At 32.4% G+C, this 119,069-nt stretch overlaps 4 protein-coding genes across 6 annotated transcripts; 2 read left to right on the forward strand and 2 right to left on the reverse strand.

The window, feature by feature from the left end:
- The first annotated feature begins 16,366 nt into the window (after positions 1–16,366).
- On the forward strand, positions 16,367–46,278 carry LOC143082140 (mitochondrial inner membrane m-AAA protease component AFG3L2-like). 2 transcript variants are annotated; one of them, XM_076257698.1, is made up of 19 exons: positions 16,368–16,526; positions 20,273–20,444; positions 21,182–21,278; positions 21,702–21,846; positions 22,535–22,609; positions 23,132–23,256; positions 23,907–23,985; positions 27,264–27,355; positions 28,143–28,383; positions 28,875–29,028; positions 32,044–32,173; positions 34,521–34,618; positions 36,444–36,554; positions 37,362–37,477; positions 38,921–39,001; positions 39,553–39,672; positions 41,416–41,613; positions 45,129–45,243; positions 45,776–46,278. In XM_076257698.1, the coding sequence occupies exons 1-19, from the start codon at positions 16,443–16,445 to the stop codon at positions 45,880–45,882; spliced, it is 2,340 nt and encodes a 779-aa protein (XP_076113813.1). In that variant the 5' UTR covers positions 16,368–16,442; the 3' UTR covers positions 45,883–46,278. The 2 variants fall into 2 exon arrangements, with proteins under 2 accessions (XP_076113814.1, XP_076113813.1); XM_076257699.1 differs by lacking the exons at positions 41,416–41,613; positions 45,129–45,243; positions 45,776–46,278 and adding an exon at positions 41,220–41,306 and having other exon boundaries at positions 16,367–16,526.
- A 3,744-nt stretch (positions 46,279–50,022) lies between these two features.
- On the forward strand, positions 50,023–61,958 carry LOC143082141 (uncharacterized). 2 transcript variants are annotated; one of them, XM_076257700.1, is made up of 9 exons: positions 50,023–50,125; positions 53,621–53,667; positions 54,154–54,269; positions 54,762–54,925; positions 55,627–55,654; positions 58,058–58,223; positions 59,443–59,631; positions 60,677–60,787; positions 61,252–61,958. In XM_076257700.1, the coding sequence occupies exons 2-9, from the start codon at positions 53,625–53,627 to the stop codon at positions 61,257–61,259; spliced, it is 825 nt and encodes a 274-aa protein (XP_076113815.1). In that variant the 5' UTR covers positions 50,023–50,125; positions 53,621–53,624; the 3' UTR covers positions 61,260–61,958. The 2 variants fall into 2 exon arrangements, with proteins under 2 accessions (XP_076113815.1, XP_076113816.1); XM_076257701.1 differs by lacking the exon at positions 50,023–50,125 and adding an exon at positions 50,186–50,204.
- Positions 61,959–64,913: 2,955 nt separating this feature from the next.
- Positions 64,914–91,230, reverse strand: LOC143084100 (mitochondrial inner membrane m-AAA protease component AFG3L2-like). Its single transcript, XM_076260507.1, has 17 exons — positions 91,075–91,230; positions 87,164–87,335; positions 86,330–86,426; positions 85,762–85,906; positions 84,999–85,073; positions 84,352–84,476; positions 83,623–83,701; positions 80,254–80,345; positions 79,226–79,466; positions 78,581–78,734; positions 75,436–75,565; positions 72,982–73,079; positions 71,074–71,184; positions 70,151–70,266; positions 68,003–68,083; positions 67,332–67,451; positions 64,914–65,588 (listed from the first exon to the last, which is right to left on the reverse strand). Exons 1-17 carry the CDS (start codon positions 91,156–91,158, stop codon positions 64,914–64,916), a joined length of 2,595 nt encoding a protein of 864 aa, XP_076116622.1. The 5' UTR covers positions 91,159–91,230.
- A 17,255-nt stretch (positions 91,231–108,485) lies between these two features.
- LOC143082143 (uncharacterized) lies at positions 108,486–112,346 on the reverse strand. The gene is made up of 3 exons (XM_076257702.1): positions 111,833–112,346; positions 111,046–111,194; positions 108,486–110,016 (listed from the first exon to the last, which is right to left on the reverse strand). The coding sequence occupies exons 1-3, from the start codon at positions 111,918–111,920 to the stop codon at positions 109,423–109,425; spliced, it is 831 nt and encodes a 276-aa protein (XP_076113817.1). The 5' UTR covers positions 111,921–112,346; the 3' UTR covers positions 108,486–109,422.
- Between the last annotated feature and the right edge of the window lie 6,723 nt (positions 112,347–119,069).

Here is a 119,069-nt window from a genome sequence, read left to right on the forward strand (position 1 = left end):
TGCTTTACTTAACTACACTGTGTCTTGGATGGATAGTGGTCTCATTGGCACTCGTACCACATCTTATTCATATTAGTATAAACTTGGAAAAATAAAAACATCTTCAGTTGACAACAAATACTTGCTTATAAGTTTTGTTGTGCAAAAAAGATACTTTAGAATCCTCTGGCCATCTGTCATTTTACTATGTTTTCTGCACCATAACTCAAGTTTTCTTTGATTGATTTTTATGAAACCTGCACAGATGGACGACCATGGAAGCTAAATTAAAAAGAACACAGAAATGTATTGACTTGTAGGTCAGAGGTCATTTGGTTTATTAAAAAGAAGATATGGTGGTAATACAGGTAATACAAATACCCTCTCCAAATTTCTATCCACAGAGGTCACCATTTCTAAAATGAGATAAAAATTGAAGATGTTTTTACAGAATAAACTTAAAAAAAAACGAAGTTTGCCTGGATGGATTTTCATTATAAATGCACAGAAAAAAGCTTCAGTCACAAAAGGGATATCTACTATTATTATTTTTGTCAAACATCAAGGTCACATTTTATAGAGACAGTTCTTGAGCGCTTGTCTTCTTTTTGAAAATTAATTTTCAAAAATGATCGTACAGAATCAAAAACACTTTCTAATGCCATTCTGAATGAACTCTACATTTTAAACCCATATTGTCTCACAGAAAACTTATGCTAGTGTTCTCATAAGATTTTCCCTTACTCTAACTCCAGCATTATCATTTCTGAAAATATTTTGAAATCCATTGGGGTGACCATCTTGATTGTCATCAATAAATTGTTCAATGTCCTCGTGGTTAATTATTGTCAAATTATGAAGTATACATCCACATACAATAATGCCAACAATTGCTGAAGGTTCATGTGACGTAACTTCTCGGAGACGCCTGAAGCGACCCTTTAAAAGGCCAAATGCCCTTTCAACTACTTGTCTTGCAGATGAAATAACCTTGTTGAACTTTTTTTGCAAGTTTGAAAGGTGTCCATTATCTTTAAATGGAGGTATTAAATAGGGTTTAACTGGATATGCACTGTCAGCAATCAGGAATTTGTTGCAACCAAATATTCTCCCATTTTCTGCCCTGTCTGATAATGAGGAGTTTCTAAAAACTCTGGCATCATGAGTACAGCCTGGCCATCCTGCGTATACATCACGGAACATAAGATTATGATCCACAACAGCCTGAAAATAGGAATGAGAATTGAATAAGACTAGGTAATACGTTCAGTTGATGTGTGCCACATTCGTTTATCACAATACATTAAAATCTAAAAACGCCGTGTGAATTGCAAATTGTTATACTAGAAAAAATACTTTTCTCCAAACAAAGTTGAGTCCCAGTTCGGACAAATTCATGACAGCTTCTGAATTTTTCATCACATTGTAAACACTAATACATGCAGTAAGATTTGAAAAAAATATGGGGTTAAGTTAAATTATGTTTCAGTCACCTTAAATAATTTTCATTGGTATTCAAATTTGCACATCACCTAATCGAAATTCTAGGTAAATATGAATGGTAAAATCTAACATGATGCACATATATGATATTACCTGCAACTGCATGGACGGAAAGCCTTTTCGATTGATGTAGTCTGAATCCCCCTTTGGACATGATGCTAGGCGAATATGACTGCCGTCCATTGCACCAATGATTCCCACCATTCCACTTTTCAGCTGAAATTCTCTACTTATGCTATCCTGTTCTTGGAGATTTGGCCACTTGATCAACTGAAGAGAGAGATAAATAGAATTTTATTTTATAATACATATGTAATACTAATAGCATACATAACTATTTAATTTTTGAACTTATACAATCTTTAACCCTAATACCACATTTATCTGTTTGTGAAAGGGAGTGGTATGTTGCCACCGGTCCCAGAAAAGTCATTGATTGTAAACGGTAGATGTCCTAAGTGCTTGGAATTGGCTTCCTATTTCGATATATTTGGTTATGAGTCCTTCTTTTATAAAAGCTTTTTTTTGGTTCTCTATTTTCCTAACTATTTGGTCCAGATGCTTCCGATTGATAGGTAACTCCTTGAAATACGTATGTGGTATTTTATATTTAAAAAAAAAAAATATCCCTTTTAATCTATAGTCTGTTTTCGGATGGCGGGGATTAGCAGCTGAACAACCGTGTGTTGCATCCTCTAAAACTCGGGGAGATAGAATAGAATAAGCAAATGATAATGCTCAAAGTAAAATGGTGTTTTTTTAACATTTTTCTTGAAGTTTGAAGCTTTCTACTGAGCCATCGATATAAATTGTATTTTTGATAAAGAAATTTATATAAGCACTGTACATTTAATTTGGTTAGACAATAATATAGATCTACTTATTATGACTAGCTATACTTAGTCTGTAGTTAGACTGATAACTTACGTAACAGAGATTATTTAATATAGCATTTACAACTGTCTTGATTACGTTAAAAACTGAAGCCTTGCATACACCAAAATAGTGTCCAATTTCACGATGTGACTCCATATTTGCCATATAACATAAAAATATAAGAAGTTTTTTGTCTGGTGCAATGGGCTCCTTCCCTCTCTCAATATCTGGTACGAGATCGTTTTTTAAAACATCTAATATTTGTTCGAATGTTTCTGCGCTGATCCTAAAATGAGATTGAAAATCAACAGGAGCAAATGTTGGAATAACAGTTTCTGCGTAGCATGTAATCCGTGGAACATGGGGTCTACGGAGCAATGCTGCTATTGTTATAGCTAAATTATTCAGTTGCGTGTGTCTAGCCATTGCTAGATTTTCTAGGCCCGTCATATTCTGTATGAACATGAAACATTGCATGTTGTTGTCAACTTCGTCCTCCATGTTGAGAGTTACTCTAGTATCGAGTTTTCCGTTCACGTAAAAGACTGCGCGCGCACAGGCTTCTTCTTCTTCTCTGTATTAGCTTCCTTTAAATAGGAACACCTCTAATATATATATTATTAGAGTATTTGGGGTAAATTTTGAAAGATTTTTTTTCTGGTTGTATGTAGATAACTATGTACAGCACACTATGTAGGAGGTTTTCTTTCATTTATAGGTTGTTTTTATATATATATACAGACTGTTTTATTTTGTATCTTTTTATTTTATTTTTATTATAATAAAGGAAACGTGCACCATAGCAGTATTTACATGTGAGGGTCTTATATACATGTTTTTGTTTTTGTTTTAAAACTTAACCATACAATATTTAAAAGTTGTACTAAAACAAAATAAGTGTCTATAGTGATTGTAGTTATATATATATAATTCTATTTTTTTATAAAAGGATAGAGTTATAGATTAATTTTCTAAAATGAGGTTACTTAATTATTTTAAAAGGAACAAGTATGTATTTTAAAAAGTAAAAATATATATTGCATCAATTTTAATATGATAAAATATCTCATAATAGTGAACATCAATTTTCTTGACTGGCGATGTGGAATTTCATTGATAAAAACTAGAATCTTTTATCTAATTAAGAAGCTAAAAAATAAAATAAAAATAAGACAGTCATTAAAAACAAAGTTCTTATTCTTAGTTTCAGTATCATGTAATAAATTTACTTTGTTTTAAGTGGAAAATGTGGTTAAAAATATTTTGGCATCATATAAAATTATCATTTATAATACAGGAGCTTGTCATTAATTTTAATTATTTTAATTATATGATAACATTTCTCATTTTATAGAGATTGTAAATTTAAATTATACTCATAATTTAGAGCTGAACTCGCATTCGGGTGATTATCAATTCAACTTGATGAATATCCTCCTTTTGTCTCCTTTACTAACACATTTATTTGAATCGTCTATCTCTAGTCCATGTAATGAGAATTTGAATATATTTGTTTCTCCATGTTTAACATTTTTTAATAAAACAGTTCTTATATGTATAAACATTTATCCGTTTTTGCTTCTTCACTAACCACTGAATATTAATACACAGTATAATTGTTCATATACCTGTACACTTTGGTTTTACACAATGTTATTTGATGTTCCGTGCATCTAATATTTCAATTCTCTTGATATGTAGTTGGAATAGTAGATTTCTAGCTTTCTGCTCTAACTTTTCTGCCAGTTCCATTCCTATACTAAGGGATTCTTTAAAATTGCTCCAGTCTAATATCAGACGTGTAATTTCCATCTTATTGTTGCAGTATGTATTCCATTTTGCAGGACCACAGCTATCCAGAATGTCTTTTTTTATATCTATAAAATATTTCTCTCTTATAGTGCTTAGTACAGGACAGGTGGTTATCATGTGTACTATGTCTTCACTTTCTGTATGGCACAGTTGACATGTTGCTTCTGTTGAGAAATGTGTGAACTTATGTTTGTCTGATTGCAATATATAAGTTCCAGTCATCATTCTGGATTTCACAATGGATTTTCTTATCTCAATTCTGGGTTGATTTTTTTAGCTTCCATACATGTGCTGTTTTTCCTATTTCCAAATTATCTATGCAGACATATTTAAGACTGGTTTTATTGAAAGCATCAGATTTTAATTTATCATTCCAAAATTTGTGAATTTGTCTATTGATTTCTTCCTTCCATGCATTTTTTTTTGGTGTGCTATTTTGAAGTATGTTGATTGAAGGTAGACTGTATAACTCTAAAATGTTCAGTATTTTGCTGAAGAAACTTTTCTTGTTATCGAAATTGGTAGATATCTGTCTGTTCATGACATCTTTGATTTTGGTATTGTCACATGTTATAATGGAATATAGTAGTGATAGTTGTTTCTTGTGAATTTCAGCTTCTATCGGCAAGGCTCCCAAAAACAGTAGGACAGCAGCATTTGATGTCCTTTCTGGTAAGGACTGTAGGTGTCTCAAATTCTTCCTGTGAAATTTCTCTAGATCTTCAAGATTAGATTTTGTTAATGGAAGTACCTCTAATCCATATATTAATCTTGGTATAACGTATGTTCTATAAATTTGGTAGGAGATTTCTGGGTTGAGTCCATTGGTGCCATGTACTCCAGATCCCATAAGAGCATACCTTGTTCTTCTTGCTGTTTGAATTCTGTCTTTTACGTTGAAGTTATTTTCTGAACCTTCTGTTCTTTTTACTCCTAGATGTTCACTGCAATCAGTGGTTTTTACTTTTTTACCATCCATAGTCCAGTTGTAATCAGTTTTAATTTTTGAGCAATCGATTATTTCAGTTTTTGTGGGATGTATTTTGTAATGATGTTCCTTTGCATACCTGTCTATAACATTCAACATTATTTGGAGCTCATGCTCATTATTTGAGATGAAGGCGATATCATCGGCACAGGTTGGTGCTCCTATATAGATGTCTCCTAGATGATAACCCAGGGAATTCTGCTCTAGCTCAACTAACAAATCCTGCACAAATATTTTATATAGATGAGTAGAGCATTAACATAACCAGAGTAAGTATAGAGTAGATAAATAAACTCGCCCTCTGTGTTGTTATCCAATCACAAACCTCGACACATTTGTAATCCGTAATATACTACAATGTACTACATTCAAGTCAAATGTTGTTGTTAAAATCTATTTTTTCACTCTTTTGGTCTTTTGGAAAATGTAGTTTGTGCTGTATTTAAACCCCTCTACAACCAAATTTGTTACTTGCACACATATAAAAATTAGAGTTTTTATATCAATAATTATAACATCTTGGATGTCAATGAAAGGCGTAAAAGAAAAAAATACAATAGCCTTTCAAGACGTCATGGATATTGTACTAATATAAACAGGTAAACCTACAAAAATGTAGTTTATAATCAGGAATATGTTAGGGCTAAGCTTTTAGATACGCTTCTCTTGGTTACGACTGCATATTGCTGAGTAAATCATGGATTTTTTTTGCATATTTAGACAGAAACATAAATTCAAGACTAAAAAAATAAACGCTGATGTCTTCCATAGGTATAAGTTCTAACCTTTACACTCACATTTCCAGACATATTGACATCATGAAAAAAAATTCCAGCATCTTCTTAGCAGTAAAATGATTTTAAATTCTAGAATTCCAGAAAATTTTGGCAATGGTGAAAATATTTCCATGGAACTTTTATTTCACAAATGATGTCTCTCATAAGGCTTATTTCTGGAATAGCATTTTCTCAATAACAATACAATCACTAATCTGTCATTAATCAATCACTTATCCATCAGTAATCGGTCTTAAATCGATCAGTAATCTAATCGATCACTAATCGATCAAACTCCTGAGATTGGCAATTTTTATAAAATTTGTAAATTTTTACTAACATTTTCTACTGAAACTACTGGGCCAAGTTCATTATAGATAGAGATAATTGTAAGCAGCAAGGATGTTCAGTAAAGTAAGATGTACAAACACATCACCATCACCAAAATACAATTTTGTCATGAATCCATCTGCTTCCTTTGTTTAATAGTCACATAGACCAAGGTGAGCGACACAGGCTCTTTAGAGCCTCTAGTTTTACATGTCGCACCATATCTCAAAAACGATTTATGATTATTGCTTAAAACTTTACACATGTCTTTGTTATATTAATCTGAAGATCTGTATACTTTTTGGTGATGATTCAAAATTTCATTTTTGAGTTATTGAGTATTTTGTAAAAAAGGGGGAGGGTTTTTTTACATGTTGTGCCATATCTCAAAAACAATTTATAATTATTGCTTAAAACTTTACACACTTCTTTGTTATATTAATCTAAAGATCTGTATACTTTTTGGTGATGATTCAAAACTTTATTTTGGAGTTATTGAGTATTTTGTTAAACAGGGGAGGTTTTTTTTACATGTCGTGCCATATCTCAAAAACAATTTATAATTATTGCTTAAAACTTTACACACTTCTTTGTTATATTAATCTAAAGATCTGTATACTTTTTGGTTTTGATTCAACATTTTATTTTAATGATATTTAGTTTTTTGTAAAAAAAAACCCAGGGTTTGGGGTTTCACATGTCCCGCCATGTCTCAAAAACAATATATGGTTATTGCTTAAAACTTTCTCTGAAACTATTTATGATTATTGCATAAAACTTCCACACAAGACGTTGGGCGTATCATGCACTCATGGCGCAGCTGTTTATTCTATGATGGTATGTAATTTTATTTTGTATATGTGTACCTCTTGTTTCACACGTGTATGTGACAGTGTGTTTTTAGACAAAGCATATTGTATTAAGTAATTTATTTGATATGTTTTACTTTCATTTATCAAAGTAAACCATAAGTTCTGGATTCAAGTTTGGCAATATATAATAAGTACTAAATCATCCCATATTAATGTGATTATATGTATATTTATCCATCAATATGTTAAGTTCTTGTAACCTAATTCTTTAATAGTGAGTGACTCCTGATGATGATTTGTTAAGTATGCGTTAAGACAAAAACAAATATATTTCAAATCAATTTTAAAAATAAAAAATCATTTGATTGATAATGTTGAAAAAAAGAAGAATTTATATAGTACTATACAAATCCTTGGAAAAAAAACCCAACATGTTTTTCAATTTTAAACATATTTTCAAAGGAAAAATCGGTCTTGATTTGGGGATGTCCGGCGGGTGGTTGGTGTACTGCCACACTGTGTCCGTTCATAAACATAAAACCGCTTTGACAAAACTTTTTCAAAATAAGATATGATGTTTCCTGTGACTAAATGAAGGTCAAGTCCAATTTTCACGATTTTAGCATCTCTCATTGTTGAGTTATTTCCCTTTCAATGAGTCAAATTTGGTACTTATTATGTGATTGAATTATTTCCCTTGGAAAAATATGGTTTATTATACATATAAAGCTTGATTACACTTATAGACATGTTTTATAGATTTTTAAAAGACAATATATTAATGATGTGACATTTTTTTTTTTTCTATTCTTTTGTAAATTATCTGAATAATTTTGTGGTAGGTTTGTTTGTGGTTCTGTACAAACTAATTTTCTAAATGCTATATATTTATATATAGATATATTTGATGCAGAGAACTCCTTTAAAAATCAAACTATATTCAGATTTCTGATTTTGGTTTAATTTCATCAAATATTGCATTCAATGGGTTCTTTAATATATGCTGTTTCTAACAATGTTTTAGTGGTTAAATTGTATCTAATTTTATTGATTATAATTTGAAAATAGATATATTTAACATCCTATATAATTTTATAGAACTAAATGTTTATCATTAGGACCCCGCCGAATGGCTGGTCGCCCTATAGTGATATGGCTGTCTGTTTGTCCGTACCAAATTGTGTCAGCTCTAAAAATAGAGAACCATTATGATTTCAAAGTTTATAATTGAAACGTATATTAACCAACACCTGAGGGTGTGTCATAATGTATGTACAAATTCCTAGGTTAAAGGTCAAGGTCAAAAACTGGTTTCAGTTAACAACACAATGTCCTATGATAAAGATTGTGTTTGCTCTATATCTTGTGAACCCTTATGATTTCAAAGTTTATACTTGACACACATATAAATCAACACCAGAGGGTGTGTCATAATGAAAGTACAAATTCTTAGGTCAAAGGTAAAGGTAAAAATAACTTTGGGTTCAGTTGACAACCCCATGTCCTACAGTAAAGGTCATGTCCGCTCTGTATCTTGAGAACCATTATGATTTCAAATTTATACTTGATAGGTATATTAACCAACACCAGAGGGTGTGTCATAATGTATGTACAACTTCCTAGGTCATAGGTCAAGGTCAAAAACTTTGGTTTCAGTTGACAATCTCATGTCCTATGGTAAAGATACAAATTATTAATCAAAATTATTCAGAGTGGGACCCACATAGATGGCTCTCATCTCATTTATGTCTAGTTTATTCAGTTTTAGTTATGTCCCTTTGAACAGAAAATGATATTTATAAAATTAAAGTGTGCTTCATTTCAACAACAAAAATATTTATAGGGTTATTTCAAAGGCCCAATTTTCAAGTTGGTCCAAATCAGGGTCCAAATTAAACTTTTATTTAACCAATAACGAATTCATGGGGTTCTTTAAAATGATAATCTAACCATGTATTTAGAGATTTGGGATTGTGGGCTTCTTTATCAATTTTGTTCACATTGAGGTTCAAAGGGTCCTACTCCTAAATTAAACTTTTGTTTGATTTCATCACAATATGTTGATTCTAATTATGTACTTTGATAGATTTTGAATATTGGACTGTAATAGATAAATGATTTGCAATTTTTAAGTCCTACAACTACATTCATTTTGTGTCACAAACCTATGCTGTGTCAAAGAAGATTAAATTACAAACCAAATTCAGAACTGTTTTAAAAGTAGTGTCCATACTTGCTCAATTGTTCATGGTTTTACATCTTCATAAAATCCGGTTTTCTGTCACTTCTGACAGCTTATGTTTCTAAAACACTCCCACCCCTCTCTGAAGTTACTGAATGGTTTCTGCCTTAACTGACATTCATTGTCTGTCCATTGTGAAATTTTTTAACGCAAGTGAGATTTTTTTATCAAAATAGTAACAGTAATTTTGCTAGCCAACCAAAGTTCTAAAATACTAACTATTTTAGTGACATCAAAATATTAGACCACTTACATGAAAAAGATAAACAACTACTACATACTACCACATCTAACAACTACATAGTACCACATCTAACAACTACTACATAGTATCACATCTAACAACTTCTACAAACTACCACATCTAACAACTACTACATAGTACCACATCTAACAACTACTACATACTACCACATCAAACAACTACTGCATACTACCACACCTAACAACTACTACATACTACCTCATCTAACAACTTCTACATAGAACCAGATCTAACAACTAGTACATAGTACCATATCTAACAACTACAATGTACCACATCTAACAACTACTACATCGATAGTACCACATCTAACAACTACTACATAGCACCACATCTAACAACTACTACATACGACCTCATCTAACAACTTCTACATAGAACCAGATCTAACAACTACTTCATATTACCACAACTAACAACTACTACATACTACCACAACTAACAACTACTACATACTACCACACCTTACAACTACTACATACTACCACATCTAACAACTACATAGTACCACATCTAACAACTACTACATAGTATCACATCTAACAACTACTATAAACTACCACATCTAACAACTACTACATAGTACCACATCTAAAAACTACTACAAACTACATCAAACAACTACTGCATACTACCACACCTAACAACTACTACATACTACCTCATCTAACAACTTCTACATAGAACCAGATCTAACAACTACTACATAGTACCATATCTAACAACGACATAGTACTACATCTAACAACTACAATGTACCACATCTAACAACTACTACATCGATAGTACCACATCTAACAACTACTACATAGCACCACATCTAACAACTACTACATACTACCTCATCTAACAACTTCTACATAGAACCAGATCTAACAACTACTTCATATTACCACAACTAACAACTACTACATACTACCACAACTAACAACTACTACATACTACCACAACTAACAACTACTACATACTACCTCATCTAACAACTACTACATACTACCTCATCTAACAACTTCTACATAGAACCAGATCTAACAACTACTACATAGTACCACAACTAACAACTACTACATACTACCACATATAACAACTACTACATACTACCACATCTAACAACTAATACATACTACCACAACTAACAACTACTACATACTACCACATCTAACAACTACTACATACTACCTCATCTAACAACTTCTACATAAAACCAGATCTAACAACTACTACATAGTACCATATCTAACAACTACTACATCGATAGTACCACATCTAACATCTACTACATAGTACCACATCTAACAACTACTATATACTACCACATCTAACAACTACTACATAGTACCACATCTAACAACTACTACATACTACCACATCAAACAACTACTGCATACTACCACTACTAACAACTACAACATACTACCTGATCTAACAACTTCTACCAAGAACCAGATCTAACAACTACTACATAGTACCACATCAAACAACTACTGCATACTACCACACCTAAGAACAACAACATACTACCTCATCTAACAACTTCTACCTAGAACCAGATCTAACAACTACTACAAACTACCACATCTAACAACTACTACATAGCACCACATCTAACAACTTCTACATACTACCACATATAACAACTACTACATAGTACCACATCTAACAACTACTACATACTACCACATCTAACAACTTCTACATAGTATCACATCTAACAACTACTGCATACTACCACATCTAACAACTACTACATAGTACCACATCTAACAACTACTACATACTACCTCATCTAACAACTTCTACATAGTATCACATCTAACAACTACTGCATACTACCACATCTAACAACTACTACATAGTACCACATCTAACAACTACTACATACTACCACACCTAACAACTACTACATAGCAGCACATCTAACAACTTCTACATAGCACCACATCTAACAACTTCTACATACTACCACACCTAACAACTACTATATACTACCTCATCTAACAACTTCTACATAGTACCACATCTAACAACTACTACATAGAACCAGATCTAACAACTACTACATAGTACCATATCTAATAACTACAACATTCCATATCTCCCAACAAGTACCACATCTTACAACTACGACATACTATATCTCCCAACAAGTAACACCTCTTTTTTAAATCACAAACCCTATCTCCTTTTTAGCTCACCTGGCCCAAGTGAGCTTTTCTCATCAAATGCGTCCGGCGTCCGTCGTCGTTAACTTTTACAGAAATCTTCTCCTGAAACTACTGGGCCAAATTAAACGAAACTAGGCCACAATCATCATTGGGTATCTAGTTTAAAAAATGTGTCCGGTGACCCGGTCAACCAACCAAGATGGCGGCCATGGCTAAAAATAGAACATAGGGGTAAAATGCAGTTTTTGGCTTATAACTCAAAAACCAAAGCATTTAGAGCAAATCTGACAGGTAAAAATTGTTAATCAGGTCAAGATCTATCTGCTGTGAAAATTTCAGATGAATCAAACAACTTGTTGTTGGGTTGCTGCCCCTGAATTGGTAATTTTAAGGAAATTTTGCTGTTTTTAGATCACCTTTCCTAAAAGAAAATGTGAGCTTTTGCCATCACTTGGCGTCCGTCGTCGTCCGTCGTCGTCCGTCGTCGTCGTCGTCGTAAACTATTTCAAAGATCTTCTCCTCTGAAACTACTGAACCAATTACAACCAAACTTTAGCTGAATGATCCTGGTATCTAGAATAAAGATTGTGTTTTATTTTCCATTTTGTGAAAAAAAACATGGCCGCCATGGCTAAAAATAGAACATGGGGGTAAAATGCAGTTTTTGGCTTATATCTCAAAAACGAGAGCATTTAGAGCAAATCTGACATGGTGTAAAAATGTTTATTAGGTATCAGCCCTGAAATTTTCAGATGAATCAAACAACCCATTGTTGGGTTGCTGCCACTTAATTGGTAGTGTTAAGGAAATTTTGCAGTTTTTGGTCATTATCTTGAATATTATTATAGATAAAGATAAACTGTAAACAGCAAAAATGATCAGCAAAGTAAGATCTACAAATAAGTTAATATGACCAAAATTGTCAATTGACCCCTTAAGGGGTTATTGTCCTTTAATGACAATTTTTCACAATTTGTTCATCATATTTGCTAACTTTAAAAAATCTTCTCCTCTAAAACTACTCAACCAAATTCAACCAAACTTCAACTGAATGATCAGTAGGGTGTATAAAATAAAGTTTGTGTTTTATTTTCTATTTCGTCAAAAAACATGGCCGTCATGGCTAAAAATAGAACACAGGGTAAAATGCAGTTTTTGGCTTATATCTCAAAAACTCCAGCATTTAGAGCAAATAAGACAAGAAGTTAAAGTATTTATTAGATCAAGGTCTACCTGTCCTGAAATTTTCAGCCGAATTTGGGTAACTGGTTTTTCAGGTATAATGCCCCTGAATTGATGATTTTAAAGAAATTTTGCAGTTTTTGGTTATTATCTTGAATATTATTATAGATACAGATAAACTGTTAATAGCAAAAATGTTAAGCAAAGTAAGATCTACAAATAAGTCAATTTGACAAAAATTGTCAATTGACCCCTTAAGGAGTTATTGCCCTTTAAAGACTTTTTTCACAATTTGTTCATCATGTTGACTTACTTTAAAAAATCTTCTCCTTTCAAACTGCTGTATCAATTTCAGCCAAACTTAGGCTAAATGAGTTTCAGAGTATCTAGTATAAATTTTATATTTTATTTCCTTGTATGTCAAGAAACATAGCTCCTATGGCTAAAATAGAACATAGGAGAAAATGATTTTTTTTTTGCTTTTGAAGAAAATAGGACGATTCAAAGAACATTCAAGTAAATTGAAAAGCCAAAATAATCATTGATGAGAGATTTAACCAAAAAAATTAAGGTGAGCGATTCAGGCTCTTGAGAGCCTCTTGTTATTTCACCTGGCCCAAAAGGCCAAGTGAGCCTTTCTCGTCACTTGGCGTCCGTCGTCGTTTGTCACCGTCTTTTTCTTTTTCTAGAGAACAACTGATTTGAATGAAACCAAATATGGCATAAATGTTCATAAGGTTTTAGCTTGTAACTGACTATTGAAGTATTGTTACTTTGAGTCCGATCCATCATCTAAGATAGCCGCTAGAGGGGGACTTAGTTTAACATACTTCTACTTACCTAATTGGAAAATACATACAAATTCTTCTTTTAGACAGTTACTAAATTGAATGAAATAAACATGGCATGAATGTTCCTTGTGAGGTGCTGACCTTTGAACAATACATACAAATGTCTCCTTTTAGAGAACCACTGAATGGAATGAAAAAAAATGGCATGAATGTTTATTTTGAGGTGCTGACCAAGTGTTGTTACTTTATAGCTGATTTGTTATCAAAGATGGCTGCCAGCAGGGGAAGTAAGTTTAACATAAGATCTTATTGGAAATAATAAATGTGTTCTTCTAGATAACATCATATAGAATGAAACCAAACACGGCACAAATGTTCCCAATGAAGCGCTGACCAAGTGTTGTTTCTTTATAGTCTAACCATCATCCAAGATGGCCGCCAGCAAGGGGACTTAGTAAGAAACCACGTGAAATACATAATAAATGATTCTGGAGGAGCACTGAATGGAATAAAATAAAAAATGCAACAGTAGTATACCGGCGTTCAAATGTCATAACTTGATAGGTTTAGAGAAAACAAATCCGGGTAACAAAAAAAAAAACACGAGGGAAACGCATCAACTATAAGAGGAAAACAAAGGAACAACAGGGACACTGAGGTGCAATTTTTATAAATTGAGATATACTGTAAACTGAAAAAAAAAATATCAAGAAAAAAATCGAAAATCGAAACATAAGTTAACATGAGCAAATTGTCTTTTGACATCTTGTTGGAAATGTTGGAGCTATTGTCCCTGTAACGTCATTTTCTACAATATCAATTTACTGGTAATTTCTGGATACTTTACAATATTCTTCTGTAAACTCATCGAACCTTTAAACACACTTATTAGTATAAAGCCTTAAAGATTATCTTTATTACCAATGTTGTAATTAATAGATCTTTGAACGTAGTTTTTTCCACTACACAAATGCCTAATACATTTTTAAATGTGCAATAATTAAGATAAGACAAATTAAAAGAAATAGCGAATGTTAAAGTAACCAATAAAATTGAGAATGGAAATGGGAAATGTGTCAAAGAGACAACAACCCAACCAAAGAACAGAAGCAAGTCTATTTAGATATCCTCCAATGCGTTAAGCATCATTGATTTGAAGTTGTGTCCTTGTTACAAATTTCCTTCAACGTATGAAGGTTTGAATTCATTAAGGGTAAGATGTTATGTGTTTGACTTATCAGCAGATAGGGTTAAGTATGCATGCATATATATATGATAGACCTCCTTGTAGGAGCTAGTTTTAGAGCCTTTTTTTTTTTTTTTTTTTATTAAATTTAGTTATGTACCGAGTGAACACACCCTTTAAAAAGATGACGTTATCATTGCCAGTCCAAAACAAGATCTATACCCATCAATAAACATACAGACAACTCCATTGCAACAAAGACAGTACTAAATTCTCATTCTTAGAAAAACAATTAAAGATTGGAATAAATTACCACCTGAATTCAGAAATTTCAAACCAGACCTCTACACTACAAACAACTTTAAGGATGCACTTACCCATAAAGTCCTCCTTAAAACATTCTCTCACTTAAACTGGATGTGCCTTTCAAAAAAATATATAAAAAATGTAAAAATTAAAAGACCTTAAATAGAGCAACCTCACCCAGGCATGCACCGAAAATTAATCTTCAAAATGTTGATCATGGTTTTCTGTACATAAAAGAAGGAGAAAAGAAGAAGAGACCAGAAACTCTGCAAATTTTGCAATTGACTTGTCAGAGGAATAATAGATTTGCATTAAGAGTCGCCACTATATGAAGAAAAAAAACTACCATATAAAGTTATAAAAGCTCGTGGACAGGCCGATGATTTACTTTTCGATCTGTATACAAGTAAGTAAGCGAGTAAGTAAGTAATTACGTAAGTAAGTAAGTAAGTAAGTAAGTAAGTAAGTAAGTAAGTAAGTAAGTAAGTAAAAGCTCGTGGACAGGCCGATTATTTACTTTTCGATCTGAATACAAGTAAGTAAGCGAGTAAGTAAGTAATTGCGTAAGTAAGTAAGTAAGTAAGTAAGTAAGTAAGTAAGTAAGTAAGTAAGGAAGTAAGTAAGGAAGTAAGTATAAGTAAGTAAGTATAAGTAAGTAAGTAAGTAAGTACTAAGTAAGTATAAGTAAGTAAGTAAGAATTATGTAAGAACATGAGTGAGTGAGTGAGTGAGTGAGTGAGTGAGTATTAAGTAAGTATAATTTAAGTAAGTAAGTAGTAAGTAAGTAAGTAGTAAGTAAGTATAAGTAAGTAAGTAAGAATTATGTATTATTTGATTTGTCTTGGAGTATGTCTGTTGATGAATGCTGTTAATGAATGGATAGTTTCTTAACTCCTCCCGCCTACAGTGTCCCGTGGTCGTTAAACATAATCCTCTATCGTAAATCTGATGTTACACGTGCTCCTCTTACAGGAGGAAGAAAATCAAGAAAAAGAACGAAGGTGATACATATAGTTTCGGATATATACAGTATTCTCCTTGGGTGATATTACCCACATCTGTTTTAAATATTTAATTGAAGTTTTTGATTCAAAATTTTTGATAAGTCTTGTCTAAAGAAAAAAAAATTTAAGAAATATTCCATTATCTAATAGTTTCGTAAAAGTTAAATGTTTCGTAATGCGAATAGAAGTCAGTGTTTTATAAGGGTTTTATAATAACAAAAAATTATGGCTCATAGATATATGGTGCTCGCTAAAAGAGGAGAAAGACTCTTACAAAGTACTTTATCCAGAGGATGTTCAGTTTATCAGGTAAAGTATACACAACGAATTATACAATATGTTATATCAACATGCAATATATTTTGTCCCAAGTCATGAACTTAATAACTTGCAAAAGTGTCATCAGCCGGCAGACTGAAATTAATTTATGAATAGGTCGATAAAGGAATTTCTTTCTGAACAGGAGATCAGCCCAAAATGATAAATCGTAAATATTTTTTGTCTTTCTTGAAAGCTTGAAGTTGAAAATAACGTAAACGTTCCTCAAATTTCTAAAGCTAGTGGTCAATCCTCTGTCATGAAATAACGCTGTATAATTAATTATAGACACCGTGATACAGGTAAGAAGTTGTCCTAGCACAATTTTCCTCCTTCCGACAGTTCTGTATTGAAACAAGTTGCCACCTCATTCATGTGATAAAAACAAAATAAAAAAATTGATAATGGAAATGGGGAATGTGTCAAAGAGACAACAACCTGACCATAGAGCAGACAACAGCAGAAGGCCACCAATGAGTCTTTAATGCAGGGAGAAACTTCCGCACCCCGGGGAGTCATTCAGCTGGCCCCTGAACAAATATCTTACTAGTTCAGTGATAATGGACGTCATACTAAATTCCGAATTATACACAAGAAACTAAAATTAAAAATCATACAAGACTAACAAAAGCCAGACACTCCTTACTTGGGACAGGCGCCAAAATGCGGCAGGGTTAAACATGTTTTTGAGCCCTAAACCTCTACTAAGCCAATGTAGAAAAAACTAATGAACATCAATACATACCTGTCAACCTGTGATGGTGAAAATGCAGGTCATGAAAATGCAGGTTATGACCTGCATTGAAGAATGAAATCTCAGGTCATAATGCGTACAAACTTTTTGAGCTGAATTTCAGTATTGAGGGGACATTTTTCTTATAATTTAAATCAGTTTCCAAAACATGTTCACTTGGGCCATGTTTTTTTAATTTGTTGGTTTACGGATTTTCCCCATAAAAAAGTCGGGTTGGTCGGTTGGGGAAAAAAAGGGAAAAAAATATCTTTCAAGACAGAAAATATGCAAAGTAAATATACATTTCACCTTTCTAACAATATGTTTGTTTAAAATGCTGTTTTATCATCATTTATTAAATTTAAGTGCGATGAAATATTATTGCTCAGCTGTCATAAACATTGCATGACATTGTCTAATAATTTTCCGTTAAGGAGGGGGGGGGGGGGGGGTGCATGGACAAAGACGAAATTAAATCGTTATTTCACAAACAAGAAAAACAGATTCTCGTAGCTCTTAATCAATTCCTGAAAAATTGGTGAATAATGATCTTCAAGCACGAAAACTGATAAAGAAAAAAATGTAAAAACGTCTTAGAAAAATAAGTTTCAACACACGTGTCAAAAAACGTAATAGACTCGTCCACTGGAAAAACGAGAATATTGGGATAATCTGTTGTCATGCATTCCCCGTTTTTTATCCAAATGGCCGATATATTTTTATTATCTATGAAACAAGAAAATTCCAAATGATTTGTTAATATTCAGTACTTTAACTTGATGTAGTCCACCTGTCCACATTTGGACAAGTCTATTTCTATGAGATGATGCATCTTACGGACTGATGACAAATAAGGGAAACAAACTTATTGTGTAATTGGTTTTAAACACAGGTTTCGTTTCGCAAAATTATTTGCGTAATATAGGTCAGTTATAATTGATTTGTCTATTTTTAGAAACGTAAACTGGAAGTTTTATTTTTTCATCACAGAAAGTGTTATCAATTTTGTTAGTGATTAATGCATTTCATTTCTTGAAGAAAGAACATTTCAATTATTTTTCAGGGATAATGCATTTGTTAGGGTCGGCGGGAATAAAAAAGCATGAAAAGTTCAATTTGATTTTTATTCTGAAAATCACCAAAATTGGGTTGGCGGATCTGTAAACCAACAACATGAACAAATTAAAAAAAACGTGGCCTTGGTTAAGTAATTTAAAATTTTATTAAGTATTTTTCCATTGCACTTTAAAAAGCTTTTGATACATTTGTGTTACACTAGCTAGTGATCTTCCAGCCTCACTTATTAACACAAAAAAAACATTCTACAGTTGAAGTATTAGTAAGAAATTGGCTATTTAGCCTTACAAACATCAGATGAATAGGTTGGATTGAAATTAGAGTATAGTAAAATAAAGTTAAACAGTTAAAGGAAGTATAGATCAATAAAATAATTTTCAATTTCTTTTTTGATAATTGTATAAAAAGTATGAAAATAATGAAAAGTTATATTTCAATATGTATTTGAATTCTATTTGCTATAGATTTAAACTTTTTTTTACCACAAAAAAACGTAAACATAAGGAACAATTTTGAATGGTGACAAAAAAGGGGAAGTAACTCGAGTTGAAAAATGGTTGTAAACAACAGTGAAATTTATTTACGACCTAAAGCTAAGGTACAATGTAATTGATGTTAATTAACAGTGTGTTTGGCACCAAAGCTATCAAGTGAAGCCATGCACTTAATGGGTCACTTAGTTTGACCGTTTACACAGCTAGCTGAACTTCCTGTTCATGGAAGAATTACGCATTTGTCGGTATTTCAAAGGAAAATCACTTATTAAATCAATCTCAAGGCTTAGAAATCCAGGTGAAAACGGGTCATTTTCGGAATTCCCGGGTTAGTCAATAACCCGGTGGATGTCCCGGGTGATCCCTCAGAATCGTGAAAATCTCGGGTCACACCCGCAGAATATGGGTCAGTTGACAGGTATGACAATATGCTTAGTAAAACTCGGTGAACATGAATTTGGCAGCTAGTGCCCCTTTAAATAACACAAAAGTAAATATGAAATAATAACGAAAATAGGGATGCTTTCAAGAAAAATATACTCACCAAATTGCAGTTTCCGGTCAAAAATATTGTCAGTTTTAACTAGCATATTTAGAGGGCGATTATCTTCTATGCAATAAACCAAAAGGCCACTTGTAGAGCTATGCATACATAAATGTATAACCGGACAATTTAACATAAGATGAATGGGAAATGGTTTTGTGCAGGACAAAATTATGCAATTAACCGAAATTATGCTATTAAGCGGTATGCAATTAAGTGGAATCTACTGTATTTATTAATGAAAAATTACAAGAATAAAATATTACAATACAATGTTACATGAAGTTCAAATATTGGATTCGGAAATAAGTTTGGAAAAACTTACATGTATATAAATCTGTCTTCCAATTAACTGTTCTACATGTTCTATAGGTTCTTTTGTTATCAATTTGTGTATATAGATGTATAAACATATTCATCCTCGTCGATGAAGATGAAAACAATATATTTAGGTGTGTTAGATGGTATTTTAATGTGTTGGATGGTGTTTTTTGGCGGTGTGCAGTGGTGTTCGTTGGTGAAAAGACCTACCGGCTGTATACTCACAGGTCCTTAACTCGCATTTTTGAAAAATGTCACCTGGTTAGATTTCCCCTACCTTTGTTGTCAAAATTATTTGTAGCAGTCCTACCCAAGTATGTCGACAGTAATCTGGTAATTATTTTGTCCATAAACACCTTTAAAGCAGGGGAGATACTTCAGTGTGTGCACTGTTGTTATGTTTATATACATGTACTTACAATTTATGTGTGATTTGCAATATTTTTAAATGTAGACTTTCACACATCATGTATAAGTAAGTGCATGTAACTTAATGCATAAAAATCATTATTGTGTATGTAAACTTGTCAGTTAATAGTATAGAATATTTCTTTCTTATGTATTACAGTTAAGACGCAGCATTAGTTTGTTCACAAAAATATCACGTTCAAAAGGTTTCAGAGGTTTATTGGAAGAATTTCAACTCTGGAACAAAGATGTACCAAAAGGATTTGAAAAGTATTTCAAAGAGGGCAAATCAAAGGCTCCACCAAGAAAAGAAACAAAGGTTGAAAATAAAGGTAGTATTTAAATCATTCTATACTGAAAATTCTGAAATTTTATCATGCATTGCTATTGTTTAACAAATGGGGGAAACATTGAGAGATTTACTGATGCCATTAAATAAAAAAAGTATAATGCTATCAAAATTTGAAATGAAAATATTTATTGTTTTTGCTAACTCTATATACCTCATCCCAATTATCAAGGATTTTAGCTACATCACAAAATTTGTGATTTTTCAGTATTTTTTTCAGGTACAGCTTAACTTACAAACCAAATGTTTATATGCATGAAATAATTTAGTTAAAGTTTAAAGTTATTTGTGATAACGAAATCCTTGACTTATTTATCAGTTGTTCATAGATTTTGTAAATTGAAATAAAATAAGTCACTACAGACACTGGACTGGCATAACAAACACATTGGGATATATATATATAAACACCATAAGATGGTGCCAGAGGAATGTCCCTGTCTAAGAAAAGGAAAATTAACAATAAGGACCAAAACACAAATAAAAACATAATCATGTACACAGAGAGAATCAGAAGATCAAGGACTGCTATACATATATATTGAACAAAACATAAACAAAAGAATAGAGTTGGGTTGAAAAACATACACACAAGAACACCTTGAAAATTAAACCCTTTAAAGAGAAGAAAACTGTATCATTGATATAGTTAAAATGGTTAAGTCATGTGTAAGTAGAACACTGTTAAAAGAATTTGATTATTTTCTTTTTTCTTTTTAGATCCTCCTTTACCTCAGCGTTCTTCAAGATCCTCCAGTAAAAAGACATCTAACAACCCATTTCCATTTCTAGAATTCAAAGCCAAATTTGATCCAAAGTAAGTACAGGTATCCGTTTTGATCTTGGAGTATGAAGCCTCAAAACAACCAATTTCCATTTCTAGAATACAAAGCCAAGTTTGATCTTAAGTAAAACCTAGGACACATGATTAGAATATGTATTATTTAATAGGTCTAAAAGTATATCTGTTGTTAATTGAAGCATGACTTATCAGTTTATTACCTGTCTTGTGTATTGTAGAAGACCTAGGACACCGGATCAGAATATGTATTATCTAATAGGTCTAAAAGTATATCTGTTGTTAATTGAAGCATGACTTATCAGTTAATTACCTGTCTTGTGTATTGTAGAAGACCTAGGACACCGGATCAGAATATGTATTATTTAATAGGTCTAAAAGTATATCTGTTGTTAATTGAAGCATGACTTATCAGTTTATTACCTGTCTTGTGTATTGTAGAAGACCTAGGACACCGGATCAGAATATGTATTATTTGATAGGTCTTGGAGTAGGTCTGTTGATGATTGGATCTTTTCTGAACTCCTCCCGCTACAGAGAAATAACATGGAAAGAATTTATAAACAATTATTTATATAGAGGCATGGTATGTATTAAATTGAGGTTATATTAACATACCAGATGTAGAGTTATTGATTATCTAGGGTTTTTGAAACAAGAGAAAGTTTCTTAGCTACAATCTCATCAAAGTGTGGCAGTATCCTTAATTATTCCCCAACCCACCAAGTAGAAGGGGACTTTAGATTTGCAACTCTGTCTGTCTGTTCATCTGTCAGTTCTGCAAATAAGTTTTCCACACTTTTTTTCTTTGTGCTTCAAGATGTTGATTTGATATTTGGTATATTATTTTATCATGACAAGTTACAGATCGAGTCCAAATTTTGTTTCAATGATAACTTATAAAATTTCAGTTATGATGTACTCAAAACAAAGTTACACACTGCACAAGTTCATAAGAACTGAAGATGAATCGTACAAATTTAATCAAATGAAATCATTAAAAAATTACAAAAAGACCAAGGCATATTGAAATAAGTTATATTTTAAATACAAAATCCATAAGAAATAAGGATATGACCCGAACTCACCAAAATTTTTAGCTCCTTCATGATAGAAAACGAAATTGTCAAAAATATTCCTCTAAATTTTATCATGTAAGCTTTAGTTTTAGATGTAAAAAACCCAGCTAAAAGCATAAGTTTTAAGACTGATACAGTTTTCATTATGTCAAGTCTTTATTGCATGTTATCAATATCACAACATTGTATTTACAGGTAGAAAAGTTAGAGGTCCATGATAAGGAGTGGGTAAAGATCAAGTTACTACCTGGATCACAGGTGGACCCTGGGGTAAATATAGGATAATTATTCTTATCATTTCTTATAGGATATATATATCTACAAATACTTCAATCAAATTGGTCAGCTAAAATATTTTACTATTGCTTACGCTTCAATAAGCTATGCTGCAGGAACTACTTTCCTAATCTTCACACTCTTGCATAGGATCCAGTAATTCTAAAATAATTGAGATTAAAAAGCAAATACATAGCTTTTATTTCTTTTTTAAAGTATAAACATAGAAAATTTTGTAGTTAAGCTTGGAAATTAAATTCCTTGAAATATCAATGATAATAGCTTGTTAATGTCATGGAAAAACATGGTGTGACCTTTCACAGAACAAATGAAAACTCTGAAGCTAATGATTATTACCATGACTATGTTACTTGTATGCTTCAAATTCAGATAATATCTCATTATAATGAAAAAATTTTGAGGTAGGTGTTAAATTTCATTTAAGATTTTAAACCATTAATCAAACAGTTATCATAGTTTAATTTTCCTGACTAATAATTGTATGTTATTTTACAGTCTGTTTTATGGTTCAGTATTGGAAGTATTGATTCATTTGAGAGAAATTTGGAAGCAACACAGATAGAGAATAATGTAGAGCCAGCTAATTTTGTTAATGTTATATATAAAAATGAACCAAGCAAGTAAGTGTTGTAGTTTATAATATGTTTTATACAAACACTGTTTTATCTGTTTCTAAATTTCAGGAAAACATCATTTAGAAATAATGGACATATTGACAACAGATAGCAAGACAATTATTCTTTGATAAAATGTTGTTTATATCAGCCTATATATATATATTTAATAACACATTCAGGCTCTGAACAAAAATTGTAAAAATTACAAGGGAACAAATGTGACAAAAAGAAAAAAAAGACATAATAGAATTTTGAAATTGCTCATGTATGAAATGCTTAAAGAAAACATGGGGTTGCTAAACACAAATTATAAGATTAATTTTCTGGCTGTTATTATTTTCTTGTCACAATATAGCTATTTCAACCAGTCATAAATCATTAAACTTACGCTAGGATATCTACCATAATCCATTATACATGATATAAAACAATTGACTGTAATTTGAATAAGTAAAATATAAGTTCTATACAAGTAAAAAAAAATCTATACGAGCAAAATATTATGAACATGGTTGCTAATTGTAGTCAGAGATATAAGTTGGGTAAAGATTGATTACTGCCTTTTCTCAGCTAGGGGGGAGAGAAGATTGATGTTAAACTACATTACTAAAGAATGCCATTTAATTTTCTGATTTTACTTATTGCTTTTTCAGAGGAACAGTACTAAATATTCTTTTGACCACAGTTTTACCAATTGCAATTTTGATTTACATGACCAGAGGCATTTTGAAGGTAAAATAAAAAATTGCTTCACTTATAAATTTTGTTTTATAGTAGAATGATAAATGTTGTTTGGAAGCATTCTTACTAAGTTGTGCACATTACGTAAAATACTTATGTTACAATTCTGCAGTGTTCTCCCCAGAAATTTGGGATAGCATCACATATGGCGTAAAAAATTAATTGTATTTTTAGCTCACCTGTCCCGAAGGGACAAGTGAGCTTATGCCATCACTTGGCGTCCGTCGTCTGTCGTCGTAAACTATTTCAAGAATCTTCTCCTCTGAAACTACTTGGCCAAATACTTTCAAACTTTAACTGAATGTTCCTTAGGGTATCTAATTTATAAATTGTATCCGAAGTTTTGATTTATCAACAAACATGGTCGCCATTGCTAAAAATAGAACATAGGGGTCAAATGCAGTTTTTGGCTTATAACTCAAAAACCAAAGCATTTAGAGCAAATCTGACATGGGGTAATATTGTTTATCAGGTCAAGATCTATCTGCCCTGAAATTTTCAGATGAATCAGACAACCTGTTGTTGGGTTGCTGCCCCTGAATTGGTAATTTTAAGGAAATTTTGCTGTTTTTGGTTATTATCTTGAATATTATTATAGATAGAGATAAACTGTAAACAGGAATAATGTTCAGCAAAGTAAGATTTACAAATAAGTCAACATGACAGAAATGGTCAGTTGACCCCTTTAGGAGTTATTGCCCTTTATAGTCAATTTTTAACCATTTTTCGTAAATCTTAGTAATCTTTTACAAAAATCTTCTCCTCTGAAACCACTGGGCCAAATACTTCCAAACTTTAACTGAATGTTCCTTAGGGTATCTAGTTTGTAAATTGTATCCAAAGTTATGATCTATCAACAAACATGGTCGCCATTGCTAAAAATAGAACATAGGGGTCAAATGCAGTTTTTGGCTAATAACTCAAAAACCAAAGCATTTAGAGCAAATCTGACATGGGGTAACATTGTTTATCAGGTCAAGATCTATCTGCCCTGAAATTTTCAGATGAATCAGACAACCTGTTGTTGGGTTGCTGCCCCTGAATTGATAATTTTAAGGAAATTTTGCTGTTTTTGTTTATTATCTTGAATATAATTATAGATAGAAATAAACTGTAAACAGCAATGTTCAGCAAAGTAAGATCTTCAATTAAGTCAATTTGACCAAAATTGTCAATTGACCCCTTAAGGAGTTATTGCCATTTAATAAAGACTTTTTTTCACAATTTGTTCATCATGTTGACTTACTTTAAAAAAATCTTCTCCTTTGAAACTGCTGTATCAATTTCAGCCAAACTTAGGCTAAATGAGTTTCAGAGTATCTAGTATAAATTTTATATTTTATTTCCTTGTATGTCAAGAAACATAGCTCCTATGGCTAAAATAGAACATAGGAGAAAATGATTATTTTTTTTGGCTTTTGAAGAAAATAGGACGATCCAAAAAACATTTAAATAAATTGAAAAGCCAAAATAATCATTGATGAGAGATTTAACCAAAAGAATTAAGGTGAGCGATTCAGGCTCTTGAGAGCCTCTTGTTTTCAATGTAATTTGTCGCGTCGGAGCAATGCTCTATTTCCTTTATGTTATATACGTTATTGTTTATTACAAAACGTATTATATTGTTTGTATGCTATAGGCCCTTATTTGATGAATAAAATGTTTTATTCCACCCTATTCTTTGTGTCTATATTGTTAAATTCATAACTGAGAATACAATTAAACTATAACCATGATAACAGTTTTTTCAGTTTATGTTTTCTATATTCATTTGCAGTTCCAAAATTTTTTTTTTTTCCTCTTGGGCCAAATAAAGATATATGTGTGGTTCCAGTTACCCTACCTACCCAGCTAAATGAATTAATGGTCTATTATAGTGCAACCTGTATAAATACAATTGCACTAAATATGTTAGAAAAAAACCCAATGGTTCTTATAAAAAAAAAGGGAAGAGAAAGTATCATGAAGCAATAAAATTTAAATTAAAAAACTTTTTCTTAATCATGTCTATGAAATATATTGGTTCATGGTACTCAATTAAATAGTCCCAGCTGTTTCTTTTTATCAAAATGATATATATACACATGTATCTATCTAACAAACAATCTGTTAATACTTGGTTTTCTCTTTAGATATCATTGTTTTCTGTCTACTGTGCCATTTGTGCATATGTAGTTATTATCGTAAAATGCGAATTTTTGTCATATCTGGTCTGGTTCCGATCAGTAGTTTACACTAAAATAATCAATGGCCGCTGAAAGCAATGAAAAATACGAAATAAACAATGTTTGACAAGCGATTGGGAATGAAAAAAGCGTTTTTAATGCAAAACTAAAGCCAATTATGATCACTTTCTAAAGAAAGTTCAAAACTTATTTAGATCAAAATCAAAAATTATCACTCTCGATTTACAAAAAGTAATAGGATGAGAAAGAAAGTAATACTAATATTTTGAAAGTCATAAAAAGATACAACTCAACCTCTTTTTAAAAAAGAAAAAATGTTTGTTTCTTCGATTTTTCATTTTGCAAACATATATATTTCGATTTTTTTAATGATATTCTGATTACATTTTCTCCTTGTCGAAATTTGCAGACCATGTGGTATTAATCATGTCACAATTGACAGCTTGGGGTATTCGTATCCAAATAGTTATCACTCAAAGGGCAATTAACACCTATTTAATCACTCTAAATTGCTTCTATTGTCAGACTTGAGGGATAACAACTAAAGGTGATATATATTTTTATGATCATAAGCGGTAATTAGATGAAAGTTCAAAATTTAGGACATAGCTTTGCAATATAGAAACGAGAAAATTAACATCCTGAAAATAATTATAGCCTCGCGGAAATTATTATTTAGCGTCACAGGAAAAAATATAGCGTTGTGGTACCGCGACGCTAAAAAGGCCTGGGGAGAACACTATATTCTGCCTTTAACAATGAGCAAAACCCACACCACATTGTAAGCAAGAAAGACCTGGACATGACAATTGTTAAGCAAAGCTAACATAAAAACTAGCAGCCTAATTTATGTACAAAGCAATTAATGAAAATTAGATATGATGTACAGGAAAAAACCACAACTTCTTAACTACATAAGCAAATGATATCAGAGGACAAGACTTACAAATTGTCAAGCAAGGCCTAGATGGTCTCTCTGATATTACTGAATATATACCCCATTTTCACAAGAAGAATATTGTGTCTATAGAATATTTGGCCCATTTTTTTCAACAGAATATTTGATTATTTCTTTATTTATAGAATATGCAGAAAGGTGGTGGTCCAGGTGGAATGTTTGGATTTGCAAAATCTACAGCTAAAGTCATTGAGAAAAATATTGGGGTTACTTTCGCGTAAGTTTTATAAGAAATCTTTCTGCGAAAAAAAGATATCTTTCTTGTCTATGAATGAAAGGCAAACTTCAGGGTGTTTCACAATAAGACTGCAACCGAATTATGATGTAAAACTTAGGGTGTAACAACACTAATTCGGGCCCGGCAAGAAAGCACATACCAGAAAGAAGTACATATTTAATACAAAATAGTTCCTACGCATGAGTGTAACTTTAGAAATATGTAGAATATTTAGGTATTTTTGGTATCAAATGAAAGCTGAAGGACTGGTGATCACTGTAGAACACTTTTGGACTTTTGATTTTGAATATTAAAAAAACTGCACCAAATTTTAAAAAGAGGGTACATTTTGTCTGTTTGTCAAATCTGAAGTACCTGTTTTGGTACATCCGAAGTTCCGGGAACCAGTTCTTTCTTATATGCCATTAAAGGTATGTTAATTTTTTCAGTACAAGACACCATAAAGTGTTACTTTGAAATGCAATGTTTGCCACTTTATTTGAACTTAAAACAAAAGAGGTGTGCCTGCTTGAAACGAAGGAATTTAACATAGAAAGCAATGGGACCATTAATTAGTGGTGTACTTCCTTAAGAAAGATATCTGTCTGTTATAATCAAGGTTGTAATGATGTAACAATGGCAGAGCTGACAGTGAAGAATTTTAAACTGATTTATTTCACCTTGATTTTACAATGATGTTACAAGCTATTAATTTTTAAAACATCAATTTATTTCACCTTGATTTTACAATGATGTTACAAGCTATTAATTCTATTTGATTTTACAGGGATGTAGCTGGCTGTGAAGAAGCTAAAATAGAAATAATGGAGTTTGTCAACTTTCTTAAGAACCCTAACCAGTATCTAGAATTAGGAGCTAAGATCCCTAAAGGAGCCATCTTAACTGGTCCCCCAGGAACTGGTAAAACCCTGCTGGCTAAAGCTACAGCTGGGGAAGCTGGTGTACCTTTCATTACAGTGTCAGGCTCAGAATTCCTGGAAATGTTTGTGGGCGTTGGTCCTTCTAGGGTAAGCATGTAGAACAAGACAAGCTTAAGATATTTTGAAAAATGTTACTTGATGAAATTCTTCATATTTCTCCTTTTCTTCACCTATTGATAATTTTTATTTGATCAACATGTGGTTTGTTTGATCTATGTTTTCATGGGTCAAAATTAAATTATGGCATCACTTTTTCTTGCTTTCCTATGAATTTCCTATTGTGACGTCATGTAAAAAGGCAACCATGTCTGATGACCTCACATAGAAAGAATATCTTTTAAACAGATCACTTTTAAAAGAAGGATTGAGTTTGTCTGCATAATGTTTAAAAGTCATTAGAAAAACCACCATCAAATCTTACAACACAAAATTTATCCACTCTCGACAGTTAAATTTTATTTATTTACAATGCTATTTCTAACAATTTCATAATACAGAAATTTAAAAGTCTGCATTTCCTACTGTATTAACTACCGTGACCATTGGGCCATTCAGCTTATGTTTTGTTTTTATTGTAGGTCAGGGATATGTTTGCTATGGCAAGGAAAAATTCTCCATGTATATTGTTTATAGATGAAATAGATGCTGTCGGTCGAAAAAGAGGAGGAAAAAGTTTTGGTGGTCACAGTGAACAAGAAAATACATTAAATCAGTTATTAGTAGAAATGGATGGTATGTTAAATCAGTTATTAGTAGAAATGGATAGTATGTTAAATCAGTTATTAGTAGAAATGGATGGTATGTTAAATCAGTTATAAGAAGAAATGGATGGTATGTTAACATGGTTAAATCAGTTATTAGTAGAAATGGATGGTATGTTAAATCAGTTATAAGAAGAAATGGATGGTATGTTAACATGGTTAAATCAGTTATTAGTAGAAATGGATGGTATGTTAAATCAGTTATAAGAAGAAATGGATGGTATCAGTATTCTAGCTAGAAATCAAAAGGGGCAGGGTGCCAGTGGAGGGCAGGGCACTTTTTATGATAAGAAAAGGCACTGCTCATTTTTTTGTCTACGTTTCTGTGTGTATCACGAGTTAACGAATCTCTTTTTTTTTTACTGTATATGTTGGTTTTTTTTACATAAAGATGCTTTTCAACTATAGTCTTTATTTCATTGTTTGTGTAGTTATGATTGATATAGTACATCTTCATCAACATATTATGTTTTTACAGTTCAACTTCACTCTACCCATTATCAAAGAATATGTGTGTTTTTTTTTGTGTTTTTTTTTTTTTTTTTTTTTATCTATATAGGAATTATAGCTTTGAATACATCATATGATCTGAAACAGAGAGCATTACTAATTTAACAATGTTTAGAACATGGATTGCTAAAAGTATAATTATCAAGTAGAAATTGCAATATATATTTTTTAATATGTTCAAAGACAGTTAATATATTTAAGGTAACATTATTATGTTATTATATATTCAATTGGTAATTTATTGCTTTTTTTGATACTAGATAATATTTTTAGAGCACAAATTTGTAATAAGCTAAAACAGGGGAAGTATACTCCAAAATCAATTTCCACCACGTTTGGGTTAATTAAAAACTGTGCTTGTCGCTAACAAGTTGAGATGGAAGGCATTTCTGTAAAGGCATAGTTTTATTTTGATGACTTAAATTCAATTCTAAAGTCATGAAAGTCTTCATTTATATACGCTCTTCCATTGTGACTTGGAGATCAAAAAATGCCGACCCGCTGACACATTCATCAAAAGTATGACAAAAAGATACATTGTCCTAATTAAATTACCTAGTTATTAACACCTTTGAAGTCTTTATCATTGTAATTGATTGTAATGACATGATTAACCTGGGGGCAATCACACAGGTGTCATATATGTAATTAACTTGGAGATCAGAAATCGATGAAACAAAATTTTACCAAAACGGCACAAGATAATTTTGGAAATAGACGTCAGGGCAGAAGGGCGCGGATGAAGGCACCCAGGGCGCGGCGCCCTTCTATTTTGGGCTAGTGAGACCACTGTTAACATGGTTAAATCAGTTATTAGTAGAAATGGATGGTATGTTAAATCAGTTATTAGTAGAAATGGATGGTAGGTTAACCGTAGGGGTACACTAAATCAGTTATTAGTAGAAATGGATGGTAGGTTAACCGTAGGGGTACACTAAATTAGTTATTAGTAGAAATGGATGGTAGGTTAACCGTAGGGGTACACTAAATCAGTTATTAGTAGAAATGGATGGTAGGTTAACCTTAGGAGTACACTAAATCAGTTATTAGTAGAAATGGATGGTAGGTTAACCGTAGGGGTACACTAAATTAGTTATTAGTAGAAATGAATTGTATGTAAACTGTAGGGGTACACTAAATCAGTTATTAGTAGAGATGAATGGTATGTTAAATCAGTTATTAGTAAAAGTTTATGGTATGTTAAATCAGTTATTAATAGAAGTGAATGGTATGTTAAATCAGTTATTAATAGAAGTGAATGGTATGTTAAATTAGTTATAAGTAGAAATGGATGGTATGTGAATCAGTTATTAGTAGAAATGGATGGTATGTGAATCAGTTATTAGTAGAAATGGATGGTATGTGAATCAGTTATTAGTAGAAATGGAAGGTATGCTAACTGTACTGGTACACAGATTTGAATCAATATAACAAAAACAAAAACTACAATTATATCATATAAAAAAGAAGATGTGGTATGATTGCCAATGAGACAACTGTTCACAAGAGACCAAAATGTCACAGACATTTTAAAACAACTATAGGTCACCGTACGGCCTTCAACAATGAGCAAAGCCCATACTGCATAGTCAGCTATAAAAGGCCCCGATATGACAATGTAAAACCATTCAAACGAGAAAACTATATAATAATGGCCTTATTTATATAAAAAAATGAACAAAAAAACAAATATGTAACACATAAACAAATAACAACCACTGAATTACAGGCTCCTGACTTGGGACAGGCAGATACATAAATAATGTGGTAGGGTTAAACATGTTAGCGGGATTGCAACCCTCCCCCTAACCTGGGACAGTAGTATAACAGTACAACATAAGAAAGAACTATAAAATATAAAAATCAGTTGAAAAAGGCTTAACTCATCAGTTGTTTAATAGAAGATGGTACCGATATTTTATGTGTACTGTAGTGAGAAGTTAAGGTAGAAGTCATTGATACTACTGAACAAAACTTACTTTACCTTTAGTCACCAGCTTTACAGAGATAAGATGTAAAATACTTCTAGAAATTGTCCCCCACCTTATTCCTGTTTGCTGATACAGTTTGTACTTTGAATTTTTTAATATGTTGACTTGAGTCAGCCAGAAAATTTCTACATCACATTTCTTGAGTACTACAAATGAGAAGGACTATTGAGTCAGTAGCAGTTATAAGATATGCAGTCTTGATAGACCTGTGAGAGATCTGGTGCCTGTAATCTGATACTTTATTTTACTAGTGATGATATGCTTATATTGACCATGCATGTGGTCCAGCTTTGCTAGCAGTGGACTAAAGATATTAGTGGCAGTAAGTGAGTGAGCATCACACATCACAATATAGGTACAGATCACATTATTTCTGATTTGATATTTTTTTAAGAGATTTATGATCTTACAAATAAATGCATCAGAAAGAGTTATCTTTATGCTTATTTTAGGATATTTATTAATACATAACTTTTACATTTCAGGGTTCAACACACAAGCCAATGTTGTGATATTAGCAGCCACAAACAGAGTAGATATATTAGATCCAGCTTTATTGCGTCCTGGTAGATTTGACAGACAGATTTATGTTCCATCCCCAGATATCAAAGGGAGGTAAGTAGATATATTATATTTAGCTTTAATTCATTCTGGTAGATTTGATAGATTTATGTTCCATCCCCAGATATCAAAGTAGACAATTGCAGGGTTGTATACACAGAATTAAGTGAGACACATTAATTCATTATGATGTGAAATTTTGAAAGACATATGCCTAATTAGGATCCTGGAAAGATTTGGCACCTCAAAAAACATGGAAATAAGATCGAGAGATGAGCTATGGTGTCCTATTAACACATATTTTTATGGCCCCGCAAGGAAGTTGTCGGTGCCAAATAGTTTAACCCTTGTCCGATTTTCCGAAAAATTCCGTAATTCTGAAATTCATTCATTCCATCATTCCGCAACAAACCATTATAATGATGCTTTTCTAAACGCCTTCAGATATTGAGCTAATTTTTGGTATGTGAGTTACAGATCAAGTTTAAGTTGCGTTGCGCTCCGCTAATTTTGTCAAATTACGGGCTTTGGACTTTCATAAATTGTTGAAAATCACAGTTATACAGACTTTTTTTCTAAATGCCTTCAGATATTGGGCTGATTTTTGGTATGTGAGTTAACCATGATGAGTTACAGATCAAGTTTAAGTTTTGTTCCACTCCGCTAATTTTTTCGGAAATTATGGACTTTGGACTTTGATAAATTGTTGAATATCACAGCTATACAGACTTTTTTTCTCAATGCCTTCAGATATTGGGCTCATTTTTGGTATGTGAGTTAACCATGATGAGTTACAGGTCAAGTTTAAGTTTTGGTATGTGAGACTACCATCATGTTTGTGTCCACATGTGTTATTCAAATTGCAATTTACTTTTTGGGACGGGGCCATTCGTGTTGCTTTGACACATCTAGTTTCTTTCTGTTTTATTTTGATATTCTGTTAATATATCAGTAGATTAATTAATGTGAAAGGCAGTTCTTTTTCCATTTCTGTAAATGTAAGTGAATAGCAAACATATATACATAGAAACAAGATGAACTAATACAAGACTTAGGGGGCTCACAGGTATAAATCCATTTTTATTTCTAATATAGGATTTCGCTATTTTTTCTATAAATAAACTTTATCCTATACCTAATATAAAAATAAAATAAAAATATGAGGTCACTGTTCATTTAAGCTCACAATCTGCCTTCATAAAAAAGCATGGATTTTTGTTTACTAGGTAATATTTTTTCTGTTGCACTAATAGGAGAAAAAAAGGTAATATTGAAATGAAACAGAACTAAATTACAGAGATCACTTAAATTTTACAATAGTTTAGTTATAAGTACAGCTTATTTGAATAAAATTAAAAAAAATATAGGTCACTGATGAGTTAAAAAAGATAATTTTAATACAAAAAAAAGGCATTTTTTCACCTAAGGGAGATAATTTGAAGCTTTTTCAATGATCTAAACATTTAAAAAGTCATCTGGGGCCAAAACGAATTGATTTTGTTTGTTGATTTTTGTACCATATCATTAAGTAACATCTAAAAATGTAATAAATAAAATTTGCAATGAATAAAAATTATTTGCTGAATTTTTTGTACCCTCGAACCTCCTTAACCCTTTCGCCGATGAGTCCCGGTTTACCGGGATTCACGCTTCAGACAGCTGACGATGAGTCCCGTTTTACCGGGATCGGAATACCTCTTTTATGTTTCCCGCTTAAAACAGTGCAAACATGAGTTATCTTTCTTTGATGAATACCCGGATAAAAGTGTAAACATGGCGGTTCCGTTTGTTGTAAACCGTGTCAAAATCAGAGGGAATTTACAAGAATTTGAAATGAGGGAACATTTTTTTTGAAAGAATATGGAAGAATTGAAGCCAAACTAATATAATTTTTTTACATAAAATGTCGTTTTTAGTACAAAACACTTGGAATGGACATCGTTCAGTGTGAGGAATTTGTACAGCCTCATAAAAATTTTCAAAATTTTGCCGTTTTGGGTTAAAAAATTACGATTTGGAGTCAAAGAGCAGAATTTTGAGAATTTCATCTTGAAAATGCCGAAAATTTGAAAATTTGAATATTTTTAGAAGAAAAAATTATTAAAACATGAATAAAACTGTGAACATGGTGTTAGTGAATGAAATAAATACACAAATAACTACAAACAAGTTTTTATTGACATTTATTATGAAAATCTCCCACTTGAGTAATAGTAGCCAGGGAAGCCATCGTCTCAGAGTAGCTTCTGTCTGGGCAGCAATCGGTGAAAGGGTTAAGGTTGTATATAAATGTATAAAAAATGCTGAATTGACATAAATATATTATGTTTTTTTCTTTTTAGTTGATCGGATTTTGAGTTTTGACCCTTGTTTTTAATATTTTACAAATTTATTTTTACAGAGCATCAATATTTAAAGTTCACTTATCTAATTTAAAAACCACTCTGGATAAAAATGATCTGTCAAGGAAGATGGCTGCCTTAACTCCAGGATTTTCTGGTAAGTCTGAAGATGGCTGCCTTAATTCCAGGATTTTCTGGTAAGTCTGTAATATGATCTGTCTAGGAAGATGGCTGCCTTAACTCCAGGATTCTCTAGTAAGTCTGTAATATGATCTGTCTAGGAAGATGGCTGCCTTAAATCCAGGATTCTCTAGTAAGTCTGTAATATGATCTGTCTAGGAAGATGGCTGCCTTAAATCCAGGATTCTCTAATAAGTCTGTAATATGATCTGTCTAGGAAGATGGCTGCCTTAAATCCAGTATTCTCTAATAAGTCTGTAATATGATCTGTATAGGAAGATGGCTGCCTTAACTCCAGGATTCTCTGGTAAGTCTGTAATATGATCTGTCTAGGAAGATGGCTGCCTTAAATCCAGGATTCTCTAGTAAGTCTGTAATATGATCTGTCTAGGAAGATGGCTGTCTTAACTCCAGGATTTTCTTGTAAGTCTTTAATATGATCTGTCTAGGAAGATGGCTGCCTTAACTCCAGGATTCTCTAGTAAGTCTGTAATATGATCTGTCTAGGAAGATGGCTGCCTTAACTCCAGGATTCTCTGGTAAGTCTGTAATATGATCTGTCTAGGAAGATGGCTGCCTTAACTCCAGGATTCTCTGGTAAGTCTGTAATATGATATCTGTAATGGTCAATGTGACAGTCAACCACCATAGATTTAACAAGTTATCCATTCGTTTGATGTGTTTGTTATTTGATTTTGTCATTTGATTAGGGACTTTCCGTTTAAATTTTCCTCGGAGTTCAGTATTTTTGTTATTTTACTTTATACTGCATCTTAATTTCTTTTCGTCGGCATTAAGAAAGTTCATTTAATTCAGCTTATTGACAAGAGTAAAGCTCAAACTAGTGCGACATGAACATGATGAACTACAAATGACAATTAGTTCATAAACATTAATTAAGAGGGAGAAAGATAGTTTAATTTTCTATCATAAACGGAACCAAGAAAATACCAAAGGGCAACCAAACCCAACACAAATTATTCAACATTAGTGACAAAAAGACAAAAAAAGGTTAACTTCATAGCACAGAAAACTAATATTAATTGAGTAACAAAAACAAACTCGGCAGAGAAGATGGTCCGAAAAGGACAACGCAGTCATACTAACTCTTGTTCTCAATGATTATTTCATGAAATTAAAAAGGTTCTGTTATAGTAAACATGTGTTGATAATGCCGTATAGCAGACCTTTGGAACGCCAAAATTTGCTTCATAAATGAGAGGATTGCATCAATTTCATTATAACTGCTGGAGGGTTAAAATAAAATTTGTTAACCTAATTTATAAAGGGTTTTTGTTGTCACTGTGATTGGAATACTTTTCTATACATAAATGTCAATTATTAGTCCATTAGAATTTTGATAGGACAACATACATTTTACATAACAACTATTTCTAATATCTTTAATTTAAGTTTAGATAACTGGTGATTTAAAAGTCAATAATGAAAAGTATTGTGGCCATGTATTAATACAAAATGTATTGTGGCCATATATTAATACAAAAAGTATTATGGCCATGTATTTATACAAAAAGTATTGTGGCCATGTATTAATACAAAAAGTATTGTGGCCATGTATTAATACAAAAAGTATTGTGGCCATGTATTAATACAAAAAGTATTGTGGCCATGTATTAATACAAAAAGTATTGTGGCCATGTATTAATACAAAAAGTATTGTGGCCATGTATTAATACAAAAAAACCAGCAGTTTACAAAGGCAACAAGTGAGAAGAATTAGCACTAATGTATTAAAGTTAATTGTATTTTCTTATTTAAAACCAACGATTTATTCTATTTAGGAGCTGATATTGCCAATGTTTGTAATGAAGCAGCATTAATAGCAGCCAGAGATCTACAGACCACAATCATACAGAAACATTTTGAGCAAGCTATAGAAAGAGTTGTAGCAGGTAAATATTCAGACTTGTTATGAAGAAGGTCTCTATTTATACACAAACTTTTAGATATGGAAATCACATGAAGTAGAACTCTTTAATACAAACATTCAGACTTGAAATACTAAATAAAAAACAAATCATGCAAATAAATGTTTAGACATGTAATGCAGATAAGAATGTTTTAACACAAAATGCTTTATGATAAATTTTAGAAAGAGACATAGCAAGTAGATAGATGATGCAGATAAATTTTCTGACTTTTGATAAGTCAGAAAAATCTTATCATACAGAAAGCTATGGAAAGAGATGTTGTAGGCAGGGCTACCAAAAGAGTTGAGTCTGCTGAACCTTTTCAATTCTGTTTGTAATCTCTTTAGATTTTTAAACTAAAGGCAATCAAGGTTATCGTTGTACAATCAAAGACAATCATGATTGTGTTCATGAAAATGATAACTTCATACTTATGATATGGATTTCATGAATTGACATTAGTTTGTACATAGATAGTTCGTTAACTGACAGTGCATAATTTCATGTATGGAACTTCAGCCCATTTTCATTTGTGCTTTACTCATTTGGAAAGAACTCTTAACAGCGATATAAATTGGGGAAAAAAACCTGGAAAAACTTAAATGCTTGATTAGTTTTTAAGCATAATCCACTTTATTTCTTCAAGTAAATATTTTAAATAGAAAACAGATACATGGAAGAATTTTGTTTTCAAAAGCATGCATAATTAAATGTTACACTTGTGCCAAATTCAGACTTATACAGATCTTTTCATTTGAGATTTATTTATAAAATATTTTTGTATTACAGGTTTGGAGAAAAAAACACAGGTTTTACAACCTGAAGAAAAGAAAACAGTAGCCTACCATGAAGCTGGTCATGCAGTGGCTGGATGGTACTTAGAACATGCTGACCCTCTACTAAAGGTAAGAAGTCAGGTGTGAGTGGTTGCCTGATTTGATGTGTCTATGTGATTCTTAGAACATGCTGACCCTCTACTAAAGGTAAGAAGTCAGGTGTCAATGGTTGCCTGATTTAATGTGTCTATGTGATTCTTAGAACATGCTGACCCTCTACTAAAGGTAAGAAGTCAGGTGTCAATGGTTGCCTGATTTGATGTGTCTATGTGATTCTTAGAACATGCTGACCCTCTACTAAAGGTAAGAAGTCAGGTGTCAATGGTTGCCTGATTTAATGTGTCTATGTGATTCTTAGAACATGCTGACCCTCTACTAAAGGTAAGAAGTCAGGTGTCAATGGTTGCCTGATTTAATGTGTCTATGTGATTCTTAGAACATGCTGACCCTCTACTAAAGGTAAGAAGTCAGGTGTCAATGGTTGCCTGATTTAATGTGTCTATGTGATTCTTAGAACATGCTGACCCTCTACTAAAGGTAAGAAGTCAGGTGTCAATAGTTGCCTGATTTGATGTGTCTATGTGATTCTTAAAACATGCTGACCCTCTACTAAAGGTAAGAAGTCAGGTGTAAATGGTTGCCTGGTTTGATGTGTCTATGTGATTCTTAAAACATGCTGACCCTCTACTAAAGGTAAGAAGTCAGGTGTCAATAGTTGCCTGATTTGATGTGTCTATGTGATTCTTAAAACATGCTGACCCTCTACTAAAGGTAAGAAGTCAGGTGTCAATGGTTGCCTGGTTTGATGTGTCTATGTGATTCTTAAAACATGCTTACCTGCTTCTGAATGCGAGGAAAAATAAATCAACAGAAGTTTTGAAAATGAAGGGTAAAGATGACAAAATTAAAAAAAAAATATCTCTTTAGTACAAACTAAGATATGGTATGATTGCCAATATGACAACTATCCAACAGGCTCTAAATGATGTGGACTAATATAATAGGTCACTGTACAGACTACAACAATTATCAAAAACTATACTGTATATACAGCTATAAAAGAACATGACAAAATTTGAAAGTTAAAAAAACAATTAATTGATTTATGGCAAAACCTAAATGAAAATAAGATACAATGGACAGCAACAAAAGACAACCATACAACTACTGGTCAGACAGGCACGCATACAGAATATGGACAAGTTAAACATGTTGTTAGTGCCTAAACCTCACCAAAACTGAAACAATAAAGTAAAAGCAAAACATTACAAAGAACAGTAAAAATCAGGTTGGAAATGGATTGACTTATCAGCACAGCACAAAAAACAACAAAATAACCAATAATACCAAACATAGAGTGCTGCAGTCACTACAATGGTTTTAGTTAAAATTTATTTTTTGCATTATTTCAGAAAACTTTGATTCATATCCTTATATAGAATGAGTTTTAGTTTATGAAAATTTGATATCCTTATATGGTTAGGATTATAATAAGATTGTTGTTTATTGAAGGTGTCCATCATACCCAGAGGTAAAGGTCTAGGATATGCACAGTATCTACCTAAAGAACAGTTTTTATACACAACAGAACAGGTAAATAACTTTTACGTTTTGTCCTGTGTAACACGATGCAGGGGACATGGAAATACTGGGTGTCTGTCTATCCATCAGTCTGGTCTTATTAGTGCTCTTACAGATACAATTCTTGTCCGATTTTATAAAACTTACACTATAGGTCTAGTATCACCAATATCTCTGACAAGTTCTTAAATGGTGGTCGATCAACTTTTTTAAGCAAAGTTACGCCCCTTAGAAATATTTAATTTATAAAAAATGGTCTTGTTAGTCCTCTCACCAATAGAATTCTTGCTAGATGTTTATAAAACTTAAACTATAGGTTAATATCAGCAATACTTCCATTGTTAAATTTTCATCCGCGGAGATCCCTGATTTACAGTATAGGTATACAAATGAAAGAGGTTTAAATCCAGTTAATTCATCTATGATATCACCATTATGATAATATACAGTATACAATATAAAGCAATTCTCATTGTATTTATCTATAATCCACTTATTAGACAGAATGTGTATGGCTTTGGGGTGGAGAGCTACAATTTCCATTGTTTTTATCTTTATTCCAGTTATTAGACAGAATGTGTATGACTTTGGGAGGGAGAGCTTCGGAGGACATATTTTTTGGCAGAATAACAACTGGTGCACAAGATGATCTGAGAAAAGTTACACAGAATGCCTACTCACAGGTACAAATTATACTGTTTAATGGCGCTTTGATACTAATAACATTAATGTCAATAGTACCCCATTGATTATTTTGACCACTCTGAAGGTATGTTTCCATCCTTTAGCACTTTAAATTGATTTTAAGTGGGTGTCAAACAGTAACCAATCTGAAGTTTTCATATCCCTCCATTAGTATGTTATATTCGTATCAAGAAGATCCTTCTTGATACAGTAGACTCCACCTAATCGGATATCGGCTAAACGAATATATCGGCTATTGTAGTATTATTTCAAAACACCAAACCATTCCCTTTATGTTTAATGTTAATTTTATCGTGTAATCGAATATCGGATATAAGAATATATCGGCAAATCGGATAAGAATATTCGGGTATTTTTGTTAAAAACCATGTACAATCGGATATTTTCAATGTTTTTTCTGACAGGAAATGGACCCGGAAGTTACGAATTTGCCATCTTGCAGACAAGAAGATTTTGTTTTTAATAAATAAAAAGGATCTTTTTCTTATTAAATTGTTGTTTTTATTCATTGGTTTCCTTTGACATGTGAATTACATGCCTTTTTACTTCAAATGGTTTGAATCTATGTATAAATTATACAAGACTCAGTTGACAAGGGAAGTACGTTGCAGTTGGGAGAATTTTGATTAAACTCAAAATGCTCATAGAATGAGAAATATAATCTAAACTGAATGTACCTCCTTCGGAATAATTTATTGCAATATAAATATAAATCCCTTTTGACAAGAGAAATCTGACTTTTGTCAGTTCTAAATATTTGTTCACATGTGCAAAAATAACCATGTGTCATGGCGGCCATATTGGTTTCATCTGTGTCTCCGGTGACACATTACCCATTTATATGATATTAAACTGGGGGATCATCTGTGTCTCCGGTGACACATTACCCATTTATATGATATTAAACTTGGGGATCATCTGTGTCTCCGGTGACACATTACCTATTTATTCTAATTATATGTTCTGTATTATCTATTTCTAATTTATGAAGTGACCGTGTCTAACCTCTCTTCCTTGATTTAAGTGACCGTGTCTAACCTGTCTACCTTGATTTAAGTGACCGTGTCTAACCTCTCTACCTTGATTTAAGTGACCGTGTCTAACCTCTCTACCTTGATTTAAGTGACCGTGTCTAACCTCTCTACCTTGATTTAAGTGACCGTGTCTAACCTGTCTACCTTGATTTAAGTGACTGTGTCTAACCTCTCTACCTTGATTTAAGTGACCGTGTCTAACCTGTCTACCTTGATTTAAGTGACCGTGTCTAACCTGTCTACCTTGATATAAGTGACCGTGTCTAACCTCTCTACCTTGATTTAAATTCACATGATATTTTCTAGTATATTATAGTTTATTGTAATTAATAGCTCCAGTTATCATTTTAAATAGAGCCCACAAAGTATATAAATGATAAACTGTAATAATAGGTAGTCTATTTTGGAATGAATAAAGAAATCAGTCAGTTATCTTTTATAGGTAGACACTTTTGGAATGAATAAAGAAATCGGTCATTTATCTTTTATAGGTAGTCACTTTTGGAATGTCTAAAGAAATCGGTCATTTATATTTTATAGGTAGTCACTTTTGGAATGTCTAAAGAAATCGGTCATTTATATTTTATAGGTAGTCACTTTTGGTATGTCTAAAGAAATCGGTCATTTATATTTTATAGGTAGTCACTTTTGGTATGTCTAAAGAAATTGGTCATTTATATTTTATAGGTAGTCACTTTTGGAATGTCTAAAGAAATCGGTCAGTTATCTTTTGAGATGCCTGAGGAGAGAGGACAAATGTCGTTTGATAAACCTTACAGTGAACAAACAGCTCAGATGATAGATCAGGAAGTCAGGGAGATAGTCAAGACCTCTTATAAACGAACATACGATCTACTCACAAAGTATAAAGATGATGTAGAAAAGGTACAAAGTATAGCTTATAAACGAACATACGATCTACTCACAAAGTATAAGGATGATGTAGAAAAGGTACAAAGTATAGCTTATAAACGAACATACGATCTACTCACAAAGTATAAAGATGATGTAGAAAAGGTACAAAGTATAGCTTATAAACGAACATACAATCTACTCACAAAGTATAAGGATGACGTAGAAAAGGTACAAAGTATAGCTTATAAACGAACATACGATCTACTCACAAAGTATAAGGATGATGTAGAAAAGGTACAAAGTATAGCTTATGAACGAACATACAATCTACTCACAAAGTATAAGGATGACGTAGAAAAGGTACAAAGTATAGCTTATAAACAAACATACGATCTTCTCACAAAGTATAAAGATGACGTAGAAAAGGTACAAAGTATAGCTTATAAACGAACATACGATCTACTCACAAAGTATAAAGATGATGTAGAAAAGGTACAAAGTATAGCTTATAAACGAAAATACGATCTACTCACAAAGTATAAGGATGATGTAGAAAAGGTACAAAGTATAGCTTATAAACGAACATACCATCTACTCACAAAGTATAAGGATGATGTAGAAAAGGTACAAAGTATAGCTTATAAACGAACATACGATCTTCTCACAAAGTATAAAGATGACGTAGAAAAGGTACAAAGTATAGCTTATAAACGAACATACGATCTACTCACAAAGTATAAGGATGATGTAGAAAACATACAAAGTATAGCTTATAAATGAACATACGATCTACTCACAAAGTATAAAGATGACGTAGAAAAGGTACAAAGTATAGCTTATAAACGAACATACCATCTACTCACAAAGTATAAGGATGATGTAGAAAAGGTACAAAGTATAGCTTATAAACGAACATACGATCTACTCACAAAGTATAAAGATGATGTAGAAAAGGTACAAAGTATAGCTTATAAACGAACATACGATCTACTCACAAAGTATAAGGATGACGTAGAAAAGGTACAAAGTAAAGCTTATAAACGAACATACGATCTACTCACAAAGTATAAAGATGACGTAGAAAAGGTACAAAGTATAGCTTATAAACGAAAATACGATCTACTCACAAAGTATAAAGATGATGTAGAAAAGGTACAAAGTATAGCTTATAAACGAAAATACGATCTACTCACAAAGTATAAGGATGATGTAGAAAAGGTACAAAGTATAGCTTATAAACGAACATACCATCTACTCACAAAGTATAAGGATGATGTAGAAAAGGTACAAAGTATAGCTTATAAACGAACATACCATCTACTCACAAAGTTTAAAGATGATGTAGAAAAGGTACAAAGTATAGCTTATAAACGAACATACGATCTTCTCACAAAGTATAAAGATGATGTAGAAAAGGTACAAAGTATAGCTTATAAACGAACATACCATCTACTCACAAAGTATAAGGATGACGTAGAAAAGGTACAAAGTATAGCTTATAAACGAACATACGATCTACTCACAAAGTATAAGGATGACGTAGAAAAGGTACAAAGTAAAGCTTATAAACGAACATACGATCTACTCACAAAGTATAAGGATGACGTAGAAAAGGTACAAGGATGATGTAGAAAAGGTACAAAGTATAGCTTATAAACGAAAATACGATCTACTCACAAAGTATAAGGATGATGTAGAAAAGGTACAAAGTATAGCTTATAAACGAACATACAATCTACTCACAAAGTATAAGGATGATGTAGAAAAGGTACAAAGTATAGCTTATAAACGAACATACGATCTACTCACAAAGTATAAAGATGATGTAGAAAAGGTACAAAGTATAGCTTATAAACGAAAATACGATCTACTCACAAAGTATAAGGATGACGTAGAAAAGGTACAAAGTATAGCTTATAAACGAAAATACGATCTACTCACAAAGTATAAAGATGATGTAGAAAAGGTACAAAGTATAGCTTATAAACTAACATACCATCTACTCACAAAGTTTAAAGATGATGTAGAAAAGGTACAAAGTATAGCTTATAAAAGAACATATGATTTACTCACAAAGTATAAAGATGATGTACATGATGTAGAAAAGGTACAAAGTAAAGCTTATAAACTAACATACCATCTACTCACAAAGTATAAAGATGATGTACATGATGTAGAAAAGGTACAAAGTATAGCTTATAAACAAACATGTTAAATTAATATAAACAAATTCCCCTTCTTTGTGTATTTTGTATTAGGACATTGCATAGTTTTTTTGTAGAGGCAAGTAGTCTTAAGTTAGAGGTTATCTTTTCTGATAATGCCATATTTTCACATAATTTCAATATTTTAAGAGATTGTTGTCTAACTTGCAGCAGCCCATATCCATTTTATTTCAATCAATTATAAAGATAGACATTTTAGCTTTATTTGACATAGGTATACAGTCACAAACGAAATGGGATAAAATACAAGATGGTTATTGGCTTTTGTTCATTGAAGAAGGCTAAATGTTGACCTGTAGTTGTTTACACTGTACGTTTTGAGTTGATAGTTGTCTTATTTGCAATCATAAGGTCCATTTCCTTAATCTTGAAAGAAGAATTTTCACACCAAAACTTGTGAGAAATATTTTTAGAGTGAATGACAACAGTTGTTTACATCTTAGTCCTTTGGAAATATCTCATTGACATATCGAGGCTTAATAAATATAGATTCAACCATTTCATAGAGTATTTTACAATATTTTTCTGCTCAAGACAAATTGAGACCCCAAGGCTTTTCAAGTGTTGCAAGTATTTTTAAAATTTAAATATCAAGGAGTGAAGAAATGTGATGTAAAACTAGATGAAAGTTTTAGAATTTCTCTTATTATGTGACATTATTGACCTTTTTTGTGATTTTAAAATCATCAGAAGACAGCAAGAAAATATGACATAAAAAAATTAGACTAATGAACAACAAAGATAACTAAGGTTCCTGGTTTCGATTCCCGTCTGGGATGAAAATTTCAGGAACTGAATTTTCGGTCCTCCCTTGACACCATTTGCGAGTATGGTCTCGAGGAAACGATGATAGTCCGTCGGAAGCGGACGATAAATGGCTGACCCGTGTTAAGAGAAAGCCATATCTCTTGCACGTTAAAGACACCCTTGTAGATTTCGAAAAAGAGCAGGCTAATGCCGCTACAAGGCAGCACTCGCACCTGCAAAGTGGAAAGGGATTAATATAAGTTGCAAAACTTGTTTCCCAATCCACTATAAATAAATATGTTTAAACTAAACAAAGATAAAATGAACCACATGTATGTTGATTAATAAAAAATATTCAACAGGTCAGGAAAAATATAAATCTAATCTAAAGAATTAGAGAAATATATAAAAAAAAAGATAAAGTTTTAAATTTCAATGTAACATTGTTGTATAAATTTCTCCATTCTCAATTTTATTTCTATGATTAAGATAAAGAAAGTTTAGACTGAATCCTAGCAAAGATAATGTACATTATAGCTCTGTAGTTATAATATATAATTCTATCAACTGCAGGTGGCACTTAGACTTTTAGAGAAAGAAAAGTTAGATAAAGATGACATGGTAGAATTACTTGGTAAAAGACCGTTTGCAGAGAAATCAACTTATGAAGAATTTGTAGAAGGAACAGGTCTGTATATCAGAGAAATGTGGGAATAACAACCTTGCATTTCTAATTTGTCATTGATCATGTTTATAGAAAACATTTTTGATTCGGTTATTTTGTCAGTCAGGTTTCTCATATTTGATAAATTTTGTGCTGTCCAAGAGAGCACTTACAGTTGGAACATAAATGAGACATCAGATCAATTAGAAAGTCTATAAACAAAGCAGTTCATTGTAATGATATAAAAGTTGTATATTAGAGTAATGTTTGCCTTTTTGACTTTTGAACTATTACTTAACAAGTAAATCATTAATTGAGAGAAGTATTGAAAATATATGAGATTTCTATGTATAACATACCAATGCAAAGATTTAAGCCATAACAAAAAATAAATAAATTTGTATACTTATACTCTGCTTTGATAAATAAAAAAATTCCATGAAACTTCCTGTTACCCTAATATTATCATAATATGCTTTGATGGTTAAAACAAACAAATCTAAACATTTAAATTAAAATTAAATCAAAATCTAAAATCCTCTTGTTCTCATTCTAGGATCATTTGAAGAAGACACCACATTACCAGAAGGCTTAAAAAGTTGGAATAAAGAGAAACAAGCCCCTCCCCCTAAGACAGAGACCGAGCCAACACCATCTTCTTAACTAGTCATAATAGTTGTGTGATTCATTCATTATAAGTGTCACATGATAACCATGTGACCATTGGAAACAGTAATGATTGGATGATCTGTGATGACCTCAGATGATGCTTAACATAAATAAACTGCAAGAACTTGATACATGTCAAACATGTTATGTGATGTTACAAACTCATTTGTGAACTATGTATATTTATTCACTTAATTAATGAATTAATGTGGAGAATGAAGCTTATTCTTACAGATTATTGTCATACTATTGCAATAAGAGTCTGAAAACAATAGTTGTAATAGGCTGATTAATGTTCATCAGAAATTATAATGAAAACTGTTTTTCAAGACTCGTATCTTTCATTTGTTAAGGCAATAGTAAAAAAAATAAAACTTTTTTTGAAAAAAATCTATTTTTTTTAAATTATTTTTCAAACTCTTCTTTTCCTGTGTTTTATAAGTACAAACAATAAAGTACAGTAAGGTTTTTATTCTCTAGATATATCTACATCTAATTGAAAGAACTTATCAGATATCCAATGAACCAGATGATGTGTTATACATGTGTGTGTATGTTTTCTGAGGAACAAACCTGATTAGACAAAACTCAACTAACCAATGATCCATCAAAATGAGGTCAGGGTCATATGAATCCTGCCAGACATCATGTGCATACTGCTATCATTCTATACTATATTTGACTTATTGCTTATAGTATCTGATAAACTGACAAAACCATGAAAGCTTAACATTTACTAATGAACCATAAAAAACTGTCCCCCTGCTATTTATAGTATCTGAGAAATTGACCAAATCACAAAAACTAAATATTGTCCAATGAACTATGAAAAATAGTTCAGAGGATATCTGCAAGACAGACATATACACCTTGCATTCACGCCACACATGAAATACATCCAATCTATTGCTTATAGCACCTCAGAAACAGACCTAACCAGACTTAACCACCAAAACTTATCATTGGACAATGAACCGTTGAAATGAGTTCAAAGTCAATGGAAACCTCAAAATCATTCTACACACCAAAAATATAACCTATTGATTATAGTATCTGAGATACAAGGTCATGAAAACTTAACCTCGATCACTGAACTAAGACAAACAACAATATACAAAACACATTTTTGAAATCAAAGACTGAGCAAAATGAACCCCACCAAAACAAATTACCATCTGTGTAGAAATAGCATATAAACAGAGAAAAGGGATGAACAAAAAAATTATCTGTCTTTGAATTAAACTATTATCTTATGTTGTACTACACATGCTCAATTTCCATGCTTCTTTGTTAATTGTTTACTACAGATGACAATCGGTATACTAAGTCTTCAAAACACAACAACTAATTGGCTGCCATATTTTCACATCATAACAGACCAAGATTATTTTTTTTTACCATTATATGATATGGATGCATAAAAATGATAAAATCCTGCACAGATGACTTAGTTTATGATATATATGCATTGGTTCAAAAATTGGATAAACATTATTTTTCACCAGTCACTTATATGACTTAAAGAGCAATTTCTTATTTATTCAATATTCAAAAAAGGAGTTTAAATTATTGTAAATGATTGATCTGCACTGTTTTTCAAACTCTTCTGAGACATTGAGCACTGATATAAGCCTTAAGTATGATATAAGATTTATAAAAATCTCTCAAGAATTGTATATGTGAGAGTGCTAAAACGACAAGTGGAATGGACACACGCCCAGTAATTCTATGTCCTTAGCAACATGTTGCAAGGGAGACAACAACAAACCAAAAAATGATCTAGAATGGTATTATATCATTACAGTATAAAGTAGAAATATCATTTCATAAATTGCATGCATCTGAAATGCTTTCCTGGATTTACCTCTGTCAGGAATGTTCAGAGCCACAAATTGAAAAGGCAGTGGTGTGTAATAAAGACCAAAAACTGATATAAAGCTGTGTAAAACTGTAATTTATGACCATGAAAGGGCATCACTCATTTGCTTGGGCATGTGTCTGCTGTCATGGTTTAGATTTCAATGAATGTTATTGTTATCTATGTATTACTTGTGAATTTTAACTAAGTCCGCAATTTTATTATTGCAAATTACTTCCATAGATACAAAGATTTAGTTTAGAAGTTTGGTTTTACCCTTCAAAAATTTATTTCAAATGGGAAAGTGCATCCTAACTTTTACAGAGATGTTGTTTACTGAGCCAGTAAATTAAAAAATTATCATTTCATTCTACCATGGATCAGAATTGTATTGATTTGATTAAAAATTATATATTTAGAAATATTGCTTGTCTAGAACTATCAACTTTGAAGTCAACAAAAATGAAATAAATAAAAATCTAAAATTTAGAGTTGACACTATAAGTTGGAAGAAAATTAGTCAAGGAACAAATTTAGCCAGACAATTTTGGTAGGTGCTGACCTTTTTGAGATATTTCATTTTAAAAGAAATGCTTGGTTTAGCTAACTATAAAACCAGGTTCAATACAGCATTTTCTACAGAAGAAAAAACCTGTACCAAGTCAGGAATATGACAGTTGTTATCCATTCGTTTGATGTGTCTGAGCTGAATTTTGATTTTGCCTTTTGATTACAGAAGTTTCTTTTTTTTTTTTTTTTTGTGTGTTTTTACTTTTTACCTTATATTGGCATTGGTATTATTTTGGTCTCAAATAGAAAAAAAAGAAATGGTAAATGACATTTTATGAGTTAATGAAGTCATATATAAAAAGAAAAATAGGTGTTATGGCAACATATTTATATTTTACCCTGTATTAAAGGAAAAGAACGAAGGAGTTCGAGCTTCTGACACAAATTCCTAATCATCACCTAATAGGGCTCTTCACGGTTACTTCGGCCATATTGGATAGGGAGCTGATTTTTTTGAAAGAGGTGGAAATAGTATGAAAGTTTGGGAAATCCTATGAATGTTTCCAAGCAACTGCTCTGTTTAGTGATGTTTCCTCGTATTTTTCACACCATTTTTACCTGCGTTATGAAAATCTACCCCTATCCAATATGGCTATTTAATTAACCGAGGAGAGCCCTATTTGATTTGCATCACGGTGCACAGCTACAAGTTTCAGTCGAAATACGTGTACTCCATCTTGAATAAATTACTTATCGCATATAGATTCTGATTGGTTGCATTATAATGAGGCTAAGATACAGCAATAGCTATTGTCTTAAATGAGAAAAAGAATTACAGACTTTTCTCGTCCAGGATAAGACATCAAATGCCGGAAAATTCACTATGTGTATTTCAGTTCTGATCAACTGTCATTAATTCATGTTTGTTTTATTATGCATACATTTCACAGATAAATTCAATATTGAAATATCAATTATTAATTCGTGTTTAATTGCTTTGTTACTCTGCAATTTGCACAATTTTCTTTTCTAAACAATGTTTCTAAATCCTACGGGTGCGGGAATTCTCGCTACATTGAAGACCCATTGGTTGCCTTCGGCTGTTGTTTGCTCTATGGTCGGGTGGTTGTCGCTTTGACATATTCACCATTTCCTTTCTCAATTTTATTCCTATAATGTTTACAAAAATGCATTATCTGTATTTTGTAACTTCTGACAATATTGGCACACCTCCAGAAAGGCAGTCTAAATTTATAATTGTTTTAATTTTCAACAAGAAATTCATATAAATTTTTTAAAAGCATGGGTGTATAACGCACACTCTTAAAGTACATCCATTTTATATCAATCAATATCTTAAAATACCACATTTCCAATACTAATTTAACAACCACATGCACATATAACCTTAAATTAGTGTAGAGCGAAGCAGTCTATAGCTTTTTAGAAAGCTAAAACTTGTACATCTTTAATTTACCTTTTTAAAAGAAATGCTAGAATCTGGAACATATATATTAGATATACTGTTCCCATCTATAATCAATAAAACAATTGCAATTTTAAACAGTCCCTCACATTAATAATTTGATTAGTGGCACGCACAATAAATAGTGTTGGTTCGAGTTAACTAAATACCGTTCGCCGCCGGGACTCATGGTATCTTTTTAATGAACCAATACGAATCCGTGTGTCATTCATTGTTTCTCTTATGATTGCATTGCAATCGGAAATTGCTATTTTCGGATCTCTCGGCATTCCCCATATCGATTTCAAACGTTAATTCTAGAGAGAATAAATCAACACCGAATTTTCTACAACTTTCATTCTGTCCTTATTGAGTCAGAGATATCATTCGCTTTTGGGAAAAATGTAAGTCCGAACGCAAAGTTTTATTATCATCTCAATTTATTCATTTTCTTCCGGACTCAAAAAGAACTCAATGACAAAAGTAAGAGAATGATTCAAAATCATGCATTTTAAATTTTAGTCCGAATAAATATCATAATATGACGTCGTAAAAACGGCAATTTTATTGTGTTGAGGACTGAGTCTGGCTTCGATGGCAACAGTACTGAAGGTCCGGGTTTCCATCGTGACTCAGGCGCTGGAAATTACATTATTCACTGTCATCAGTTTTTCAACCTCCCACACACTTCTCTGGTACTCAAAGTGCAGTTTAAACTAGAATGGGGACTTTAGGGGGCCTCTGTTGGTCAATGTTATCTCCTACTCTAAGCTGAAGATCAATCTTCTGACATATCTCTCTGATTTGTCTGTTTAGGCCAAGTGGCCCATTGGTTCTCTCCGAGTACTTCAGCTTCCTCCACCATAATAACAGACTTCTCGGTGTCCTAGCACTCCCTTTGTGTTGGGTGGGAATTGATTGTCCTTGTAATAAATTGTCGTATATGTGACTTGTAGTAGCCTGTACCTCATTTCATTGATCAGTGATTGAGGTTTAAGTTAGGTTGTCAAGTCCGTATCTCATATAGTTATAAAAAGTGAAATCAGATAAATACTGAACTATAAACAATTAAGCATGAATACTAGCTCAACTATATTTGGTTTATAGAGTAAAGTGTACACAACTTGTAACGGGGTATTTTCTAGCAACTGAATGGCAAGTTTTATCAGACCTTGACCTCAATTTCATGGTTCATTGGAAAATGTTTAGTTTTAGGTATAAAACCACTAATTCATAGCCCCATTGCTTTCTATGTTAAATTCTGCAATTTCAAGAATTTATGGCTACTTTGTCTTAAGTTCAAATAAAGTGGCAGTTATTTCATGTCAAATAAAGGCAACAGTAGTATACCGCTGTTCAAAACTCATAAATCCATGGACAAAAAACAAAATCCATGGACAAAACTGTACCTTATCCTGACTTGTGCTGCAAAAATCAACATACCTTTAATTGCATATTCTAAAGAGCGTACTGGTTGCCTGAAGTTTGATAGTACAAAAACAGGAATGTCTGATCTGAACAACCGGTCAAATGTGTCCTTCTATCAAAATTTCATATACTTCTGTATCATTCAAATAAATCTTTCAACAAGGTTTGTACAGTGATCCCAAGTCCCCAAGCTTTCATTTGATACCACAATTAACCAAATATACCCCCTATTGACAAAGATACAGCTATGCGTAGGAACTACTTTGTTTAAAATATGTACTATCTTGTATGTTCTTTCCGACCGGGCCTGAATTTAATTTAGTGGTTCTATACCTATAAGTGGTTTGGTCCATTTCTGGGGTACAATTTTAGCAATATGGCCACTATATTAGGTGATTGGAAAGATTGTAAGGTGTGAATGTATGTTTAGTAGGTAAATATGACTTTGACCTCATTTTCAAGGTTCATTTTTCAGTGATAAGCTTTCATGGTCTTGTTTTCGAGCCTGCAACTTTTGTTGCAGAAAGCTCGACATAGGGATAGTGATCCGGCGGCGGCTAAGGCGGCGGCGTTAGCTCACTTCTAAAAGCTTTATATTTTAGAAGGTGGAAGACCTGGATGCTTCATACTTTGTATATAGATGCTTCATGTTACGAAGTTTCCGTCAGTCACATGTCCAATGTCCTTGACCTCATTTTCATGGTTCAGTGACCACTTGAAAAAAAAGTTCAAATTTTTTGTAATGTTGAATTCTCTCTTATTATAAGTAATAGGATAACTATATTTGATATGTGCGTACCTTGCAAGGTCCTCGTGTCTGTCAGACAGTTTTCACTTGACCTCGACCTCATTTCATGGATCAGTGAACAAGGTTAAGTTTTGGTGGTCAAGTCCATATCTCAGATACTATAAGCAATAGGGCTAGTATATTCAGTGTATGGAAGGACTGTAAGGTGTACATGTCCAACTGGCAGGTGTCATCTGACCTTGACCTCATTTTCATGGTTTAGTGGTTATAGTTAAATTTTTGTGTTTTGGTCTGTTTTTCTCATACCATATGCAATAGGTCTACTATATTTGTTGTATGGAATGATTGTTAAGTGTACATGTCTAGCGGGCAGATGTCATGTGACCTTGACCTCATTTTCATGGTTCAGTGGTCAAAGTTAAGTTTTTGAGTTTTGGTCTTTTTATCTAATGCTATATGCCATAGGTCAACTATATTTGGTGTATGGAAATATTTTATGATCTTTATGTCAGTCGAGCAGGTTTTATTTAACCGTGACCTCATTTTCAAGGTTCATTGCACAGTGTTAAGTTTTTGTGTTTTGGTCTATTTTTCTTAAACTATAAGTAATGTGTCAACTATATATGTTGTATAGAAGCAGTGTTAGCTGTACCTGTCTGCCTGGCATGGTTCATCTGACCTGGACCTCTTTTTCAAGGTTCATTGGTCTTTGTTTAGTTATCTTGGTTAATGTTAAGTTTATGTGACAGTTGTAATAAAGCTTAGCTTTATACTTAGGACTATCAACATAATATCAATGATTAGTATAGAAGGCGAGACATTTCAGCGTGTGCACTCTTGTTTGTTTATTAGATACTATAAAATCAATAGTCAAACTATACCAGGTGTACATGTCTGGCTGGCATGTATAAAAAAAGAAGATGTGGTATGATTGCCAATGAGACAACTATTCACAAAAGACCAAAATGAAACAGACATTAACAACTATAGGTCACCGTACGGCCTTCAACAATGTGCAAGACCCATTACGCATAGTCAGCTATAAAAGGCCAATAAGACAATGTAAAACAATTCAAACGAGAAAACTAACGGCCTTATTTATGTAAAAAAATGAACGAAAAACAAATATGTAACACATAAACAAACGACAACCACTGATTTACAGGCTCCTGACTTGGGACAGGCACATTCATAAATAATGTGGCGGGTTAAACATGTTTGCGGGATCCCAACCCTCTCCATCAGTCTGTAACTTTATTTACTGATACTTTTAAAAATCTTCAAACTACAGCCGTTAAAAAAAAAATGAAGATTCAATTTTAAGTAAACTGGTAAAACAGGTGAGACATTTATCTTATACAATGTATATTGATAGAAACCAACATCTTTACTAGCGAAGGATAACAACCAAGTCTCCTTCTCTCCACATCCTTGGCTAGCAAAGATGAGAGAACAAACAAAATGTAGGAGATAGAGACAATGTAAGTAAGTAAGTTACAGGATTGATACCAAGGCAATACACATTGATTATACACAAACAATAGAGATGGAATCTTTGCTAGCCAAGGATTACCAACCAGTTCCCTCCTCTTCACATGGATTGTAATTATAGGCTATTAAAAATGAGAAAAATAGTAATAACATGTAATGTAGCAGGAGGTTAAATTGCCATTTATCCCAAATACTAACATATCATATTAGATGAATTTTTTAACTTTTCCAGAAATATGAATAGTATTGTAAAAAGTGGATACTTGAAGAGGCATAGTAGTAAGTATAAAACAGACAATGCATTTATGTGTGTCCATACCTTTGTAGCAATTTTGAAACAGTTCAATTATTTGTTGTTTTCAAAAACTGAAACAAAAGATGTTGATATAGACAATTTGAACTAACAGCAGTAAACCGATGTTCCAATCTCAAAAACAAAATCTAATCTAGGGTAAAAAAAAAAACCAAATCAGAGGGAATCAGTTTAAACTTTTTCTTTTTACCTTGATACTTTTATCCTGTAATTGTCAGGGAAAACAAATTTGAATTTGAATAGGATATAATTTTACTTGCAAGAATTTCAATCGCTGAATTTGATCATAATATTTTTCTCAGAGTTTATATTTAGCTCCTTAATCGATACTGACACTGAGTATTCTGTTTGTTTGGTCATTTATATGCTATACAGAGTTTCCTGTGTGGAGGTTTCAATGATGCAGATGGTGCTACATGTTGGCACTAAATCTTCAATTATTTATTTTGTAGAAGGTTTCCTGTCTGGAGGCTGGAACAATGTATGGGTTGTGTTATACAATGACAGTAGTTTGTGTGTTTATAAACGACAAGGTGATAATGAGATTAAAGCAAAGGCTTACATGAAGGTAAGATTGGGTTTATGTTACTGATTATTGGACAAAAGCAAAAAGTCTTTCATCACATGGCACCATTCAACATTCATTCTACACATGAGTCTTTACACAAACTCATTCTACACATGGCACCTTACTCTTCAGGAGCACCTCTAGAGATCACCCCAAGTTTTGGTGGGATTAATGTTTCTTAGTCTTTAGGTTTCTATGTTGTGTCTTGTCTACTATTAGTACTAGTCAGTTTGTCTTTTATTTTTTTTAGCCATGGCATAGTCAGTTTATTTGCTATCTATGAGTTGACTGTCCCTCCAGTATTTTTGGCCCCTCTGTTACAAAAGTCATCCTACAGTACACATTAGACCAATTTAAGGTCATATTTGTATTCCACACTTTTATTTCTCATTTAATGAAGTATGTAAACACTTTGCCTCTGGTAACTATACAGAAGGAATGGTTCATACTGCAGTCATATTTGTGTGTCCATACTTTTATTTCTAATTTTAGGAAGTATGTAAACGCTTTGCTTATGGAGACTATACAGAAGGAATGGTAGATAGACCTGACATACCTGCTGGGTATAGCTTTAAACAAATGTTAGCCATACCAGTCAAACCAAGTCATAAGGCTAAGGTTCTATGGTTTCTATGTAGAGATGAGGCAGAACTAAGGTGAGTAAATGTTTAACCAAGTCACTAGGCTAAGGTCCTGTGGTTTCTATGTAGGGATGAGGCAGAACTGAACTTAGGTAAGTTAATAGACAGATTCTCTAATAGTCTATGGTAATTATAACCCCTGCTTTAAATTATACCACTGCTCTAAAAAAGTGGGGTATTATTCTGTGTTACCTCTGTCTGTCCATTCAGATTGACAGAAACTTTTAAATTAGAAATGACCAGAGTAATAAGATTTTCAAATAAGTCAACATGACCAAAATAGACATTTGACCTCTTATAGCATGTATAGGAGCAGTTCCTTTTGTATGATTATTTTACCCTTTTTGCATTTTTCAGAAATTATAGAAGATACAGAGAATCTACAAATAGGTCAAATGACCAAAATTGTTTATTTATCCCGTATAGGAGTTATTGGTCGTAAATAATTATTTTACCCCTTTTGCATTTTATTCAGAAATTATATAGTACAAATAGAAAATCTTGTAAGCAGATAAAAATGATAAACAAAATAAGATTAACAATATTTGGTGAATTTCTTTAACAGAAACTGTACCAGATAGAAAGCAAATGAAATAAGGCGAAATGTTTGTATAAATTAAATCTACAAATAAGTCAACATGGCCAAAATTGTTCAACAACCCCTTCTATTTCCAGAGGCCTTTTGAAAGATAACCAACAATGTCTTATTTTTTCAGTGAATGGATGAAAGCAATTTGCAGTACTGTAAGTTAATATTAAACGGAATAATTTGCACTATGAATAAGTACAATATAGTAACAAATTACACCCTACATCCATCATGAATTCAAGATGTACTACATTAAATTCAAATTTGATCAAGATTAATGACAGTTTACCTTACCGTTTATACTTGAGGCAGAAATAAAAAATGAACAAAAATTTAAAAATAAACAGCATTAAAAATTGTAATTTATGGGGGGCACACAATAGTTTTTCCATTTGAAAATTAACATGAAACGAAGCATGTTTACTTTTGTCGCAGAAAGCTCTACATAGGGATAGTGATCTGTTGGTGGCGGTGTTAGCTAACTTCTTACAAGCTTTTTATTTCAGAAGGTGGAATACCTGGATGCTTCATACTTTATATATAGATGCCTCATGTTAGGAAGTTTCCGTCAGTCACGTGTCCAATGTCCTTGACCTCATTTTCATGGTTCAGTGACTTCTTGAAAAAAAAGTTAAGATTTTTTTGTAATGTTCAATTCTCTCTTATTATAAGTGATAGGATAACTGTATTTGGTATGTGTGTACCTTGCAAGGTCCTCATGCCCGTCAGACAGTTTTCACTTGACCTTGACCTCATTTCATGGATCAGTGAACAAGGTTGAGTTTTGGTGGTCAAGTCCATATCTCAGATACTATAAGCAATAGGTCTAGTATATTCAGTGTATGGAAGGACTGTAAGGTGTACATGTCCAACTGGCAGGTGTCATCTGACCATGACCTGACTCTCATGGTTCAGTGGTCAAAGCTAAGTTTTTGAGTTTTGCTCTATTTATCTAATTATACTTTATGCAAAAAGTCAACTATATTTGTTGTATGGAAATATTTTATGATCTATATGTCAGTCGCTCAGGTTTTATTTGACCTTGACCTCATTTTCACGGTTCATTGCTCAGTGTTAATGTTTTGTGTTTTGGTCTATTTTTCTTAAACTATAAGCAATAGGTCAACTATGTTTGTTGTATGGAAGAATTGTAAGAGGTACATGTCTGCCTGGCATAGTTCATCTGACCTTGACCTCATTTTAATGGTTAAGTGGTCAATTTTTAGTTTTCTTGGTTAATATTAAGTTTATGTATTCAGTGCTGTAAGCCATATCTAACTGGCTTTGACTGTATTCAGTGCTGTAAGCCATATCTATCTGGCTTTGACTGTATTCAGTGCTGTAAGCCATATCTAACTGGCTTTGACTGTATTCAGTGCTGTAAGCCATATCTAACTGGCTTTGACTGTATTCAGTGCTGTAAGCCATGTCTAACTGGCTTTGACTGTATTCAGTGCTGTAAGCCATATCTAACTGGCTTTGACTGTATTCAGTGCTGTAAGCCATATCTAACTGGCTTTGACTGTATTCAGTGCTGTAAGCCATATCTAAATGGCTTTGACTGTAACAAATATATGGAAATGGCAAGCAGTGCCATATACAATTTACAACTGTAGTGACAACATGTAAAGTGCTGTTAATCTTTTAAGATAAAAAGTAACACAGAGCTGTACTATAAGATCACAGGATATAAATTACTAGTTGACTTTTATCGTTATTCTTTAACATCTGTAGGCTGCAGTTCCACTTTCTTTTCAATTTAGATACAAATTGTACATTTAAGGTAGCACAATACAAAGATTTTTCATCCCAAATCAGACATCTTTAAACTGATGTTATTCCACTCATCCTTCTTTAAATTTTATAAATGAGGTACCAAAAGAAAAAAGAAGGATTAATCTTTCAAATTGTGATAATTTCCTTATGACATAATTATTACATCATTAATTGTTATGTAATTAGTTGCCATATTGTGATGTCTATACTTGAATGAATTTAGCTTCTTTGTTATTCATAGCATCCAAAAATATTTTATAGATTCTTGCACAACACAGTTTGACCTCCAAAACTGTGTCTCAGATTTTTCCTTTTGTATTTCATTCTCTCATAAATCTTCAATGAAGTTTGCAACATCAATTCATAAGAGACCACTAAATTCAATTGGGTATAAAATTTGTTCTATTGATGTTTTTGGAAATCTGAGACACAGTTTTGGAGGTCAAGCTGTGTTGTACAAGAATATATAAAATATTATGGAATGCTATGAAGAACAAAGAAGCTAAATTCATTCTAGTGTGGACATCACAATATAGCAACTAATTACATAATGAAATTATCACAATTTGAAAGATTAATCTTTCTTCTTTCTTTTGGTACCTCATTTATAAAATATAAAGAAGGATGAAATGAATTACATCAGTTTAAAGTTGTCTGATTGGGAGTGACAAAATCTTTGTATTGTGCTACCTTAATAGTCTAGTTCTTTTAGAGAGCAATTCATCAAATGATTCTTTTAGAGATAAACCTTCAATATTACAACATTTTATACTTCTTTACAGCTCCCACAACCAAGTTCTAATCAACAGGGTCCACCACCTCCCCAACAGCCCATGCACCAACAAGCTCCAGTCCACTCAGCACCTCCACCCTACACACCTGGACCAGCTCCATATCCTGCTCAGGCCCCAGGAGGTCCAGCTCCTATAGGATTTGCTGGTTTAACAGGTAAGACAACACGAATAGTTTTACCTGTTAGTGGTTTGTCTTCGGCAGCTTTGGTTTTATTAACAGGGGTTAGAGCACAGATTTTGTTTGCTTGATTGGTTACTCTTAGTCTTAATGGCGGTAGCGTTATCATTATTTTACAATTTCAATTTACAGTCGAAACTTCGTTGTGTCGAGGTCGAAGGGACTGGACCAAAGTATTCGACTCATCCGAGGTCTAGTGTGTTGTCATAAATTTGGAATGCATGAAATACGGTATGCGATTTGTGTCAACTAGATACTATGAACAGTGTGCCTTTTTTCGATATGACACGTTATGATTGTGTATTTAATCTTCATTTTTGGTCCTTTGTGATTATTAAACACACAAGTACATATACAAATCATGCACAAATAAAATCAATAGTCTACACAAATATTTACAAAGGTAAGTCACTATAAATGATGAAATCACTCGCGGCACGAAATAAGTTCATAACGGTCTCTGATGAGGTCGACTGCTTTCATTGAATTATCATGAATTTATTATAATTGTCCTAATCCTTTTATTTATTGTAATTAATAAATTTTAAGTCTAGTGATTCATTTAATCTTGGCTTGGGTCTTTTAAATTCGTTTCGTTTTTATTTCAGGTGAAAAATGTTCAAAACACTAACATTCCGCTTAAACCATCAATAAAGGTATTAATCAGCTGTCACCATAAATATGTCATTTAAACTGTTATATAAACAAGTATGTTTACTCACCTTTATCTATCTCTTTTGAAAATGATTAGGTGACATAAGAAATACATCCGATTTGAATTTTTATCATTAGGTCTGCATCTATTGAAAATTTTTACTTTCGAACTTCGAGACATCGGGGTCAATTAACATTAATTTTACTTCGACGGGACTATAAAATTTTACTTGACTTAACCTAGTATTCAAGTCAAACGAGTTCAACTCATCAGAGGTAATTATGCATTGATCAAACGGGAATTTTGCCAGGACCCAGAAATTACTTCGACTCATCCCAGTTTTCGATACAACCAAGTTCGACACAACGAGGTTCAACTGTATTTGTATCCTGAAATTTTGAAGTGGGTATACAGACTTACAGACTTTTGTGTTTAGATTTGATACATTTATAATTCTTTGTACCATTTTGCGGATTTTCAATTGAAAAATTATGTTCTCTTCAATTAAATATTAAGCACAAATATATTTTTTCATTACAGGTGGTCCTTCTCCTAGTGGATACCCTGGTTACCCACAGCAACCAATGGCTCAGCCTTATCCTCAGCAGCCTTACTCACAGGGATATCCACAGGGTTATCCCACACAACAGTACGCTCCTCCTCCACAACCTGTATACCACCAGCAAGGGTATGCTCAACCACCACAGGGATACAGTCAGCCTCCTCCAGGTATGTATACAATCAGCCTTATCCTCAGCAGCCTTACTCACATGGTTATCAACAGGCACAGGGTTATCCCACACAACAGTACGCTCCTCCTCCACAACTGGTATGCCACCAGCATGGCTATACATTCAGGACTATAGTCAGCCTCCCCAATTTAAGTAAACCTTCAGCTGCAGATTTGTTAGTCTCCTTAGGTAACAGTTTCACAGGTTAAACTTCTCTGTCTCTGTAATACACTTTTAATCATACAGTGATTTTTTGATAAAATTTTGGCATACACGCATCCGTGCACTGTGGACTCATTCTTGTTGGACATTTGTTGTATTTGAGTAGAAATACTTAACTTTATTGTTGCAACAGATATTAAAATACAAGCTGTTTTTATGCCCTATCTGTAACAATAAACATAAGTTTAACCAATGTCTGCCTGTGTCTATATGTCTTTCGTTTTCTTGCTATTCAACTTGAAATCATTATAATATAATGTAAATAATGTACTATGCAGAACGTGTTACTGTGAGCATCTCCATACACATTATATCTATATAAGTTTCAGACTTATATATGACTACAGAACCCCATCCATAATACTGCCTAAGAAATGCCTGTGCAGTACTACCCAAAAACTTATAATTGGATATTAATTAAACTTGTTCTACTAACTAGTTCCACAGTTACTAAAGATAGAAATAGAAAAGGGTAAATCCAAATATAACAAAATAGAAATAAATTTAATGAGGTTTATATATTAAAATATTAATACATGCTTGTCAATGTTTTATTTGGTTATCAAGTTAGATAACAAATCTGCCTATAATATTTGGGGACAATAAGTTATGTTTTTAGGTTAACTTCATTGAAAAGATATCAAAAGATTTGAATATGTATGGGGCTGTGCATTAAGTTGTTGTTGATGTTTTTCAGAAGGTCACAAGGTCACACCTGATCTTTTGTCCTTGATTATCTATTTTTTTATTTTCAGATGATTGGTAAAATTATGTTGCAAGTGTATAACTAGGTAAATAATGTAATCCAACTATAATTGTAGGAGCCTATGGTTACCAGCAGCAACCAGGCTATTACCAACAGCAACAACCAGTTGTAGTCCAACAACACCATAAGAAAGGGGGTCTAGGCAACAAAGGCAAACTAGCTGCAGGTAATTATACTCACCAGTTGTAGTCCAACAACACCATAAGAAAAGGGGTCTAGGCAACAAAGGCAAACTAGCTGCAGGTAATTCAGCAACACCATAAGAAAGGGGGTCTAGGCAACAAAGGCAAACTAGCTGCAGGTAATTATACTCATTTTTATATTGTTCACACTTATGTTTCGATTTCTGACATCTCTAAATTTTGATGACATGATCTACATGAAGGCTTGACAGAGAATACATTTACCACTCTAACCCAATGCTAGAGTAAGGTTATTTTTATGAAGCAGACTTTAAAAACACAGTGCTATCACATGTTAAAAATCCATTAAAGTCTTAGGGTGCATGCAGGGTTATTTTTGATAGAAAGTCTTTTATTAAAAAAAATTAATTGGTAAATAAATCATCTTTTCTACAAGCTGTGTTGAGGTTATAATTAGTTATTGTGATGCATTCCCCATTATTTTCAGGTGTATGAGGTGGTGCTGCTCTGGGATACGGTGCCAGTCGGATGATGGGTGGAGGACTTGGTGGATTCGGAGGTCCATTTGGAGGATTCGGTTTAGGTCACCATGGAAGTTGGAGTTCTCTAAGTAGTTTTGGTAGTTGTGGTAGTTTTGGAAGTTTTGGCAGCTTTGATTAATATTGAACAAGATACAGAACTAAATACTGTGTTATAAACTAGCTGTGCTTGATGATCTGCAAAGAAGAAATACATTTATGCAAACCCATGAAATTTGAAGGATTTGTCAAATATAGATCTATATGAATACAAAAAAGGCCGAGAAAAAAAAGATCGATGTTTCCGGTAACCCGACCGACCCTGTTTTTTAGCCCCGACCCTAACTTTTTTATTGGATCTTCAAAAAAAAAAAAAAAAAAATTGTATCAACCGACCCCGTTTTTGACACAGGCTTCTGATAGATGACATAATATTTTTTCTCTCTTGCTTCTACTTGCATAGAAAGCCAGTAAAACATTTTATTAATGTCAAAAGGTATTCCAAATAGGTTAAAATCCAAGAAGTTTGCACAGCAGGTGCTTCAAAAACATTGCAAATGGCACACTTCCGGTTTTTGAAACTAATTACGGATCCGGACTTGGAAAAACCATGATAATTTTCTGGATTTCATTTACGATGTCAAAAAAAAAAAAAAAAAAAAAAAAAAAAAAAGAATTCCGACCTACCGACCCTATTTTTCAAAATGATGTTACCGGAAACACATATCTTTTTTTTTTAGGCCAAACCTAGTTGTAAGTGTATGTTTTACAACTTATACATGATATATATACAATATACAACTTGCTTCTCCAGTTATGAAATTTCATTAAAATTATACAAAAAATATACAAATATTTTTAATAAGTTGATTTCTTAAAATTTGAAATGGAATTTTGTTAACATTTAGGTCATATTGTATCTAAGTATTTGAAAAATGAAACATGTTGAATTTATACAACCAAATTATATTGTGTGAAAAAGATCTATAAATTGATAGAACATGTGTGAAAGTTACTATAAATATAAATATTTTTATTTAACTATATAAAATAACCAATTCTGCAAATCTTGGGTTGTACATAGACAAATGTTTGATTTATGGCTATGCAAGTTTATTGCCAGTAAACACAAAAAATTGTCAAAGCTGAAATCTATTTATTACATTTGACTTTTTTTTGTTTAGAATTATCCTGAAATCTATAGAAGAAATAACTAAATTTACATATTAATAATCAAAATTAAAACTTTCCAATAAGTAATAAAATTAACAAAGGAAGTATTTGCATTATTATAGTCATTGTTCAGGGCTTGCTGTCAGTTTTGTGGTATTTTATTTTTATTTTTCTACACTTGATATTTACTGCATGTTATCATATCAATCTGTTAAAAAAATGTTGTTAGAATCTGTAACAATTTATTGTTTTTGCGTAACTTAGGTTCTCAATCTAGAGGTGTTAGGTTTAGAATGGACAACAAATCATCCACATTTTGAAATTAATCTTATTTCATTGCGGGTAAATTATGATTTTGTGATAGGTTTAAAAGTGTCATTTGATGACCCCCTAGGAATTCTTAGGGGTTAGTATATTTTATATGGAGTTCATGACATCACATCTTCTGTTAATGATGGCTTCATCTTTTAATTTTGTCGTGTTTCATTGTTTATTTTTTTTACAAGATGCAGCAGAAAATCCTTTGTGTGATAAATTCATTGTATAGTTTTCTACGTATAGTTATGGAAATTTTTAGGCACACCTTGTAAGGGGAAGCCATTTTGCACTCTCGCTGCACTCTCTTGCCAAAAAAAAATCATTTTGTGGCTAGCAACTGATATTTAATGTGTAGAAAACCCAATAATCTGGTATACTTATTTGCATAATCATTTAAGTCTAGAAACAGTAGATAGGGAAAGTCCTTTTACATTTATGTAAAGGTTAATTAACCCCTTTTTTAGCTCACCTGGCCTAAAAGGCCAAGTGAGCTTTTCTCATCACTTGGCGTCCGGCGTCCGTCGTCGTCCGTCGTCCGTCGTCGTCCGTCGTCGTCGTTAACTTTTACAAAAATCTTCTCCTCTGAAACTACTGGGCCAAATTAAACCAAACTTGGCCACAATCATCATTGGGGTATCTAGTTTGAAAAATGTGTCCGGTGAACCGGCCAACCATCCAAGATGGCCGCCATGGCTAAAAATAGAACATAGGGGTAAAATGCAGTTTTTGGCTTATAACTCAAAAACCAAAGCATTTAGAGCAAATCTGACATGGGGTAGAATTGTTAAACAGGTGAAGATCTATCTGCCCTGAAATTTTCAGATGAATCGGATAACCCGTTGTTGGGTTGCTGCCCCTGAATTAGTAATTTTAAGGAAATTTTGCTGTTTTTGGTTATTATCTTGAATATTATTATAGATAGAGATAAACAGTAAACAGCAATAATGTTCAGCAAAGTAAGATTTACAAATAAGTCAACATGACTGAAATGGTCAGTTGACCCCTTTAGGAGTTATTGCCCTTTATAGTCAATTTTTAACCATTTTTCGTAAATCTTAGTAATATTTTACAAAAATCTTCTCCTCTGAAACTACTGGGCCAAATTAATCCAAACTTGGCCACAATCATCTTTTAGGTTAGTACTTTGAAAAATGTGTCCGGTGACCCGGCCATCAAACCAGGATGGCCGCCATGGCTAAAAATAGAACATGGGGTAAAATGCAGTTTTTGGCTTATAACTCAAAACCCAAAGCATTTAGAGCAAATCTGACATGGGGTAAAATTGTTGATCAGTTCAAGATCTATCTGCCCTGAAATTTTCAGATGAATCGGACAACCCGTTGTTGGGTTGCTGGCCCTGAATTAGTAATTTTAAGGAAATTTTGCTCTTTTTGGTTATTATCTTGAATATTATTATAGATAGAGATAAACTATAAACAGCAATAATGTTCACCAAAGTAAGATTTACAAATAAGTCAACATGACTGAAATGGTCAGTTGACCCCTTTAGGAGTTATTGCCCTTTATAGTCAATTTTTAACCATTTTTCGTAAATCTTAGTAATCTTTTACAAAAATCTTCTCCTCTGAAACTACTTGGCCAAATTAATCCAAACTTGGCCACAATCATCTTTTGGGTTAGTAGTTTGAAAAATGTGTCCGGTGACCCGGCCATCCAACCAAGATGGCCGCCATGGCTAAAAATAGAACATGGGGTAAAATGCAGTTTTTGGCTTATAACTCAAAACCCAAAGCATTTAGAGCAAATCTGACATGGAGTAAAATTGTTTATCAGGTCAACATTTATCTGCTCTGAAATTTTTAGATGAATCGGACAACCCGTTGTTGGGTTGCTGACCCTGGATTGTTAGTTTTAAGGAAATTTTGCTGTTTTTGGTCATTATCTTGAATATTATTATTGATAGAGATAAACTGTAAACAACAATAATGTTCAGCAAAGTAAGATTTACTAATAAGTCAACATGACCGAAATGGTCAATTGACCCCCTTAGGAGTTATTGTTCTTTATAGTCAATTTTTAACAATTTTCATAAAATTTGTAAATTTTTACTAACATTTTCCACTGAAACTAATGGGCCAAGTTCATTATAGATAGAGATAATTTTAAGCAGCAAGAATGTTCAGTAAAGTAAGATGTTTTCTACATCATCCTTATACTTTGTGAGTAGATCGTATGTTCGTTTATAAGCTATACTTTGTACCTTTTCTACGTCATCTTTATACTTTGTGAGAAGATCGTATGTTCGTTTATAAGCTATACTTTGTACCTTTTCTACATCATCCTTATACTTTGTGAGTAGATTGTATGTTCGTTCATAAGCTATACTTTGTACCTTTTCTACATCATCCTTATACTTTGTGAGTAGATCGTATTTTCGTTTATAAGCTATACTTTGTACCTTTTCTACGTCATCCTTATACTTTGTGAGTAGATTGTATGTTCGTTTATAAGCTATACTTTGTACCTTTTCTACATCATCTTTATACTTTGTGAGTAGATCGTATGTTCGTTTATAAGCTATACTTTGTACCTTTTCTACATCATCCTTATACTTTGTGAGTAGATCGTATGTTCGTTTATAAGCTATACTTTGTACCTTTTCTACATCATCTTTATACTTTGTGAGTAGATCGTATGTTCGTTTATAAGAGGTCTTGACTATCTCCCTGACTTCCTGATCTATCATCTGAGCTGTTTGTTCACTGTAAGGTTTATCAAACGACATCTGTCCTCTCTCCTCAGGCATCTCAAAAGATAACTGACCGATTTCTTTAGACATTCCAAAAGTGACTACCTATAAAATATAAATGACCAATTTCTTTAGACATACCAAAAGTGACTACCTATAAAATATAAATGACCGATTTCTTTAGACATACCAAAAGTGACTACCTATAAAATATAAATGACCGATTTCTTTAGACATTCCAAAAGTGACTACCTATAAAATATAAATGACCGATTTCTTTAGACATTCCAAAAGTGACTACCTATAAAAGATAAATGACCGATTTCTTTATTCATTCCAAAAGTGTCTACCTATAAAAGATAACTGACTGATTTCTTTATTCATTCCAAAATAGACTACCTATTATTACAGTTTATCATTTATATACTTTGTGGGCTCTATTTAAAATGATAACTGGAGCTATTAATTACAATAAACTATAATATACTAGAAAATATCATGTGAATTTAAATCAAGGTAGAGAGGTTAGACACGGTCACTTATATCAAGGTAGACAGGTTAGACACGGTCACTTAAATCAAGTTAGACAGGTTAGACACGGTCACTTAAATCAAGGTAGAGAGGTTAGACACAGTCACTTAAATCAAGGTAGACAGGTTAGACACGGTCACTTAAATCAAGGTAGAGAGGTTAGACACGGTCACTTAAATCAAGGTAGAGAGGTTAGACACGGTCACTTAAATCAAGGTAGAGAGGTTAGACACGGTCACTTAAATCAAGGTAGACAGGTTAGACACGGTCACTTAAATCAAGGAAGAGAGGTTAGACACGGTCACTTCATAAATTAGAAATAGATAATACAGAACATATAATTAGAATAAATAGGTAATGTGTCACCGGAGACACAGATGATCCCCAAGTTTAATATCATATAAATGGGTAATGTGTCACCGGAGACACAGATGATCCCCCAGTTTAATATCATATAAATGGGTAATGTGTCACCGGAGACACAGATGAAACCAATATGGCCGCCATGACACATGGTTATTTTTGCACATGTGAACAAATATTTAGAACTGACAAAAGTCAGATTTCTCTTGTCAAAAGGGATTTATATTTATATTGCAATAAATTATTCCGAAGGAGGTACATTCAGTTTAGATTATATTTCTCATTCTATGAGCATTTTGAGTTTAATCAAAATTCTCCCAACTGCAACGTACTTCCCTTGTCAACTGAGTCTTGTATAATTTATACATAGATTCAAACCATTTGAAGTAAAAAGGCATGTAATTCACATGTCAAAGGAAACCAATGAATAAAAACAACAATTTAATAAGAAAAAGATCCTTTTTATTTATTAAAAACAAAATCTTCTTGTCTGCAAGATTGCAAATTCGTAACTTCCGGGTCCATTTCCTGTCAGAAAAAACATTGAAAATATCCGATTGTACATGGTTTTTAACAAAAATACCCGAATATTCTTATCCGATTTGCCGATATATTCTTATATCCGATATTCGATTACACGATAAAATTAACATTAAACATAAAGGGAATGGTTTGGTGTTTTGAAATAATACTACAATAGCCGATATATTCGTTTAGCCGATATCCGATTAGGTGGAGTCTACTGTATCAAGAAGGATCTTCTTGATACGAATATAACATACTAATGGAGGGATATGAAAACTTCAGATTGGTTACTGTTTGACACCCACTTAAAATCAATTTAAAGTGCTAAAGGATGGAAACATACCTTCAGAGTGGTCAAAATAATCAATGGGGTACTATTGACATTAATGTTATTAGTATCAAAGCGCCATTAAACAGTATAATTTGTACCTGTGAGTAGGCATTCTGTGTAACTTTTCTCAGATCATCTTGTGCACCAGTTGTTATTCTGCCAAAAAATATGTCCTCCGAAGCTCTCCCTCCCAAAGTCATACACATTCTGTCTAATAACTGGAATAAAGATAAAAACAATGGAAATTGTAGCTCTCCACCCCAAAGCCATACACATTCTGTCTAATAAGTGGATTATAGATAAATACAATGAGAATTGCTTTATATTGTATACTGTATATTATCATAATGGTGATATCATAGATGAATTAACTGGATTTAAACCTCTTTCATTTGTATACCTATACTGTAAATCAGGGATCTCCGCGGATGAAAATTTAACAATGGAAGTATTGCTAATATTAACCTATAGTTTAAGTTTTATAAACATCTAGCAAGAATTCTATTGGTGAGAGGACTAACAAGACCATTTTTTATAAATTAAATATTTCTAAGGGGCGTAACTTTGCTTAAAAAAGTTGATCGACCACCATTTAAGAACTTGTCAGAGATATTGGTGATACTAGACCTATAGTGTAAGTTTTATAAAATCGGACAAGAATTGTATCTGTAAGAGCACTAATAAGACCAGACTGATGGATAGACAGACACCCAGTATTTCCATGTCCCCTGCATCGTGTTACACAGGACAAAACGTAAAAGTTATTTACCTGTTCTGTTGTGTATAAAAACTGTTCTTTAGGTAGATACTGTGCATATCCTAGACCTTTACCTCTGGGTATGATGGACACCTTCAATAAACAACAATCTTATTATAATCCTAACCATATAAGGATATCAAATTTTCATAAACTAAAACTCATTCTATATAAGGATATGAATCAAAGTTTTCTGAAATAATGCAAAAAATAAATTTTAACTAAAACCATTGTAGTGACTGCAGCACTCTATGTTTGGTATTATTGGTTATTTTGTTGTTTTTTGTGCTGTGCTGATAAGTCAATCCATTTCCAACCTGATTTTTACTGTTCTTTGTAATGTTTTGCTTTTACTTTATTGTTTCAGTTTTGGTGAGGTTTAGGCACTAACAACATGTTTAACTTGTCCATATTCTGTATGCGTGCCTGTCTGATCAGTAGTTGTATGGTTGTCTTTTGTTGCTGTCCATTGTATCTTATTTTCATTTAGGTTTTGCCATAAATCAATTAATTGTTTTTTTAACTTTCAAATTTTGTCATGTTCTTTTATAGCTGTATATACAGTATAGTTTTTGATAATTGTTGTAGTCTGTACAGTGACCTATTATATTAGTCCACATCATTTAGAGCCTGTTGGATAGTTGTCATATTGGCAATCATACCATATCTTAGTTTGTACTAAAGAGATATTTTTTTTTTAATTTTGTCATCTTTACCCTTCATTTTCAAAACTTCTGTTGATTTATTTTTCCTCGCATTCAGAAGCAGGTAAGCATGTTTTAAGAATCACATAGACACATCAAACCAGGCAACCATTGACACCTGACTTCTTACCTTTAGTAGAGGGTCAGCATGTTTTAAGAATCACATAGACACATCAAATCAGGCAACTATTGACACCTGACTTCTTACCTTTAGTAGAGGGTCAGCATGTTTTAAGAATCACATAGACACATCAAACCAGGCAACCATTTACACCTGACTTCTTACCTTTAGTAGAGGGTCAGCATGTTTTAAGAATCACATAGACACATCAAATCAGGCAACTATTGACACCTGACTTCTTACCTTTAGTAGGGGGTCAGCATGTTCTAAGAATCACATAGACACATCAAACCAGGCAACCATTTACACCTGACTTCTTACCTTTAGTAGGGGGTCAGCATGTTCTAAGAATCACATAGACACATCAAATCAGGCAACCATTGACACCTGACTTCTTACCTTTAGTAGGGGGTCAGCATGTTCTAAGAATCACATAGACACATCAAATCAGGCAACCATTGACACCTGACTTCTTACCTTTAGTAGAGGGTCAGCATGTTCTAAGAATCACATAGACACATCAAATCAGGCAACCATTGACACCTGACTTCTTACCTTTAGTAGAGGGTCAGCATGTTCTAAGAATCACATAGACACATCAAATCAGGCAACCATTGACACCTGACTTCTTACCTTTAGTAGAGGGTCAGCATGTTCTAAGAATCACATAGACACATCAAATCAGGCAACCATTGACACCTGACTTCTTACCTTTAGTAGAGGGTCAGCATGTTCTAAGAATCACATAGACACATTAAATCAGGCAACCATTGACACCTGACTTCTTATCTTTAGTAGAGGGTCAGCATGTTCTAAGTATCACATAGACACATTAAATCAGGCAACCATTGACACCTGACTTCTTACATTTAGTAGAGGGTCAGCATGTTCTAAGAATCACATAGACACATCAAATCAGGCAACCACTGACACCTGACTTCTTACCTTTAGTAGAGGGTCAGCATGTTCTAAGAATCACATAGACACATTAAATCAGGCAACCACTGACACCTGACTTCTTACCTTTAGTAGAGGGTCAGCATGTTCTAAGTATCACATAGACACATCAAATCAGGCAACCACTGACACCTGACTTCTTACCTTTAGTAGAGGGTCAGCATGTTCTAAGAATCACATAGACACATCAAATCAGGCAACCACTGACACCTGACTTCTTACCTTTAGTAGAGGGTCAGCATGTTCTAAGAATCACATAGACACATTAAATCAGGCAACCATTGACACCTGACTTCTTACCTTTAGTAGAGGGTCAGCATGTTCTAAGAATCACATAGACACATCAAATCAGGCAACCACTCACACCTGACTTCTTACCTTTAGTAGAGGGTCAGCATGTTCTAAGTACCATCCAGCCACTGCATGACCAGCTTCATGGTAGGCTACTGTTTTCTTTTCTTCAGGTTGTAAAACCTGTGTTTTTTTCTCCAAACCTGTAATACAGAAATATTTTATAAATAAATCTCAAATGAAAAGATCTGTACAAGTCTGAATTTGGCACAAGTGTAACATTTAATTATGCATGCTTTTGAAAACAAAATTCTTCCATGTATCTGTTTTCTATTTAAAATATTTACTTGAAGAAATAAAGTGGATTATGCTTAAAAACTAATCAAGCATTTAAGTTTTTCCAGGTTTTTTTCCCCAATTTATATCGCTGTTAAGAGTTCTTTCCAAATGAGTAAAGCACAAATGAAAATGGGCTGAAGTTCCATACATGAAATTATGCACTGTCAGTTAACGAACTATCTATGTACAAACTAATGTCAATTCATGAAATCCATATCATAAGTATGAAGTTATCATTTTCATGAACACAATCATGATTGTCTTTGATTGTACAACGATAACCTTGATTGCCTTTAGTTTAAAAATCTAAAGAGATTACAAACAGAATTGAAAAGGTTCAGCAGACTCAACTCTTTTGGTAGCCCTGCCTACAACATCTCTTTCCATAGCTTTCTGTATGATAAGATTTTTCTGACTTATCAAAAGTCAGAAAATTTATCTGCATCATCTATCTACTTGCTATGTCTCTTTCTAAAATTTATCATAAAGCATTTTGTGTTAAAACATTCTTATCTGCATTACATGTCTAAACATTTATTTGCATGATTTGTTTTTTATTTAGTATTTCAAGTCTGAATGTTTGTATTAAAGAGTTCTACTTCATGTGATTTCCATATCTAAAAGTTTGTGTATAAATAGAGACCTTCTTCATAACAAGTCTGAATATTTACCTGCTACAACTCTTTCTATAGCTTGCTCAAAATGTTTCTGTATGATTGTGGTCTGTAGATCTCTGGCTGCTATTAATGCTGCTTCATTACAAACATTGGCAATATCAGCTCCTAAATAGAATAAATCGTTGGTTTTAAATAAGAAAATACAATTAACTTTAATACATTAGTGCTAATTCTTCTCACTTGTTGCCTTTGTAAACTGCTGGTTTTTTTGTATTAATACATGGCCACAATACTTTTTGTATTAATACATGGCCACAATACTTTTTGTATTAATACATGGCCACAATACTTTTTGTATTAATACATGGCCACAATACTTTTTGTATTAATACATGGCCACAATACTTTTTGTATAAATACATGGCCATAATACTTTTTGTATTAATATATGGCCACAATACATTTTGTATTAATACATGGCCACAATACTTTTCATTATTGACTTTTAAATCACCAGTTATCTAAACTTAAATTAAAGATATTAGAAATAGTTGTTATGTAAAATGTATGTTGTCCTATCAAAATTCTAATGGACTAATAATTGACATTTATGTATAGAAAAGTATTCCAATCACAGTGACAACAAAAACCCTTTATAAATTAGGTTAACAAATTTTATTTTAACCCTCCAGCAGTTATAATGAAATTGATGCAATCCTCTCATTTATGAAGCAAATTTTGGCGTTCCAAAGGTCTGCTATACGGCATTATCAACACATGTTTACTATAACAGAACCTTTTTAATTTCATGAAATAATCATTGAGAACAAGAGTTAGTATGACTGCGTTGTCCTTTTCGGACCATCTTCTCTGCCGAGTTTGTTTTTGTTACTCAATTAATATTAGTTTTCTGTGCTATGAAGTTAACCTTTTTTTGTCTTTTTGTCACTAATGTTGAATAATTTGTGTTGGGTTTGGTTGCCCTTTGGTATTTTCTTGGTTCCGTTTATGATAGAAAATTAAACTATCTTTCTCCCTCTTAATTAATGTTTATGAACTAATTGTCATTTGTAGTTCATCATGTTCATGTCGCACTAATTTGAGCTTTACTCTTGTCAATAAGCTGAACTAAATGAACTTTCTTAATGCCGACGAAAAGAAATTAAGATGCAGTATAAAGTAAAATAACAAAAATACTGAACTCCGAGGAAAATTTAAACGGAAAGTCCCTAATCAAATGACAAAATCAAATAACAAACACATCAAACGAATGGATAACTTGTTAAATCTATGGTGGTTGACTGTCACATTGACCATTACAGATATCATATTACAGACTTACCAGAGAATCCTGGAGTTAAGGCAGCCATCTTCCTAGACAGATCATATTACAGACTTACCAGAGAATCCTGGAGTTAAGGCAGCCATCTTCCTAGACAGATCATATTACAGACTTACTAGAGAATCCTGGAGTTAAGGCAGCCATCTTCCTAGACAGATCATATTAAAGACTTACAAGAAAATCCTGGAGTTAAGACAGCCATCTTCCTAGACAGATCATATTACAGACTTACTAGAGAATCCTGGATTTAAGGCAGCCATCTTCCTAGACAGATCATATTACAGACTTACCAGAGAATCCTGGAGTTAAGGCAGCCATCTTCCTAGACAGATCATATTACAGACTTATTAGAGAATACTGGATTTAAGGCAGCCATCTTCCTAGACAGATCATATTACAGACTTATTAGAGAATCCTGGATTTAAGGCAGCCATCTTCCTAGACAGATCATATTACAGACTTACTAGAGAATCCTGGATTTAAGGCAGCCATCTTCCTAGACAGATCATATTACAGACTTACTAGAGAATCCTGGAGTTAAGGCAGCCATCTTCCTAGACAGATCATATTACAGACTTACCAGAAAATCCTGGAATTCAGGCAGCCATCTTCAGACTTACCAGAAAATCCTGGAGTTAAGGCAGCCATCTTCCTTGACAGATCATTTTTATCCAGAGTGGTTTTTAAATTAGATAAGTGAACTTTAAATATTGATGCTCTGTAAAAATAAATTTGTAAAATATTAAAAACAAGGGTCAAAACTCAAAATCCGATCAACTAAAAAGAAAAAAACATAATATATTTATGTCAATTCAGCATTTTTTATACATTTATATACAACCTTAACCCTTTCACCGATTGCTGCCCAGACAGAAGCTACTCTGAGACGATGGCTTCCCTGGCTACTATTACTCAAGTGGGAGATTTTCATAATAAATGTCAATAAAAACTTGTTTGTAGTTATTTGTGTATTTATTTCATTCACTAACACCATGTTCACAGTTTTATTCATGTTTTAATAATTTTTTCTTCTAAAAATATTCAAATTTTCAAATTTTCGGCATTTTCAAGATGAAATTCTCAAAATTCTGCTCTTTGACTCCAAATCGTAATTTTTTAACCCAAAACGGCAAAATTTTGAAAATTTTTATGAGGCTGTACAAATTCCTCACACTGAACGATGTCCATTCCAAGTGTTTTGTACTAAAAACGACATTTTATGTAAAAAAATTATATTAGTTTGGCTTCAATTCTTCCATATTCTTTCAAAAAAAATGTTCCCTCATTTCAAATTCTTGTAAATTCCCTCTGATTTTGACACGGTTTACAACAAACGGAACCGCCATGTTTACACTTTTATCCGGGTATTCATCAAAGAAAGATAACTCATGTTTGCACTGTTTTAAGCGGGAAACATAAAAGAGGTATTCCGATCCCGGTAAAACGGGACTCATCGTCAGCTGTCTGAAGCGTGAATCCCGGTAAACCGGGACTCATCGGCGAAAGGGTTAAGGAGGCTCGAGGGTACAAAAAATTCAGCAAATAATTTTTATTCATTGCAAATTTTATTTATTACATTTTTAGATGTTACTTAATGATATGGTACAAAAATCAACAAACAAAATCAATTCGTTTTGGCCCCAGATGACTTTTTAAATGTTTAGATCATTGAAAAAGCTTCAAATTATCTCCCTTAGGTGAAAAAATGCCTTTTTTTTGCATTAAAATTATCTTTTTTAACTCATCAGTGACCTATATTTTTTTTAATTTTATTCAAATAAGCTGTACTTATAACTAAACTATTGTAAAATTTAAGTGATCTCTGTAATTTAGTTCTGTTTCATTTCAATATTACCTTTTTTTCTCCTATTAGTGCAACAGAAAAAATATTACCTAGTAAACAAAAATCCATGCTTTTTTATGAAGGCAGATTGTGAGCTTAAATGAACAGTGACCTCATATTTTTATTTTATTTTTATATTAGGTATAGGATAAAGTTTATTTATAGAAAAAATAGCGAAATCCTATATTAGAAATAAAAATGGATTTATACCTGTGAGCCCCCTAAGTCTTGTATTAGTTCATCTTGTTTCTATGTATATATGTTTGCTATTCACTTACATTTACAGAAATGGAAAAAGAACTGCCTTTCACATTAATTAATCTACTGATATATTAACAGAATATCAAAATAAAACAGAAAGAAACTAGATGTGTCAAAGCAACACGAATGGCCCCGTCCCAAAAAGTAAATTGCAATTTGAATAACACATGTGGACACAAACATGATGGTAGTCTCACATACCAAAACTTAAACTTGACCTGTAACTCATCATGGTTAACTCACATACCAAAAATGAGCCCAATATCTGAAGGCATTGAGAAAAAAAGTCTGTATAGCTGTGATATTCAACAATTTATCAAAGTCCAAAGTCCATAATTTCCGAAAAAATTAGCGGAGTGGAACAAAACTTAAACTTGATCTGTAACTCATCATGGTTAACTCACATACCAAAAATCAGCCCAATATCTGAAGGCATTTAGAAAAAAAGTCTGTATAACTGTGATTTTCAACAATTTATGAAAGTCCAAAGCCCGTAATTTGACAAAATTAGCGGAGCGCAACGCAACTTAAACTTGATCTGTAACTCACATACCAAAAATTAGCTCAATATCTGAAGGCGTTTAGAAAAGCATCATTATAATGGTTTGTTGCGGAATGATGGAATGAATGAATTTCAGAATTACGGAATTTTTCGGAAAATCGGACAAGGGTTAAACTATTTGGCACCGACAACTTCCTTGCGGGGCCATAAAAATATGTGTTAATAGGACACCATAGCTCATCTCTCGATCTTATTTCCATGTTTTTTGAGGTGCCAAATCTTTCCAGGATCCTAATTAGGCATATGTCTTTCAAAATTTCACATCATAATGAATTAATGTGTCTCACTTAATTCTGTGTATACAACCCTGCAATTGTCTACTTACTTCCCTTTGATATCTGGGGATGGAACATAAATCTATCAAATCTACCAGAATGAATTAAAGCTAAATATAATATATCTACTTACCTCCCTTTGATATCTGGGGATGGAACATAAATCTGTCTGTCAAATCTACCAGGACGCAATAAAGCTGGATCTAATATATCTACTCTGTTTGTGGCTGCTAATATCACAACATTGGCTTGTGTGTTGAACCCTGAAATGTAAAAGTTATGTATTAATAAATATCCTAAAATAAGCATAAAGATAACTCTTTCTGATGCATTTATTTGTAAGATCATAAATCTCTTAAAAAAATATCAAATCAGAAATAATGTGATCTGTACCTATATTGTGATGTGTGATGCTCACTCACTTACTGCCACTAATATCTTTAGTCCACTGCTAGCAAAGCTGGACCACATGCATGGTCAATATAAGCATATCATCACTAGTAAAATAAAGTATCAGATTACAGGCACCAGATCTCTCACAGGTCTATCAAGACTGCATATCTTATAACTGCTACTGACTCAATAGTCCTTCTCATTTGTAGTACTCAAGAAATGTGATGTAGAAATTTTCTGGCTGACTCAAGTCAACATATTAAAAAATTCAAAGTACAAACTGTATCAGCAAACAGGAATAAGGTGGGGGACAATTTCTAGAAGTATTTTACATCTTATCTCTGTAAAGCTGGTGACTAAAGGTAAAGTAAGTTTTGTTCAGTAGTATCAATGACTTCTACCTTAACTTCTCACTACAGTACACATAAAATATCGGTACCATCTTCTATTAAACAACTGATGAGTTAAGCCTTTTTCAACTGATTTTTATATTTTATAGTTCTTTCTTATGTTGTACTGTTATACTACTGTCCCAGGTTAGGGGGAGGGTTGCAATCCCGCTAACATGTTTAACCCTACCACATTATTTATGTATCTGCCTGTCCCAAGTCAGGAGCCTGTAATTCAGTGGTTGTTATTTGTTTATGTGTTACATATTTGTTTTTTTGTTCATTTTTTTATATAAATAAGGCCATTATTATATAGTTTTCTCGTTTGAATGGTTTTACATTGTCATATCGGGGCCTTTTATAGCTGACTATGCAGTATGGGCTTTGCTCATTGTTGAAGGCCGTACGGTGACCTATAGTTGTTTTAAAATGTCTGTGACATTTTGGTCTCTTGTGAACAGTTGTCTCATTGGCAATCATACCACATCTTCTTTTTTATATGATATAATTGTAGTTTTTGTTGTTGTTACATTGATTCAAATCTGTGTACCAGTACAGTTAGCATACCTTCCATTTCTACTAATAACTGATTCACATACCATCCATTTCTACTAATAACTGATTCACATACCATCCATTTCTACTAATAACTGATTCACATACCATCCATTTCTACTTATAACTAATTTAACATACCATTCACTTCTATTAATAACTGATTTAACATACCATTCACTTCTATTAATAACTGATTTAACATACCATAAACTTTTACTAATAACTGATTTAACATACCATTCATCTCTACTAATAACTGATTTAGTGTACCCCTACAGTTTACATACAATTCATTTCTACTAATAACTAATTTAGTGTACCCCTACGGTTAACCTACCATCCATTTCTACTAATAACTGATTTAGTGTACTCCTAAGGTTAACCTACCATCCATTTCTACTAATAACTGATTTAGTGTACCCCTACGGTTAACCTACCATCCATTTCTACTAATAACTAATTTAGTGTACCCCTACGGTTAACCTATAATCCATTTCTACTAATAACTGATTTAGTGTACCCCTACGGTTAACCTACCATCCATTTCTACTAATAACTGATTTAACATACCATCCATTTCTACTAATAACTGATTTAACCATGTTAACAGTGGTCTCACTAGCCCAAAATAGAAGGGCGCCGCGCCCTGGGTGCCTTCATCCGCGCCCTTCTGCCCTGACGTCTATTTCCAAAATTATCTTGTGCCGTTTTGGTAAAATTTTGTTTCATCGATTTCTGATCTCCAAGTTAATTACATATATGACACCTGTGTGATTGCCCCCAGGTTAATCATGTCATTACAATCAATTACAATGATAAAGACTTCAAAGGTGTTAATAACTAGGTAATTTAATTAGGACAATGTATCTTTTTGTCATACTTTTGATGAATGTGTCAGCGGGTCGGCATTTTTTGATCTCCAAGTCACAATGGAAGAGCGTATATAAATGAAGACTTTCATGACTTTAGAATTGAATTTAAGTCATCAAAATAAAACTATGCCTTTACAGAAATGCCTTCCATCTCAACTTGTTAGCGACAAGCACAGTTTTTAATTAACCCAAACGTGGTGGAAATTGATTTTGGAGTATACTTCCCCTGTTTTAGCTTATTACAAATTTGTGCTCTAAAAATATTATCTAGTATCAAAAAAAGCAATAAATTACCAATTGAATATATAATAACATAATAATGTTACCTTAAATATATTAACTGTCTTTGAACATATTAAAAAATATATATTGCAATTTCTACTTGATAATTATACTTTTAGCAATCCATGTTCTAAACATTGTTAAATTAGTAATGCTCTCTGTTTCAGATCATATGATGTATTCAAAGCTATAATTCCTATATAGATAAAAAAAAAAAAAAAAAAAACACAAAAAAAAAACACACATATTCTTTGATAATGGGTAGAGTGAAGTTGAACTGTAAAAACATAATATGTTGATGAAGATGTACTATATCAATCATAACTACACAAACAATGAAATAAAGACTATAGTTGAAAAGCATCTTTATGTAAAAAAAACCAACATATACAGTAAAAAAAAAAGAGATTCGTTAACTCGTGATACACACAGAAACGTAGACAAAAAAATGAGCAGTGCCTTTTCTTATCATAAAAAGTGCCCTGCCCTCCACTGGCACCCTGCCCCTTTTGATTTCTAGCTAGAATACTGATACCATCCATTTCTTCTTATAACTGATTTAACATACCATCCATTTCTACTAATAACTGATTTAACCATGTTAACATACCATCCATTTCTTCTTATAACTGATTTAACATACCATCCATTTCTACTAATAACTGATTTAACCATGTTAACATACCATCCATTTCTTCTTATAACTGATTTAACATACCATCCATTTCTACTAATAACTGATTTAACATACTATCCATTTCTACTAATAACTGATTTAACATACCATCCATTTCTACTAATAACTGATTTAATGTATTTTCTTGTTCACTGTGACCACCAAAACTTTTTCCTCCTCTTTTTCGACCGACAGCATCTATTTCATCTATAAACAATATACATGGAGAATTTTTCCTTGCCATAGCAAACATATCCCTGACCTACAATAAAAACAAAACATAAGCTGAATGGCCCAATGGTCACGGTAGTTAATACAGTAGGAAATGCAGACTTTTAAATTTCTGTATTATGAAATTGTTAGAAATAGCATTGTAAATAAATAAAATTTAACTGTCGAGAGTGGATAAATTTTGTGTTGTAAGATTTGATGGTGGTTTTTCTAATGACTTTTAAACATTATGCAGACAAACTCAATCCTTCTTTTAAAAGTGATCTGTTTAAAAGATATTCTTTCTATGTGAGGTCATCAGACATGGTTGCCTTTTTACATGACGTCACAATAGGAAATTCATAGGAAAGCAAGAAAAAGTGATGCCATAATTTAATTTTGACCCATGAAAACATAGATCAAACAAACCACATGTTGATCAAATAAAAATTATCAATAGGTGAAGAAAAGGAGAAATATGAAGAATTTCATCAAGTAACATTTTTCAAAATATCCTAAGCTTGTCTTGTTCTACATGCTTACCCTAGAAGGACCAACGCCCACAAACATTTCCAGGAATTCTGAGCCTGACACTGTAATGAAAGGTACACCAGCTTCCCCAGCTGTAGCTTTAGCCAGCAGGGTTTTACCAGTTCCTGGGGGACCAGTTAAGATGGCTCCTTTAGGGATCTTAGCTCCTAATTCTAGATACTGGTTAGGGTTCTTAAGAAAGTTGACAAACTCCATTATTTCTATTTTAGCTTCTTCACAGCCAGCTACATCCCTGTAAAATCAAATAGAATTAATAGCTTGTAACATCATTGTAAAATCAAGGTGAAATAAATTGATGTTTTAAAAATTAATAGCTTGTAACATCATTGTAAAATCAAGGTGAAATAAATCAGTTTAAAATTCTTCACTGTCAGCTCTGCCATTGTTACATCATTACAACCTTGATTATAACAGACAGATATCTTTCTTAAGGAAGTACACCACTAATTAATGGTCCCATTGCTTTCTATGTTAAATTCCTTCGTTTCAAGCAGGCACACCTCTTTTGTTTTAAGTTCAAATAAAGTGGCAAACATTGCATTTCAAAGTAACACTTTATGGTGTCTTGTACTGAAAAAATTAACATACCTTTAATGGCATATAAGAAAGAACTGGTTCCCGGAACTTCGGATGTACCAAAACAGGTACTTCAGATTTGACAAACAGACAAAATGTACCCTCTTTTTAAAATTTGGTGCAGTTTTTTTAATATTCAAAATCAAAAGTCCAAAAGTGTTCTACAGTGATCACCAGTCCTTCAGCTTTCATTTGATGCCAAAAATACCTAAATATTCTACATATTTCTAAAGTTACACTCATGCGTAGGAACTATTTTGTATTAAATATGTACTTCTTTCTGGTATGTGCTTTCTTGCCGGGCCCGAATTAGTGTTGTTACACCCTAAGTTTTACATCATAATTCGGTTGCAGTCTTATTGTGAAACACCCTGAAGTTTGCCTTTCATTCATAGACAAGAAAGATATCTTTTTTTCGCAGAAAGATTTCTTATAAAACTTACGCGAAAGTAACCCCAATATTTTTCTCAATGACTTTAGCTGTAGATTTTGCAAATCCAAACATTCCACCTGGACCACCACCTTTCTGCATATTCTATAAATAAAGAAATAATCAAATATTCTGTTGAAAAAAATGGGCCAAATATTCTATAGACACAATATTCTTCTTGTGAAAATGGGGTATATATTCAGTAAGATCAGAGAGACCATCTAGGCCTTGCTTGACAATTTGTAAGTCTTGTCCTCTGATATCATTTGCTTATGTAGTTAAGAAGTTGTGGTTTTTTCCTGTACATCATATCTAATTTTCATTAATTGCTTTGTACATAAATTAGGCTGCTAGTTTTTATGTTAGCTTTGCTTAACAATTGTCATGTCCAGGTCTTTCTTGCTTACAATGTGGTGTGGGTTTTGCTCATTGTTAAAGGCAGAATATAGTGTTCTCCCCAGGCCTTTTTAGCGTCGCGGTACCACAACGCTATATTTTTTCCTGTGACGCTAAATAATAATTTCCGCGAGGCTATAATTATTTTCAGGATGTTATTTTTCTCGTTTCTATATTGCAAAGCTATGTCCTAAATTTTGAACTTTCATCTAATTACCGCTTATGATCATAAAAATATATATCACCTTTAGTTGTTATCCCTCAAGTCTGACAATAGAAGCAATTTAGAGTGATTAAATAGGTGTTAATTGCCCTTTGAGTGATAACTATTTGGATACGAATACCCCAAGCTGTCAATTGTGACATGATTAATACCACATGGTCTGCAAATTTCGACAAGGAGAAAATGTAATCAGAATATCATTAAAAAAATCGAAATATATATGTTTGCAAAATGAAAAATCGAAGAAACAAACATTTTTTCTTTTTTAAAAAGAGGTTGAGTTGTATCTTTTTATGACTTTCAAAATATTAGTATTACTTTCTTTCTCATCCTATTACTTTTTGTAAATCGAGAGTGATAATTTTTGATTTTGATCTAAATAAGTTTTGAACTTTCTTTAGAAAGTGATCATAATTGGCTTTAGTTTTGCATTAAAAACGCTTTTTTCATTCCCAATCGCTTGTCAAACATTGTTTATTTCGTATTTTTCATTGCTTTCAGCGGCCATTGATTATTTTAGTGTAAACTACTGATCGGAACCAGACCAGATATGACAAAAATTCGCATTTTACGATAATAACTACATATGCACAAATGGCACAGTAGACAGAAAACAATGATATCTAAAGAGAAAACCAAGTATTAACAGATTATTTGTTAGATAGATACATGTGTATATATATCATTTTGATAAAAAGAAACAGCTGGGACTATTTAATTGAGTACCATGAACCAATATATTTCATAGACATGATTAAGAAAAAGTTTTTTAATTTAAATTTTATTGCTTCATGATACTTTCTCTTCCCTTTTTTTTATAAGAACCATTGGGTTTTTTTCGAACATATTTAGTGCAATTGTATTTATACAGGTTGCACTATAATAGACCATTAATTCATTTAGCTGGGTAGGTAGGGTAACTGGAACCACACATATATCTTTATTTGGCCCAAGAGGAAAAAAAAAAAATTTTGGAACTGCAAATGAATATAGAAAACATAAACTGAAAAAACTGTTATCATGGTTATAGTTTAATTGTATTCTCAGTTATGAATTTAACAATATAGACACAAAGAATAGGGTGGAATAAAACATTTTATTCATCAAATAAGGGCCTATAGCATACAAACAATATAATACGTTTTGTAATAAACAATAACGTATATAACATAAAGGAAATAGAGCATTGCTCCGACGCGACAAATTACATTGAAAACAAGAGGCTCTCAAGAGCCTGAATCGCTCACCTTAATTCTTTTGGTTAAATCTCTCATCAATGATTATTTTGGCTTTTCAATTTATTTAAATGTTTTTTGGATCGTCCTATTTTCTTCAAAAGCCAAAAAAAATAATCATTTTCTCCTATGTTCTATTTTAGCCATAGGAGCTATGTTTCTTGACATACAAGGAAATAAAATATAAAATTTATACTAGATACTCTGAAACTCATTTAGCCTAAGTTTGGCTGAAATTGATACAGCAGTTTCAAAGGAGAAGATTTTTTTAAAGTAAGTCAACATGATGAACAAATTGTGAAAAAAAGTCTTTATTAAATGGCAATAACTCCTTAAGGGGTCAATTGACAATTTTGGTCAAATTGACTTAATTGAAGATCTTACTTTGCTGAACATTGCTGTTTACAGTTTATTTCTATCTATAATTATATTCAAGATAATAAACAAAAACAGCAAAATTTCCTTAAAATTATCAATTCAGGGGCAGCAACCCAACAACAGGTTGTCTGATTCATCTGAAAATTTCAGGGCAGATAGATCTTGACCTGATAAACAATGTTACCCCATGTCAGATTTGCTCTAAATGCTTTGGTTTTTGAGTTATTAGCCAAAAACTGCATTTGACCCCTATGTTTTATTTTTAGCAATGGCGACCATGTTTGTTGATAGATCATAACTTTGGATACAATTTACAAACTAGATACCCTAAGGAACATTCAGTTAAAGTTTGGAAGTATTTGGCCCAGTGGTTTCAGAGGAGAAGATTTTTGTAAAAGATTACTAAGATTTACGAAAAATGGTTAAAAATTGACTATAAAGGGCAATAACTCCTAAAGGGGTCAACTGACCATTTCTGTCATGTTGACTTATTTGTAAATCTTACTTTGCTGAACATTATTCCTGTTTACAGTTTATCTCTATCTATAATAATATTCAAGATAATAACCAAAAACAGCAAAATTTCCTTAAAATTACCAATTCAGGGGCAGCAACCCAACAACAGGTTGTCTGATTCATCTGAAAATTTCAGGGCAGATAGATCTTGACCTGATAAACAATATTACCCCATGTCAGATTTGCTCTAAATGCTTTGGTTTTTGAGTTATAAGCCAAAAACTGCATTTGACCCCTATGTTCTATTTTTAGCAATGGCGACCATGTTTGTTGATAAATCAAAACTTCGGATACAATTTATAAATTAGATACCCTAAGGAACATTCAGTTAAAGTTTGAAAGTATTTGGCCAAGTAGTTTCAGAGGAGAAGATTCTTGAAATAGTTTACGACGACAGACGACGGACGCCAAGTGATGGCATAAGCTCACTTGTCCCTTCGGGACAGGTGAGCTAAAAATACAATTAATTTTTTACGCCATATGTGATGCTATCCCAAATTTCTGGGGAGAACACTGCAGAATTGTAACATAAGTATTTTACGTAATGTGCACAACTTAGTAAGAATGCTTCCAAACAACATTTATCATTCTACTATAAAACAAAATTTATAAGTGAAGCAATTTTTTATTTTACCTTCAAAATGCCTCTGGTCATGTAAATCAAAATTGCAATTGGTAAAACTGTGGTCAAAAGAATATTTAGTACTGTTCCTCTGAAAAAGCAATAAGTAAAATCAGAAAATTAAATGGCATTCTTTAGTAATGTAGTTTAACATCAATCTTCTCTCCCCCCTAGCTGAGAAAAGGCAGTAATCAATCTTTACCCAACTTATATCTCTGACTACAATTAGCAACCATGTTCATAATATTTTGCTCGTATAGATTTTTTTTTACTTGTATAGAACTTATATTTTACTTATTCAAATTACAGTCAATTGTTTTATATCATGTATAATGGATTATGGTAGATATCCTAGCGTAAGTTTAATGATTTATGACTGGTTGAAATAGCTATATTGTGACAAGAAAATAATAACAGCCAGAAAATTAATCTTATAATTTGTGTTTAGCAACCCCATGTTTTCTTTAAGCATTTCATACATGAGCAATTTCAAAATTCTATTATGTCTTTTTTTTCTTTTTGTCACATTTGTTCCCTTGTAATTTTTACAATTTTTGTTCAGAGCCTGAATGTGTTATTAAATATATATATATAGGCTGATATAAACAACATTTTATCAAAGAATAATTGTCTTGCTATCTGTTGTCAATATGTCCATTATTTCTAAATGATGTTTTCCTGAAATTTAGAAACAGATAAAACAGTGTTTGTATAAAACATATTATAAACTACAACACTTACTTGCTTGGTTCATTTTTATATATAACATTAACAAAATTAGCTGGCTCTACATTATTCTCTATCTGTGTTGCTTCCAAATTTCTCTCAAATGAATCAATACTTCCAATACTGAACCATAAAACAGACTGTAAAATAACATACAATTATTAGTCAGGAAAATTAAACTATGATAACTGTTTGATTAATGGTTTAAAATCTTAAATGAAATTTAACACCTACCTCAAAATTTTTTCATTATAATGAGATATTATCTGAATTTGAAGCATACAAGTAACATAGTCATGGTAATAATCATTAGCTTCAGAGTTTTCATTTGTTCTGTGAAAGGTCACACCATGTTTTTCCATGACATTAACAAGCTATTATCATTGATATTTCAAGGAATTTAATTTCCAAGCTTAACTACAAAATTTTCTATGTTTATACTTTAAAAAAGAAATAAAAGCTATGTATTTGCTTTTTAATCTCAATTATTTTAGAATTACTGGATCCTATGCAAGAGTGTGAAGATTAGGAAAGTAGTTCCTGCAGCATAGCTTATTGAAGCGTAGGCAATAGTAAAATATTTTAGCTGACCAATTTGATTGAAGTATTTGTAGATATATATATCCTATAAGAAATGATAAGAATAATTATCCTATATTTACCCCAGGGTCCACCTGTGATCCAGGTAGTAACTTGATCTTTACCCACTCCTTATCATGGACCTCTAACTTTTCTACCTGTAAATACAATGTTGTGATATTGATAACATGCAATAAAGACTTGACATAATGAAAACTGTATCAGTCTTAAAACTTATGCTTTTAGCTGGGTTTTTTACATCTAAAACTAAAGCTTACATGATAAAATTTAGAGGAATATTTTTGACAATTTCGTTTTCTATCATGAAGGAGCTAAAAATTTTGGTGAGTTCGGGTCATATCCTTATTTCTTATGGATTTTGTATTTAAAATATAACTTATTTCAATATGCCTTGGTCTTTTTGTAATTTTTTAATGATTTCATTTGATTAAATTTGTACGATTCATCTTCAGTTCTTATGAACTTGTGCAGTGTGTAACTTTGTTTTGAGTACATCATAACTGAAATTTTATAAGTTATCATTGAAACAAAATTTGGACTCGATCTGTAACTTGTCATGATAAAATAATATACCAAATATCAAATCAACATCTTGAAGCACAAAGAAAAAAAGTGTGGAAAACTTATTTGCAGAACTGACAGATGAACAGACAGACAGAGTTGCAAATCTAAAGTCCCCTTCTACTTGGTGGGTTGGGGAATAATTAAGGATACTGCCACACTTTGATGAGATTGTAGCTAAGAAACTTTCTCTTGTTTCAAAAACCCTAGATAATCAATAACTCTACATCTGGTATGTTAATATAACCTCAATTTAATACATACCATGCCTCTATATAAATAATTGTTTATAAATTCTTTCCATGTTATTTCTCTGTAGCGGGAGGAGTTCAGAAAAGATCCAATCATCAACAGACCTACTCCAAGACCTATCAAATAATACATATTCTGATCCGGTGTCCTAGGTCTTCTACAATACACAAGACAGGTAATAAACTGATAAGTCATGCTTCAATTAACAACAGATATACTTTTAGACCTATTAAATAATACATATTCTGATCCGGTGTCCTAGGTCTTCTACAATACACAAGACAGGTAATTAACTGATAAGTCATGCTTCAATTAACAACAGATATACTTTTAGACCTATTAGATAATACATATTCTGATCCGGTGTCCTAGGTCTTCTACAATACACAAGACAGGTAATAAACTGATAAGTCATGCTTCAATTAACAACAGATATACTTTTAGACCTATTAAATAATACATATTCTAATCATGTGTCCTAGGTTTTACTTAAGATCAAACTTGGCTTTGTATTCTAGAAATGGAAATTGGTTGTTTTGAGGCTTCATACTCCAAGATCAAAACGGATACCTGTACTTACTTTGGATCAAATTTGGCTTTGAATTCTAGAAATGGAAATGGGTTGTTAGATGTCTTTTTACTGGAGGATCTTAAAGAACGCTGAGGTAAAGGAGGATCTAAAAAGAAAAAAGAAAATAATCAAATTCTTTTAACAGTGTTCTACTTACACATGACTTAACCATTTTAACTATATCAATGATACAGTTTTCTTCTCTTTAAAGGGTTTAATTTTCAAGGTGTTCTTGTGTGTATGTTTTTCAACCCAACTCTATTCTTTTGTTTATGTTTTGTTCAATATATATGTATAGCAGTCCTTGATCTTCTGATTCTCTCTGTGTACATGATTATGTTTTTATTTGTGTTTTGGTCCTTATTGTTAATTTTCCTTTTCTTAGACAGGGACATTCCTCTGGCACCATCTTATGGTGTTTATATATATATATCCCAATGTGTTTGTTATGCCAGTCCAGTGTCTGTAGTGACTTATTTTATTTCAATTTACAAAATCTATGAACAACTGATAAATAAGTCAAGGATTTCGTTATCACAAATAACTTTAAACTTTAACTAAATTATTTCATGCATATAAACATTTGGTTTGTAAGTTAAGCTGTACCTGAAAAAAATACTGAAAAATCACAAATTTTGTGATGTAGCTAAAATCCTTGATAATTGGGATGAGGTATATAGAGTTAGCAAAAACAATAAATATTTTCATTTCAAATTTTGATAGCATTATACTTTTTTTATTTAATGGCATCAGTAAATCTCTCAATGTTTCCCCCATTTGTTAAACAATAGCAATGCATGATAAAATTTCAGAATTTTCAGTATAGAATGATTTAAATACTACCTTTATTTTCAACCTTTGTTTCTTTTCTTGGTGGAGCCTTTGATTTGCCCTCTTTGAAATACTTTTCAAATCCTTTTGGTACATCTTTGTTCCAGAGTTGAAATTCTTCCAATAAACCTCTGAAACCTTTTGAACGTGATATTTTTGTGAACAAACTAATGCTGCGTCTTAACTGTAATACATAAGAAAGAAATATTCTATACTATTAACTGACAAGTTTACATACACAATAATGATTTTTATGCATTAAGTTACATGCACTTACTTATACATGATGTGTGAAAGTCTACATTTAAAAATATTGCAAATCACACATAAATTGTAAGTACATGTATATAAACATAACAACAGTGCACACACTGAAGTATCTCCCCTGCTTTAAAGGTGTTTATGGACAAAATAATTACCAGATTACTGTCGACATACTTGGGTAGGACTGCTACAAATAATTTTGACAACAAAGGTAGGGGAAATCTAACCAGGTGACATTTTTCAAAAATGCGAGTTAAGGACCTGTGAGTATACAGCCGGTAGGTCTTTTCACCAACGAACACCACTGCACACCGCCAAAAAACACCATCCAACACATTAAAATACCATCTAACACACCTAAATATATTGTTTTCATCTTCATCGACGAGGATGAATATGTTTATACATCTATATACACAAATTGATAACAAAAGAACCTATAGAACATGTAGAACAGTTAATTGGAAGACAGATTTATATACATGTAAGTTTTTCCAAACTTATTTCCGAATCCAATATTTGAACTTCATGTAACATTGTATTGTAATATTTTATTCTTGTAATTTTTCATTAATAAATACAGTAGATTCCACTTAATTGCATACCGCTTAATAGCATAATTTCGGTTAATTGCATAATTTTGTCCTGCACAAAACCATTTCCCATTCATCTTATGTTAAATTGTCCGGTTATACATTTATGTATGCATAGCTCTACAAGTGGCCTTTTGGTTTATTGCATAGAAGATAATCGCCCTCTAAATATGCTAGTTAAAACTGACAATATTTTTGACCGGAAACTGCAATTTGGTGAGTATATTTTTCTTGAAAGCATCCCTATTTTCGTTATTATTTCATATTTACTTTTGTGTTATTTAAAGGGGCACTAGCTGCCAAATTCATGTTCACCGAGTTTTACTAAGCATATTGTCATACCTGTCAACTGACCCATATTCTGCGGGTGTGACCCGAGATTTTCACGATTCTGAGGGATCACCCGGGACATCCACCGGGTTATTGACTAACCCGGGAATTCCGAAAATGACCCGTTTTCACCTGGATTTCTAAGCCTTGAGATTGATTTAATAAGTGATTTTCCTTTGAAATACCGACAAATGCGTAATTCTTCCATGAACAGGAAGTTCAGCTAGCTGTGTAAACGGTCAAACTAAGTGACCCATTAAGTGCATGGCTTCACTTGATAGCTTTGGTGCCAAACACACTGTTAATTAACATCAATTACATTGTACCTTAGCTTTAGGTCGTAAATAAATTTCACTGTTGTTTACAACCATTTTTCAACTCGAGTTACTTCCCCTTTTTTGTCACCATTCAAAATTGTTCCTTATGTTTACGTTTTTTTGTGGTAAAAAAAAGTTTAAATCTATAGCAAATAGAATTCAAATACATATTGAAATATAATTTTTCATTATTTTCATACTTTTTATACAATTATCAAAAAAGAAATTGAAAATTATTTTATTGATCTATACTTCTTTTAACTGTTTAACTTTATTTTACTATACTCTAATTTCAATCCAACCTATTCATCTGATGTTTGTAAGGCTAAATAGCCAATTTCTTACTAATACTTCAACTGTAGAATTTTTTTTTGTGTTAATAAGTGAGGCTGGAAGATCACTAGCTAGTGTAACACAAATGTATCAAAAGCTTTTTAAAGTGCAATGGAAAAATACTTAATAAAATTTTAAATTACTTAACCAAGGCCACGTTTTTTTTAATTTGTTCATGTTGTTGGTTTACAGATCCGCCAACCCAATTTTGGTGATTTTCAGAATAAAAATCAAATTGAACTTTTCATGCTTTTTTATTCCCGCCGACCCTAACAAATGCATTATCCCTGAAAAATAATTGAAATGTTCTTTCTTCAAGAAATGAAATGCATTAATCACTAACAAAATTGATAACACTTTCTGTGATGAAAAAATAAAACTTCCAGTTTACGTTTCTAAAAATAGACAAATCAATTATAACTGACCTATATTACGCAAATAATTTTGCGAAACGAAACCTGTGTTTAAAACCAATTACACAATAAGTTTGTTTCCCTTATTTGTCATCAGTCCGTAAGATGCATCATCTCATAGAAATAGACTTGTCCAAATGTGGACAGGTGGACTACATCAAGTTAAAGTACTGAATATTAACAAATCATTTGGAATTTTCTTGTTTCATAGATAATAAAAATATATCGGCCATTTGGATAAAAAACGGGGAATGCATGACAACAGATTATCCCAATATTCTCGTTTTTCCAGTGGACGAGTCTATTACGTTTTTTGACACGTGTGTTGAAACTTATTTTTCTAAGACGTTTTTACATTTTTTTCTTTATCAGTTTTCGTGCTTGAAGATCATTATTCTCCAATTTTTCAGGAATTGATTAAGAGCTACGAGAATCTGTTTTTCTTGTTTGTGAAATAACGATTTAATTTCGTCTTTGTCCATGCACCCCCCCCCCTCCTTAACGGAAAATTATTAGACAATGTCATGCAATGTTTATGACAGCTGAGCAATAATATTTCATCGCACTTAAATTTAATAAATGATGATAAAACAGCATTTTAAACAAACATATTGTTAGAAAGGTGAAATGTATATTTACTTTGCATATTTTCTGTCTTGAAAGATATTTTTTTCCCTTTTTTTCCCCAACCGACCAACCCGACTTTTTTATGGGGAAAATCCGTAAACCAACAAATTAAAAAAACATGGCCCAAGTGAACATGTTTTGGAAACTGATTTAAATTATAAGAAAAATGTCCCCTCAATACTGAAATTCAGCTCAAAAAGTTTGTACGCATTATGACCTGAGATTTCATTCTTCAATGCAGGTCATAACCTGCATTTTCATGACCTGCATTTTCACCATCACAGGTTGACAGGTATGTATTGATGTTCATTAGTTTTTTCTACATTGGCTTAGTAGAGGTTTAGGGCTCAAAAACATGTTTAACCCTGCCGCATTTTGGCGCCTGTCCCAAGTAAGGAGTGTCTGGCTTTTGTTAGTCTTGTATGATTTTTAATTTTAGTTTCTTGTGTATAATTCGGAATTTAGTATGACGTCCATTATCACTGAACTAGTAAGATATTTGTTCAGGGGCCAGCTGAATGACTCCCCGGGGTGCGGAAGTTTCTCCCTGCATTAAAGACTCATTGGTGGCCTTCTGCTGTTGTCTGCTCTATGGTCAGGTTGTTGTCTCTTTGACACATTCCCCATTTCCATTATCAATTTTTTTATTTTGTTTTTATCACATGAATGAGGTGGCAACTTGTTTCAATACAGAACTGTCGGAAGGAGGAAAATTGTGCTAGGACAACTTCTTACCTGTATCACGGTGTCTATAATTAATTATACAGCGTTATTTCATGACAGAGGATTGACCACTAGCTTTAGAAATTTGAGGAACGTTTACGTTATTTTCAACTTCAAGCTTTCAAGAAAGACAAAAAATATTTACGATTTATCATTTTGGGCTGATCTCCTGTTCAGAAAGAAATTCCTTTATCGACCTATTCATAAATTAATTTCAGTCTGCCGGCTGATGACACTTTTGCAAGTTATTAAGTTCATGACTTGGGACAAAATATATTGCATGTTGATATAACATATTGTATAATTCGTTGTGTATACTTTACCTGATAAACTGAACATCCTCTGGATAAAGTACTTTGTAAGAGTCTTTCTCCTCTTTTAGCGAGCACCATATATCTATGAGCCATAATTTTTTGTTATTATAAAACCCTTATAAAACACTGACTTCTATTCGCATTACGAAACATTTAACTTTTACGAAACTATTAGATAATGGAATATTTCTTAAATTTTTTTTTCTTTAGACAAGACTTATCAAAAATTTTGAATCAAAAACTTCAATTAAATATTTAAAACAGATGTGGGTAATATCACCCAAGGAGAATACTGTATATATCCGAAACTATATGTATCACCTTCGTTCTTTTTCTTGATTTTCTTCCTCCTGTAAGAGGAGCACGTGTAACATCAGATTTACGATAGAGGATTATGTTTAACGACCACGGGACACTGTAGGCGGGAGGAGTTAAGAAACTATCCATTCATTAACAGCATTCATCAACAGACATACTCCAAGACAAATCAAATAATACATAATTCTTACTTACTTACTTATACTTACTTACTACTTACTTACTTACTACTTACTTACAACTTACTTACTTAATACTCACTCACTCACTCACTCACTCACTCACTCACTCATGTTCTTACATAATTCTTACTTACTTACTTATACTTACTTAGTACTTACTTACTTACTTACTTATACTTACTTACTTATACTTACTTCCTTACTTACTTCCTTCCTTACTTACTTACTTACTTACTTACTTACTTACTTACTTACTTACTTACGCAATTACTTACTTACTCGCTTACTTACTTGTATTCAGATCGAAAAGTAAATAATCGGCCTGTCCACGAGCTTTTACTTACTTACTTACTTACTTACTTACTTACTTACTTACTTACTTACTTACTTACGTAATTACTTACTTACTCGCTTACTTACTTGTATACAGATCGAAAAGTAAATCATCGGCCTGTCCACGAGCTTTTATAACTTTATATGGTAGTTTTTTTTCTTCATATAGTGGCGACTCTTAATGCAAATCTATTATTCCTCTGACAAGTCAATTGCAAAATTTGCAGAGTTTCTGGTCTCTTCTTCTTTTCTCCTTCTTTTATGTACAGAAAACCATGATCAACATTTTGAAGATTAATTTTCGGTGCATGCCTGGGTGAGGTTGCTCTATTTAAGGTCTTTTAATTTTTACATTTTTTATATATTTTTTTGAAAGGCACATCCAGTTTAAGTGAGAGAATGTTTTAAGGAGGACTTTATGGGTAAGTGCATCCTTAAAGTTGTTTGTAGTGTAGAGGTCTGGTTTGAAATTTCTGAATTCAGGTGGTAATTTATTCCAATCTTTAATTGTTTTTCTAAGAATGAGAATTTAGTACTGTCTTTGTTGCAATGGAGTTGTCTGTATGTTTATTGATGGGTATAGATCTTGTTTTGGACTGGCAATGATAACGTCATCTTTTTAAAGGGTGTGTTCACTCGGTACATAACTAAATTTAATAAAAAAAAAAAAAAAAAAAGGCTCTAAAACTAGCTCCTACAAGGAGGTCTATCATATATATATGCATGCATACTTAACCCTATCTGCTGATAAGTCAAACACATAACATCTTACCCTTAATGAATTCAAACCTTCATACGTTGAAGGAAATTTGTAACAAGGACACAACTTCAAATCAATGATGCTTAACGCATTGGAGGATATCTAAATAGACTTGCTTCTGTTCTTTGGTTGGGTTGTTGTCTCTTTGACACATTTCCCATTTCCATTCTCAATTTTATTGGTTACTTTAACATTCGCTATTTCTTTTAATTTGTCTTATCTTAATTATTGCACATTTAAAAATGTATTAGGCATTTGTGTAGTGGAAAAAACTACGTTCAAAGATCTATTAATTACAACATTGGTAATAAAGATAATCTTTAAGGCTTTATACTAATAAGTGTGTTTAAAGGTTCGATGAGTTTACAGAAGAATATTGTAAAGTATCCAGAAATTACCAGTAAATTGATATTGTAGAAAATGACGTTACAGGGACAATAGCTCCAACATTTCCAACAAGATGTCAAAAGACAATTTGCTCATGTTAACTTATGTTTCGATTTTCGATTTTTTTCTTGATATTTTTTTTTTCAGTTTACAGTATATCTCAATTTATAAAAATTGCACCTCAGTGTCCCTGTTGTTCCTTTGTTTTCCTCTTATAGTTGATGCGTTTCCCTCGTGTTTTTTTTTTGTTACCCGGATTTGTTTTCTCTAAACCTATCAAGTTATGACATTTGAACGCCGGTATACTACTGTTGCATTTTTTATTTTATTCCATTCAGTGCTCCTCCAGAATCATTTATTATGTATTTCACGTGGTTTCTTACTAAGTCCCCTTGCTGGCGGCCATCTTGGATGATGGTTAGACTATAAAGAAACAACACTTGGTCAGCGCTTCATTGGGAACATTTGTGCCGTGTTTGGTTTCATTCTATATGATGTTATCTAGAAGAACACATTTATTATTTCCAATAAGATCTTATGTTAAACTTACTTCCCCTGCTGGCAGCCATCTTTGATAACAAATCAGCTATAAAGTAACAACACTTGGTCAGCACCTCAAAATAAACATTCATGCCATTTTTTTTTCATTCCATTCAGTGGTTCTCTAAAAGGAGACATTTGTATGTATTGTTCAAAGGTCAGCACCTCACAAGGAACATTCATGCCATGTTTATTTCATTCAATTTAGTAACTGTCTAAAAGAAGAATTTGTATGTATTTTCCAATTAGGTAAGTAGAAGTATGTTAAACTAAGTCCCCCTCTAGCGGCTATCTTAGATGATGGATCGGACTCAAAGTAACAATACTTCAATAGTCAGTTACAAGCTAAAACCTTATGAACATTTATGCCATATTTGGTTTCATTCAAATCAGTTGTTCTCTAGAAAAAGAAAAAGACGGTGACAAACGACGACGGACGCCAAGTGACGAGAAAGGCTCACTTGGCCTTTTGGGCCAGGTGAAATAACAAGAGGCTCTCAAGAGCCTGAATCGCTCACCTTAATTTTTTTGGTTAAATCTCTCATCAATGATTATTTTGGCTTTTCAATTTACTTGAATGTTCTTTGAATCGTCCTATTTTCTTCAAAAGCAAAAAAAAAATCATTTTCTCCTATGTTCTATTTTAGCCATAGGAGCTATGTTTCTTGACATACAAGGAAATAAAATATAAAATTTATACTAGATACTCTGAAACTCATTTAGCCTAAGTTTGGCTGAAATTGATACAGCAGTTTGAAAGGAGAAGATTTTTTAAAGTAAGTCAACATGATGAACAAATTGTGAAAAAAGTCTTTAAAGGGCAATAACTCCTTAAGGGGTCAATTGACAATTTTTGTCAAATTGACTTATTTGTAGATCTTACTTTGCTTAACATTTTTGCTATTAACAGTTTATCTGTATCTATAATAATATTCAAGATAATAACCAAAAACTGCAAAATTTCTTTAAAATCATCAATTCAGGGGCATTATACCTGAAAAACCAGTTACCCAAATTCGGCTGAAAATTTCAGGACAGGTAGACCTTGATCTAATAAATACTTTAACTTCTTGTCTTATTTGCTCTAAATGCTGGAGTTTTTGAGATATAAGCCAAAAACTGCATTTTACCCTGTGTTCTATTTTTAGCCATGACGGCCATGTTTTTTGACGAAATAGAAAATCAAACACAAACTTTATTTTATACACCCTACTGATCATTCAGTTGAAGTTTGGTTGAATTTGGTTGAGTAGTTTTAGAGGAGAAGATTTTTTAAAGTTAGCAAATATGATGAACAAATTGTGAAAAATTGTCATTAAAGGACAATAACCCCTTAAGGGGTCAATTGACAATTTTGGTCATATTAACTTATTTGTAGATCTTACTTTGCTGATCATTTTTGCTGTTTACAGTTTATCTTTATCTATAATAATATTCAAGATAATGACCAAAAACTGCAAAATTTCCTTAACACTACCAATTAAGTGGCAGCAACCCAACAATGGGTTGTTTGATTCATCTGAAAATTTCAGGGCTGATACCTAATAAACATTTTTACACCATGTCAGATTTGCTCTAAATGCTCTCGTTTTTGAGATATAAGCCAAAAACTGCATTTTACCCCCATGTTCTATTTTAAGCTATGGCGGCCATGTTTTTTTCACAAAATGGAAAATAAAACACAATCTTTATTCTAGATACCAGGATCATTCAGCTAAAGTTTGGTTGTAATTGGTTCAGTAGTTTCAGAGGAGAAGATCTTTGAAATAGTTTACGACGACGACGACGACGGACGACGACGGACGACGACGGACGCCAAGTGATGGCAAAAGCTCACATTTTCTTTTAGGAAAGGTGATCTAAAAACAGCAAAATTTCCTTAAAATTACCAATTCAGGGGCAGCAACCCAACAACAAGTTGTTTGATTCATCTGAAATTTTCACAGCAGATAGATCTTGACCTGATTAACAATTTTTACCTGTCAGATTTGCTCTAAATGCTTTGGTTTTTGAGTTATAAGCCAAAAACTGCATTTTACCCCTATGTTCTATTTTTAGCCATGGCCGCCATCTTGGTTGGTTGACCGGGTCACCGGACACATTTTTTAAACTAGATACCCAATGATGATTGTGGCCTAGTTTCGTTTAATTTGGCCCAGTAGTTTCAGGAGAAGATTTCTGTAAAAGTTAACGACGACGGACGCCGGACGCATTTGATGAGAAAAGCTCACTTGGGCCAGGTGAGCTAAAAAGGAGATAGGGTTTGTGATTTAAAAAAGAGGTGTTACTTGTTGGGAGATATAGTATGTCGTAGTTGTAAGATGTGGTACTTGTTGGGAGATATGGAATGTTGTAGTTATTAGATATGGTACTATGTAGTAGTTGTTAGATCTGGTTCTATGTAGTAGTTGTTAGATGTGGTACTATGTAGAAGTTGTTAGATGATGTAGTATATAGTAGTTGTTAGGTGTGGTAGTATGTAGAAGTTGTTACATGTGGTGCTATGTAGAAGTTGTTAGATGTGCTGCTATGTAGTAGTTGTTAGGTGTGGTAGTATGTAGTAGTTGTTAGATGTGGTACTATGTAGTAGTTGTTAGATGTGGTAGTATGCAGTAGTTGTTAGATGTGATACTATGTAGAAGTTGTTAGATGAGGTAGTATGTAGTAGTTGTTAGATGTGGTACTATGTAGTAGTTGTTAGATGTGGTAGTATGCAGTAGTTGTTAGATGTGATACTATGTAGAAGTTGTTAGATGTGGTAGTATGTAGTAGTTGTTAGATGTGGTACTATGTAGTAGTTGTTATATGTGGTAGTATGTAGAAGTTGTTAGATGTGGTGCTATGTAGTAGTTGTTAGATGTGGTAGTTTGTAGTAGTTGTTAGATCTGGTTCTAGGTAGAAGTTGTTAGATGAGGTAGTATGTTGTTGTTGTTAGGTGTGGTAGTATGCAGTAGTTGTTTGATGTGGTACTATGTAGTAGTTGTTAGATCTGGTTCTTGGTAGAAGTTGTTAGATCAGGTAGTATGTTGTAGTTGTTAGTAGTGGTAGTATGCAGTAGTTGTTTGATGTGGTAGTATGTAGTAGTTGTTAGATGTGGTACTATGTAGTAGTTGTTAGATGTGGTAGTATATAGTAGTTGTTAGATGTGGTACTATGTAGTAGATGTTAGATGTGGTACTATCGATGTAGTAGTTGTTAGATATGGTACTATGTAGTAGTTGTTAGATCTGGTTTTATGTAGAAGTTGTTAGATGAGGTAGTATGTAGTAGTTGTTAGATGTGGTAGTATGTAGTAGTTGTTAGTTGTGGTAGTATGTATTAGTTGTTAGATGTGGTAGTATGTAGTAGTTGTTATATGTGGTAGTATGTAGTAGTTGTTAGTTGTGGTACTATGTAGTAGTTGTTAGATCTGGTTCTATGTAGAAGTTGTTAGATGAGGTAGTATGTAGTAGTTGTTAGATGAGGTAGTATGTAGTAGTTGTTAGTTGTGGTAGTATGTAGTAGTTGTTAGTTGTGGTAGTATGTAGTAGTTGTTAGTTGTGGTAATATGAAGTAGTTGTTAGATCTGGTTCTATGTAGAAGTTGTTAGATGAGGTAGTATGTAGTAGTTGTTAGATGTGGTGCTATGTAGTAGTTGTTAGATGTGGTACTATCGATGTAGTAGTTGTTAGATGTGGTACATTGTAGTTGTTAGATGTAGTACTATGTCGTTGTTAGATATGGTACTATGTAGTAGTTGTTAGATCTGGTTCTATGTAGAAGTTGTTAGATGAGGTAGTATGTAGTAGTTGTTAGGTGTGGTAGTATGCAATAGTTGTTTGATGTAGTTTGTAGTAGTTTTTAGATGTGGTACTATGTAGTAGTTGTTAGATGTGATAGTTTATAGTAGTTGTTAGATGTGATACTATGTAGTAGTTGTTAGATGTGGTACTATGTAGTTGTTAGATGTGGTAGTATGTAGTAGTTGTAAGGTGTGGTAGTATGTAGTAGTTGTTAGTTGTGGTAGTATGTAGTAGTTGTTAGTTGTGGTAATATGAAGTAGTTGTTAGATCTGGTTCTATGTAGAAGTTGTTAGATGAGGTCGTATGTAGTAGTTGTTAGATGTGGTGCTATGTAGTAGTTGTTAGATGTGGTACTATCGATGTAGTAGTTGTTAGATGTGGTACATTGTAGTTGTTAGATATGGTACTATGTACTAGTTGTTAGATCTGGTTCTATGTAGAACTTGTTAGATGAGGTAGTATGTAGTAGTTGTTAGGTGTGGTAGTATGCAGTAGTTGTTTGATGTGGTAGTATGTAGTAGTTGTTAGATGTGGTACTATGTAGTAGTTGTTAGATGTGGTAGTTTGTAGAAGTTGTTAGATGTGATACTATGTAGTAGTTGTTAGATGTGGTACTATGTAGTTGTTAGATGTGGTAGTATGTAGTAGTTGTTTATCTTTTTCATGTAAGTGGTCTAATATTTTGATGTCACTAAAATAGTTAGTATTTTAGAACTTTGGTTGGCTAGCAAAATTACTCTTACTATTTTGATAAAAAAATCTCACTTGCGTTAAAAAATTTCACAATGGACAGACAATGAATGTCAGTTAAGGCAGAAACCATTCAGTAACTTCAGAGAGGGGTGGGAGTGTTTTAGAAACATAAGCTGTCAGAAGTGACAGAAAACCGGATTTTATGAAGATGTAAAACCATGAACAATTGAGCAAGTATGGACACTACTTTTAAAACAGTTCTGAATTTGGTTTGTAATTTAATCTTCTTTGACACAGCATAGGTTTGTGACACAAAATGAATGTAGTTGTAGGACTTAAAAATTGCAAATCATTTATCTATTACAGTCCAATATTCAAAATCTATCAAAGTACATAATTAGAATCAACATATTGTGATGAAATCAAACAAAAGTTTAATTTAGGAGTAGGACCCTTTGAACCTCAATGTGAACCAAATTGATAAAGAAGCCCACAATCCCAAATCTCTAAATACATGGTTAGATTATCATTTTAAAGAACCCCATGAATTCGTTATTGGTTAAATAAAAGTTTAATTTGGACCCTGATTTGGACCAACTTGAAAATTGGGCCTTTGAAATAACCCTATAAATATTTTTGTTGTTGAAATGAAGCACACTTTAATTTTATAAATATCATTTTCTGTTCAAAGGGACATAACTAAAACTGAATAAACTAGACATAAATGAGATGAGAGCCATCTATGTGGGTCCCACTCTGAATAATTTTGATTAATAATTTGTATCTTTACCATAGGACATGAGATTGTCAACTGAAACCAAAGTTTTTGACCTTGACCTATGACCTAGGAAGTTGTACATACATTATGACACACCCTCTGGTGTTGGTTAATATACCTATCAAGTATAAATTTGAAATCATAATGGTTCTCAAGATACAGAGCGGACATGACCTTTACTGTAGGACATGGGGTTGTCAACTGAACCCAAAGTTATTTTTACCTTTACCTTTGACCTAAGAATTTGTACTTTCATTATGACACACCCTCTGGTGTTGATTTATATGTGTGTCAAGTATAAACTTTGAAATCATAAGGGTTCACAAGATATAGAGCAAACACAATCTTTATCATAGGACATTGTGTTGTTAACTGAAACCAGTTTTTGACCTTGACCTTTAACCTAGGAATTTGTACATACATTATGACACACCCTCAGGTGTTGGTTAATATACGTTTCAATTATAAACTTTGAAATCATAATGGTTCTCTATTTTTAGAGCTGACACAATTTGGTACGGACAAACAGACAGCCATATCACTATAGGGCGACCAGCCATTCGGCGGGGTCCTAATGATAAACATTTAGTTCTATAAAATTATATAGGATGTTAAATATATCTATTTTCAAATTATAATCAATAAAATTAGATACAATTTAACCACTAAAACATTGTTAGAAACAGCATATATTAAAGAACCCATTGAATGCAATATTTGATGAAATTAAACCAAAATCAGAAATCTGAATATAGTTTGATTTTTAAAGGAGTTCTCTGCATCAAATATATCTATATATAAATATATAGCATTTAGAAAATTAGTTTGTACAGAACCACAAACAAACCTACCACAAAATTATTCAGATAATTTACAAAAGAATAGAAAAAAAAAAAAATGTCACATCATTAATATATTGTCTTTTAAAAATCTATAAAACTTGTCTATAAGTGTAATCAAGCTTTATATGTATAATAAACCATATTTTTCAAAGGGAAATAATTCAATCACATAATAAGTACCAAATTTGACTCATTGTAAGGGAAATAACTCAACAATGAGAGATGCTAAAATCGTGAAAATTGGACTTGACCTTCATTTAGTCACAGGAAACATCATATCTTATTTTGAAAAAGTTTTGTCAAAGCGGTTTTATGTTTATGAACGGACACAGTGTGGCAGTACACCAACCACCCGCCGGACATCCCCAAATCAAGACCGATTTTTCCTTTGAAAATATGTTTAAAATTGAAAAACATGTTGGGTTTTTTTTTCCAAGGATTTGTATAGTACTATATAAATTCTTCTTTTTTTCAACATTATCAATCAAATGATTTTTTATTTTTAAAATTGATTTGAAATATATTTGTTTTTGTCTTAACGCATACTTAACAAATCATCATCAGGAGTCACTCACTATTAAAGAATTAGGTTGCAAGAACTTAACATATTGATGGATAAATATACATATAATCACATTAATATGGGATGATTTAGTACTTATTATATATTGCCAAACTTGAATCCAGAACTTATGGTTTACTTTGATAAATGAAAGTAAAACATATCAAATAAATTACTTAATACAATATGCTTTGTCTAAAAACACACTGTCACATACACGTGTGAAACAAGAGGTACACATATACAAAATAAAATTACATACCATCATAGAATAAACAGCTGCGCCATGAGTGCATGATACGCCCAACGTCTTGTGTGGAAGTTTTATGCAATAATCATAAATAGTTTCAGAGAAAGTTTTAAGCAATAACCATATATTGTTTTTGAGACATGGCGGGACATGTGAAACCCCAAACCCTGGGTTTTTTTTTACAAAAAACTAAATATCATTAAAATAAAATGTTGAATCAAAACCAAAAAGTATACAGATCTTTAGATTAATATAACAAAGAAGTGTGTAAAGTTTTAAGCAATAATTATAAATTGTTTTTGAGATATGGCACGACATGTAAAAAAAACCTCCCCTGTTTAACAAAATACTCAATAACTCCAAAATAAAGTTTTGAATCATCACCAAAAAGTATACAGATCTTTAGATTAATATAACAAAGAAGTGTGTAAAGTTTTAAGCAATAATTATAAATTGTTTTTGAGATATGGCACAACATGTAAAAAAACCCTCCCCCTTTTTTACAAAATACTCAATAACTCAAAAATGAAATTTTGAATCATCACCAAAAAGTATACAGATCTTCAGATTAATATAACAAAGACATGTGTAAAGTTTTAAGCAATAATCATAAATCGTTTTTGAGATATGGTGCGACATGTAAAACTAGAGGCTCTAAAGAGCCTGTGTCGCTCACCTTGGTCTATGTGACTATTAAACAAAGGAAGCAGATGGATTCATGACAAAATTGTATTTTGGTGATGGTGATGTGTTTGTACATCTTACTTTACTGAACATCCTTGCTGCTTACAATTATCTCTATCTATAATGAACTTGGCCCAGTAGTTTCAGTAGAAAATGTTAGTAAAAATTTACAAATTTTATAAAAATTGCCAATCTCAGGAGTTTGATCGATTAGTGATCGATTAGATTACTGATCGATTTAAGACCGATTACTGATGGATAAGTGATTGATTAATGACAGATTAGTGATTGTATTGTTATTGAGAAAATGCTATTCCAGAAATAAGCCTTATGAGAGACATCATTTGTGAAATAAAAGTTCCATGGAAATATTTTCACCATTGCCAAAATTTTCTGGAATTCTAGAATTTAAAATCATTTTACTGCTAAGAAGATGCTGGAATTTTTTTTCATGATGTCAATATGTCTGGAAATGTGAGTGTAAAGGTTAGAACTTATACCTATGGAAGACATCAGCGTTTATTTTTTTAGTCTTGAATTTATGTTTCTGTCTAAATATGCAAAAAAAATCCATGATTTACTCAGCAATATGCAGTCGTAACCAAGAGAAGCGTATCTAAAAGCTTAGCCCTAACATATTCCTGATTATAAACTACATTTTTGTAGGTTTACCTGTTTATATTAGTACAATATCTATGACGTCTTGAAAGGCTATTGTATTTTTTTCTTTTACGCCTTTCATTGACATCCAAGATGTTATAATTATTGATATAAAAACTCTAATTTTTATATGTGTGCAAGTAACAAATTTGGTTGTAGAGGGGTTTAAATACAGCACAAACTACATTTTCCAAAAGACCAAAAGAGTGAAAAAATAGATTTTAACAACAACATTTGACTTGAATGTAGTACATTGTAGTATATTACGGATTACAAATGTGTCGAGGTTTGTGATTGGATAACAACACAGAGGGCGAGTTTATTTATCTACTCTATACTTACTCTGGTTATGTTAATGCTCTACTCATCTATATAAAATATTTGTGCAGGATTTGTTAGTTGAGCTAGAGCAGAATTCCCTGGGTTATCATCTAGGAGACATCTATATAGGAGCACCAACCTGTGCCGATGATATCGCCTTCATCTCAAATAATGAGCATGAGCTCCAAATAATGTTGAATGTTATAGACAGGTATGCAAAGGAACATCATTACAAAATACATCCCACAAAAACTGAAATAATCGATTGCTCAAAAATTAAAACTGATTACAACTGGACTATGGATGGTAAAAAAGTAAAAACCACTGATTGCAGTGAACATCTAGGAGTAAAAAGAACAGAAGGTTCAGAAAATAACTTCAACGTAAAAGACAGAATTCAAACAGCAAGAAGAACAAGGTATGCTCTTATGGGATCTGGAGTACATGGCACCAATGGACTCAACCCAGAAATCTCCTACCAAATTTATAGAACATACGTTATACCAAGATTAATATATGGATTAGAGGTACTTCCATTAACAAAATCTAATCTTGAAGATCTAGAGAAATTTCACAGGAAGAATTTGAGACACCTACAGTCCTTACCAGAAAGGACATCAAATGCTGCTGTCCTACTGTTTTTGGGAGCCTTGCCGATAGAAGCTGAAATTCACAAGAAACAACTATCACTACTATATTCCATTATAACATGTGACAATACCAAAATCAAAGATGTCATGAACAGACAGATATCTACCAATTTCGATAACAAGAAAAGTTTCTTCAGCAAAATACTGAACATTTTAGAGTTATACAGTCTACCTTCAATCAACATACTTCAAAATAGCACACCCAAAAAAAATGCATGGAAGGAAGAAATCAATAGACAAATTCACAAATTTTGGAATGATAAATTAAAATCTGATGCTTTCAATAAAACCAGTCTTAAATATGTCTGCATAGATAATTTGGAAATAGGAAAAACAGCACATGTATGGAAGCTAAAAAAATCAACCCAGAATTGAGATAAGAAAATCCATTGTGAAATCCAGAATGATGACTGGAACTTATATATTGCAATCAGACAAACATAAGTTCACACATTTCTCAACAGAAGCAACATGTCAACTGTGCCATACAGAAAGTGAAGACATAGTACACATGATAACCACCTGTCCTGTACTAAGCACTATAAGAGAGAAATATTTTATAGATATAAAAAAAGACATTCTGGATAGCTGTGGTCCTGCAAAATGGAATACATACTGCAACAATAAGATGGAAATTACACGTCTGATATTAGACTGGAGCAATTTTAAAGAATCCCTTAGTATAGGAATGGAACTGGCAGAAAAGTTAGAGCAGAAAGCTAGAAATCTACTATTCCAACTACATATCAAGAGAATTGAAATATTAGATGCACGGAACATCAAATAACATTGTGTAAAACCAAAGTGTACAGGTATATGAACAATTATACTGTGTATTAATATTCAGTGGTTAGTGAAGAAGCAAAAACGGATAAATGTTTATACATATAAGAACTGTTTTATTAAAAAATGTTAAACATGGAGAAACAAATATATTCAAATTCTCATTACATGGACTAGAGATAGACGATTCAAATAAATGTGTTAGTAAAGGAGACAAAAGGAGGATATTCATCAAGTTGAATTGATAATCACCTGAATGCGAGTTCAGCTCTAAATTATGAGTATAATTTAAATTTACAATCTCTATAAAATGAGAAATGTTATCATATAATTAAAATAATTAAAATTAATGACAAGCTCCTGTATTATAAATGATAATTTTATATGATGCCAAAATATTTTTAACCACATTTTCCACTTAAAACAAAGTAAATTTATTACATGATACTGAAACTAAGAATAAGAACTTTGTTTTTAATGACTGTCTTATTTTTATTTTATTTTTTAGCTTCTTAATTAGATAAAAGATTCTAGTTTTTATCAATGAAATTCCACATCGCCAGTCAAGAAAATTGATGTTCACTATTATGAGATATTTTATCATATTAAAATTGATGCAATATATATTTTTACTTTTTAAAATACATACTTGTTCCTTTTAAAATAATTAAGTAACCTCATTTTAGAAAATTAATCTATAACTCTATCCTTTTATAAAAAAATAGAATTATATATATATAACTACAATCACTATAGACACTTATTTTGTTTTAGTACAACTTTTAAATATTGTATGGTTAAGTTTTAAAACAAAAACAAAAACATGTATATAAGACCCTCACATGTAAATACTGCTATGGTGCACGTTTCCTTTATTATAATAAAAATAAAATAAAAAGATACAAAATCAAACAGTCTGTATATATATATAAAAACAACCTATAAATGAAAGAAAACCTCCTACATAGTGTGCTGTACATAGTTATCTACATACAACCAGAAAAAAAATCTTTCAAAATTTACCCCAAATACTCTAATAATATATATATTAGAGGTGTTCCTATTTAAAGGAAGCTAATACAGAGAAGAAGAAGAAGCCTGTGCGCTCGCAGTCTTTTACGTGAACGGAAAACTCGATACTAGAGTAACTCTCAACATGGAGGACGAAGTTGACAACAACATGCAATGTTTCATGTTCATACAGAATATGACGGGCCTAGAAAATCTAGCAATGGCTAGACACACGCAACTGAATAATTTAGCTATAACAATAGCAGCATTGCTCCGTAGACCCCATGTTCCACGGATTACATGCTACGCAGAAACTGTTATTCCAACATTTGCTCCTGTTGATTTTCAATCTCATTTTAGGATCAGCGCAGAAACATTCGAACAAATATTAGATGTTTTAAAAAACGATCTCGTACCAGATATTGAGAGAGGGAAGGAGCCCATTGCACCAGACAAAAAACTTCTTATATTTTTATGTTATATGGCAAATATGGAGTCACATCGTGAAATTGGACACTATTTTGGTGTATGCAAGGCTTCAGTTTTTAACGTAATCAAGACAGTTGTAAATGCTATATTAAATAATCTCTGTTACGTAAGTTATCAGTCTAACTACAGACTAAGTATAGCTAGTCATAATAAGTAGATCTATATTATTATCTAACCAAATTAAATGTACAGTGCTTATATAAATTTCTTTATCAAAAATACAATTTATATCGATGGCTCAGTAGAAAGCTTCAAACTTCAAGAAAAATGTTAAAAAAACACCATTTTACTTTGAGCATTATCATTTGCTTATTCTATTCTATCTCCCCGAGTTTTAGAGGATGCAACACACGGTTGTTCAGCTGCTAATCCCCGCCATCCGAAAACAGACTATAGATTAAAAGGGATATTTTTTTTTTTTTAAATATAAAATACCACATACGTATTTCAAGGAGTTACCTATCAATCGGAAGCATCTGGACCAAATAGTTAGGAAAATAGAGAACCAAAAAAAAGCTTTTATAAAAGAAGGACTCATAACCAAATATATCGAAATAGGAAGCCAATTCCAAGCACTTAGGACATCTACCGTTTACAATCAATGACTTTTCTGGGACCGGTGGCAACATACCACTCCCTTTCACAAACAGATAAATGTGGTATTAGGGTTAAAGATTGTATAAGTTCAAAAATTAAATAGTTATGTATGCTATTAGTATTACATATGTATTATAAAATAAAATTCTATTTATCTCTCTCTTCAGTTGATCAAGTGGCCAAATCTCCAAGAACAGGATAGCATAAGTAGAGAATTTCAGCTGAAAAGTGGAATGGTGGGAATCATTGGTGCAATGGACGGCAGTCATATTCGCCTAGCATCATGTCCAAAGGGGGATTCAGACTACATCAATCGAAAAGGCTTTCCGTCCATGCAGTTGCAGGTAATATCATATATGTGCATCATGTTAGATTTTACCATTCATATTTACCTAGAATTTCGATTAGGTGATGTGCAAATTTGAATACCAATGAAAATTATTTAAGGTGACTGAAACATAATTTAACTTAACCCCATATTTTTTTTCAAATCTTACTGCATGTATTAGTGTTTACAATGTGATGAAAAATTCAGAAGCTGTCATGAATTTGTCCGAACTGGGACTCAACTTTGTTTGGAGAAAAGTATTTTTTCTAGTATAACAATTTGCAATTCACACGGCGTTTTTAGATTTTAATGTATTGTGATAAACGAATGTGGCACACATCAACTGAACGTATTACCTAGTCTTATTCAATTCTCATTCCTATTTTCAGGCTGTTGTGGATCATAATCTTATGTTCCGTGATGTATACGCAGGATGGCCAGGCTGTACTCATGATGCCAGAGTTTTTAGAAACTCCTCATTATCAGACAGGGCAGAAAATGGGAGAATATTTGGTTGCAACAAATTCCTGATTGCTGACAGTGCATATCCAGTTAAACCCTATTTAATACCTCCATTTAAAGATAATGGACACCTTTCAAACTTGCAAAAAAAGTTCAACAAGGTTATTTCATCTGCAAGACAAGTAGTTGAAAGGGCATTTGGCCTTTTAAAGGGTCGCTTCAGGCGTCTCCGAGAAGTTACGTCACATGAACCTTCAGCAATTGTTGGCATTATTGTATGTGGATGTATACTTCATAATTTGACAATAATTAACCACGAGGACATTGAACAATTTATTGATGACAATCAAGATGGTCACCCCAATGGATTTCAAAATATTTTCAGAAATGATAATGCTGGAGTTAGAGTAAGGGAAAATCTTATGAGAACACTAGCATAAGTTTTCTGTGAGACAATATGGGTTTAAAATGTAGAGTTCATTCAGAATGGCATTAGAAAGTGTTTTTGATTCTGTACGATCATTTTTGAAAATTAATTTTCAAAAAGAAGACAAGCGCTCAAGAACTGTCTCTATAAAATGTGACCTTGATGTTTGACAAAAATAATAATAGTAGATATCCCTTTTGTGACTGAAGCTTTTTTCTGTGCATTTATAATGAAAATCCATCCAGGCAAACTTCGTTTTTTTTTAAAGTTTATTCTGTAAAAACATCTTCAATTTTTATCTCATTTTAGAAATGGTGACCTCTGTGGATAGAAATTTGGAGAGGGTATTTGTATTACCTGTATTACCACCATATCTTCTTTTTAATAAACCAAATGACCTCTGACCTACAAGTCAATACATTTCTGTGTTCTTTTTAATTTAGCTTCCATGGTCGTCCATCTGTGCAGGTTTCATAAAAATCAATCAAAGAAAACTTGAGTTATGGTGCAGAAAACATAGTAAAATGACAGATGGCCAGAGGATTCTAAAGTATCTTTTTTGCACAACAAAACTTATAAGCAAGTATTTGTTGTCAACTGAAGATGTTTTTATTTTTCCAAGTTTATACTAATATGAATAAGATGTGGTACGAGTGCCAATGAGACCACTATCCATCCAAGACACAGTGTAGTTAAGTAAAGCAATTACAGTACGGCCTTCAACATGGAGCCTTGGCTTACACCAAGCAAGCTAAAAGGGCCCAAAAATGACAAGTGTTAAACAATTCAAACAGTGAAAAATCTACGGTCTAATTTATATACTAGTATTGAAAACCAGAAACAAACCAGAGGCTCCCTGGAGCCTGTATCGCTCACCTGTATTCCCATGAGGTATCATTGGATAACATCCTTAAAAAAAGAAACATTTACACTCCTATAGGTTTGGTTCAGAACCACCCAAGGACCATAGCTGCCAAGTTTGGTTCAAATCGTTTCAGCAATTAGATTTTTTTGTGATTTTCCCATAGGGTCCTATGTTAACCTAAGTTTGGCGTTGGTGGCCATCTCGAATGACAAACTGGGTCATTGAACACAAATCTGAAAGAGGACCACCCAAGGACCATTGCTGCCAAGTTTGGTTCAAATTGGCCCAGTGGTTTCAGAGAAGAAGTCCTTTAAGTGAAATGTTGACGGACGACGGACGCCAAGTGATGAGAAAAGCTCACATGGCATTTTAGGCCAGGTGAGCTAAAAACATGTATGAAACACACCAACAAACGACAACCACTGACATAAGGCTCCTTTCTCAGGGCAGGTGCATATAATATGCAGCAGGTTTTGAATGTTTTAACAGGCACCATCTTTCATCATAACCTGAGACAGTAGTGTAACATTACAACATAAAAAGACTCACTATAAAAAATTAATTGAAAGAGGCGTAACCATTGGTGGCCTTAGGTCTTGTACATTTTGGTTGTGTTGTTGTCTCTTAGACATTTCATACTGATCATTTATGCAACTTACATGGATTATATATTTATATATATATATATCTTATAATTTTCAAGAATAACACAGTAATCATGGAAATGTTTAATCAACAAAATGGAAAAAAACACATTTTAACAGTACATAAACATATCTAAAACAAAAGTAAAAATTATAACAAAACTTAAATATCCTGATTTTATCAACAATTTCTGCACAACCTCATCTCACCTGCAAATCAAAAATTAACCCAGCCCATATATATCTGTGAGGATCTGAATTTGGTTAAACAAATTTATCAAAGTTTACAAAACTTAAGCATAGTTAACATTAAAATAATCGCAAAAAAAAAGTCCAGATATCTGAAAAGTACCAAATAAACATATTAAAAGAAATATCCAGAGACAATCTTTCTGGTAATAATATTGTGTGCCAGTTTTAAAAAGATGCCAGCATTACTTTGACAATTTTATGGCAGTTTATAAAACTTTAATTTAAGGGTTAACAAAGAATTTTGTAGCAAAAAAGCACTTTGTCCAGTTATCTGCTAAATTTCAGAAAATTGTGATTTTATTTTTTTTAAATTTGAATTTGGACACCATTCTTAATATAGGAAAAGTTTTGTGAATATCCAACAATGTTTAACGAAAACACTTTTTGAAAGTATAAAACTTTAACATCACAGTAGATTTTTTGATAATCTATCGTCGTTATGTCGCCTTCATGATTTTTCGTTACAGGCGAGACAAAGAGCAAAACATAAAATAAAACTAAATAAATTCTATCCGACACATACCCTGATTTTTTATCAAGAATAATACAAAAAAAACAGGAAAAACATTTCAAAAAGCAAATATATAATTTTCGATTTAATCCATAAATCTATATTTTTAACCAAAAATAATCTCACTAAAACATATATAGCTTAGCTATGATAGAAGAAACAATTTAAAATCACAGCTCCTTTGCTTTCAACAGGAAAAATAAAATGAGAACCCTCAATGTCAAAATAATTCAATTTATTTCTGTCCTAATCAGTCTCATCATTTTTACCTTTACCAGAAATTGACTTTTCATAGAGATCCAGAAATCTATCAAGTTTTTGAAGCTGTTTCTCATTATGATTCTTTATTTCAATTAATGAATCCTGTGCATTATCATTAATTTTTTCAATAATGTCATACAGATCACCCCGTTTTCTTTTTTTGGCAGACTTTCCAACAGAATTTTTTCCAGAACAGGATGGTTTAGCAATATTTTTTTCTCCCTCGTTAGGTTTAGCATGTAATTGAGCTGATGCTCCTTGAAGACCTGAATCATAAGATGCTTGCAGTTTTGTGGAAGCTTTGTTCCCATACAATTCATTAAACTTGTCATAGTGCTTCCAACTAACAGCATTGTTTCCAGTTTTATTGTTTGCGTCAATAACCTCCTTGTAACGTTTTTTCATATTTTTCCATTTGTTTATTATTTGAGCAACAGAAATTTTTACCCCTTGTTTTTCCATTTTCTTTTGAATTTCATTCCATAGTGTTTCATGAGCCTTGGCACCAACAAATTTCGACTCTATATCACTTCTCAAAGTAATCAACAGAACTTCTTCCGACTGTGTCCAGTTGTGAACCTGAAATATCAAAATAATTGTGTCAATCTATCTTCTGCGGTAGAAGTTTCTTCTTCTATGTCTCCTTCTTTTTGTCATAATTTTGACTTTTTTACAGGCAAGTTTTTTTGATACAACTTCTAAGAATTCTATTTGAGAAACAAATGTTGTGCTAGATATTTGAATGCCATTGACATTTAATTCCCCCATTGACGAAGAAATAGGAGATGTGTCCTCTGATGGAAAACATTTAGTGGATTCCTCGCTATCCCATGAGTATGAGTACCCCTTTTGGACAAAAGGTTCTATTTCATTGCTATCTAATGATAACACTGAAATGTCAGTCTCTGAAGATGGTGAAATATTTCGATAAAATTTTTGCAGAAAAATATCACAATTTTTGTCCATCATTACTTTGTCTTCATAATTGGCCAACAAATTTGGGTCATGTAACTTTTTCTCCTAAAATTTAAAAAAAGGTACAAATGAATAAAGAATGTGACCATGGGACACAGATGATGCCCCTGCTTGCATATAATATAAGGGGCATAACTCATGGACAGTAAAACTGATGCCACCCAAATTTCAAATTGTACTGTGTTTTGTGGTAATAAGCATTGTGTAAAAGTTTCATAACATTTGGTTGAGGGAAACTAAAGTTGGAGAAAGGAAACAAATTATGGGAGGTACATTCAAACAGACGGACGGGCGTACATACTGACATAATAAACTTGATGCACCCTTCCTTTAGCTGCGGGGCATACAAAAATAGTGTTAATTGGAAACTTTAAAATAAAAAAAATATCTGTACCAAAATTAAAAGTTGTTTGCCTCTTATTTATTGTGTACAACATTGTTTTGTACAATATGACTGATGAAATAACCTAAGGGGGATGGAAAAGACAATATTGTCAGTACTATTTATCTTATTTTTTTACTAATATCAAAATTGACTATCATACTGTTTCATTAAGTTCCCAATGCTGATGAATAAAATTAAACATATTTGTAGAAAACACACTCTTTTGCGAGTATTTATTATTTATTTACCTTTCCAATACTACTACTAATACAACTTGCACCACTTGTAGCACTACATTCATTCTCATCTGATATTTTCGCCTCTGGTATTTTCTCATCTGGTATGTTGTTTTTCCCTTCAAAAACCGCCTCTAATACCTGCTGCTTTACAGTAGCATCTAAAAATAGACAAAAGACAAACATAAAAAATGTACATGTCTTTCATGTTAACCTTACAATTTTATTATAAGACTAAGAGCCTGAGGGCAGCACTTTTGCTTTGGTTTTGCACATTTCTGCATGTTATAATCCTGCTGGCCATGTAATTTCTGGAGATCTTAACATAGTTAATAATTACAATTTCAGACAACTTTTGTCTTAGGAGTTTTATTGTTATTGTCTTCTGTAATTAGTTCTATGGTGTCTTACCCTTTTGGTCACACAACATTTGATTTAGGAAAAAAAGGGAGGGGTAAAAAAATAGATGTTCTGTCTGTGTTTACCCTTATTGCATTTGGTCTCAATTGACCTCTTGGAAGTCAAATGGTTCTTGTCTTGATCTAAGACATGTTAGCTCTATTTTTTTTAATTCTTATTACATTTTGAGTGTCCATCTAATTTGGAAAAAGGTTGGTCTATGTTAAAAAAAATTTATTTAAAAAAAAAATCCAAAATTTAGTGAATAAATTGTGTGAACAAGTAGTTGACAAAAAAATATGAAGTCAGTTTTCCTGCATACATAATAATGTTAAATTTGAAGGGAAAAAATATTTATTCAAGTGTGCTTAATATAGTGCTTAACATGCATTATACATACCACATTCAGGGTGTTTCAGCATCTGCACTAATTCTTTTGACATCCTGCAGCTTTCTATATCCCCTTCAGGATTAGTCAATTTTACCATAATCCTACAAGATAAAAAAAACGATAAAACTTTTTTTCTGGATTGTTTTAAGAAAGAACAGCAGATTGTACCTTAGTACTTTCTTTTCTTGTACAATGTTTCGGGAATTCCGGAATTTAGCAAAACGTAAATCATGGGCAAGGGGTCTAGCGAAAAAAAATGTCCCACAGCAGGTCAGGACAGAGCCTTTGGGCCATTATCGGAGAAGGGATAGAAGAAAAGGGGTAGCAGTTCCTAATTCAGTCATCCCTTTTGAACCCCATGTCTTAATACACTTACTACTAGTTCCCAACCTTCATACTTTTTTTTTGCCTCATCACCAATTTTATTTTATCTAAGAGTAAAACAGTGATTTCATAGCATTACATAATGTGTGTATTACAGTATGTAAAGTTCGAGCAGTGTGAATTCATAGGTGACAGGGGTCATAAAACCGTTGCCAATTCAAAAAAGCAAACTGGGAAAACATTAAATCAGACATACAAGTACTAGAAGGAAAGATTAAAACTATATACAATACAAGTAACACCAATGAACTTTGGCAAACATTCAAAGAAGACCTTATAAAGACAATCAGTACTAACATACCACAAAAACAAATAACACATAAAATGAAATTGCCTTGGATCACAGACCAACTAAGAATCAAAATAAATAAAACTAAACGTCTGCACAAAAAATCAAAGAAAAATCATCATCTGCAAATTAGATACAAACACATGAAAAAAACATTGCAGGCAGATTTGCGTTCAGCCTATTGGCATTATATTGAAAACATGATCCTAGACCTCCCAATTGAAGAACTTGGAACCACCAACAAAAAGAACACACCAAAAAACTTGTTCTCATATATCAAGAGCATGAGAAATGATAATTCAGGTGTAGCTGCACTAAAAAAGGATGGATTGCTCGTAACAAACACCAAAGATAAGGCAAACATCCTCAACCAGCAATTTCAAAAGGCATTCTCTACTGAATCATCTGCAGATCCAATACCAGTAAAAAACTTATCATCACATCCACAAATGAATGAAATTAAAATATCAGAAAAGGGCGTCAACAAACTTCTTCACAACATTAATCCGAATAAAGCCACAGGCCCTGATGAACTATGTGGGAAGGTATTAAAGGAAATGAAAGATCATCTCAGTCCTATCATCACACTCATCTTTCAAAAATCTATCAACACTCATAAAATACCTACAGACTGGAAACATGCAAATGTCTGTCCTGCATTCAAAAAAGGTGACAAAAACAATGCCATAAATTACAGGCCAATTTCACTAACATGTATACTTTGCAAAATAATGGAGCATATCATAGCTAGTCAAGTAATGGAACATCTTGAAAAAAACAATATTTTATATGATTTACAACATGGCTTCCGATCAAAACGCTCTTGTGAGACACAACTATTATCTTTCATTCAGGACCTTGCAAGAGACAACAATATTAACATACAAACTGATGTCGTTGTGATGGACTTTGCCAAAGCTTTTGACAAAGTCCCTCACAAAAGATTACTTTACAAATTAAAATACTACGGCATAGACAATAATACCTTGGAATGGATTGGTGACTTTTTACACAACCGTACACAAACAGTCATGCTAGATGGAGAACAATCAGAAAAAATTGGGGTAACATCTGGGGTGCCACAAGGCACTGTCCTTGGCCCAATTTTATTCCTCATTTACATAAACGATTTCCCAGAATATTTACATCACAGCACCTTAAGATTATTTGCCGATGACAGCATCATCTATAGAAACATCAAAAACACAGATGATGCTGCCAAACTACAACAGGATTTAAATTCAGCGGCACAATGGGAAAAAGACTGGTTAATGTCATTCCATCCAGACAAATGTTCCATACTAAGAATTACACAAAAAAAGAAACCAGTCAACCATGACTACATCCTGCATGGTCACATCCTCCAAACTGAAACAGCTACAAAATATTTAGGCATAACCATCCAATCTGATCTAAAATGGAATAAACACATCAATAACGTAACAGCTAATGCAAACAGACAACTGAATTTTCTCAAACGTAACCTTAAAGTTTCATCCCAAAAAATCAAAGAAAGGGCATACATGTCATTAGTTAGACCTAAGCTTGAGTACAGTTCTTGCGTCTGGGACCCTCACACCAAAAGTCAAATCAACCAAATTGAGATGGTCCAACGCAGAGCTGCTCGCTACACATGTAATAAATATCACAATACCAGCTCTGTCTCAAACATGCTTGATCACCTACAATGGCCTACATTAGAACTGAGACGTATACAAACAAGACTAGTGGTATTCTATAAGATCATACACCAACACATAGCAATTTACCCTAAAGATCTTCTAGTTAAATCAGACAGCAGAACAAGATATAAACATACAAACCACTTTAAACAAATTCAAACAAATAAAGATTCATACAAGTTTTCATTTTATCCACATACAATAGTACAATGGAACCTACTTCCTACATCAGCAATCCTTTGTACAACAGTCGACGGCTTCAAAGAGCAGATTTCTATATCTGCTCTTTCACAAATATTCTAAAAAATGCATAACATGTACATAGTTTTAACAAGAAATATACATAGGATAACAATCCACAAAAAAAAAATTAATTAAATCACTGTTATATTTTTACTTTATTTATTTTCTAAGCACCAATGCAATGTAACGTAATATTACTGCAAATTTATTTATTTTTAATTGTAAATAAGCCACGCATGCAACGGCACGTAATAGTCAAAGTTGTGACTGAGTGCGGAAATATGAAGATAGATAGATAGGAACACACTGTCTCATTTTTGATTAAAAAAAAATCACACTGATATGATAATAGATTTTATCCAAAACAGTATTTCTAATGCACTGGGGGCAAAATAAAAAATGTGTGTTTATCATCTTGTGCAGTTATATAGTAATATAAACAAATATTTCAATAAATACTTTTTACATCCGATCAGAAGATAGTGGAAATACGTGATCAGGGATTGCATGATGAAGTTAAAAATAATAAATATTCCACTTCACACGTATTTGATTTTTATCGAGTAAAATCGATAATCTGCAAAGATATTAGCATTCTGTGCAGATTTTAACAACTGCATCTTACATGTTTTCTTCTTCGGACGCCATCTTGGAACTCGAGGAATCGTGGTCCAGCGGTGGGTTGAAGAGAGTTAGTCGATGACGTCACTCGAGTGCGTACTCTATGCGTTTAATTTTCACTCGAGTTACTCCGGTACTTACCCTAGTAGATAAATAAACTCGCCCAGAGATGTCAGTATATATTCAGGAAACTGCCGGGGTATATACGACGTTTTTATCCCCAATTGGAACCTCAAAAACGTCATCATAACACCGGTTACTATGTGACGTAGTCAAAAGCTATCAGACTGTCAGAGGCTCACAGAGGGAAAATAATGACGTGCTTCAGTCAATAATACATTTTTGATACAAAATCACGCATTTTACACTTTTAATACTTAAATTTAATGTTAAAAGTGTTATAATAAATTATTACATACACGATAAAATTATGTTCACAGCAAATTAGAAAATCCTTCACGTATGCCGAACATATCAGGTTGGGTTTTTCAATATATATGTGTTGTCAACGAATACCTGCACTGGAAAATAACATTAAGTCAGGGGTAATCCGTAATATATGTGTAATTCAGGTCTCAGAAAGGGTATATACTGTGACATTCCCGGCTTAGGGCTTATATCCCCTTCGCCTTCGGCTCAGGGGATATAAACTCTAAGCCGGGAATGTCACAGTATATACCCTGTCTGAGACCTGAATAACATATAATATATATACTTCCATGGTTTGATAAATATTTGATGCCTTTTAAGTTAATGACCTTTGTTAACACATCAAAATTAATTTTGACATATAACATTAGTTTCAGACACTTGTGATGTTATTAGGAAGATGAAAATTTCAACAAAGTTAATATATATAAAAATCTGTATTTTTCATATATAAGGATTAATCAACACAAATAAATTGTGCAATTTGATATATCCTTAACTTTATGATGAAATTTAGGGTTTGTCCTATAACATTATTAAATAATGCCAGATTTTAGATCACAACAATATAGCCAGAAAATTGATACATCATTTATTCAAACACACTTGTTTGTCTTCACAGCAGGATATTGTCTAATGACCACAATATAGTAGAAGACTGACCAGAAATAACCAGCTGTGGACTATGACTCTTCTATGGATTGCAAAATACTGATAAAAATAAATAGATTGTTATCAGTCAGTGGAAAACTGTCTATTGACTTTTGAATTTACATACAGAAGATCCCCCCTTTTTTCTAAAATTTTAAAATAGTCCTAATACAAGGCAATAGTAGAGTATTTGTGGTTAGTGTTTTATTTTCACATGAAAGCATATATTACTAAAGATAAGTAAAATGGATATGAATAAGAAATTAAAGATGTTTTTAAAAAGAATTGAGTATGTGCCTGCTGAGTCAGGTGCCTGTAATTCAGTGATTGTCTTTTTTTTTATTATGTGTTACATATTTGTTTTAAATAAATAAGGCCGTTATATCCACCTATGATTTGTAGTTGCATAGTGCAACTACAAATCATTGTTCTTGCCTTTCATTGATACTGTGTAGCAATGTTTAGAGTTTTTCTGGAAATATGTTGATTAAAGGGAAACTTTCAGCAGAGACCACTCCTTCTGTTTGTCTTTTTTTTTTTATTACTGTTTTAATTTTATTGATTTTTTCATAATTTTGTAAAATTTGTTAATTTGAATTAGATTTTTTGGTTTTTTGATTTTCTAACTATTCTAACCTATTTCAATAAATGTTGAATTCAGTGTTTCCTGGTAGAATTTTTTCTTATAAGAATATCAGTTTGTATAAACATGTGAGCATGGTGAGGTTTACATGATGATGGTCATAAATTAGTTCTGCACAGTGAAAAATTTTGAAGGAATTGTGACCTTCATACAAACTATTTTATAGGTCATTTCATTAATTCACCAATGTTCTATTTCTTTTGAATCCTATGGATAGGTTTTAATGGGTTATAATACACAATGTAGCACCTATTGAAGAATCTGTTTTAATAAGATTCCAGTATTTCCTGAATACTTTTTGAAGTTCTTCTGCTTGAGAATGATAATATGTAATGATTGATACATAACATCTATTTTAAACTTTTTCCTTTTTCTTAATCATGTTTATCTTTTCTGTCATGGAATTTGATAAAATTTGTTTTACCAATATCAGTTAAAAAAATCGTCTTTCAATAAAGAGTTTTCTTTCTGGTTTGTGTTTCTATGTAAATGAATACCTTTGCCTTTAATATAGGATTTAAAGTTCCAAATGGGTTGGTTTGGGTTTTTATGAAGATGTTGGAATTTTTCTGTATTTTTTTTTATAGCATTTCACCAGTATTTTCATGTGTTCGTCTTTGAGGATTTCAAGGTCTAGAAATTTTATGGAATGATTATTGAAACTTTAGCAGGTAGTGTTGTTGAATAAATTGAGTGGTAGGGATGAGCTGGTCACCATGGTCACTATTTCAAGCTCTATAATAATTACATATTTCATTATAAAATCTTGAAATTTAGATGGAGGTGAAGTTTTCAACTTGCCTGTTTATATCACAAGTGTCTGAAACTAATTAGATGTCAGAATCTTTTGATGTTTGTTAATGTTTCCAATAGTGTGGTCAAATCAATTATCTCTAACTCAATTTTCCCATGCAATCTTACCAGCTATTTATTTGCTGTTTGTGCTTTTGATCCTATTATTTTGACATTTTCACCTAATTAACATTAACAATATATAATAATGAAACATTACATTACTACAAATGTATCCTGAAAAGAAATGCTGATGTGTTTAGAAGAAATGGCAATGTATCTTTCATCTGTTAAATACATGTATACTTTAGGTTTATTTTATTTTCATACAAAAACATTTATATGCTTTTATGACAGATATACATTTTTGATAAGTAAAAATATGATATGGGAAGGGTTGGGTACATGCTGGATCCAAATTCTCATGGAAATAATGTTGTACGTCATATATAATTATATAAACAGTAGTCCAAATAATTATAATAATTGGAAGGCTATTTTAAATTTTGCTTTGACGCCTTCCGTCAATGAAAGGCGTAAAAGAAAAAAAGTACAATAGCCTTTCAATAGTTATCAAAGGTACCAGGATTATAATTTAGTACGCCAGACGCGCGTTTCGTCTACATAAGACTCATCAGTGACGCTCATATCAAAATTTGTATAAAGCCAAATAAGTACAACGTTGAAGAGCATTGAGGATCCAAAATTCCAAAAAGTTGTGCCAAAAATGGCTAAGGTAATCTATGCCTGGGATAAGAACATCCTTAGTTTTTTTTAAAAATTCAAAGTTTTGTAAACAGGAAATTTATAAAAATGACCATATTATTGATATTCATGTCAACACCGAAGTGTTGACTACAAGACGTCATAGCTATTAGGACTAATATACACGGGTAAACCTACAAAAATGTAGTTTTTAATCAGTACTATGTTAGGACTAAGCTTTTAGATACGCTTCTCTTGGTTACGACTGCATATTGTATAAACATGTATTGCTGAGTAAATCCTGGAATTCCAGAAAATTTTGGCAATGGTGAACATATTTCCATGGAATTTTTATTTCACAACTGATGTCTTCCATAAGGGGGTTGCTTATTTCTGGAATAGCATTGTTTTCTCAATAACAATACAATCACTAATCTGTCATTAATCAATCACTAATCCATCAGTAATCGGTCTTAAATCGATCAATAATCTAATCGATCACTAATCGATCAAACTCCTGAGAGAGTTTGATCGATTACTGATCGATGACTTCAAGTCATCAATCGAGTACTGATCAAATATGATCGATTAGTGTTCGATTACCGATCTGATCGATTAGTTAAGTCTGGAGTTTAGTTTATATTTTATACGGTTAAACTATAAACTGTTTCTGGTTAGGATGAAGGTTAATTGGAGCGGCCTGTTAAAATGTTTAAGCTATTTGTTTGCATATAGTTTAGTTTGTATTTTGTACGGTTAAACTATACTGTTTTTTGTTAGGATGAAAGTTAATTGGCGCGACCTGTT

The sequence above is a fragment of the Mytilus galloprovincialis genome, chromosome 7 (assembly GCF_965363235.1).
Source record: "Mytilus galloprovincialis chromosome 7, xbMytGall1.hap1.1, whole genome shotgun sequence".
NCBI classification, from domain to species: Eukaryota; Metazoa; Mollusca; class Bivalvia; order Mytilida; family Mytilidae; genus Mytilus; species Mytilus galloprovincialis.

Bases quoted from the DNA above. Each gene is read 5' to 3' on its own strand.
- LOC143082143 (XM_076257702.1), bottom strand. From the start codon at position 111,920: ATGGTAAAATTGACTAATCCTGAAGGGGATATAGAAAGCTGCAGGATG. The intron at 111,195-111,832 runs GTATGTATAATG...GTCTATTTTTAG, and splicing joins GCTGAAACACCCTGAATGTG to ATGCTACTGTAAAGCAGCAG. The intron at 110,017-111,045 runs GTAAATAAATAA...TTGATATTTCAG, and splicing joins TTAGTAGTAGTATTGGAAAG to GTTCACAACTGGACACAGTC.
- LOC143082141 (XM_076257700.1), top strand. From the start codon at position 53,625: ATGAATAGTATTGTAAAAAGTGGATACTTGAAGAGGCATAGTA. The intron at 58,224-59,442 runs GTAAGACAACAC...TTTTCATTACAG, and splicing joins AGGATTTGCTGGTTTAACAG to GTGGTCCTTCTCCTAGTGGA. The intron at 59,632-60,676 runs GTATGTATACAA...CTATAATTGTAG, and splicing joins ATACAGTCAGCCTCCTCCAG to GAGCCTATGGTTACCAGCAG.
- LOC143082140 (XM_076257698.1), top strand. From the start codon at position 16,443: ATGGCTCATAGATATATGGTGCTCGCTAAAAGAGGAGAAAGACTCTTA. The intron at 22,610-23,131 runs GTAAATATAGGA...GTTATTTTACAG, and splicing joins GATCACAGGTGGACCCTGGG to TCTGTTTTATGGTTCAGTAT. The intron at 27,356-28,142 runs GTAAGTTTTATA...TTGATTTTACAG, and splicing joins AATATTGGGGTTACTTTCGC to GGATGTAGCTGGCTGTGAAG.
- LOC143084100 (XM_076260507.1), bottom strand. From the start codon at position 91,158: ATGGCTCATAGATATATGGTGCTCGCTAAAAGAGGAGAAAGACTCTTA. The intron at 85,907-86,329 runs GTAAGTACAGGT...TGTGTATTGTAG, and splicing joins AAAGCCAAATTTGATCCAAA to AAGACCTAGGACACCGGATC. The intron at 67,452-68,002 runs GTAAATAACTTT...TCTTTATTCCAG, and splicing joins TTTTATACACAACAGAACAG to TTATTAGACAGAATGTGTAT.